The sequence below is a fragment of the Castor canadensis genome, chromosome 1 (assembly GCF_047511655.1).
Source record: "Castor canadensis chromosome 1, mCasCan1.hap1v2, whole genome shotgun sequence".
NCBI lineage: Eukaryota > Metazoa > Chordata > Mammalia > Rodentia > Castoridae > Castor > Castor canadensis.
In genome coordinates this window covers 157,388,631-157,501,661 of record NC_133386.1, presented here as the reverse complement: position 1 = coordinate 157,501,661, position 113,031 = coordinate 157,388,631, and the positions used below count along the sequence as shown (strand labels likewise).

The window sequence follows — 113,031 nt, the reverse complement described above, 5'->3', positions numbered from 1 at the left end:
AACAAATGCTAGCTAATTTTTTAGATGTCTTACCTATACTCATATCTCCCTTGTGTGCTCTCGCTTTTATCTTGTGATTAAAGTCCAATCCCCTTGTTGTGTTTGCCCTTGATCTAATGTCCGCATATGAGGGAGAACTACGATTTTTGGTCTTTTGGGCCAGGCTAACCTCACTCAAAATGATGTTCTCCTATTCCTTCCATTTACCAGCTAATGATAACATTTCGTTCTTCTTCATAGCTGCATAAAATTCCATTGTGTATAGATACCACATTTTCTTAATCCATTCATCAGTAGTGGGGCATCTTGGCTGTTTCCATAACTTGGCTATTGTGAATAGTGCCGCAATAAACATGGGTGTGCAGGTGCCTCTGGAATAACCTGTGTCACAGTCTTTTGGGTATATCCCCAAGAGTGGTATTGCTGGATCAAATGGTAGATCAATGTTTAGCTTTTAAGTAGCCTCCAAATTTTTTTCCAGAGTGGTTGTACTAGTTTACATTCCCACCAACAGTGTAAGAGGGTTCCTTTTTCCCCCGCATCCTCTCCAACACCTGTTGTTGGTGGTGTTGCTGATGATGGCTATTCTAACAGGGGTGAAGTGGAATCTTAGTGTGGTTTTAATTTGCATTTCCTTTATTGCTAGAGATGGTGAGCATTTTTTCATGTGTTTTTTGGCCATTTGAATTTCTTCTTTTGAGAAAGTTCTGTTTAGTTCACTTGCCCATTTCTTTATTGGTTCATTAGTTTTGGGAGAATTTAGTTTTTTAAGTTCCTTATATATTCTGGTTATCAGTCCTTTGTCTGATGTGTAGCTGGCAAATATTTTCTCCCACTCTGTAGGTGTTGTCTTAGTTTAGAGACCATTTCTTTTGATGAACAGAAGCTTTTTAGTTTTATGAGGTCCCATTTATCTATGCTATCTCTTAGTTGCTGTGCTGTTGGGGTTTCATTGAGAAAGTTCTTACCTATACCTACTAACTCCAGAGTATTTCCTACTCTTTCCTGTATCAACTTTAGAGTTTGTGGTCTGATATTAAGATCCTTGATCCATTTTGAGTTAATCTTGGTATAGGGTGATAAACATGGATCTAGTTTCAGTTTTTTGCATACTGCTAACCAGTTTTCCCAGCAGTTTTTGTTGAAGAGGCTGCTTTTTCTCCATCGTATATTTTTAGCGCCTTTGTCAAAGACAAGTTGGTTATAGCTGTGTGGCTTCATATCTGGGTCTTCTATTCTGTTCCACTGGTCTTCATGTCTGTTTTTGTGCCAGTACCATGCTGTTTTTATTGTTATTGCTTTGTAATGTAGTTTGAAGTCAGGTATTGTGATACCTCCAGCATTGTTCATTGACTGAGTATTGCCTTGGCTATTCGTGGCCTCTTGTGTTTCCATATAAATTTAACGGTAGATTTTTCAATCTCTTTAATGAATGTCACTGGAATTTTGATGGGAATTGCATTAAACATGTAGATTACTTTTGGGAGTATCGACATTTTTACTATGTTGATTCTACCAATCCACGAGCCTGGGAGATCTCTCTACTTTCTATAGTCTTCCTCAATCTCTTTCTTCAGAAGTGTATAGTTTTCCTTGTAGAGCTCTTTCACATCTTTTGTTAGGTTTACACCTGGGTATTTGATTTTTTTTGAGGCTATTGTAAATGGAATTGTTTTCATGTATTCTTTTTCAGTTTGTTCATTATTAGTGTATAGAAACGCTAATGATTTTTCTATGTTGATTTTATATCCTGCTACCTTGCTATAGCTATTGATGGTGTCTAGGAGCTTCTTTGTAGAGTTTTTTGGGTCTTTAAGGTATAGGATCATGTTGTCTGCAAATAGGGATATTTTGACAGTTTCTTTACCTGTTTGTATTCCTTTTATTCCTTCTTCTTGCCTAATTACTCTGGCTAGGAATTCCAGTACTATGTTGAATAGGAGTGGAGATAGTGGGCATCCTTGTCTAGTTCCTGATTTTAGAGGGAATGGTTTCAGTTTTTCTCCGTTAAGTATAATGCTGGCTGTAGGTTTGTCATATATAGCTTTTATAATTTTGAGGTACTTTCCTTCTATTCCTAGTTTTCTTAGAGTTTTTATCATGAAATGGTGTTGGATCTTATCAAAGGCTTTTTCTGCATCTATTGAGATGATCAAGAGGTTTTTGTCTTTGCTTCTGTTAATGTGGTTTATTACGTTTATTGATTTTCATATGTTGAACCACCCCTGCATTCCTGGGATGAAGCCTACTTGGTCGTGGTGAATAATCTTTTTAATGTGTTGTTGAATTCAGTTTGCCATTATTTTGTTGAGGATTTACCAAACTCACATTTGTAAATCGTTCCAAATTAGTAGAGCTCTGTCTGACCACGTAAGGTATGCTCTCTTCTCTCCCATGGGAAATAGAAAGGGGCACAAACTGACATCTCATGCTTCCCTTGGTAATCAGTGGTTTTCCTCCCTGTCCACACAACAAAAGCTTGTTGATACTAGGAACCTGTGATCCTAATGGAATACCAGGAGAGCTGAATGTAAATTATATGCATTATCAAAATCTAATACTTAGATTAATACTAATATTAATCAATATTAGTACTAATATTAATACTTCATTATCAAAATCTAATACTTAGACAATAAAGTTTCTACAGAGATATTTTGAGAAAGAAGATATGTACTAGACAGCCTAGGGAGAAGAGTTGGACTTAAGAGATAAGGAATTTTTGTTGACTATCTATTATACCAACTTCAAGGCAGTATTATGAGGTAGTTATTATCATCCCTATTTAGGGGAAGCTGATTTCAGAAAGCTTAAGGAACGCACTTCCACTGCACAGTACCAACACAGTAAGTGTTCAGGGCCAGCAGGTAAGTGCAGCTGCACATGGTGCTAAGGTGTGCACTGATCCCACCCCGCCACGCTCCAGACCTCAGTAGTACAAGCTCTGTCACATGTTTTATGATGGTGGAGAAACAGGCTGATTCCAGATTGCTCATGAGAAATGAGAACAGCACATAGTAGCATTAATCCCAAGGTGTGACAGCTATTGTTGCTATTTCAGGTTCTCTACCTACAGTGATTTATTCTGTATTATTATGCCAGAATATTTCACAAAACCCCTTTATGTTATGGTTGTGATTTTGAGTTGGTCCAAAGAGGAATTTGTGCAAGATATTGGAAAGGGAAATAAAACAGCTTCCACAACTCTGAAAATCATTAAAATTTGATGCAGTTACAGACACAAAAGTATCTGTCCTCTGTCCTCCACCTTTTTTTTTTTTATGGCAGTACTGGAACTTGAACTCAGCTTAATGCTGGTTAGGCAGGCACTCTATTACTTGAGCCTCTAGCCCTTTTTTGCTCTAGTTATTTTGGAAATAAGGTCTCACTTTTTGCCCAGACCAGCGTGGACTATGATCCTGCTACTTTATACTTCCCACCATTACTGGGATGATAGGTGCACACCACCACACCCAGCTTTTTTCCATTGAGATGGAGTCTCACAAACTTTTGCTCAGGCTGGCCTCGAACTGTGATCCTCCTGATCTCAGTCTCTCAAGTAGCTAGGCTTATAGGTCTACCTCCTCTTCCTGATGGCCAGTTCTGCAGCTAAGCAGTGGCTCCAGCCTATCACCAGAAACTTATTTCCCCACCACCAGTCTGTTCTTTGCAGTGCTCTTTGGTGGTTGAATATGTTTGGCTTCTCAGATTGTCTGGCTCAAGAGTCCTCTGATAGTCCATCTTTACCCTTTCACTTCTCTAGCTCCTCCCATAATTGTGTAAGGTCTAATTCCTATAAGAAATCCCTTACTTCATAACTCATAGTGGTTCTGCTTTCCTGATTAAACCCTGACTATAGGATACCATGCAGCACTTTTGAGAGAAAATGGGGCCAGAGACAACAAGGGGACAGAGAATAGGATGAGATAGTAAGTCAGCACTTAGCAAGCAAGCTGTGGGTCATTTTAGTTGCCATTACTTTCAAAGTTGCACATCCAGGAGTTGAAACATTCTTAGATCAAAGTATCCTTTACAAATGCATTGCATGGAGAGTTCAGCCATTGCCCACTACAGCTCTGTGATTCAGCTTGGTTACATCCCATGAGATTCTGCATCTAAAACGTCACTTGACTCAGCTTACTGAGGTAGAAAATGTGTGGCCTAGGAGTGGAAGTCTGGCTTCTAGTCCCAGGTCAGACTCTCTAAATAAGGCACTTAACTTTTCAGAACTGATTTCATCCTCTGTTGTTATAAAAGTGATCTCAAAGAGATGACTCCTGAGATCCCGCTGAAATCAATTTGAAGGAAAAGCAAATTCACTCACCAGTGATTCACAGCACATAAGGAGAAACAGAATTGTGCCAAATATATGGGAAAGGACTGGTTCTAAGGAAGAAAGGAGATTCTAATGAAACCACTAATCTTCATACTTCAGCACACATGATATGCCTCCCAGCTAATACCACATAAAGCAGATTTAGAATTTATTGCTGCTATTATTACAATAAGTTGTTTCTTTCATGAAACTTAGAGATTGGGAGTCCATTTGTTCCACTGTTGGTTTTAATATTTTGACTTTGCTTATTGTTTCTCTATTTTTGAGATCACTTTTGTGATCTAGAGCTTCAGATGGAAATTTGGTGAATAGACCGGTACCTTGCAATAAGCAGCTTTATGAATGAAATACTCTGAATAATACAAAGTCTCAGGATCTCAGGCTGGAAAGGACTTTGGAGGTTATCTCATCCAAGTTCAACCCTAACTTCAAGTTCAACCTTAACTTTGGGCTTCCAAACCAGTGCCAGATTGTCTGTATCAGAAATGCATAGATTCTCAGGCTTCTATTTCCAGAGATGGATCTAGGATAGTACTGTTGAATCTATATTTTTAAAGGATTTCTAGAAATTTTTATTATGTTGCTAGGTATGAAGAATAATGTTCTAAAGATTCTTCATTCAGTATTTACATTTTAATTACAGAACTTCTGGTGTGTATCAAGACAGCAAGGTGCTAGAGGCTCATGCCTGTAATCTTAGCTACTTGGGAGGCAGAAATTAGAAAGATCACTGTTTGAGGCCAGCCTGAGTAAAAAAGTTTGTGAGACCCCCATCTCAATGGAAGAAAGTTGAGTTCAAGACCAGCCTGGGCAATTAGTTTGAAAGACCCTATATTGAAAATACCCAACATAAAAAAGGGCTGGCTGAATGACTCAAGTGGTAGGGTGCCTGCCTAACAAGTTTAAGGCCCTTAGTTCAAACCCCAGTACCACAAAAAAAAAAAAAAAAAAAGAAGAAGTACATGAAGGAGTATTTAGCTCTCCCACTGATTATAATAATAAAACCTCTGGACAGAGTACAAAAGCAATTATCTGAAAGAACACTTGGTATGGCAGTGGGCTCATTGGGGTTTTCTTTCCTTCTTTATCTCTTGGCTTTGACATTGGCATCACCACCCTCGGAAAGTAAGACAAACTTACATGTGAACATAATCAGGTCTATTGCCTGCTAAACTAATTAAACAAATAAAACTTAACAGTCACCATAGGACTTTAACAGTGCCCATAGTCTCATACTACTCATAATTCTGACTTATTTATGACTTATAAAAAAGTCAAAAAAATCTTCCCAATTCTCAAAGGAAGAGACAATCACAAGATGTCAAACTGAAGATGATCCAGGTGTTTGAAGTACAAAATATTTTAAAGTGACTATTATAATCTCAGTCCATAAAGTAAAGATGAACACTCTTGAAATGAATGGAAATATAGACACTTTCACCAGAATAATAGAAAGTATAAAAAAAGAACGTAATGGAAATTGTAGACCTTAAGGGAAAAATGAAGAAATAAATAAAATAAAAAGAAATGTGTTGGATGGGCTTAATAGCACTAATAAATAAAATTTAACACTCTCCAAAGATTTTGGTAGGATCCAGAATCAATAGAATGGAATAGAGTCCATAAATAGACTCATGAAAATATGGTGAATTGATTTTTTTGTACAGAAGTACAAAGATACTTCAATGGAGGAAGGATAGTCTTTTCATCAAATAGTGCTGAACATTCGGACATGCATGCACACAGAAAGAGTGAACAGCAAGCTACATTTTACATCTTACATAAAATCAACAAACATGGATAACATGCAGAAGTACAAAATGTAAACCTATCAAACATTAGGAGAAACCACTTTGCTACTTTGGGTTAGACAAACACATTTTACATACAATCCCAAAAGCATGATCTATGAAATTAAAAATTGCTAAACTAAAACAATCATCAAAATGAAAAGTCTGTGTTCATAAAGGCACTGTGTTTTAAAAAATGAAAATGTGTGTCATAGACTGGACAAAAATATTTGCAAATCACACACCTGACAAAAGACTTATATCCAGACTATTAAAAAACCCTTAATTCTCAACAATAAGCAAACAATTTTTTAAATAGGCAAAATATTTGAGCAATCACTTTATTAAAGAAGATACATCATGAAAAACATTCTCTAATAAATAATGTTGAACATTTTTATGTACTCATACATTTTATGTACTCAAACATTCACCCTAGGACTCTAGCAGTGCCCATAGTCTCATACTACTCATAGGTATATACTACTTGCCTGGGACAAGAAATAGCCCCCAAGGACATGGCCCCAATGACATAATTCCTCCAACTATGCACTACTTTTGAAAGTTTCCATTACCTCCCAAAAATGCCATGGAATTATCAATCCTTCAGTGAATTAACCCATTGATTAGATCAGAGCCTTCACGATCTAATCAGTTCTCAATGAATGGATTCGTTAGTTGGGGATCTAGCCATCATACACAAGCCCTTGGGCCATACTTCATATTTCATACCATAGTTTGGATCAATATCCAATCATAGTTTGTGATCCGTAGTTCTTGGATTTTCTATTCCATTTTTCAACCCTTTTTTCTCTTTGCTTTTCAGTTTGGGAAGTTTCTGTTCACATATCCTCAAGCTCCCTGATTCTTTCCTTAGTTATGTCTAGTTTACTAATGGGACCATAAAAGCTAGTCTTCATTTCTATTAAGTTTTTTAAAATTTTTATTGTTAATCCTTCGTTCTTATCCTTTTTTAGAATTTCCATCTCTGCTTACATTACCTTCCTGTACTTACATGTTGCGAACCTTTTCCACTTAGAGCCCTTAGCAAATGAATCATAGTTTATTTATTTGTTTATTTGGTGGGACTGGAGCTCTACCACTTAAGCCACACCTCCAGACCATTTTTGCTTTGGTTGTTTTGGAGATGGGGGTTTCACAAACGATTTGCCTGTGCTGGCATTTTACTGCAATCTTCTCGATCTCAGCCTCTCAAGTGGCTAGGATTACAGGTGTGAGCCACTGGTGTCTGGCTTAAATCGTAGTTATTTTAAATACCTAGCCTGACAATTCCAACATGCCTGATATATCTAAGCCTGGTTGTGTCTCTTCAAACTGTGTTGCCTAGTAATATGACTTGTCATTTATTGTTGAAAACCAAATAAGAAGCACTCTGATTAAATTAACTCATATAGGTTTTCACAGATTTTTACTCTAGTAAATTGTGGTTCTTTGTATCTACCTACCTGTCTCTCCAATTTGGGGGCAACAGTTTTTTCCTATGATTGCAATTCTCAGATGATCTAGAAAGAGCTGTTAATTTCAGTTTGTTCAGCTTTTTACTTATTTTTAGGCTGGAGTGTCAACTTCTAAGCTCCTTAAATTCTGCGCTAGAAGCCAAAAGTTCTCAAAATATTCTTCAAATGGTGAATGATTAGACAGTATGGTAAATCCATATGATCAAAACTACTGAGCAATAAAAAGGAACACACCATGGAAAAGTCTACAACATGGATAAATCTCAAATGTACTACGCAAAGTGGAAGAAACATGACTCAAAAGCTGGATACTGTGGGATTTTATTTATATGACATTCTAGAAAAAGCAAAACTGTAAGAATGGAGAACATATCAGTGGTTGCCAGAAGTTAGTCATGAAAGTGATATGACTACCAAGGGATAGCACAAAAGAATTTTTGGATGGTAGTAGAACTGCTCTGTATCCTGATTGTGTTGGTAGTTATATGAATCTGTAGAATTTTTTAGAATATATAAAACTATACCATAAAAATACATACATCTAAAAATACTTTAAAATTGCCATTACAACATTTCATGTACCTTGTTTCCAGACTCTACTTGAAGGTTTTCTACAGTGGGTAATTTACTATTTTTTGGAGAGAAGTGATCCCATTAAAGCAGAGCTTCCAAATAGCTATATTGGAAAAGGGTTCATTTCAGCACCCAGGCAGGTGGGAACCATTGGACCAGTGTTTTCCACAGTGGCTATAAAAATTATTTTATTTTCCATCATTGTTATACATTGGAAAATTCTAGCATGGGGGATAACCAAAAGAAGGAATTCATAGACTTGAGATATCACTAAACAAGTCAACAATAACCACAACACAACTCCCAACACTGTATCTCATCATCTATAAAAGGATTCACATCTATAAAAAGATCCACAGCTGTCACATCATATACTTGGCCTCTTTCTAGCACTACACTATCCTGTAACTAGAGTTCCTTATTACCCTGACCAGTTTCTCTCATGCACTCAAAGGCAAAGTCCTTACTTCCAGGAAACGGAAGACCTTTCTTATATTCCAGCTAAACTTCTTAGGAAAGTGTTCCTCATTCACACAGCCTCTCACTACCTACTTAGTCCACATTCCAAGTGTTAGAAATTGCCATAAAATTAAATATACTCAGTTAGTAAGGAATAAATTTTATCTCCTGTGGGTTTATGGGACATTAGTTGGAATCCTTTGGCCTGTGATATTACATATAACAAAAGTAGGTTTCAGAATTAGATGTGAAGTTTGCCATCCCCAAGATATCTCCTCAAAATTATCAAAATTATAACAAATTTGATCACAGTGAGTTTTAAAATTTTCTATTCCCATCAATTCCTGAGTCAAGGAAATAAAAATAAAGTGACGTCTATAGTCTGGAGAGAAATTCTGGATAAGTGAGATTTCTGCTAAAGCAATAAAAAAGTAGAATTCTGCTTGAACAAGTATACTAAAAATGGGAAAGATAGTTTTGTAGTATTCAGCAAAAGTTCTATAAAAGACACTTAAGAGAATGAGAAGGCAAGCCATAGACTAGAAGAAAATACTTGCAAAACACATATCTAATAAAAGAGTATTATTCAAAATATACAAAAAACTCGTAAGGAAGAATGAAATCATGTGATTTTCAGGAAAATAATTGGAACTAGAGATCATCATGTTAAGTGACATAAACCAGACTTCTAAGACAAATATTGCATGTTCTCTATCATATGTGAAATCTAATCTTTAAAAATAAGTAACAAAAATGTAAAATAGGTCCAGTTTGGGGATGGGTACCAGCAGGAGGTAAAAGGAAGAAAAGAGAGGGTGAAAGGCAGAGGGTGAATATGGCCCAAGTACTTTATACTCATGGGTGAAAATAGAACTGTGGAACTGCTTAAAGTTGTTTTAAGAAAGGGGGAGGAAGGATAAGAGGGAAGAACACAGGGATGGATTTGACAGAGGTATTTTGTATGCATGTGTGGAAATTCCTTTGTCCAAACAATACATGCTAATAAAAGAGAGAAAAAGAAAACAAAATAATCCAATTACAAAATGAACAAAAAGGACCTCACTAGATACTTCAAAGATATATAGTAAGAACAAATAAGTATGTGAATAAGAGCAAATGACATATGCTCAATATTAAATGACATTATTAAACTGCAAATTAAAACAATGATGAGATCCCATTGAACATCTATTAGAATGGGCAAAATCTGTAACACTGGCCATACCAAATATAGTGGGAATATAGAGTAACATGAGCTTTCATTTATTGATTATGGGACTGCAAAATAGTAGAGCCATTTGGAAGACAGTTTGGCAGTTTCTTACAAAACTAAATACTCTTACCAGATGATCCAGTAGTTGAGCTCCTTGGTATTTATCCAAATGAATTATGTCAACACAAAAACTTATGTCCACACAAAAATATGCAATGAATGTTTATAGCAACTTTGATCACAATTGCCAAAATTTGGAAGTAACCAAGATGTCCTTCAGCAGCTGAATGAATAAATAATCTGTGGTACATCTAAACACTGGCACATTAACTAGCACTACAAAGAGATAAGCTATTAAGCTATACAAAGACCTGAGGGAACCTTAAATGTACACTACTAACTGAAAGAAGCTAATATGGAAAAATTACACACTATATAATTCCAACTATTTAAGATTCTGGAAAAGGAAAAACTATAAAGAAAGTAAAAAAAGACCTGGTAGTTGCCATGGATGGTGGGGGATGATATGATAGAACACAAAGTATTGTTAAGTCAGTGATGACTTAAAAATTCTGTATAACATTATAATAATTGTGGATACATTTTGTCATAGATTTTTCCAAACCCATGGAATGAACAACAATAATAAAAACCATGGACTTAGGGTGAAAATGGAATCAGTGTAGGTTCATTGACTATAACAAATGTACCACTTTGGTACAGAATATTGGTATTGGGGAAGATGTGTGTATGGGAGGGACAAGAAATATATGAAAGCTTTGTCTTTTTCACTCAATTTTGTTGTGAAACTAAAATTTCTCCAAAAAAATAAAGACTTTTTAAGAAATGGGAACAACAGCATTTCAAAATATTAGGGGCTTTCAGGCTTCTTATACAAAAGAGAATTTGTCATGGTACCCAGTGGAGCTAGCAATACAATGCACACATTACTTTGAAGATTCCAGTTCTCTTTGGACTTTTGTCATTTTGTGGATTGCTTTCCCTAAAGACCTGAGTTTTAAACTCAGTATCCAAGCATCTTCTCCTTCCTCTCCAAATTATCTTCAGGTATGAGCTGACCACTGTATTCTCATCTCCCTCTTTATTAACCCAGTAGACCAACAATCTTTCTGAAGTCTTTTTCTTTTCCTCAAGCGTGGCCTTCCAATTTTAAAGGGGGGCAGAGAACTGTATTTTAGCACTTGAAGGTTTTTGTTTGTTGCCTTTGTTTTTGATTTACCCATATGAAGAGCTCCCATGTCATAAATTATCTTGTACCCTTCCTAATACCCAAATTTTATGTGGTAGGATACAGGTGTTGTTATGACAATGCAGACTTTCAGCTTTTATTGAGGAAGAGCCATTCACACTCAAAGGGAAATAAGAATTAGTTTGCCTAATTGAAAAATAAAACTCATCAAATTATGGAATTGGAAGAAATCTTAGAAGTTGTTTCATCTAGCATGAATATTCCATGAGCAATGAAACTAGAAAGGGCACACAGGCAGTTAATAAGACTAGAAGTCCATAACCAAAGGGCTGAGGGTATAGCTCAGTAATAGCGCCAGTGCTGTAAACAACTATAACTGTCCATTCCAATTGAGTGTTATTTTCACTATTGGCACGGCATGAATTTTTTGGTAAAGTCGATAAAAGACTACCAACTATTATAAAAAATGCATTCGACCCTTATTTTAACATTTAAAACAGTGACTAGACCCTTAAATAATTAATGTGTCTTACTTAAATTGTGCTGTATCTCTTGCTGCTTATCAATTTTACTTTCTGAAGATATCTCAAAATTACTCAGTTATATGAATAAACTTATTATGCTTTTTGTTGTTGCTTATGAGACATGGCCTTGCTATATAGCTCAGGATAGTCTGAAACTTGGGGTCTTCCTGTCTTGGCCTCCTGACTACTGGGATTAGAGGTATGTATCACCATACCTGGCAATATGAATAAATTAAAACAAAAACTTTCAAGTGCCTGTAGGTATCAAATCTGAGGACTCACAGACAAATAAGATTCTCTTTGCTCCTAACTAGTTCATTTAATGAGCCAAAAAGACCTGCAAACAACCAGCTGAAGTTCCCTTTAATAAGAAATGTAAAGAGAAAGTTTTGGTGACAAGAGTGGCACATTCTACTTGGTAAAGGGTAGGTGTGGAGGCCCTGTGTGAAGAGATAGCATGTGAGCTGCTTATTGAAGGATGAGGAAGATTCCACATGAGGGAGGAGGTAAAGGAGGTGGAGGACATTCCAGGCAGAGGACAGAATATGAGCAAAGCAGAGAGGCATGAAGGTCCTGGCTATTTTGGGAGAGCAGTGATTAGATTGGAGTGGCTAAAAGATAGGATAAAGAAAAGGGGGGTGGCGGAAGAAGAAGTTAGAAAGTTAATTTGGAGTAAGATGAAGAAACTTGAATGCCATGTCAAATTTTTGAACTGGAGCTTATAGTAGCAAGTGGGGCACTGAAAGCTGAAGGGCACCATCCTCAGATCCATTTCAAAAGATGACTTTGGTAGTCATCTCAGAAGAGAAAGATGGGGAAACTTTGTGGGGGCTTTTGAAAAAATCTAGTAGAACATCTGAACCAGGGCAAGAATAAGAGCACAAATAAAAAGGAGGACTGAATTCAAGACACTTAATGTTCTTGATACAGGTAACCAGTCATATAGCCTCTACTCAACCCATGGAAATATGTCTAAGATGATCCTACCAATTCACTTCCAGATCTCTGTGAGTTGATTTGCATTTGTTGATTGGCTGGTCTAAGATACCCCTCCATAGGCTTATGCCACTCACGGTTTCTCCTAGAGGCTTTGTATTGGCTGAATAGAAAATGTAGGAAGAGCCTCTCTGAGCCCCAGGGACTAGTTATACAAAGCCTTGCTAATCTCAGTGCAAGAGGAAGTTGAATTTGTGCTTTGTCTGTGCCAATGCTCAGACCTAAGAGTCCTCTCTGCCCTCTGCATAATGCTATTAATGAGTGAAAATTTCCATCAGGGTATTGGATGTGGGCCAGAAAATTTGGGTTCAAGTCCTGACTTTACCATTTTCTAGATGTGTGATTGAACCTCTCAGGCCAGGTTTGTCATCTATGAAAAGGAAGGTAATAGTGCCTATATCCTCCCTTTGCTCCAGAGAGAAAGAAAAACAGAGATAAAGGGACAGAGAGATAGAGAGGATAGAGATTATGAACTCAAGAGAGAATCAAACACTGACAGTGCTATTAATGTGAAAAGCATTAGAGAAAGAGCAGTTTGTGATGAATGGTCATGAAACAAGGAGACCAACTTTAAAATATCTGATTAATGTGAATTAATGAGATGTTTGTTTCATTCAGTCTCACTTCATTTCAGCAAAGATGACAATATTTGTTGGGGAAGAAAAGATCCATCTTGATGCACTTCGATATTCCTTTGTCCATTTCTGTGCCTTTCACAGATGAAACACACATTCCGGGAACAACCTTTGAATGGTAGGTTAGAGTTAATTTTCTTTGTGAAATAAGAACCAATGACAAATGTCAGATCACTGGTGCATAGAAATATAAAAAGCCCTAGTTACTCCAAGAATATGGCTGACATTGCATACATTATGGTCCAATTACATTTCTTTTCAAAGTGGTTTAGATGAGCAGATGGAAGCTGAGATTCCTAGGCCAGCAAGTTCTTCTATAAAATATTCCTTCTTTTGTGTGGCATGGCTCAGAGCAGTGATTTCTGAAGTCAGGAAGGGAGTAGGCAGCAACCTAGAAAACGTAAGATAATAATAGAGTATGAGGAAAAGAATTTGAACTTTTATTATATTTATTTCATCCTTTTTAGCACATAGTTTTGAATCTGCTTAACATACATATTATAGAAATATATAGTTTACAAGAAATAAATATATATACATATATAAACTTGTGTGTGTTTGTGTATTACCCAGAAATTTTTACTGAAGGGACCTTGGGGACCATTGTAAAAGAATTTGGGAGGTTTGAATTTCCCTGTCACTTTTGTGATATGTGCTTCTCAACAATTTATTCCAGAGAACTGAAGGACAGGAAGCAGTGACTTCTAGTGCTAACATTGCCATTGACCCTTTGTGACCTCAACTATGGGGTCTTAAGGAGCTGACTTCATTTTAATGAGCTGCATTGATCTCATTCCTTACCCATACAATGGGGCAAGTCATACTTTCTTGACAAAGTTATTATGTGGATTAAATAAAGACTTTATAATTTAATTCCTTTTGTTTCTGATTTTGAGTATAAAGGTAATGTTTAAGGCATGTGTTTTTCATTGTTCCACCCACTCTTTTGCCTGGTCATCTTCATTACTTGTTTCTCAATGCCTTACTCACTTATGGTTATTCTGGACGACAATAAGGCAGGAACAATGGGTTCAAGTCTTGATATTACCATTCATTTATCATTGAGTGAACTTTTAGCTACTAGTGATCAAGTACCCTGCTATGTGTTCAATGCATGCTTAATGTTAGCCATTTCTCAAAGCATCACAGAGAGGATCCCCCCCAAAAGAAAGAAGCTCTTGAGCAGTGCTGTCCAACATAACTTTCTGTAATGATAGACCTTTCTATCTTTGATTTCTATCATGTAGGCTCTAGCCACATGTGGCCATTAAGCACTTGCAATGTGACTAACAAGACTGAGAAACTGAATTTTTAAGCTTTAATTTTAAATAATTTCAATTTAAATAGCCACATATGGCTATTAGTTTCTGTGTTGGGCAGCACAACCTAAAGATTATCAGCAAACTATATACTCCAAAAAGAGGTTTAATAGAAAAGAAATAAGGAATAATATTGAAGAACAAACAACAACAAAAGAGCATCCATCATCAAGTAGGAAATTTGAAGAATTACAGAGAGAAAACAGAAAGATTGGCCAGAGACAGAAGGTCTGAACACATGCAGCAAAGTGTGGAGATGAGGTGGAAGCTCTTCAGGGGGCATTCCAAACTTGAAATTAGTGGACAGGCATGGGAGAGGGCTCCGGGAGAACACGAGGCTGATGAATAAGGAAATGGATCTAGGACAAGTGTGGCTTCAACTTGAGGTGTAGAAATGCCTTGAAAACTCCCTCAAAGAACCAGTAACTTCTAGAGGGACTGGCAGGACCCAATCCCATCCTAGACAGTCACCATAGCACACCACTGATCGGCATTTTCTGCCTTTGCCCCACAATCACTGTGGGAAAGCTCCACCAAGAGTTGATTGGCAATTCTCAAATAAAATGATAAAACTCAAGAATCCCAAATGTATTTGGAAAACCAGCATCATTCAGGAGAAACACCAAACTCACCTATATCACCTCACTGATATCAAGAAAACAGAATTAATAGAGTAAACAGAAGGAGATTTCCCCTGAATTAGAGTAGCTAATATCTTCAGACACATTCAAAATGATGTATTGTTCATAAAGCAAGGACATGCTATATGGAAAAAATTAGACATATTAAAAATTAAACATTTAAGTGTGATGGCATACACCTATAATTCCAGCACTCAAGAGGTTGAGGCAGGAAGATCTCAAATTTGAGACAAGCTATATAACAATACTCTGTCTCAAAAAAAGTATAGATGGAATATTAAAAAATTAGTAGATGAGCTGGGCACTGTGGTTCATGCCTATAAGCCTAGTTACTTGGGAAGCAGAGATCTGGAGGATTATTGTTTGAGGCCAGCCTGGGCAAAAAGTTTACAAAAGACTCTATCTCAACCAATAAAAAGCTGGATGTGGCAGCTCATGCCTGTCATTCCAGCTACACAGGAAGTACAAATAGGAGAATTATAGTCCAGGCCAACCAGCATAGCAAAAAATAACAAAAGCAAAAAGGCTTAGGGGCATGATTCAAGTCATAGAGCCCCTGCCTGGTAAGCACAAGGTCCCGAGTTCAAACCCCAATACCACCAAAAAAAATTAGTAGCTGAGTTGAGTAGCAGAATGCACTTACATGAAATGTAAATTAGTTCCATATAAGATTGAGCTAAGGGATTTTTGAATAAACATAAAAAGACAAGATTCTAATTTCTTCTTCATCTTTTTTTTTGGTGGTACTGGGATTTGAACTCAGAGTCTCTACTATTCTTCACCTCTAGAGAGGTGCTCTACCACTTGAACCATACCCTAGTCCTTTTTTACTTTAGTTATTTAGGTAGGGTTATTTTTGCCCAGAACAGATCTCAGATCACAACCCTCCTGCCTTAGGCCTCCCATACAGCTAAGAACATGCCAGGCTTTTCCTGGCCTGATTGAGATGGGGTTTGGCCAACTTTTCATCTGGACTGGCCTCAAACCTTGATCCTTCTGATCTTTGCCTCCCTTATCTGGGACCACAGATATGAGCCACTGTCTTCAGCCCCAAAGTTCTAATTTCTAATAGGAGTTAAATAGAGGGAAGAATTAATGAAAGAAATCATATTTAAAAATTACCAAAACTGAAGAAAATGTGAGTTTTTAGGTGAAAAGACCCACTAAATTTCAAGTAAAATAAACTTTAAAAGACCCTGAGAAAAGTTTCATGAAATTTAAAAGAAAACCCTAAACATTTCCAGAGGAAACAAAGCAAATTAATAAAGAAACATGAATAAGACAGACACCAGAACCATTATCTACAGTACTCAAATATAATAAAAAAATTCTTCCAAGTTCTAGCCCAAAATTATTTGAATGTAGTTCTTAATCTTAATCATATTAGCATTCAAGTGGAATGCAAAATTAATTCTGAATTGAGTTCCTCCAAAATTCATGTTTAAGTCCTAACCTCCAGCACCTCAGAAGGTGATACTCTGGAGATATGGCCTTCAAAGAGGTAATTAAAAGAAAATGAGGCCCTAATCCAATATTACTGGTGTCCTTATAACAAGAGATTAGGATGACACAGACACACAGAGGGAGGACCACACGACAGCACGGGAAGAAGACCCAATCTATAGGCCAAGGAGAGAAACCTCAGAAGAAACAATTCCTGCTGATACCTTGATCTTGAACTTTCAGTCTCCAGAATTGTGAGAAAATAAATTTCTGTTATTTAAGTCACTCAGTCTGTGGCATTTGTTAAAGCAGCCCAGCTGACCGATACTCAGACCACAATATGTAAGAATGTAGTAAGTTTATAACAGACTCTTAAGAATTCATTCTGTCACGTACACAGAATTTAAAGTGTAACATACAAAAAGTATACAAGAAACACTAATTGAATGAAGACAGTAGTAAAATTTATAACTAGGTTTAAAGAACTACTAATGAGTAATGAATAAAACTAATGACAATCTGAACCTAAAAATTACAGATGATCTATTTATTGTAGGGAGGGATGCAAGGCAAGGTCCAAATGCAGGAAAAGGGCAAGGAAGTAATGGTGAAAATAGTCATTTCAAACTATGGAACTTCCCTTTTACCTGCTTTACCATTTATGTTTCATTTAAGGTTGTCTATAGAAAAAAAAAGCATTGATTTTAAACATGCATACGTGTACATAATTTTGAAAACCACTGTCCTAGACTTCTGAAGTCCTTTTAAGATAGGTATTCCTCTTTGTCTTATTTCAGCAATGAATATGATGTTCCATTAAACACAGACCAAGGTTATCTCATATGAAAAGTGCCATGGCTATCTTTGTGAGATTACCACAATCATGGAATATTCCACCATTCAACCAATTGCTTTGTGGGCTACTAGATTGATTTGAAGGACTGTGTTCATAAACCTCTTGGTTGGAGTCTAACTACACCTAATCTCAACTACCAAATTAACCCGAGTAGAAAGTGCCTGTTCTTGAGGAACAAATGACTTGAATTCCAATCTATGGCCTGATGTTAACTGGATTTGATGCCTTGGTTTCTCTGTCCATGACATAAAAAAATGGGCTTTAAATCTCTGAACTTTTTGCCAGCTATTAAATTTTAGGACTCATATGGATCCATGATGTTCAATTAAAGACAAACTGAATTCCAGGCAAAGAGAAATTAGACTTCTGTAGAAAATGTGGGGCTACAGAGATTTAACAAGATTTGTCATAAACATGTTATGATGATAAAAAATGATGCAGTGTTTGGTCAAATTCTTATAAAGAAAAAGATGATGAACAAAATAACTCAAAATTTGAAAGGGTTGGGGGTATGGCTCAAGTGGTAGAGCTCCTGCATAGCAAGTGCAAGGCCCTGCATTCAAACCCCAATATTGCCAATAAAGAAAAAAAAAAAACTTGAGAGAAAACTTTTCTTCATAGGACAGGTAGAGTGGCAGGCCTCTGATGATTAGCTGACCCCTCTCCCCCTACCAGCTTCTTTGAAGAAATTAGCTAAATATCCCTTCAGACCCCCATCACTTGTATTTTTAGCTCTGAGTTCTCATGAGTGTAATGACCTGATCTTGAAATTCCAGAGAGCTCCCAGACATGGCTCATGATTCATTTACAGGTACCTGGTGCTGATTTTCAGGATAGTCAGTCAGTGGGTGGGGGCCTGGAGAAATGATTTCAAATATAAAATCCTTTGCTCTTCTTCCCAGTCCAAACATTTAATAAGAAATTATATACTCTACAAATGGATCCCTTGGTGGCACAGGCAATTGGCAATTAAAAAAACCCCAAGTGATATTGTTCTCTAAGAGTCTCCCAGCTGGCGTGGGGGGAACAAAATCAGGGCTTTGGTCACAGTCTATTTTCAGCCTCTGATAGCAGTTGCGTTACTCATGTCTTATTCACCCTCTCCCCTCAACCTCCCTCCTGCCCTTCCCTCAGCAGGCCAAGGCTGGTGACAGCCTCCATGTATTTAAAGAGGACAAGAGTCCCTGTTACTCAGTTGAGCTGACAGAGACCATACAAGCAGGTGAGTGGACGGAAGCAGGCATTTGGGCTAGGGTAGGTGACTGAGTGAATATAAAGGGTCCTATGAGTGATGGAGCATCTGACGTTCAAGTACCAGTATCTACTGTGGCTGCATGCAGAAAGGCTCAAGTTATACTGGATCCTCATGTGGGTCTAAGAGTCTAATAATTCCTCAGGATGTGATTAATATTTGGGGTTCAGCATTGGGTGTATAACTCAGAGGCAGAGTACATACATGCTTAGCATGTGCACAGTCTTGGGTTTGATCTCCAGCACCGAAAAAATTGGGGGGGTGACGGGGGGAATCAAGATAACCTCACAGAGAAACGAGGTTTTGGTCTAAAACCACTTTCATAGTGGAATGTTTCCTATCTTCTTAGTTGGGGTGGCAGGAAAGCAGAAGGAAATAAAGAGTTCACTGGGCCAAAAGTCAACAAATCTTGTCAACAAGCCATCACATATTAGTGGATGAGGGACTTAAAGAACATTCCTGCCCTTGGGGTCTTAGTTTCCTCCTCTTCAAGGGTTAATATAAATGTGATATTTTTCTAAACTGTGAAGTACTACATAGCTACAAACAGTTGTAATAGATGCAACATCACAGAACATAGGTTTCCCAGGCTCAAAATACAAGGAATTATGCTATTCAAAAGGTGGCAGTGGATGACGGAGATTTCAAATTTGTTGGCTTAAAATAGATGTTATATCCCAAAGATGTTCAGCAACTGGCTTGCCTTTAATCATTTTAGATTAATTGAAACTGGTCCTAAAAATAAGACATTGCTAGGTTGAAAATTCATTAAAAACTCTTACTTAACGGGAGGATAATTTCCAGCCAGGGATGAGAGGTGATTCGCAGTGTTTCCTCTAGATTCCAACCAAGGGTTTGTTTTTAATATCCAGTGAATGACAGACATAGCTGTGACTATGAACAAGAAGTGGCTTTGAGCAGTGGCCTGAGTGGAAATGTTGCTAAAAGATCAAAGCTGCCGCTTCTAATTTCTGTTCCTTCCCTGAGCCAGGAGGTGACTCCTCCAACAAGGAGGGTCTGAGGAGGGTCTGGGTGACCAATGGCGAGGCCTGTCTAACTATAGCACAATGTAAGGCAACTTCATCAGCATACATGAGCCATCTCTTGTTTCAGAGCTAGGGCTGGTATAGGCAGCACCATGCAGAGAAGGTTGGGCGTGAGTGAGAGAAGGGCTGGGAAATGGAAACAGCTCATGTCCTCATTTTACATTTGGGATTGAATCTCAATACTCAGTACAACCAATTCAACACAATGTGTGTATGTAAAACTGCTTTGTGACATAGATAATGTGGGGGACTTAATTCTTTTGACTTGGCTTTGGTTCCTGTTTGAACAACTGTCATTTGTGGTCCATGGCAATGAGCCCCAGCTGTTAGGCAGGAGGTACAGCTGACCCAGGGCCTGGTGCCTGCCCTCAGGCTGGGCAGACAGGTGCTGTTCGGCCAGGACATACAGCCATCCATCAGAGATGGGAGATTGGACATGGGGGTGGGAAAGAAGGTAAGAGTCAGGGGAAAGAGGAGGGAGGGAGAGCATACAGCAGCATTCAACAGATAAATAACCAAAATCCTCTCTGAGTGGGTAGAGACAGAATCTTCATAAAATACAAATTCATAAATCCTGGAAACCTTGAGAAGAAAACAAACAGCATCTATCATAGAGTCAGTTCAAATTCTAGATCTGAATACGACTTAGCTTCTCAATTTCTACTTTCTGAACAATACCATTAAGGCAAGGCCAGCCTTAAGGTTAAGAATTGAGTGAAATCAAATATAGGAAAGTTATTTGGGAAGCTTAATAAAACTGTACAGATACATGAAGACTTTTAGAAAAGGCACAGGGCCATCCCTGACACTTTGCAAGAATTTTCTGTAAAGTACAAGAGTGTTGATAAAAGTCCAGCAGTCAGAGTAGGTAATAAGCTGACCAGGAGTTAGAAGATGATTAATTTGTTTTACAAGAGGAAGGTCAAAACGCTAGGGATATACTACACAAGAAATATAGTATCAGGTAGGCTACCTTCCAGGCACAAGTGTGCTGCTCTGATGTCTGGGAATACTGTATGGAGGGTTGGGCTTCATAGTCAAAGAAAAATGTGATGTCTGCAAACATGAAGAAGTGCAAGTATTCAGTGAGGAAAGGAACATAGAAAGGGAGGCCCAACTGTCTCAAGGGCCATGAAGGATGAACCTTATTGTTGACATCATCTTGGCAGCGCGGATCATGATCTGATGGTTGCTTAACTTCCCCAGGTAGTCTCAGAACCAGTATTTGCTTATTTAACTGTCACAAAATGTCTTGGAAAAGTTATTGCTCAGAGGAAGTAACTGAAATTCAAGGGTGTAGCAATCACATGGCTAGAAAGCAACAGAGTCAAGATGTAAACTAGAGTGCAATGTGATCTTTAAAGTGTCAATGTCCAAACAGAACCAAGAGTGAGTTTGTGAGAGTAAAAGTCAGGCGTGCTTCAGAGATAATTTCAGGAAAGGTGTAATGTGACCACATAGTATAGCCTTACTCAAACAGATATGTCTACTATGCCTGAGTTTTAAAGGGATGAAAACCAACTCTTGCAATTATTTCCATGCTGGGATTAAGCAACCTGTGCTTCTCAAGCATTGTGAAAGGGCCAGTGTTGGGGAGAATTCATACACATATCTGGGTTTATAAGCTTAGAAGGACTCCATTGACCTATACTAAGAGTGGAAGGGTTTTCTTCCCCTGGGCTCAAGGACCCTGTATGGGCTCCAGCTTCCCTTCAAAGCCCAGGTGACCCTCGAGGTACGCTCAGTCAGACCTGCTGAAGAGAGGCAGGGTGACCTGAAGAACAAAGACTTAGGGACTTGCCTGATTCCCAGTTAATGGCACAGAAAGCTGATCTAACCTGAAGGAGCTGACTCCCTCCTTGCCTGTCCGTATCTGTGTGGCACACTCTGAAGGCTGGTTGTTCATAGTCTATACTGAAAGGCCCTGGATAAGAAGCAGGGAGAGGTTGCTTTTTTATAGAAAATAGATTTGGAAATTGGAGATCAAATAATAATACCATCAACAATTAAATGTAAGCAACTGAAATCTGTGTAAATGCGTAGTGCATTACATCACAAATCTGTGTAAATGCGTAGTGCATTACATCATAGTGATGTAATGCACTACGCATTTACACATAGTGTTTTAGCAAGTATTATCTTATTCAGCCTGAAAAAAGCCTTTCTGGACAAGCCTTTTAACCTGTCTTCATATGTATGAGAAATAGGCTCAAGAATTTGAGCAAGTTGCCCAAGATTCAAAAGTGTTTGGAACTCAGGCTTGCTTCTTTTCAAAGCCCATGCTATTTTGTTATGCTATGCCATTTTTCTTTCCTGAATCAAGAGAAGAGACAGCGTTTAAGATGTGACATCATTGGACAGCATTTCTGCAAGATTAGGCTTTAAGGGCTGTTCAGATCCTTACATTTGTCTCAGGCTTGAAGGACTCTTGAAGGGGTTTTACTGCATCACGGTCATTTGGACATCATCCTCACAGGAGCTGAAAATCAATAGTGAGAGAATTCACCAACTCCAGAGGAGCCCTTGCTATGTCTAAACAGCACTTTGAAAGTTCTTTATACTACTGAATCAAATCCCCTATAACTCCCTCCACTCACAAATGCTCTCTGGGTTCCATAAGGAGACAAGGCATTTGTCAGATATCAATTCCCATCAACCAAGAAGTTTGGTTAATGGAAGTGCTGATTCTTGTCCCCTCTCCAGTGTGTCATAAGCAGAAGCTTCTATAGAGAACTAGCTTAACTGGAGTTTGAATTGCAGCTCTGCTGCTTACTACCTGTGTGATCTTGGATCAAACATCCAAGCTCTCTATTAAGTTTTCTCATCTGCAAAATGGGAAACAAAATTTTCCATGCAGGCCTATTGTAAGTATTAAAGATAATATATGTAATGCAACTGATATACAGTAGACAATAATATTAGTATGGGAACACAGCTTGGAGTCTGAGATCTGAATTCTAATTTAACCATGTGACAATTCCAGCCATGTGATGTAGGGCAAGTGATGTAATTTTCCTGAGTCCATGTCCCCAAGTGAAAAGTCAGTGTTTCTACAGGGTTGTTATGAAGATTATGAGAGTGCCATAGTCCCTGCCCCAAAGGCTGTGCTCCAGACCAGTTCAATGCTAACATGAGAGTGTTAGTAATGGTCATGATCCTGTGACCCAGGATCTTACAATTCAACTCACTGTGTGGAGTCAGGCATCTGGAAGGGTGACCACTGGGCTGAACACATTGTAGCACTGTTGTTGGAGGTGTCTGCTCAAAGTCTTGGCCTAAGGTTCCCTCCCAGAATCCTTAATGGATCCCTACAAAGAAGAAATGAAATCAGTAAATGACCATTATATGTACCCAACCACTATGACATTATCTTTTGGTTCCATAGTTGGAAGAAAGGGAGAAGGAGAAAAAAAGAGACAGGGAGAGGGAGAAGAAAAGAAGGAAGGAAGGGAGGAAAAAGAAAAGAAAGAAAGAGAGGGAGAGAGAGAGAGAAAGAAAGAAAAGAGAAAGATGAAGAAGAATTTGTCCAAAGTTCACAGTTAGATTTTGTTTTTAAGTTCAGGTTGATATGTGACAGTTTAGAGTTGTGACAAAACTAATCAGCTCTTAGATTTTATGACAGAATGCTCTACAGTTTACAAAGGGATTTGACAGTACCTGAACTGAACTAATTCTCCCAGCAATAGTGGTATAGCAAGGACTATTGCCACATTTTAGAGAGGATAATGAAGTTTAGAGAGGTTAAGTGGACTTCCTAGATCACACGGCTTTGGGGAGGCAAGAAAGAACTAGAACTTGGGCTTGAATCTGATCCTACCCACCCACTCCAGCACATTCCCACATAAAATGATTCTCCTCTACAGCATTACTGGCTAAGAAGTCTACTCAGGTAGACTCACTGGGATCTCACTGGGATCTCACTAGGATCTCACTGGGATCTGGGTATCTAAGACTAATAAAGACCACACTATCCCATGTTCACAGGGGGAGCCCTGCATTCTATCTCATCGTAAATTCCTGACTGTCTCCCTTCTCAATCTTGACCCATGACTTGTCTGTGACAACAAAGCCATCTCAGGGACTGGCTGAGAGTGTAGTGCCAGGTGGTGTGATGGAGATTGTGACCCAGGTGATAAATGGGGCTGAGTGACGGGCAAGCCTATATTTGGTGTCCTACCTTCAATGACCCTTGCCAGTTCCAGGCAACTCTGATAAACAAATGGCCCATCTCTTGGTATGATGCCAGGATAAACTCATATCCTGAGCCTGGCTAGGAGAGTGTTGAGACACAGGAATTCCAAAGCAATGTGGAGGCTGAAAAGGTTATGTTTGCAAGCCAAGACCTAAATGTGCTTTCCAATCATAGTGACTTAATTAGCACACTGCTGCTGTTAGAATAACCTGAAATAAAGAGGATAACTACACTTTTCCTTCACACATCTTCTCAACACTGCTTTAAATTCCATCACACTTCTATGACCTGCACAATGGTCCTGTGCAAGAGATAATATTGTTAACACTTTTCATTCAAGTTTAAAATCATAATGTCATGACTAGAATCCATGTCTTGGAGTTCAGATGCTTTAAAACACCCTTGGCCTTTGGGCCTGTGAGCATTGGAAGAAGAAATCAAAGACATTTTCTGTTAGCCTCCACTGCTACATTCCCATCTTTAGAAATGAAATGAGTATCTGTTAATTGAATATTTACGAATTTCTATTTTGGGTTTCAAGTTCTGATGTATATCTATCAGGGATTTATGATCGCTTAAAAACCAGCTGTGTGAAGAAGGTATTATTTTTAATCTTATCTTCAGTTTGAAAAGTATGTCTAGGCAGTTGCATATATATGTATACTTATATACATTATATATATAATATATAATACATATATTCTTCCAAGAGGCATATTGGTCTCCCATTAACTCACAAGAGGACATGCCAATGAAATCACGGAAGATGTGAAATGAAAAATTTATCCAAGGGTTGTTTTCATTGAAAATTTCCACATCATTAATTTCACTAGAGTCATTGCCATGTTCCTAGATAAAATATATTACATTTCTCTTATACTTTATAGTCTATTGAAACTTGGGATCAAAATGAACATGAACAAAATTATGTGATTCTGCTCTTTTCTAGAAAATGTTTTCTTTTCCGAGAGGATAGATCTAGAAAAAAAATTAGCTAAGAAAATACTTCTAAATGTTTACTTTTTATGCCACATCTTGGCTTATATGAGGGATTCAGATGATCTTCAAAATCTATTCCAGTCCTAGGAGTCTACAGTTTAAATGGAATCCAAAATAAAATATTTAGGCTCTTTTAGGGAACATTGAGTTTCTATGACTTTCTGCTCCATCACCAGAAGCATCAATGTTAGGGCTCTAACATTTTTCTGCCTGAAACATCCTTCCTCTGTTTCTTTATCTGCTAAACTCCTATTTACCCCTCAAAACTCTATTTGAATATTATCTCTTTTGTACCCCCCCAACAATGAACTTCTTTAAGTTTCCACAGCACAGCACTTCTCAGAAAGTGTTCTGGTTCCCACCTGTCTTCATCACTGGAATGAGGGCTTTTCAGTGCCAAGGCACACAATCCACTCATCTTTATAAATTCCTCCCCTCTTGATCTGTCACTGACTACCTAGTGTGTGTTTGGCAAATGATAGGCAGGTAGTGATGGAATGAATGAATGAATGAATGAATGCTGGTTGCATTGGATTTTCAACTGAAAAATCTATTACACTAAACAAACTGAACCACAGAAATAGGAAGTGAATGTGTTTGAGTTTTTTTTTTTTAATTTTACTAAACAGAAGAGCCTACTTCTACAAGGGGAAGCATTGGATGTACCCCACTGACCTCAGTCTTTCTAAGGGGAAAGGCTCTTTAGAGAGATGTTTAGACAGGGACCTTCCCTTCAGTCTAGTGTCAGGTTCAGTGGTCTGTTTGCTATTTACTTTCTGTTTCTTAGCAAAAACTGTCTTTGTTATGAGACCGTGAGACACAATTTGAAGCAGTTGACCCAAGAGGGCTTAGTGTTAATCGCCAAATATTATAAGAAGGTGACTGGCTTCCCAGAAGGGAAAGAGAAGGTCAGAAGTAACCACTCAGAATGTCCTGATAGTGCTTAGTGTCAATGACAAGATGACACATCAGGCTTCTTAGAAACCAAAGGCTCCTAGTGAAAATTTAGCCCCAAGGGCAGCTGGCAGGATTTAGAAACTTCACTGAGTATTCACAGCTTATTTCAGTTCTGCTCTGGGGAAAAAGAAAAACTTGGATTCATATTTAAAGATACACATAAATTATTTTTTAAATCCTCCTCTTTGAGTAATATTTCTTAAACATGATCCTCTAATGAAGACAATGACAGTCTAGGGCTGTGGTTATAAGCGGCTCCTTGCTGTGGAAAGTGCTCTCCACCAGTGCAAGAGGACACAGCAGTACCATCATTTGTGGTGAACTCTGTCAAATCCCTTCCTGTACATTGTGTCATTTGGTCCTCCAAACAACACATGAAGCAGCAAGGGAAAACATGAGTCTCCATAGTAGATAGGTGGGAAAAGGAAAGTAGAAGCTATGTAGTTCTTCCTGATAGGATTAGGGCATTCCTTTTTTTTGGGGGGTGGTGGTACTGAGGTTTGAACTCAGGGCCTCACACTTGCTAGGCAGACAGTCTACTACTTAAGTCACTCTACAAGCCCAAGGTGAGGGAATTCCTGAATCACAACGTAGGTTTCCAGACCACTTACCTAGTATAGGACCAATATCTTTTATTCTTAAAAAGGGGTGCATAAATGGAACTGAATCCTGGTCCTCAGATCATTGCACTACTAGGGAATGATCACCTAAATTTAGGGTATTTGCTTTATATCCTCTTAGACTTGACCTTGGTCAGAAAGTCTTCAAGATGCCAAACTGGGGCGGAGGCGCAAAATGTGGAGCTTGTGAAAAGACTGTCTACCATGCGGAAGAAATCCAGTGCAATGGAAGGAGTTTCCACAAGACCTGTTTCCACTGCAGTGAGTTGGGTGGATACCCAGGGACCCTCACTGTCCAGAGGGCATTTCAAAGTTCTTATTTAACCACTGATCACATAGGTTGGTGATTCTCCCAGGATGGTCAGCATGCAGAAACATGATTTGGGAACTTGTGAGAAATACAACCTTTGTATCCCAGCATCCTTTCTTCAACCACACACCTAGTTTAACCTAGCCTAGAGGCCATTTCCCTGCAATTCAAAGTCAGGGTAAGCTGGTCTGCCTGTGTACTCTATGGTGAAAACCCTGGCCCTGGGGTGACATTTACAAAGTGTGACTTGGCACACTTTGGAAGGAAGCAGCAGTAATCTGGAGCCAAAGGGCCACCCCCACTGGTTGGCTGTCACTGCAGTCAGCTATGGCTGGTCTTTCTTAAGAAAAACTTATATTAGCCAGGGGGTAACTCATGCCATTTCTGTATGGCCTGGGCACCAGAACTGGATGAAGAAAATATTTCCCATCTACTGCCAGGCACAAATTTACAAATTTGTAAGAGGGGACTTTGTTGCTGTGATCTACCTGGGAGTCTGGCATGTGACTTTGGACAATTCATTTTCTATCTCTAAGCCAGTTTGCATCCATCTGCAGCAGAGCCAGAAATAGATCCTGTGCCTTCAAATTTCCAGTCCAGTGTTCTTTGGCACAACTGCCTTCTGCAGTGTCCTAGTTTTTACCCCTATTCCCAGAGAAAGCAGCCACGAATTTTAAATGGGCACTTACCTTCTATGCTTTCCTCCTATAGGTCTGGTGCAAGGGCTATCTTTGCTGGATATTTGGCAAGCCCTTTCCCTACTTCAACACCAACCCCATGCCATGACCCAGCCTAGTGGCTGCAAGATGTCCATGCAGCTCCAAATGGTTTCAAATAGAACTTCAAGGGCTGGGCTCCAACTATTAGGGCAAAGAGATACTCCATCCTTTAAGCTGCCAGAAAAAGTAACATTTCACACACTGCAGTTGATTCCATGATCCCTTACCTCCCACAGCAAAATAATTATCATAGAAGAAAAAGGAAAAACACTGAGTGATTAGGTTGGCTGACTACTGATGCTTTAGGTTTTAATGATGAGTAATTATTTTTGTCGTCTTATTCTTCCTTCAGATTCATCATCATTATTCATTATTACAATTATCCAGAATTTATTCATTATCAAGAAAGTATATTTCACAACCTTCTGACTTTTGCCCCAAAATAACTAATGTTCTTTAAAAAAAGTGGGAGTATGGAATATTAGAACACTGGAATTGGAGTAAAAAAAAGACTAAGGTTTGAATTTGGGTTCTGTGAAACCTTAGGTAAATCATTTCACCATTGTGTGCCTCAATTTCCCCATCTGCAAAATAGAGATGGGTATCCCTTCTGTACTGTTTGTTACAAGGAAGAAAATGAGGTTTTTGATCTGGAAGTCCAACATTCTCAGCTTTTATTTTCTTCTGAATAACATTGATGTGTCTCTGTGTGTGGGGTGCCATGTCTTTCCCAGGTAGCAGGAAGATGCCCTGTTCAGTGGAGCATGGTAGAAGGGATTTGAGCACTTAGTGGTACATCCCTTTTAGCCCAACACATAGGTGTGATGGACAGCCGAGCAGTGTAAGTTTCTGTAGTGGTAGACAGAAGGGTCTTGGAGAGGAATGTTCTTTTCTACATCATCTCACAAGACTAACCTGTTCCCAGGCATGCCTTTAGCTGCTGGCAATAGGATTCAGAAAGGCAGGGTCTACTTTAGTTTTAGTGTTGTCTTGACTTCTAGATAATTCTCCATAGTTAATCTCCAGAATTAGTATGGTTCTTATCCATATCAGCACTGTCCAAAAGAAATAAAATGCAAGCCACATATGTACATTGAGATGTTCTAGTAACTATAGTTTTAAAAGCATTCAAAAAAATCCCAAGTAAAATCAATTTTTGAACTATCTCACTTAACCTAATGTATCTAAAATATCTCAGTGGGTAATTCTATATAAATTATTAATGGGGTATTTTACATTCATGTTCGTACTAAGTGTTTGAATCGAGTATGCATTTTGTGCTTCCCTGACATCATGTGGCTAGTGGCTATGGTACTGGATAGCACAGCTCTCCTTTGCCTGTGGTGGGACACTAGAACCAACCAGGGCATGTAGTTCACAGACTGTCTTGGAGTGCAGGGAAATGAGCACGGATTGAGTCAAAGGATCTGAGGTCAGCTATGGTTCTGTAATTACTGTTGTATAATGGTGGAGAAGTCACTGATCTCCAAGGACACATGCATTCATTCATTCAACCAATGTTTATAGACCACTAACTCTGTCCCAGGCTCTATGCTGTGTTCTGGAGGACATTAAGGTAAAGCAGGCTTGTTTTCTAGGGAACTCAATGTCTAGATCATCAATGAATATGTGAGCTGTTGTTGCAGAGGGTGTAACTGCAGTAAGAAGGACAGAATCAGGGATATTTTTTCTATGCCCATTTCCCTCAAATTATTCTTCATAAGAAAGATTTGCCCTTTGTTCAAAGCCTTATAAAATCTCTTATGCTATTGGACATTCTCTCAATTACTTCACTTTTTAAAACTTTTTTTGCAGAAAATTTTTAACTCATATCTACTTGAATGAATCTCCTTCCAACATGCCTTTTTCTCCCAAGCCCCACAATCATTAGCCCCTGGCCAGTCCTTCTTCATCTACAATCTTAGCTTCTTCAATTACTTTATTTTTTAACAAAATGCCACTTGAAACATTTCATGCTGGATTGCTTATAGAGATTATGGAAGAGGCAAATAAATTCAATGCACATGTTTTATTATTCCCAGGGATAAGACTTTGGTATTATAAATATCACTATAAACAACTTTTAAGGATCATTGTTGCAAAATAATACAGCAAGTTGTTAAGTTGTGGAAACCCTTTATACAATTTATATCTTTCTTAATGTTATGCTAATAGACTCTTCTTGCTGAGATACAATTTCCATGTGACAATCCCCCAGTCAGGCACAAAACAGGGCTACCTCTCAAAGGACAGACCACAGAGGGAAGTGAAAGTGAACTGCTCAGCAAAGCTGGGTCAGTTGTCCCCAAAGTGATTGGCGGTATGGAAGTTGCAAAGAAATATTAGACCCTATCATTCCCTGAATTTGTGTGAGATCTGAAACAAGTAATATTTCCAAAGTAATATATTATTAATGTGTATTATTAAATTAAATAACTATTTTACTTTTTCATTTACATCTTTAAAAGTTTTTTTTTTTTCTCTTGGGTTAGGGGTGTAATTCAGGGGCAAAAGACTTGTTCTGGGTTTGATTTCTAGCACTGAAAAAAAAAGTTTTTTCTTCAAGTTTGCAAATCAAAACAAGCAAAAGAATCTCCCTATAAAGCTTCTTTTTGGTAAAATGGAGGATTGGTTGCCTTATGTCTAGGAATACTTCACATGAGGTGCCCAGGTATTTTCAACCAGTGGAAAGCCTAAGGGTTCTATGAGCCAGGTCTGTCCCTTCTGCTCCTTCCCTGCTTCCAGAATTGGACCCAAATTGGTCTCAATGTCAATTGTCTCCTTAAATATTACAGTGTCTTTCAAAGACTGTGATTAGTACAGAAAATGCTCAGCCTTAATTCTTATGTGTCAAGGGAAAAAAATAAGTTCTCCCTCTACTTCAACTCCAGACTTCTACCACAACACACACACACACACACACACACACACACACACACACACACACGTCCCTGATGTCATCTAGCATGACTTGTTTAGGGGTATTGTTAACAGGTCTAAGACCACACACCTGGTCCAATGTTGGCCTCTGCCTTTTCCCAGCTGGGTACATTGAACATGTCACTTCCCTTCTCTGTGCCCCAATTTCCTCATGTGTGAAACTGGGAGTCTTGGAATTAATGACTTGTCAGGAGTCACAATTATGTTCTTGACTTGAGGCCTCCTGAGCACGACATTGGGATGCAGGAAAAAGGGAGAAGGTTTTTAACCACAACCCCTGACTTTCCCTTTCCTTGGCAGTGGCCTGCAGGAAGGCTCTCGACAGCACCACGGTGGCAGCTCATGAGTCAGAGATCTACTGTAAGGTCTGCTACGGGCGCAGGTATGGCCCTAAGGGGATCGGATATGGACAAGGCGCTGGCTGTCTCAGCACGGACACAGGCGAGCACCTCGGCCTGCAGTTCCAACAGTGAGTTACTGTCATTCTTTCTCTTCTCTGTTAGAGTCTCCAATTATCAGGACAGTTCATTCTGTTTCCATAGCAACGTTTTCTGGAAGTTGGAGAATGAACTCTATTGTTGATTTGCCAACAATAGGAATACTTAGTCTGACCAAGTTCTAACAATGTATCATTCTCCAAAGACTGTCTTTAAATTATCTGCCTTTCTAAAGGGCAATTACTTTTACACCATGGCTCTTGGTTTCCATGTCAAGAGAAAACCCAGAATGTACAGATGTTCTATTGTTTGACCTTCGCAAAACTGCATGGAGTCTCTTTTCTTTTCCTTTGAGAGTTTCTGTGTAAATCACATAAATATGGCAGGGAGCGACGGCTAGTCTCTGTGTGCTTGTCACTAAAAGATTTTTTCTCTTTGGTTGTAAGATGACTAATGTCTACATCACAAAGGGAGGGGTCAGCAGGAATGGACTGAGTCTCAGGAATAAACAATTATGATTGTTCTGTGAGTCTCCCTGACTTCCTCCTGCTCATACAGTGCTGGATTTCTCTGATACTATCACAATGGCTACCAGTCTGCTTCCCTGGGTCCACTTTCTTGATGATCGCATTGTCCTCTAGTTCAGAACTGAGGATAGTCTGATGGTCACTGGTCTGTAGCTGCTGTCCAGCCAGCTGGTAGCCAGGATCAGCTGTGTTGTGGAACTGACCAGAAAGGCCCAGACCAACTGAGGTCACAGAGAGCAGTTAGGCCATCTGAGTTACCATCCAGTCCCCTCTGGAAAGAGCAACCTACTACAGAGCTTGGAAAAATAGAGGGGCGTGTGATTACTCATCTTGAGGAAAGAATTACTCTTTGCTAATTTCTCTCCTTACTCAATCCCAGATGATGTTTCTTAAAGATGAAGCCAACAGCATTTTTGGTCTCACATTATTTAAAAGTCACTTAGCAACATTAAGAAAAGAGTAAAAAGAAGTCACCAATTATGAGTTGCCTGGACTTGTTACCCCTCTGATTCTTGCTCTCCTCGGACTAGCCCTGCCCTCTTTCCAGGGTTGTGCTGAGGCTCAAGTGATATAATGCACAAGGGAACACCAAAAAATATAAAACACAAGGGATTATTATGTGCCTTTATTTTGGGCATTGCTGTCATAGGCACAGGTGACCTTTGGATGTAGGAGAGCTTGAACTGTGGTAAGAAATGCATCAGCTCATTGGACTGTGATTTGTTGGGAACGGGTTAGCACCAACAGTCTAGATCTCATTTTCCCTAGAATTTTTCACAACTCAGTTAATATAACAAACTGGTGAGCTTCAGGACAATACAGAAAATCTAAACAAACAAGCACAGCAATAATAACAGCACAATAGTAGTGATAGTAATACACGAGAACATACATGGAGCACTTGCTAAGTGTTTTAATGACAGAAAGGAAAAAATTAAGCCCCTGGTAGCTCACATATTATTAGCCCGTACACATCAGGCAGGCACTGTTCTCAGCATTTTAGCACATATCACCTCACTTAACCCTCTTGACAAATCTCTAGAAAGCCACCATGATTACCCCCATTTTCCAGATAATGAGACAGAGGCACAGAGAAATGTGGTAATTCCTTTGAGATCACAGAGTTCATACTGTGTGTAAAGAGAGGTTCACATTTCATTCATTTGCCTATTTCTTCCAGGTCCCCAAAGCCAGCACGTTCAGCCACCACCAGCAACCCTTCCAAGTTCACTGCAAAGTTTGGAGAGTCAGAGAAGTGCCCTCGCTGTGGAAAGTCAGTCTATGCTGCTGAAAAGGTCATGGGAGGTGGCAAGGTAAGGCCTTCTGTGTGAACCAGATGGGATTGGCTCATCTCTGCTAGACCAGTTGGGAGGAATGAGAGAAGAAAGTAGGAACTGTGGGTGGGTAGGGGCAAGACCCTTCCTTCCCCTTAGCCCTGGAACCTGTTTAGATACCACATATCCACTTTCCCAGGTTGTGACTGATACCTGGCAGTGCTCTTGGAAAGCTAGAAGTGGTGCAATTTGCTGCAACAAGTGTTAACCCACTAGTGGGAAGGCAGCCAGCTAAGCTCTGGGGATACAAAGGCACACAAGCCCCCACTGCCCATCAGTGTCCACAGTCATTGTAGAAAGTTGTCAACTGTGGGAACTCTTCACCGCTGTGTAACTCAACCTGCTGCTGCTGTCACACAGCAACCATCTCACAATAGCAAGGAGTATCCTCACACAATTGCTCCAGTCTCAAGAAAATCTGAGACTGTAATGTATACCACCCTGCAAGCTTCAGTTTCAAGCCCAAAGCCAAGGAGTTCCCCCAAAGGAGTTGGACTTAAGGGGAGAGAGAAATCCTGTTAATATTAAAAGGGGGAAGGGGGACCAAAAGACTAGAGCCATTTGCAGACACATGAGAACCTGCAGGCTATGCCTGGTAGATAGACATGCAGATGCACAGGGGTGAGGCGACCTTCTGGAAGATCCAAGGAATGCAACGTAGCCTTTACAATTACCCACAGAGTTAAAACAAGGTTGGGTTGCCTGGATAATTACCTATTTCTTCACCTTTTCCTTCTTTAACTTTATATTCAATATTGACATTACACACTACCCCAAGCCCAAGTCCATTACTGACCAGTTTGTTCCTTGGATCTTTTAGCCCTGGGAAAGCCATTTCTGGTTTAGGTCTTTTCTGAAGAAACACATATGCAAATTGCCATGATAAATCCATTTACAGGATTCTGAGAATTGCTGGCCAAGGCCAATGCATATCATTTTTTCCAAATATTTGGATATTTGAGGGTCCCATTCAGTAAGAGAAAGGCTAAGTCAGTGGCATTTTTTAGTATACTTCTGGCCAGAGGACTTGAAATGGAACTAGAATGTACTGCTCACCTCTGATATGCAACTCTTTTATGCCCCTCAGCCTTGGCACAAGACCTGTTTCCGTTGCGCCATCTGTGGGAAGAGTCTGGAATCCACCAATGTCACTGACAAAGATGGGGAACTTTATTGCAAAGGTGAGGGGCTCCAGAGACTTTCTTGAGACTTGTTTTCCCAAGAAGGGGATAAGGAGGGGATGTTGTGTCCATGCCCAGAGGCTTGCCTGTGTCTGCCAGGAATGGGGCTGCTCAGCCCGGGCAGGGCTTGGACTCTCAGGAGAGGGAGCACAACTGCCAAAGGGCTGGGTGTAGTGCCTCATGCCTGTAATCCTAGCTACTTAGGAGGCGGTGATTCGGAGGTTCCCAGTTCTAGGCCAGTCCAGGCAACAGTTTGAGAGACCACATCTAAACTAATAAAAGCTGGGTGAGTTGGCATGTGCCTGTGGTCCCAGCTACATGGGAGGTGAAAATAGGAAGATCATGGTCTAGACTGGCCCACGCATAAACATGATACCCTATCAGAAAAATGCCTAAAGCAAAAAAGGCTGGAGGTGTGGCTCAAGTGGTAGAGTGCCTGCTTAGCAAGTACAAGGCCCTGAGTTCAAACCCCAGTACTGCTCCAAAAGGCATCAGCAACAACAAAAAATCACCAAAAGAAAGTGGAGAGATCATCTGGCTCTGCTCTGGTCCTCCTCACTGGAGCACCTGTGGGAACCAGAGGCTTGCAGATGCTCCGTGGGTTCAGGTCAGCAGGTGCCTTGGGGTGGAGCAAAAGAAGGCAGAGGAAATAGTGTTCTTAAGAAGCCTGGGGCCTGGACAAACAGCATTACAACCCCTTCTAAAAATCCAAATTTCCTTCCACCTGAGTAGCAAATATGGGGAGGAACTCAGTCTGACCTCACTTGGGCTTATCAAGACATATCTGTCTCTCTCCTCCCTTCCTCCCTGGCCCTTTCTTTTCTCCATTGCTTCTTTGTATTACCATCTTCCCTTCCTCCTTCTCATCATTTGTTTCTGCTGTTGCATGCCCTTTAGTGACCTCAAGGACAGAACTGGCTTTCCTCCTGGTCCTTGCAGCTCTGCTCCTACCTATCTCTATAATCCCTTGGTCTTGTGAAGATAGTGAGGTGTAGCTTACTGATCTACTAGGGCCAGGGCAATGTGACTTTAATGCTAGCACCTCTCCAAGGCCTGTTCTGCTGCTCAGAGGAGTATTGTTACTTAAGGAGGCTGTCACAAGGCTATCCAATTGTGCATGGCACAGTGGAGTGGGAGAAGCAGTGGAAAGAGGGTTAAAAGGGCATTGTTAATCTATATTGCAGGTAGCCAGGCATTGGTGGTGTGTACCAGCAATCCTAATACTTGGGGGGCAGAAGAGTTAGAGGCCAGCTTGGGTTATATAGTGACACCCTGTCACAAAAAAAAAAAAAAAAAGACTGTAGTTTACTAAAGCTTTTCTGTGACAAGACAGATTGGGAAGTAACTCACCATCCAACAGGCAGTAGAAGACACAGAGGGTTCTCGGCATTCCTAGACTATAAAACCCTAAAATCTTGGTATAACCAGTAGGAAGATTGACATGAAACAAATTGCATTTCAACGTGAAAACAGCTATAGTAGAGGACCACTCACAGTGCAGGGGACTACAAAGAGGACAGCAATCAGCGTGGGGGAGGGGAGGGTTTCTCACAAGACATGCTTTCTCTGGGCTTGAAGGATGGATGTGGGTTTGGGAAGGGGCATTACAGAAACAGGGAGCAGTGACCCCTAAGCAGAGACATAATGGTACATTCCAAGAACTACAAGAAGTATGTGCCTTGAGTATAGGGAAGGCGCCAGGAGGCAGGCGTTTTGGCAGGGGTGGAGGCTGGGCAGGCAATCTGGAGCCAGATTTTAAAACTCAAGTGAGAAAATGCCTGTGAACATTGTAAAGTGCGAAGAAGTATAAACAAAATTTTTTATTAGCAGATCTCAGGTAAGTGTAGTTTGGCTTATTTAAAAGTTAACTTATGCATACAATTATTAAAAGGTTGCTTCTAACAGGTAAAAGGATGTTACCTGGACAGAAGGACCTGGAATAATAGTGCTAATCAATATATTCTCTCTCCCTTCACCTCTTATCATTCACAGTTTGCTATGCCAAGAATTTTGGCCCCACAGGCATTGGGTTTGGAGGCCTTACACAGCAAGTAGAAAAGAAAGAGTGAAAAGGTGCACCCTTTCTCATAACCTTCAGCAGCCGAAAGCATTGCCAAGTAATCCTGCAGACCGAGAGCTTTCCCCAAACAGCCTCGTTTGTAGTTGGACGGCCTTTCTCTTCAGAAGTGATCATAGGCTCTACCCAAAGTGAGAAGAGACTTTGGAAGAAATTACTTAAAATTTAATCTGCAACAGATGCTTTACTATTTACGGTTCTTAGGGTGGAAGAGGCAATGAATAAATGTTTTAGTGGTACCTTGTATATCTCTGCATCTTTGGTTTTTTTTTTTTGGATAGAGGGAGATTTTCAAAAAACACACAACTAGTTTAAAAAACTAGCTGCAGAGAATGAATTTAGATGTCAACTTGGAAAGGAATAAGAAGGAAGAAACAACAGGAAAATTTAGACAGTCTTCCAGAATCTGTCGGCCAAGTGTCTTTCTTGTTATTGCTAGTGAAGAAAAAAACAGGAGGTCTGAGAGGAAATAGAGAACATGACAACAAATTCTAAAAGAAAAATTCAAAACTAATAAAATTGCTGAAGAGTTGATCCTTTTGTTCTATCATAGATTTTGCAATATCACAAGTTTTGTGAAAACAGAAATGACAATAAAGCACAGCATTTGGTTCTGTATTATAAATGACATGTGGATTTTCTTTTATTGTAGGGTAATTCCCAGGGGTTTAGTAACTTACTTAAAACTTCTCCTATATCAAATTGTCAGCCTCATAAATAAAATGCAGTCAATTAAGGATGTCTTTCTCTGCCTCTTCAGCAAATCTCAGCAGCTTGAATGCTTGCATCTTCTTGTACCCACCCCCCTCCCCTTTTATTTTTTAGCAACCACACCGTCTCTCCCACCTCTGAGCAGTTCTCAATTATTTGGAGAAAATTAAAGCAAATAAAAATCTACTGATTAAAATCTATGAAACACTAGGCTAAACCTAGTTTCTATGCTTCAAGTCCCCAAGAAAGGTTATCTTGAATAATTATTCAACACTGATTATGTGCTGTCTCTGACAAGACCTGTGTGAACTTCAAAAGGAATATACTACCTTGGCCCAGTGCTAGGGACTTCCAGCTTTGCTGAGGGGAAGACACACATGTGACATGCTGATAGGACAATCCAACTTCTTCCTCTGTTGCATTTCAGCTACGAGCCCCACCATCCATGTATCCAGGAGACTGAAGCTAATACCAGTCAACCTTAGCTTGCCTTCTCTCCCTCACCCTTTCTTGCCTCACCCACTCCTCAGATCTCCTTGATTCTGACTCCAACATATCTCTAGAAGACACCCTCTCCATTCCCAGTTGTTGGTTTTTGTATTTGTTCGCTAGGGCTGACATAACAAAGTACATAGACTGGGTAGAATAAATTTTCTCACAGCTCTGGAGGCTAGAAGTATGATTAAGATGTTGAAGCCATTCTCCTTGGTTTGTAGATGGCCATCTTTTCCCATGTCTTTGTATGGTCTATACTCTGTGTTTGTGTCCTAAACTCCTCTTTTAATAAGAATACCAGACAGACTGGATTAAGGCCCAACCCTATGACCTCCTTTAGTCTTCATTACCTCTAGAGGCAATACAGTCACATTCTAAGGTATTAGGGGTTAGCACTTCACATAAGAATTCTGGGGAGGCACAGTTCAGCTCATAACAGTGTATCATATAAGGACTTTCTCAAGTTGGCTTCAACCTTACCCTTCAACTTAACTCCACACAAGTTTCAGCTACATTCAAAGGCTTGATGCTTTCTTAATATGCCTAGTACTCTTGCCCCACCATGTCTTGCTAATGCTGTTCTGTCTGCCTGGAATTCTTGGAAAATGGAAACCCCTCCATCTTCATCACAATTCTTTAGCCTGGTAAACTATTAATCAATCACAGGTCAAATGTCATCTCCTTTGCAATCATTTCTGAACTACCTGAGCAGAATGAATCCACTTCTCTGGCTTCCATGTCAGGATATAATTAACATAGGCTTGTCTCATTGCATTGAATTTTGATTTCCTATTTGCCTCCTTCTTAGAATGTGATATATTTGCATTCACAGTGCTCAATCATAGTGGCCCCTTAATAAACATTTGTTGAGTGAATGAAATGGCAGAGAATGTAAGCCAGACTAAATGTGAATCCTGCTTAAATTTAAAAGAAGAGATTATTATATATACTGCAATAAAGGAACTTAAAAAGTAAAAAGTGAAACAAAGGAAAAACCTCATTGTGGTCCAGTAATATTGTAATTTCTCTTTTGTCTCCTGGGGACACTACACTTTCCAGACTCCCCACTACATTTTCCAGACTCCCCTACTACTGACTGGGACGTATGACTGGATTTGGTCAATGAAGTTCTGACATCCAAGACTTCACAGGACAGTCTCTATTCTTTCCACATCTCTGTACACTAAAGGTCTAGTACACCCTGAGTTCCAAGGTAACGTGGAGCCACTAGCTGGGAGGGAGTTTGGATCCTTTCACAGAATGAGAGATATCTGCTAATCAGACTGTGACATGAGACAAAATAAGCCATATGTTTGGCCACTAAGACTAAGGCTATTTAAAGCTACAGAGGGGATATTTATTATCACGTTAACTCCCTTGACTAATATGCACTTGGAACATCAAATGTGCCACAACCAAGTTATTCCACTTCCCACTGTTTCTTGTACACCTCATACTTTTAGTCAAACCATCCATAAACACTTCCTTGATCATATCCAGCAAGGCTCTCCCCAACCTCTAGGTTCCAACAATATTTTACTTGCACCTCTCTTAAATGGCTTTTAACATTTATGTTAGCTTCTCTCTAGTCTACAAACTCCATGCAAGACTTACCTTTGTGCTCAATAAATATATGTGGAATAACCTAAAAATTAATGAAATGGACTTTCCATGTTTCATGTCAGGGAGGAGTGTTAAAATATAGTGGTTTGGGCTAGACTGGAAGGTCTGAGGTGAAGTATTTTGAAAATAAGTGAGCCCCAGATTCCCCACCTAGTCCTTGTGATTCTGATCCAAATAATGTAGGTATAATTTGAAAATACTTACTTGGTAGGGATTGGTGAGAAAAACAGAAAAGATAGCTTGAGAAAGCCCTGTCTACTAATGGAGAATCAGAAACTTTAAACACAATTTTGATCACATCATGTCTTGCTTTTTAAAAACCCTTTATTTTGCTCAAAAAATTAATTCAAATATTTATTGAATGCACACTGTGTCAGGCAATATTCTAGGTGATAGGAACTCTACAGTGCTAATGCCACTAAGTATATGACCTTGGAAAGGTACAAACTTCTTTCGGGTTTAGTTCCTTATCTGGACTCTGTAGAAGATTGGATCCTTAAGGAACTGAAAAGGTCAATATGACTAGAGAACAAAGTGGTCCAGGGGGAACTGGTAAGATGAAACTGGGTTGCATCACTCAGGGGTTTGCAGGTCATAATGAGAATTTTAACTTTCACCCCAAGAGCAATAGGAACTCAAGAAAGGATTTACAATGGGAAAATGTGCCATGCCCATGTATACTACACTAAGAGTTAAGCTGAGCCAGTATTTCCTCCAGAAGAAGGGAAATTAGTAATTACAACCATAGGAGTCTAATATTTTAATGGTAAAAATAGAAATTAACATTTAAGACTTCTTATGTTAAATTTTCTAAATATGATGAAAAACTAAGTTAAATCTTGCTTATTGGTGTTAATAATAATCTCAACTTATTTCCTAAAAACTGTAAATTTGTTCCTTTATGTCATATAACATATTTTCTTAATTTATTTGAGTCTAAAGATGTTAAGTGTCAAAACCAGTCTCAATTATAAAAAATCTTTTTATTAAATGTGAAAGTAACAGGCATATCTATTTAAATATTCTTTACATATTTATAGATACAACAAATAACTTATCAAAAATTACAAGTTTGAAGAATAGTACTATTTTGAAGCAGCCAATATCTGAAAATATTTTATCCATAGTCAGTGAATGTTATCTTAAAAAAAGAAGAAACTCAATTTCTTGGGAAAAATATAAAAATTTAAAGATGTCTGCCAAGATTGTTCAGGATTAGTCCATCTTTCTAGGTCTGAAAGAGGGTATACACTTACTGAGAACTGTTTTATGACAGGGTTAAAGCCACTTGTGTTTTTGGGGGGCTCAGGTGAACTCTAAATTTCACTTCATTTTCAGACCACACAGCATCAACATAAAGAAAAACAAAACCAGAGCGAGAGTTTCATGTTCTTTTTCTTCATACGGAGCGAAGAACTTTCTCTTTGGCAGGGTGAAAGACCATGGTGTACTGTGATGTCCAATCTACTGCGCAGGGTCTCACTAAGCCAAAGCAGCCACATTGAAAGAAATCTGCCAGGTTCTGTGTGAGCCCAAGGCTACCAAGAAAAGAGGAGAACATGTATGACTATAATTACTGCATAGCTCCTGAAAAACATTCATTCAAACCGTGAGCATTCACTGACAATCTATGATATAATGTCCTTTGAAGATTCTGTAGTAACCCAGAGGTAACTAGACTGTTCCTAGGATTATGGAACCTTAAAAGTGAAACCAAGTTCCATTTCTAGGCCTGATTCCCTATTTCAAGATTACCTTTTCTGCTCAATAACTCAATTGGACTTTTCTTCATCATTTCTTTTGGAATCCCCCACCCTCTCAGTGATGGATCACTGTCATCACTAAGTTTCCTTCTTTTGATTCCCACTGCCCTAATTCAGACTCTGATTACATCAAAAGCCACATAGGTCAGAACAACAATAAGGAACAAGGTTTTCCCTAAACCTTCTAAATAGCTCTCTAAATGATGTCCCTGACTTAATTCTCTGCAATTTCACCTTTCATATTGGAGAGTATCTAGTCCTTCAAAACACCAATACATCTGTAACACTCACCTCCCAAACACAACCCATTCAAGACACTCTTCTCCCCAGAAGCTCAAATCTAAACTCCACACCTTTGTATTCCAGGTCTTCCACAATGGCCCTCCCAAGTTTTAGCTCCCCAAACTCATCTTTATAAACCTCCTGCTCCTACATTGGCTCTATTCGCCTCATGATTGTAACTGTGGGTCTGGAATCTATACTCCCCACCCTCTCCTCAGGCAAGCCCTTCATTCTTTTAAGCCCTACCAGTTCTCAAGGCCCAGTCAATGCCCACTGCAGCCTTCTTGTCCATCACTGTCTTTAGCATTACTTTTTCTCTATTAAATTTCTGAAATACTACTACCTTATTTGCAATATTTATTTTTATGCATATGCCCTGTCTTTTAAGTGCCTAACCCAATCCTGCACATAGATCAAAACACATGTGTGCATAAGGATGACTGTGGTGCTGTTTAGATGACTATTTTCTGCATGAGGGGGATTGTACTGCTATAAATAAAGGACCAATACTACTTGGGAAGCGATGTCTTAGGAACAAGGCTACCTATATGGAATTGATGGAGTGGCAGAAGGGAAGACAGACTGGGAATTATAGGGTCTGGCTCAAGATTTAGTTAGTGAATAAAAGTGTAGAGGAGGGAAAATAAGTAAAATCTTTGGGTTGAGCAGGATTCTGTAAACTAGGTTTGAAGTGACTCTAAGGCTTTACCTTCAGTTCCTCAACTTTATGTTAGATTACTAAGTAAACATGCACCAGGTCTCACCTCACCTCTTTCCCTTCCTTTAGACTTTTCTCCAGAGCTTGGCACATCCTTCCTCCCATCTCCATCAGGCCTTGACCCACATCTCTCAAGGCTCAGCTTAAAATTCCACCTCCATTAAAAGGCTTCCATGTTTTGGCGGGGTAAATACTCATTCCTCTGGCTAAGCCATGAGAAAGGGACTTCATCACTGCTGGTCTGAAGTGATCATCAGAAGCTTTACGCTACTCTCCACTCCCATTGCTATAGTCAACTCTTCTCAATTAAGTCAGCTTCTCTCCTCTCTAAATCCACTGTAGTCACATCCCAGTCTTTGATTTCCTTGTCTAACAGGTTAACAGTTTCATCTCATACCAAGGGTACACTTTAAAATAGACTGTTCATGAGATATGTAATGAGTGTCCAAATCCCTCAAGAGCTCTGGGTCATCTCTGCAGTGCTCCCAGTCTCCAATGATGTAGGTGGCAGGGAGATAAGCTTCAAAGCCTGATACGAAATATCACAGGACGACAGTGCCTTCTTACAAAACACTCTCATTTTCAATTGAAGATAAATTTTATACAATCAATAAGGGGAACATACCCCAAAAGTGAAAAACTAGCTTCTTCCTAACACAGGTGAGCACAAAAAGCATAGGGCTGAAAGAACTACTGGAGATAGAAAGCCAGGTTGAAAATACTGGCAAAGCACACATGCTTAATTATCTCATACTGACTCCTCGCCAGCACACACAACCTTATGACCATGTGGTTTGACTAGACAGATCCCCATCTTGGCAAAACTTCAAAGTCACTTAGTATTTGTGTTGAGTCCAGTAGACTAAATTCCTTACTACCCTGGGGCTTATGACCTTACCATCCAAAACTTGACACTGAGGCTTCTAAGAAAAAGTTCAATTCCAATGCACAGTAAGTTAGAGAACAGCAGTGTGGCCACAGGTGGTAGCACTGGGTGGGAAATCAGTGACCAGACTAGAACTCACTTACTTGTATGGTGTTTTCCTGAGGGACAATGTCTGTTTCATATGCCTGCTCTGCTTTATCAGGCTGATTCTCTCATGAGAGGTCAGGCCCAGAAAAGCAATCTGAAAAAGATAATTGGAAGGTACATGACAAATCATGGCCCCATCACTCTAAGATGTACATCCTAGCATACTGGCAAATATTAAGCTACTTTCCCAAAGGCAGTATCCTGTAAGCCTTCTAGCCAAGGACCATGGTGATGACATGCAACAGCCTTAAGCTATACTCTCCTATGTAAATCTGGTTTCTGTACTCTTTCTTTTTGATTGTCTGATTTTTCTCAACCTTCTAGAAAGCACAGTGCACTGACTTATTAGAATCATGAAATACTTTCTTTATTAATTCAAATGTGCCAAAGAAAAAAGTCAATACATTGAAGTGAATATCTAAATCCATAAATTTGGGGAAGAATAATAAGAAATAAAATGACTTCAAAACTCCCAAATCACTAAAAACCACAACTATTCACAGAGTTATGTCATTTAATCCTCAAAACAGCTCAAATATCAATTTTCTTACCTGTAAAATGGAGCTTATCATACCACCATCATCATATTGTTTTAAGGATCTGAGATGAGACAGCTACAATAACCCAGTACAGAGGCAGAGAAGTGAAAACTGGTCCAAGGCCACAAAGCTGAGAGTGGCAGAGCTGGGACTAACATGGGTCAGTGTGAGGACACAACCCTTGCTCCTAACCAAAAGTCTGTATGCTCAGTTGGATGTGCTGCAGTCAAATCATGTCTAACTAGAAAATGAAAGTTTTCAAAGAACTGTATTGTTCTATTCATTAAGAAAATAAGACTTTCTGCTCTGAATTCTTGTTTTTGAAAATCATCTGAAGCTTTGAGTTCATTTCTCTTCCTTAGACAGTACAAATATATTAACCTTTCTTTTAAATATGAAGGGTTTCATAACCTCATGTACTTGTTCTAAGAGACCAGAAAAGATGAAAGGAATTAGAATTGATGTCTTAAACCTTAGGTTCTACTTCTAACTCTACCTCTTTTTTTTTTTTTTTTCCTATGAGAGACTCAAGGCAATTTGTGAGCCACCAATCCCTACATATTTGTGCAATGGTACCAAGGAAACCTAACTCCACCTCTTATAAGGTCTATGATAAGCAAGGCATTCCACATCTCTTAGGTTTAGTCTTCTCATCCAGAAAATAGGCATATTACTTTGGCATGGTCTATACCTCAAATGTTTATGAGGAAATACATGAGTAAATGCTTTGGAAAATGTAAAGTATATATAAATATTAGTATTAAAATTATAGTAGTTAAAATTAATAATTACTGATGCTAATATCTATTCTTACTACCTGAGCTACTGATGTCATAGGGATAGATTCAGATGACCTCTCAGAGGCTGTGCATGGTGGCCTACCCTTGTAATCCCCATATGTAGAGAGGCACAGGTAGAAGGACTGTGGTCTGAAGCCTGAAGCCAACTAGGGCAGAAATAACTAAAGGAGAAGGGCTGGAGGTATGGCTCAAGTGGTACAGTGCTAAGGCACTCCTCCCTAGTACTGCCAAAAAAAAAAAAAAAGGAATACTCAGTTGAGTATTTAGTTAACCCTTTTCCTTGGCATTTTTTTCTCTCTTCCTTTCTTTTTCCCTCTTACTTCCCTGTTTCTTACTATTATCATTATTATTTTGGAACTGGCTACTTCCCTATAAAAGTAGAATTCACTTGGATTTGGTTGAGTATAATGCTCTAGTGTCCCAAGGTCTTGCAGCAGTTGATTGACTGATCACCACTGCTCATTCCCACAGACAGAGCATGGCAAAAATGAGAATTAGGTTAGGCTCACAGGAGGGGAATGGCAGCAGGAAGTAACAGAAGCTTCATAGAAAGCTGAAGGTAACTACAACCCTGGAGTTTGAACTTTCTAATGGCCACAATCTTCTCTGAAGATGTAATTACCATGTCCATGGGTTAGTGGTATGTCTTTCATTTCTCCCCATTCTACCCATTTAAGCACCTCATAGGATAACAGAGTTAGGAAAACTGAGGGGGAAAAATTATCTCACATCTACTTGATGTCTTATAGTTTATACTATGCTTTCATACACCATAGAATTTAATTTAATTGTATGATGGAAAGAGCCTTTGAATGAGATTGCCGAAGAACTAAATTTCTAGTTCTGATTTTGCCACTCACTAGGTGACTTGAAGCAACTCAGTTCACTTTTCTGTATCATAAAATAGTCAGATTAGATCATTCCTAGTTCTAACTCCAGCAAACAATTTATTATTCTACCATTTCAACCATCCTACAACAGGCATTATTAGCTTCACTTTACAGACAAGGAAACATATTCAAAACTGGTCAAATGATAAGCCTAGACTCGCACAGGAAGCAACAGAGTTGGAACCAGCATCTAAGTCTTTCAGTCTCACTCCAGGTTATCAGAAATTTGACTCAGAGGCATTATGATACATAAATACCTGAAAAAGTTGATTTATTAATAAAAACGTTGACCATGAGAAATGGAAAGTGGCTAGCATGAAGATATATAAAACCCAAGGAGAACAGGCCACAATCTGATTGAGGTAGGTCCATAGTCCATCTTCCTTGAATGTTGTGGCACAATGATTTGACCAATCTGTGAATTTACAAAAAAGGAACCCATGATTTAAAATGGCAACAAACTAGTGGTAATTCTCCAAGGAGATAAAATTGCTGCAATTCTATTTAGAGATAAAAGAAAGACAGATATGATAGCACAGATCAGAATTTGATTTTAGAGACTGGTAGTGTAGCTCAGTGGTAAGAAGGTATGCTTAATATGGATGTGTGGCCCTGAGTTCAATTCCCAAGCATCAACAAACAGTCAAACCCCAGAAATTCAACTTTAGCAGTTTATTTTCCAAATGCCAGCTCTTGGTAGTTAGACACTATTGAAGTTGGTACCCCATTGTTAGAGAAGAATTTGTATAGCACCTCAGCAGTTGACAGTGAAGGAATGAAAGTGAAAAAGCTCTAAAATCAGCATGTTCAACATAACACACACTGACCAGAATTGTTTAAGGACAAATGAAAATGAATATATTTAATAAAATATTTGTCCTAGAAAACTGTCTATATTATTCATGGTACAGCAAGTTATAGGTCTATTATAGGTCCGAATCTAAACTCATATTATTAAAGGTTGAGATGAATAGATAATTGATGTGGGCATAAGATATCCTACAAGTACCCAGATACCACTAGTACATAACTTAACAGCATGCACAGGTGTACCTCTGCACTGGCACTATAACTAAGCCTGTTGGGGAAAAAAGGCCAGGTGAAGGAACTTCATGAGACAGACATGTCCCAGAAACAAATATAGAGCAAGAGTCAAATGGTCACAGTTCAGTTTCTCCATCAGGGCATCTATATGCCAATTAAAAGAGAGGACTTTACTTCGGGCTTCATGACTGACCCCTAATCCATGTAGCTAAGAGCAGCAGTAAGGGAAAAAAAAAAAAAAAACAGGTAGGAAGCAGAAGGAAAAAATAAAAGGGAATGGATTTTCAAGGTTATAATTTTTATAGGCACTATGACTTCTATAAGGGTGAATTATTTCTGAAATGAGACTCCTATAGATTGGTACTTTGAGGTTTCATAAAGCTCTTTGATTATTTGATAAGTACTTTTAGATATTTACCCAAGACAGCACTGAAGAGCTCCTGGGACAGGAAGAAAATGAGTCCATGACTTTACTATTAATCGTCAGTCCATTTTAGTTCTAAACATCTATATTTCCCACCTCTTTTTGAGTCCCACATGACTCAGTCAATTTCTATGAATATATGCCAGAAGCATTCTATGAGCAATCATTAGAGAAAAAATCAAGGTAATAAGTTAAGGCAAGTTATACTTTCTTTAAAGCTTCTCATTAGGACAGCAAAGAAAGAAGGATCCTATGTACCTGATATCACACACACACACACCAGAATATAATTTTCAACAGCAGGTGGAAAAAACAGCTGTTGAGTGGGAAAAAAATATCTAGTTATTTCAGCTTGTGGATTTCTACTGCTTCCCTCTAGAATTTTTCTGATAACACAACATGACCTACAATGAAGTTCTCACACCGAAGAATTGATTTCAGATTTAGTATCAAAGAAATGCTGAAAGTGGACATTATGTAATATTCTGCTATAAGTTAATTTGTGCCAATATATTCTTTTTTTTTGTGCTAATATATTCTTATCAGGTAGTCAATGGTTTAGATTGGGAACTCTTACTGTTCCAAGTCAATCACTTTCATCTTTTCATAGCTCTGACAATTATTCACTGCTTTCTGATCTTGATCTAGTATCTTTGTAACTTGTAGGATGCTGACACTTTCTGGTTCATTTACTGTCCACCCTGAAAACAGACCTCATAAACAATGAGATGGATGGAGGTTGTGCAGGGGTAGAAGTAGCTACTGTTGGGTTAGATTAGATCACTGGAGAAGAATATACAGTGGGACTCTAATGTTAAGAATATTAATAGTAAACAACAGAGGTGGCATGACAGTGAAGCTTCACTGGAGAAATCAAGCACAAGTTCATGTTTCCTGTCTGTGAAAGAATGGTAAGTGATATAATATCCTCATTTAGTGTACAGAAATATTAGAATATAAAGTGACAAAGTATACTCAGCTATTCTAGTATAGTATGAAAACTGGTTAAGAGTCAGAGGAAAAAACACACAAGAGAAGGGAACAATGTGTGAAATAAAAACTTGCAAAGACTGAATGTGATGGAAAATTACTTCTGTCCTTATCAGTACAGTCTTATACTAGATACCAAACAAAAGTGACTATTTTTAATGAAGAGAGGGAAGAAGAGAGACAAGAGTGGTGTAACATCTGGCTCCTCTACCCTAGGATCAAGTCCAGGTGACAAGCTGGTCCACAGGCCAACTTAGAAAAGTTTTCTAATATGCTCTTTATTAAACCTTAAAAGGGCAGCTCTCTGGGAAGCCCTGTGAAAAATCTTTTATTTCTTATGCCATAAAGACATAATCTAAGAAGAGACATAATCTCAACCTTCTGACTACATTAGGCCTACCTGAGACTGTGACAATTACATTTAGCTACAAAGCACTTCCTACAGATGACATCCAAGGTGTCAGGTGGGAAAAGGTCTGATAAGGTAACTGAAGCTCATTCCATGCCTATATCAGGGTAAAAAGCAACCCAGTTCACATAGATACTAATAACCTCTAACATGAAACACCAAACAAAACAAAATTTGTAATACTCGGTATTTCTACATAGGGGAACTCAGAGGCTGGGAGATAAGAATAGAAAAAATTCTCTTTCCAAAACAAAATTTAAGTAAGAAAGCAGAGGTGAGGAGAGATAAGGAGTGTGTGAGCCACAAAGAGTGTTGGGACTGGGGATGCTAAGAGAAAAGGAAAAAATATAGGAAAAAACTGTACTAATGTCTTTCTGCAACGATTTCCCTCAAACAACAAACCAGTACTCTATTGGTAACAAAACAAAGAGTATATGGGAACAGATTAAAGGTGAAGACTCTGTCTAAATTATCCTAAAGCCTTCAAAATAAATAATAAACAGTTGAAGTACAAAGTCCAAATAAATAACTTACTAGCATTATAGGTTTTTACCTTAGAAAACTAAACTGAAAGGTATAGTCATACAATTCTTAAGAGCTAACCAAGCTGGGAGTGGTGGCCCATGTCTATAATCACAGCTATGTGGTATTCATAGATAGGAGGATAGTGGTCCCAAGCTAGCATGACCAAAAAGCAAGACTCTACGTGAAAAAAACCCTAAAGCAAAAAGGGATGTAGAATGTCTACCTAGCAGGCTTGAGGTTTTGAGTTCAAACCCCAGTACTGTCTTACCCCACAGAAGAAAGAGAAACTAAAATTCTTGTTTCAACTAAAACCTTGTCCTCTGTTGATCACCTTAAAATAGCTGGCCATCATTCCCTACCTGACAGTCCTAGATGCCCTTTTAAATTGCTACTCAAAGTTACTTTCAATTCTCAGGGCTGCATAATAAGTGAGTTAATGTTTTTTTTCTAAGCTTTTATTTCCAGCCTTTTAAATGTTCGCGTTTTCCCATGAGTTCTCAGTTTCACCCTGATACTTATCAAATGGCATGTGCTTTCAGAATTTTGTTCCTGAATTCATTTCTGTTCCTATTATCCCCTCAACCTCTCTACCATCAATGTTTTCTTTTTTTGTTTTATTTATGTGTCACCTCCTGCTTTGTACTTGAGCAGCTGGCTTTTCCTTTCCACTGAAGGACAAATATACACCTGTCTTAAGTGAATTTCTGTTTTTGATCCCTTCTCAAATTTATCAAGGTTCTCTTCCCAAGTACTGAGAACTAACCTCTTTTAGCATATCTTGAGCTTCCCAATGTTGAGAGTCTTAAAGAACCCACATCTTTTGTATTAGGGGTATAGTTTACAGTTTCCCAAACAGAATGTGATAGACAAGGGTTTGCAAGGAAAAGAACTGGGTGAGGGTACATGAGCTTATAAGAAAAATGTATACTTACAGATGAAAGATCCATATATAATCCAGTCACATACCATGGAAAGAAAAAACAAGAAGAATATATAATAGTGATGGTTGCCAAAGCCTAAATCAAAAAGAAACAAAACATACTTAATGCTTTCTTTTTTAAAATGACCTTACAGATAAGACTTTATTAATCACTTTCCTGTCAAGAACTTTAATCAAAATAAAACAGAAATAAATTATTGCTTTGTTTTAAATACTACTAAACCAAAAGCAAATAGTTCTGATATGACACAGTCAAGTGTCCATGTTAACTAATATTTATTCCTTATTTTCCCAACACAAGATACTTTCAAAAGAACAGAGTTAATTAAGAAAACAACAGTACTAGGCTGGCCTACACTGTGCTGGAGGGAGGGGAGCAGGCAGGATTTTTGGCAAAATATACTGGCTTCCTTCTATGGAAGATGTTTAAATAAGTATAACCTATGAATGTCAAGGGCTGCTTTGGGAGATGAACAGAGGAAACAAACCCAAAGAGCAGCAATGTGTATGTATGTTGCAGGAGACTGGACAAAGCAAAGAGGGGAAACCTGCACTCTACAAAAAGTCTGCAGATGGAAAGAAAGGCTGAAGGATGCCAGGTAACTCAAGCCTCTTTCTCACATGTATGGCCTTCTTGAATCTGGAGATAGGACATTTTAAAGGAAATGACTCAAATGTTCTTCAGGTGCCATCATATCATGGTCTCATTTTCTTCTGAAGCAGCAACACCAGCAAAAGGTGCAATACCCACTGGAATCAGGAGACCTAAGCTTATGGATTACTATAGTTGTGTCACTGTAGGTAAAGTTGTTTAATTTCTTTGCTCCAGTGTTCTTACTTGTAATAGCAAGAGGAAATAATACTTCTTGCATTTCACAAGGCTGTGGCCAACAAAACAGGATGATGCACGTGAAAACACTGTTAAATGCAGTAGCAGTATGATAAAAACACATGTGCTCACTGCCGTTGTTTTCCTGCTGTCAATGTTGACTGGCATGGTGCCAGGGATGAGGTCTAGGAAGCCTGCGACCTCAGGAATCGTGTAGCTAACTTCCTCTAGAAGGAGAAGTCAATGTCAATGTCAACATGCACCAAGGAAACCTGCCTCAGCTAAGGTAGCCTCCAACTCCTTAGGACTATAAAGGCAGACCCTCTATTGTAGACTCATAATCATAGCTCCTTGAGAGTTCCTCATAATAAATTCCTGGGTTTTTCTATGATGGCTCAGAGGGGACTCAGGGCTACAGGTCAGGAAAGAGAATATTCCCTGGATGGGAGGCAATCTCCAGATCTCTGCTATCTCTGGTTCTAGCTCCTACCTGAGCCTTGAAGGCAAGTGGAGATGGTAAGATAGGCAAGACATAACATATGGTAAAGAGCCTGGCATATGGAGTGGAACACTGATACCACTAAAGTGACCTTTAAGCAAGTATATTCACCTTTTACACTTTTCAGCTCTAAAACCTAGATAATAACACCAATCTCACAGGAATGTTCTGATGATTAAATTCTATGCCTTATGTTAAAGTATTTTATGAACTCTATACTATAATGACAGTAATTTTCATTACCACCCTCAAGAATCAATTTTCCAAAAGTCTTATACCATAAAGATGATTCTTAGAAAAGGAAGAGCTACAAAATGGAGCCCTTGGATGCCCTTTTTTTTTTCTATGAGTCATACACATAACTAAACATATGCTTAAGTTCATAGTGGCAACAAAAAAATTAAATCTCTCACCTACACACCGTCCAGTCCAAAAGCAGTGTTGATCATATCGAGCCACACAAGAGTTGCACACATGGCAATGAAGTGACCGTAATGGCTTCCTTATCTAAGTTGGCAATTAAGACAGGACTAAGCAAAAAACAGTTTCCAAGTGGTAACAAATCACAAACAAAATTTTAATCATATGTTATAAAGACACTGGCACAAACAATCCTAAATAGATGACCTATACATACAGAGCCTCTGTATGTATCTATACATCTATACATCTAGAGCCTCTGTAGGCTCTAGAATGCCTTATTAATATTTACTTCTATATGTCTATTCTGATTTAGCTACCACGAAGGGAGATTTGAATTCCAGAGCTTATTCACACTGGCTAACAGGAACTGAGGTAGTACTGAGCACTGGACTAGGAAAAAGGAGGCCTGAGTTCTATTTCCAGTTCTTCTAATAATTTACTTCTTTACTCTAGGCCTTGATTCCTCAAATGCAAAATAAGAGGTTTCTCTAAGCAGTTTGCAGGTCATTGAGACTCTGACTCAAAGTTAGTTCTAATGACAGGGAACAGCAAACAAAACACACTAAGGATAATTCACAAAGAGAATTAACCAAAGGCAACTTCATGGAATTATAAACATTCTTCCATTGCAGAAAACTGTACTGATAGCAATACAATATTAGAACTAGGTAAAAACAAAGGCATATAAATATACCACAAAGACTTGACAAATACTTATTATTAGCAATGTTGCCAAGAATTTGCTTTTACCATGGAAAACAAAAAGTTATAGAGAAGACTCACAAGACATGATGTACAAAATGTTCTGAAGTCCAGACAGCCAGTTTCTGCAAGAGTGACGATATTCTGAAAGACACCAAGTTTGACCTTATGATTAATTTTATTAGAGAATGTGTAGTTATGCACCATTTTCACAGCTCTCATTACAAACTGAAGTAGACAGAAAAGCAATCTGGAACTCTTGCCACCAAATCATTCTATGCTTGAAATAATGTTACTTTTCCATGCTGTGTTTTCAGCAAATAAATTAGACTGCATAAAAATTACACCTCCTCCACCTCCCTTACCACCTTCTCTTCATGAATGGCAAACATTCCCCACTTATAAGCTATTAGAGAAAAACAAATACCCACATATACACATCCATTAAAAAGAAACAAAAACCAAGTATATACAAACCAATGGCTACAAGCACCAAGAGCAGTCTTTCAGGACTGGCTTTAGGTAATGAAAGATAACATTCTCCCTAACATCTATGAACAAAAGGAAAGTGTGTCATCTGACAACTTTATGTTTGAGAAAGAAAAGGGGTATCTGCTCAGTCATTAAGGAGAAGGAACTCCCTTGGCCCCTTCCTAGATACCTTCCATGTGATAAGTAAGGAATTTAAGCTAAATGACCCTTATCTACATGTTATAAGGAAGAGGAAGATCATATCTGATAACAAAAATCATATCTAAAAAAATCTTGATGGGATATTATTTTCTATAAAAATAAAAACTTTCATACACATAAAAAAGTATATAAATAAACCTCATTTTGCTGATTTAATCATCCAACATTTATGTTGTATCTATCAGGTGGCAGGCACTAGAGATGAAGCTACATAAAAAAAACAACATGGCTGTGGCTCTCTGCAGTTTGCAAACCCTCTGATTAAAATCACAAAGCAAAAATATAAATGAACAAAAAAGTTACAAAGAAAGCTTACCACTTTCCTTTCTTCTTCAGATGCCTTACTGAAGCCTGGATCAGTTGCCCAGGTCTTGTAGAAAAAGTAGAGAAAGGCTATTATGCTGAAAATGAACACAAAATAGAAAGGGGTGCCTGCTGTATGTTAAGGCCAAGTTAAGGAATATATCTAACTTCCATTAATAACAATGTAATTGTAATGTAAGCAAATTTCATCATAATGCCAGACTCTCTTTTCTCTATATTCTGCCCAACTTCCCTATGTACACATATCCCATCCCCAAACGTGGCCCCATCCTATGTTCTAATCCTACAGGAACTTGCCTAGTTGGTTAATAATTAATGCTTCCTCATTAGTTGAAACCCATACTAAATATTGGTAAGAATGGTGGCAATTTATGAAGAACATCCTGAAGACTGAATAACATTCATGATCCCAATAAATTAACCTCTAATTGTGTAATTGTGGCTCTCCCACATCCAGAAAAATAGTCTCTGATTATTTTAACAAAATCATTGAAAGAAACATAGGACTTGGTTCACAGATTCCAATGAAAAATATTTCTCTACATAGTAGATAAATACTTGCAAAAATTCTTAGTAGAAAGTTTAGAAACTAATCCTTGTAATTGCTTTAGGCCGAGTTAATTTAAGAAAGTAATTTAAGATTTGCAAAATGGTTACAAATCAAATACTATTTGGGAAAGATATTCATTATGAATAAATTAAGATAAAAAGAAGTTGCTTTGAAATGTTTAAAGTGATACCAATTCTTTGTATAAAAAGTAAAATTTTGCTCGGGAAAGGCAAATGGACATATGATAAATGAACATATAAAAACCAATAAGCCAATAGTAAACCAACAGTCCTTGCCCAGTAACTGTATCTACCTTATAAGGTATTGCTAAGCTGTCTTGTATCAAACATCGGAGTGCAAAAGAAGGCCATTAAAAGGACTCTAAAGTCTTGTTACTCAACTTGTGGTCCACAGAACAGTAAAAACAGCTTGTTAGGAAAGCTGGACTTCAGGCCTCACACCAGACCTACAGAACCACTCTGGATTTTAACAAGATCCCAGGGTCTTCATCTATACCATGAGGTTTGAGAAGCAATGCTGTAACCCAGAGACCAGCATAACCACATCTGGTGCAGATAGGCAGGGACAAATATTATTGTCTTAGTTTATCACAATTTTTCAGCAGGTGTGCGTAGCTTTAAGATGGGAGCTGGAGATGCCATGTGAAACTGAATTTTAACAAAGTTTTATTTAGAATGAATTAAAAAAAGCACTATTAATTTTTTCTATTAAGTCTTGATCAACAGTGTTCTCAAAAATACATTCAATTGAGTCATATGCTGATTCTGCATAGGGAACTGACTGAATCTGAAGCTCCTGTCTGAACAACTTATATGACAAATCCCAGAAGAATCACTGTATCCCCTCTCTACAAGTAAAATGAGTTGCACTCTATCCCCTCACATAAAAGGCAAACACATTTCTTACTTTCACGCCCTTGTTTATGTGGTTCACTCACCACAAATGCTCTCAACTTCCTTTTACTTCTAAAGCCACACTTTGAGGATGTCCAATTTCTAACTGCCTTCAAGACTTATGTTCTCATTCTCTTGTTAATCTTTTCTAATTTCCTGGAGAGGATTCTCTCCCTTCCCTCAACCTAGGAACACTTTCTCTGGCACTTAAGACTACAGTTATTTATACATGTGTCAGCCTCTCCTGTAAGTTGGTGACTCTTTTTGCAGTTAAAGCTAAAATGTACCTTTTTATAATGTGAAATCAACTGGTTTTCCTTCCTTGGAGTCGTTAGATCTACACTACAGCTGTCCTTTAGATTTGTCCTAAATAGGTTTATTCTCACAGTGTATTTGTTCAATACACTGGTTTCTTTGAGAACTGAGTCACTAGCCACACTGGACATTCAAAGCTCCTTATTCTTTAACTTTTATTTTACTATTATTATTTATTAATACTATTTTTGACACGTTCTCATTATGTAGCCCTGGTAGGTCTCAAACTCATGATCCTTCTGTCTCCACTTCTTAAACAGACAGGAATATCCAAAAAAATTTTTTTTGTGTGGTAGTGGCAATCAAACCCAGGACCTTGCACATACTAGGCAAATGCTCTATCACTGTGCTATATCCTCACCCCTTAGTTTTTTAAGACATGGTCTCCCTATGTAACACAGGTTGGCCTTAAACTTGTTATGTAACCCAGAATGGCCTCAAACTTGTGATCTTCTTGCTTCAGTCTCCTGAGTGCTGACTACAAGCATGCACTTCTATGCCTAGCTTCTAATTCTTTTACCCTTGAAGTGAAATTATGTCGTGTCTTCTGACAATAAATAGTTATAAAGTTAATTCTCTGAAACCAAGTATAGGACTTTACATGTATTCAACCCTAGAGAATAAAAATATTGAAATACCCCATCTACAAATGAATATACAGGCCTGAAGTACCAAGTAAAATCTCCTTAGACTATCAATATACAACTTAAAAAAAAAAAAAAAGAGGACAGGAGGATAAAATAGGTCTTTTTTGGGGTGGGTACCAGTGGGTGTAGAGAAGGAATAGGTGAATGAGGGTGAATATAGTAGATATATTCTGTGTTCATACATGAAAATAGAAGAATGAAATCTGTTGACATTGTTCTAAGAAGGGGGGAGGGAGAATGATGATGGGGGTAAATCTAACTAAGATATATTATAAACACATACATAAATATCAAAATGAATCCATCATATAACTATAATATGCTAATAAAACTAAAAAAAGAGAAAAATCCAAAAAAATGGGCTTAGTAATTATACAATTAAAACAAAAATGAACTCAGTTATAGCCATCATAACTGTAACATTTGGTGGTTCCCCATTTTTCCCCAAGTCTTAGTTGTTTGTTAATGAAACTCATCAATAAAGTCCTATTCTCTTTCATTCAATTCCCCTCACAAAAGACTTCCTGAACATATAAAAGGTTCCAAAAGAAACTGATCATCTGAGAAGCCACCTTAAGAGTTGTCCTTCAAAGTTAGCTTCAATCTGTAGCCTTCCACAGATTTCATTAAAAAAAAGTAATTAATAAAATATTATGTATTATTTATACAATGCCAATTCTGTAATGGGGACTGTGGCCAGCCCTTTAGAGACATCATAACATAGTAATCCCTGAAGTCACTTTTGAGCTTGTTGCTGTTACTCTCAGTTACACAAAAACTGAGACTTGGTGAGATCAAATAGCTTGTCCAATGGTATATAAGGGGTAAAAAATTGTGCCTGAAACCAAAGGCCATAGTGCCCCAGGCTCTCTTTCCATAACAGATCAGAGGGAACAGAATCCCTACTCAATCCTGATTTGGCAACCTGAGGAGATTCTAGTCTGAATTCTGAGGATAAGTTTACAAGGCCCTCCATACATCCACAGGACAGTTCTAACAGCTTTTCACATTCCACTCAAAAACACTGACCTGATGGTGAAGTGTGCCACCTACTGACTCAATGCTGTCACACCAGCAGCTTCAGAAGGGGTTCCTACATCAAATGGATTTGTGTTGTGTAAGTGAATAAAGTACTCCATCTCATCAATTTCAACATTTTAAGATTCTATCTAGCCATGGAAATCAGTTCCTCTGATATAACAGCATCTTTGCAAATGTTGAACAGTTTCTAGTTACATTCAAGTGGATATAAACTTCTTCAATTGAGGTTTTAAAACTATAGTGAAATTACATTTTAAATTTTGACTGTAAAATATAAAAACTATATCATTTTTTGTGCAAAATTTGAAATAATCTTACCCATATTTAAAAAATTAATCAAAAAAGTTTTAAAAACTGTTTATTCCACTGCCACCTGGTTGGAAAACAAAAATATCAGTCATCCCTTTTCAGTACCACATTTATTACCCTTGAATTTATGAGCTTTGGGTCTTCTGAAAATGATTTTGGTGTAAACTGTAATCCTGGTTATTTATACATTAAAGTAGCTTTTTATCTAATGCTATATCCAAGTCTTCGTTAAGTGGTTGTATGAAGGCTGCTGCTTTGCTGCCACCAAATCAGTAATTATGAGATGGAGGTTAGAGGTAATAAAAATCTTTTGAAAAAGGCCTAATGATCTCTATGGCATGTTGTGCCTTTCATTTAAAGAATCAGAAAAATGTTACACTCAATGTTCAAAAATAAAAAAGCATCAAAGCAAAAACGTGCCATAGTGGATAAAGATGTACATACTCTGAAAACTTACATGGTCATCTCATTTCATATTTATTCCTGTGAAAAAATATTCTTGAATTGAGTTTATGCATTTTTTCCTATAAATATTCTGTTCATTCTTTTCAGAAATGCCATTACCAGAAAGAAAAAACAAAGAAAATAAAGGAATATGCTAAAAGGTACATTTCTATTCACCACACTTTTTCTTTTTCTATCCTGTAACAAAAACAAGGTTATAACAGCTTCCCAGGCAGGGTGCTTGGACAGAGAGAAGGAAATCTGGAAAGAGGTAGGAAGACTGAAAATGTGTCTGACCTAATTGATGTTATAAATGGATACAATCCAACAGTTAAAAAACACCCTAGGCCAGCCTCACGAGGACCATACACCCTTGAGTTATACTTAGACCTGGGCCTTGATCCTCAAGTGATAAACTTATTCCTTAAATTTGAGATTTTTTTTCTTTATTAAACTACAGGCTGCCATTCATTAGCAGGTCATAAAAAGAATTAAACAAGCTTTGACCACAATTTTTTAAAAGACAACAGGAGAAAGTAAGATAAATCACACATGAGGTATACTATTTTCTGAAACTTTATTTCACATATATTGAGTGGCAAAGCAAATTTATTTTTGCTCTGGATTGAGAATCACTGCACTAGATAATTACTACTGAGAAAACCACATTATATTTTGATACCCAGAAAATTTAATCATCAACTGTAACTGCTGGCCAAGTTAAAAGAAATATCTGACCTTAAAGAAATCTCGAAACAATCTGCCGTATTATTATGGGTCCAGGTAAAACAAATAATCATTCTGTTGTTTCCCTCCTATAAGGAATAAATACCAGATACCTACCATCTCTATAGTAGGGTGAGATTACTTTCAGATTCAAGTAGATTTTCAACATAAAACATTCAATGAGAATCAATAAATGAATGCAAGTAAAAGTTGTATTTCCTGGATATTTTTCAATATCTACAGTCTAACAATAGCATTACTGGTTTTTAAACCTAAAATGAGATAGGCATTTAAATTTAAGCTTAAAGGATATCAGGAAAGAGTAAGACGAACCAAGTCATAAATATCCAAAAAATGGAACTTAGCAGAAAGACAGTTGGTAAGTACACAAGGTTCTTATATCCAACCAAGAACCTAAAAGAAAAAGGAAAAACACAAGTTATTATTAGTGAAATATGATATTTGAATGATACATGTTAATTTTAGCTATAAATTCCCTAGTAACAATAATAGTAATAATAATGCAGGAACAGCCATAGCTTTTGCTTCCTGGACTTTTACTATGTGTTATTTGTCACTTTCCATGTGGTAATAGTCATGGACTATTATCATCCCATCTTATACATGAGAAAACTGAAATGTAATAATCTTCAAGTTTTTCTAAGTCACTTATACATTATTTCATTCATAATAATTTAATATATATTTTAAATGAATCCTTTGCATGTCTATTGAGACATATATTATAATTTTTCTTTCATGTATCATATTTTTAAATACTCCAAAATACAAAAATTTAAGTACTGGGATATTCACCTTCACATTTAAACAACTTTCTTTTAGAGGGTATGTGTATGTTTATGAAACATACAGATACACACAATCTTAAGCATTTGTTTTCTACAACTAGCTTGAGAAGCAGTCACTATGTGAAAAGACACAACGATTAAAACTGACACTAGTCATCACAACACTAACAATCTCACTTTAGTAACAAGCACCTTGAAGTCCACATATAATTTATGTAAAATGTTTAATATTGTAGTTTCAAGAGAAAAAAAATCATTCACAGTAAACCTGAATATAGTCATCTTTTGCAAAAATACAATTCACCCAGCTATTTTGTACAATTTTTACCAAAATGCACCCAGTATGCTGCCAGAATAGGCTGAATGGCGTTCACTACAAACTCCATTAGAATGCCTAAGATTCTGCAGCAAAAGACTGCATTTGATCTAATTAGGTAGTACAGTAAAACACCTAATTTGTAATAGCCAGTTACTTCTGCCTGTCTTCTGACATAGCATAGCAGCCTGGATCAATAAGCAACTGTTCCTGGAACCTAACAATAACAGAAGTTTGCAGCTACTTACTCCATAAAACAAAGTCTACAGAGAAGTATAAGAAAGATGAGGTAGTATGGATCAAGCTGCCATATGCATTTTAACTCACACTTGAATTGGGTTCATATGCCAACTGGAGCCATTGTCATCAAAATCAAAAGTTTTTTTTTTACAATTTTTTAAAAATGATAATTTGGGTTTCAACTAAACAAACACATAAACCAACCAAATCTCAAATGCTCCTATTCTAGGTGAGTAGATATTTCTAGCTCTTTCTTTCTCTTTGAAAAAAAAAAGCAATGATTCTGATTCCTGATGGTCTGGCTTAAAATTTATTTAGAGATAAAGTCAATCCAATCCATTAAAAGTGAATATTTTTAAGTTGTAAGTTTTTGAATAGCAGAGAGTTTTAAGTATTTTGCTATTTTTCAGAGATCTGAGCTTTCATTTCACGTTAAAATTCTAATTCATTCACATCCAACTATCCTGCTTTGGGTGACCAAATAATAAGATTCCTCTAATATTTGTTTTTCTCTATGACAAAAGCAGTGCACGCTTATTCCAGAAAATGCTGGCAACAAAATGATTTAGGAATATGCATAATGATATGCTGCAGATAGCAACACTGCATTTCCTTTTAGACTCTTTTCTATGAATCATCATTACATTTGTATTTCACTCAGTGAATGAAAATGTTCAATTCCAGAGACATGATTTCTAGTTTTATGTGCCTTAAACTGCAGGAAAATAAGTACTAAAAAGAAAATAAAACAAGTGATGCAGCATAGTTAATCTGGGATGGCCTTACTAAGGGGGTGATGTTTAAGCTGAGGCCTGATTCACATACTCAGCTACGCAAAGACATGGTGTCAGAACACTTCAGGCAAGGATACCAGCGTAGACCCAGGATCCTAGGTGGGAATGAGCTTGATGTTTCCAAGAACAGATAGATGGTGGAGTGTGTAGGGGGATGGAGGGAAAAGGGATAGTTAGTGGGGATGGAATAAATCACACAATACCTTAAGGAGTCTGGGTTTTATTCTGAGCACAAGAGCAGGTGAAGAGAGGGATTTAAGCTGAAAGATAAGACATAAACTGATCTCCCTGTATACAACAGGGGGGTCAAGTTAGGAGACTAGTTAGAAGGCTTGGTGTGGTGTACCAGTGAGGAGGTGGAGAGAAGTAGGCCCTGGAGGCAGTGCAGCAAGTGCTTGTAAAGGGCTGGATATGGAAAGTGAAAAGGGAAGGATGGAGGATGACAGGAACCCAAGGATGACACCCATATGCCATTTCACTGAGACAGAGAAGAGAGAAGGAAAGACTGGGGTATAATACAACTACAGAATACTGACTACGTGTCAGACACTGTTCTAAGCATTTACATGTATTAACCATGAAGCAGGCATGATCACAGTAATTATCCTCATTTTACAGATGAAGAAACTAAGGCAACTTGTTCAAAGTCAGTCTCCTGTTAGGTAAAGCTTGACTTGGATCAATGCGGTATGACTCAACCATTAACTAAATATAATCATGTACAAATATTTCCTAAAAGGAGAGCTGCAACATGTGTATAATTTTATAACCTCTCCCATTTTAATTAGGATGTTTTAACCACAAAAAAAATCAAAGAGCAAAAACAACTAATGCAAAATGAATTTAGAGTTAAAAAAGAAAAAAAATCTGAAAAATGGGCAAAAATGCTTCAAGGTGCAAAATGGCTACAAAAATATGTCTATTATTCACCAAAACAAACAACTGAAAAAGGTGACCCAGGATATTTATTTTCTACCAATTGTCAATTCAATCATATTAGTGGGTTGAGCAATATGCTTTTAGTCAAAAAATATGTCACCAAATTCCTTTCTTTCTACCACCCCCAGGATATTGTTATATGTTAGGTAATATTTATAGCTCAGTACAAATCTGTGATTTCAGATAATCAACAACAGAAATAAGCAATTACATTGGAACTACAACAACCAGCATTGCAAAGACTAATATACACACCTTGGAAACAAAGATGTTAGGAAAAACAATGCCATTAGAAGACATCCTTTTAAAAGCCAAGAATCTGAATTGAAGTCCAAAATGTATCCGACGGCCCACAGGGTAATCACAGAGAGCATCAGGAGCAGAAAGAGCTAGTAAGAGATTCAGATTTTTAGAACTTTATTAGGTTTTACCCCTTAAGTAGGTAATACTTAGTTCAGTACAAGAACTACTTCCTGTATACAATAAAAATACAAGAACAGAACACTGAGATTTTCCTCAAAATTTCTGATTGTTAAATTTTAATTTTGAGCAACTTATATATCTTGGAAATAATCTTTTAAAAGCCCTATATTTTATAGTGTTACTTAATCATATTTTGTTTTGCTTTTCTTCCCTCCAAGAAATAGTGGCTCAGTTTTTGTTTTTGAAAAGTACTAATGAAAACTGAAATTAAAAAAAAAATTCTTTCAAACAGCACTCTATATCATAAAGCATAAAGCAAGCTAAAGGGACCACCAACAAATCAATATGCCCACGACTCAATAGAGGGGAAGGGATATAAAAGCCCCAACTTGGGTACTGTACACTATCATCCTTTAATAAAAAAAAGTTAGGAAGAACAGTTCTGAAAAAAATGAGCTTGGTTTGGGGTAGGTGTAGTTTTACATACCTAAGGACATTTAGGAGATATCCAGAAAGCAATCAATGAACCAAGTCTATCATTTCGGAAGACTTGAGATTTATCACATATAGACAGTAAAGCCATGGGTGAATGATATTCCCACAACTGTGTGCAGGTACAAAGGGACAGAATCTTAGCCAACAGAAACATTTAAGATTAGGAACAAAGCTAAGTCTCCAAAGGTAACCAAGAAAGACCAGAAAGACAGGATTAGAACCTGAGGATGAGCTGTTTCACAGAAGTCAGGAAAGAGTTTCAAGCAAGGTGTTATTCTCAGTGCTAAACTTTACATGGAAGTCAAAGACTGAAATATTTCTTCATGATGTTAATGATTCAGGCTTACTCTGACAAAGTTAAAAGAATGAAACTTCTATGAACCCATGGTGTGACTGCACAGAAGGTAGGTTCCACATGTGAGCAATGTAGTCGCTTAACTACAAGTTAGGAGACCTTGAAAACAAGCAGGGCTTTTGCAATAGCAAAGAACAAAAAAAAAATTGCTCTACCTTCTTCCATTTTTACTTCTTAAGCCTATTGGGATGGGTAATTTCAAGTGACTTCAAATCTTTAAAATGTTTCCAATTTCAATTTGCTTGGTGCCACCAAGTTAAAATTTTTGAATTTTTTTTTAAAAAGTAAATTTACAATATACAAACACAACCTCCAAACAGAAATAGGAGTCAGGTTTGGTGGTGAGTGCCTGCAATCCCAAGTACTTGGGAGGTGGCAGTGAGATCTTGATTAAAGGCTAGCCCAGGGGGGGAAGTTAAGGAGACCCTATCTCAAAAACAAAATACAAAGAAAAGGGTTGGGGGCACAGCACAAATGATAGAGTACCTGCCTAACATGTACAAGGCCCTGGGTTTCAATCCCTGGTACTGCCAGAACAAACAAACAAACAAACAAACAGAAAAACCCAGAAATAATTAAATGTGGATCATGTAATGCTAAATCTCAGACATAACAATCTCATAAATAAGTCATACTATTTATTCATTCAAGTATTAGAGGCCACACTATATTGTAGCACATCAATGAATTTAAGATCTTTCTCTCATGGAACTTAAATTCTATCTGGGAAGACAAACGAATAAACATATTAAGTTAATTTTATAATACATAAAAAGTTGATGAGCAATGCACTCGGGAGCCCTCCCTTCATGAGGGAGCTTTCATTCTTTCACTTAATAAACTCCTACTTTTATACTGGAAAAAAAAAAATCGTACCACATAGAGCCTTGCAGGCTATTGTTAAGGACTTAGTTTTAACTACGGGAGAGATCCCCCAGCAGATCAATGACAGGAACTCACATTTTCAAAGAAACATATTTGTAATAGTGAAACTACTCTATGGAACTCAGTGAAGGATGGAAAGGAAAAAGAGAATATTGTAAAACATGACATCTGTAAAGGCAGAGAATATAAGGGTATGTATTGAAAGGGAGAGCAATGGAAGGGGTTCAGTGGACCAAAGTAAAGTATACCCACAGCTGGGATACATTAAGAAACCCTGTTGAACATTGACTTAAATATTAAGTAACAAAAGACAAGACTGTTAAATAGGTACACAGTGTGTGGGGAGGTACACATAGTGGGAGGGGGTGGGTGAATGAAGGAGATTAAGGTGAGGGTATATAGTTGATGGACTTCACATATTTACATGAAATAGAACAAAGAAACCTCTTGCAATTGCTTTAAATGGAGGGGGCTGAGGGGGAGAGATGACGGGAGTGATCTAACCAATATACAATGTTAGTCTATTTAGAACTGTCACAATGAATCTCCCCCTGTACAATGAATACATCCTAATAAAAAAATTTTTTTTTAAAAAGATTCACCTGCCAGACTAACGTGGCATTAGTGCTGATAAGGCATCAGATTCTAGACATAAATGGAAGACAGAACCAGAACGTGGATATGCGGCTTGATAGAACAAACGATTGGAAAGCGAGAGTTGCCACCTACTGAGAGGGAAAGATCAGATGTTCAGTTTTTGATGTTATGTTGCAGATGCCTACTGGATACTGAATGGAGTAAGTCAAGTAGGTGCCTCTTTAAGGATCAAAACCGTTTGCATTTTGAGTCATTCGTTAAAAAAATGGGAAAGTACACCATAATATTAATACAAAGGTAACACATAATTTTAGAGCCACTGAAATGTCAAATTTCCAACTTTGGGTTGTGGGGTACATGGGAAAGGTATAAATCAGCAGGTATAACACAGCATGAAGCTCTCTAGTTTCCCATGTTGCTCTAAAAAACAAATAAACAAACAAAAATTAAATCTCATAGAAAAGCCCTACATGAAAATACCTCACATTTCTGTAGCCACTTCCAAAGCTTGAACTTTTGGTTGGCTCTTGTTTTGGCTTCTGTTTTTATCATGTGAATAATGAGCTGATTTTTCTTTTGTAGAGCCATATCAAGAGGCGTTTCTCCCTTAAAAAACAAAACAAAACAAAAAACCCACTCAATTATATTTTTGATATATTAAAGATGTTAAAACATTTTTTCACAGATTCAACACATTTACTTATTCTAAGGGTTAAGCTAGCTATTATTAATATTTATCCTGTGGTATCTAAAGACAAAATATATAGCTATCTTTATGTTAAATTATCAATCTTCTAATTGAGGGAAGGTAAAAGAAGGAAGTTAAGAAGGTTAATAAGGTGGATATACTTTCTATACAAGAATGAATACAGAATTTTTAAAACTGTTGAAATCACCATAAAAAGGGGAACTAAGGAAGAAAGGAGAAAAACAGAGGAGATGAACCAATTCAGGTGATAATACATATATACAAGGAAATGTCAAAATGAAACACTCTATAGCTATATTAAACAAATAAAAATATCTTTTATCTATTTATTTATTTACTTATTTTACATGTTCTCCTATCCTGGAGAGGAGGAAGGCAGGACAGGTCCTGTCTGGGGACTGGTATCAGTGGGAGGGGAGAGGATATAAAGAAAGTTTATAGGAGGGTGAATATGGTGGAAATATTACGAATATATGTATGTAAATGGGAGAATGAGACCTGTTGAAACTATTCTAGGAATGGGTGGAGTGGGAATAGAGGAGAATGATGGAGGGGGTAAATTCAACTATGATATATTAAGAACTTTTGTAAATGTGACATTGTACCCCCAGTACAATAATAAAAAAATACATAATAAACTAAAGGAGATAAATACCTGTTCGTACCTTAACATTTCGGATATCCAGGCTAGAACCAGCTTCCAAAAGTTTATCAACTGCATTAACATTTCCTGCTGCAACTGCCCAGTGAAGTGGAGTGTTTTGGTGTATTTTATCAGCAACATTGAGAGAAGGATTAAACTTTAAAAGAAATCCAGTTGGTTCTGGCCTGTCTCAAAATAGTAAAATATCAAAAGGCATTATATAAGGATTATGATTTGAGTAAATGCAAAAAATGAACTTTTAAATGAACTCATCAATTAACAAGCAATAAATAGTCTAAAAAACTGAGGAATTTTTTTTGTGCAGAGTTCTATCATAGGAAATAGGAAAGATTAAACAAACAACAAAGACATACCTTAAATGACACTTGCTATACAGCTATTATAAATTTGGACATCAAACAGTGAAATAAGAAAAAATTTTTACTTTCCCGTCGTAGCTGTTATATTGATTGGTCAATATTTCTTAAAATTGTGGATTTAACTTTGACCAATATTAAGCATTATCCAATTAAGCGTTAAATATACAATATTTTATTTGAGCAAATAAACCAAAAGATAACTTCACACTCTCCCTTGAATCAATTATTAGATAAAACAGGTGTAAACTCAGGTTGAGTATCCCTTATCCAAAATTCATGATACTGAACTGTTTTGGATTTTGAATTTTAGATTTGAGAATATCTGCATATGTATAATGAGATATTTTGGAGATAAGACTCAAATTTAAATATGAAATTCATTTGTTTCACGTAACAAATCAAGATATATTTTAATAATCTTGTACATGAAACAAAGTTTCATGGACTGAAATTCTGAAGTCTCATGTACTGGCTCAAAAAGTTTCCAATTTGGAGCATTTAGGATTTTGGATTTGGTGATTAATCATGCTCAACTTTGTAGTGTCCTAAAATAAATACATTAAGTGCTCGATGTAAACATGTAAATAGACTCCAAAGATCAGTTATAATTAATATTTTCAGAGCAGTCAATAATAATGCCAGAAAAATCTCAAAAATTTATTGTTTTTAGGAATGCAGATATATCATCTAGATTTCAAATTATGAGAACATTTATGCTTGTAGCCATATTTTAAAAATACAAAATAAGAAACATCAATCATGTTAACAAGTAGTATATGCTAAGGAATCTGTATCTGTTCTGTAAGGAAGTTTTTTTTTATAAGTAACTTTCAAAACTTTTTACTAAAAATATCAGAAGAGAGAAAATGTATTTCAATGATACGTTTCTAACTACAAGTACTTTAAGAATCTGTATTACAGTCCTAAGGGAAAAATCTTCTTCAGCATGTACTATCATGTCACACAGACTGAGATACTTAACATTATATACATAGAAAAAAAATTGTAAGAACCAAAAATCAGATTGAGGGAATGCAATGAAACTCACCCAATTACTTTGTAAGCTGATAACATAAGAGGTGTCTGCCCATTTACATCTGTCATATTTACACTCTGTTCAAAAAGAGAAATCAATTATCAAAAACTATAAACACAATCAAAGTCTCTTTTTTCTCTTAGTAGAAATACTTCTTTAATAATACAGCCCTACCATGATTCTACAAGAAAGAAGGGTTCAAATATATTTTAAGTGAAAATATGTTCTACTTCACTTTCATAGAGTTTAAAAGTCAATGGATTTCTACAAAATATTTTTAAAGGGAAAATCTGAATGAATGATGTAAACCGTTGTATGATGTGAATGGAAGACATAAAGACATCAACTCTTAAAAGCAAGAGCACACAAGGAAGGGGTGAGGATAGGTAAGACACCTAAAAAATTAGCTAGCATTTGTTGCCCTTAATGCAGAGAAACTAAAGCAGATACCTTAAAAGCAACTGAGGCCAATAGGAAAAGAGGACCAGGAACTAGAGAAAAGGTTAGATCAAAAAGAATTAACCTAGAAGGTAACACACACGTGTAGGAAATTAATGTGTGTCAACTCCCTGTATCGCTATCCTTATCTCAACCAGCAAAAACCCTTGTTCCTTCCTATTATTGCTTATACTCTCTCTACAACAAAATTAGAAGTAAGGGCAAAATAGTTTCTGCAGGGTATTGAGGGGATGGGGGGAAGAGGGAGGGGGCGGAGTGGGTGGTAAGGGAGGGGGTGGGGGCAGGGGGGAGAAATGACCCAAACCTTGTATGCACATATGAATAATAAAATTAAAAAAAAAAAAAGACATCAACTCTGAGACACAGAGACCTTGGAAATCATCTAGTTTAGACCTTAATTGATACATGAATTCATGCTAGCATCTGTTACTCAAAGTTGTCTAGTTTCTACTTAAACAATTCCAATAATAGTGTGGTCACTTGTATTTTTTGCATTTAAGTTCAAATACTAAAACAAGAAAAAAAATCTATTTTCTGAAGTGGAAAAAAAAAGCAATCATATCTCTATGAGCACATAATCCTTTTAAAAAATTTGGCCCAGGTTTGAGGTATACAACAATAGCTCCAACCAAGCCAAAGGAAAAAATTTTCAGTTACTAAAGATTCTTACCACCTTTGGAGGAACAAAACTTGGGAAGGACTCCAAGGACAACCAGAAAGGTCTTCTCCTTATGAGAAGAACTTCTCTTTCCTAATTGAAGTCCAGGAGGTTATAATCATTTTACTTTAATTGGCTAAGTCATTCCAACAGTATTTGTGCAAACATGTTTCCACGCCTGTTCCAGGGAAGACTGCTAACACATTTGCTACCAGAAAGCATATTCTAGGAAGGTACAGCTGACAGTGAAACTCCCACTGCTAATAACCTATACTTTAACCTGTGCCTCTTTTAAGAGGTCATTTTTCATGGAATTTAGAGAACAATAAGAAGCACACATTCAATTTGCCCTCCCATTTGGGCTCAAATAATGAAAGCAAATGATGGGTTTATTTAGTGATCTGACTACCATTTTTACATTCAACTGGAAGAAAAACATAGCCTTTGAAGTGATGTTTTTGAAAAAAATCTGCAAATTACTAGGCTCATAAGAAAAACGATCACAGGCTTAAAAGTTTCAGAAACATCTATTATATACTGAGCTAAATAACCTGTCCTTTTCCCTCCAGTGAAGTTGAAAATGCAGTATTTAATAGCTAGTCCTAATATCTGACTAATGTTTGACTATCTGGATATCTATTAACTTCCACTTTAAAAATAAGGACAGACTACAACTAATAATCTTCCCAGTCTTTTCAGATTATAGTATTTGGAGTATAAGATACATTTCAAAACATACCTGTCCCTTTGAGATAAGATATGCTATAATAGGCATGTGTTGAAATAATACTGCTAGATGAATGCTGCTGAATCCCTCTCCATCAATAAGAGTGGGGTCTGCACCATGCTGGAGTAATAATATGACCATAGGTAAATGGCCTTGTCTGTAAATAGAAAAAACCCAAACAAATAAATAAGCAAACAAACAAAAAACCCATATTGTATTCTGTAGAAACAGAAGTCCTGAAGAAAATGGAAAAAAAAAAATCAGGTGAAACTAATATTCTTAAGACATGAGGGATTTGAGCTAGACATAAAGAACATTTCTTAACAGTAAGATTTTGAAACACTTGAGATTTGTACAGATGTCTTTTACGTAGATGCTCCAAACTTAGAACTGTATGCATGGCGCTTTTAAAGGGCAAGTGATAAACTTGATAACCTCCTAATTTAACTTAAACCTTATGCTGCTACTATGTGTAAATAGAAATCTCACATGACTAATAACAACAATGAAAAATTTAAAACCCTTAAGACTTTACTGTTGCTGTTTTAAAAACAAAAAAATGATCATGAACCAGATATGTGTAAGTGTAAAATTCATAGACTGTGGGTATACCATGATACATCAAGAGCCATATATTCTTTTATCCAAATATAATTTATGTCAAGCAAAGTGATGTACTTCAGTAGGTAAATAGGGGATGAAATAGCCCTAGGTTTTCAAAACTCTTGACTATGAAGAGAAGTTTCAACTCCTTGCCTTTGTTCACTTTAGTTTTAAGTTCATGTCAACCTCACCAACCAGAGAGCAGAGTTAAAAAAAATAGCTGTCAAGTATCCAGATTTATCCCTTCAGTGTCCAAGGACCAAAACACATCAGAGAAAAAGGACAGGGACCGAACAACACCAATGTTTTAGTCAATTGGCTTACTCAAAATTTCTTGTTAATCCTGTATCAACTTTCAAAAGAGGTAGCCCATTTAACCCTAAAAGATACAGAGATACAGTTTACATTTATTTTGACAAGGAACTATGCCTTTAAAATATTACTACTAGAAGTTGCCAAGTGGGTATCTAAGACTGAACTGATTGGGTTCACTCAACTGCTTTTATCATATGACCAAATATAAAAGATGTTTATACTACCTATAGAAAACAAGTATAATACTCATATTTGAGCCTGATAATCATAATGAAGACCGGAACTAAATACCATAAACACCCATCCTAGAAACTTTAAAACTGTTAATTTCTTTTTAAGCAAAGGGAAAAACAAGACAAGAAGGCTGTTCAAGTTGTCTGTAACTGGGGTTTACAATACAGTGGCCACCAGTCACATAAGGTTATTTAATTTCAGCATGTAAAGAAACCTTACCTGATGGCCCAGTGAAGAGGAGTTGAATTTAAATCTCCACCCAACTGATCTACAACAGCACCTTTTGAAATATAAAACCTGTTAAAAGCAGACACAAGTGAAAACATGATTTGAAATTTAAAATTTGTATTGAGAAACAGAACACTAATTTTTTTCTTAGTAATAAATGTGTTATAAAATAGAAATTATAACAAGTCTCTCTGAAGGACCTAGATCTACAGAAGTCTCAAAAGTTTATACAGCAATAACAGACAAGTCCCTGGTAAAACATTTTTGGCATGTAAGTAATTATTCCTACTATAATTAGCATTCCATTACAACTCACATACCAAATACAAGATAACTACTCTGCAAATTCAAACTACCACAGTACTCTTGAAAGAGTTTATAGTCAAAAGGTTTGAGATTAGACAAATATTCTACTTAACTTGGAAGAAGGACAAAATTATATAACTTTTAGTAGTCCAAAATTAGAATTACCATGTAATAATGTAAAACAGTAATTGAAATTCTTTTAGACATTAGACATTTTCAATGTTTTGTTCTGTCTTTTGGGAGCACAGACAAAATGCACTGTGTAAGGTGAGCCTATAATGTAATGAAAATGACTTAGGAGTTAGTTTCACTATTTCAAAGCTATGTTTCATACATATATTACTAAACTATATACCTATGCCAGGAATTTGTCTGTGAATATAACTGTGTATTAGCACACTTTCAATCTTACTAAATTTTCATTTTTAAAGCCTCAAGGATTTTAAATATATAATCTTATAATATAAAACATACACACACCTTACATAAACATAAAACAAAAGAATAGGTAGTCAGTAAGGCTTTATGAAAGGGAAATATTTTATACAATTCAATACACGTTGACCTAAAACTATATTCCATATTTAATTTTAAAAAAGTATAATTCCCTATCTCTTCCTGCTGGCATTATAATGCAAAAAATTTCAATGTTTCTTCTAAAACTAGATGAAACTTCTATCCTGAGAAACTTTGTCATGTTACGCTTTTCCTTTTCAAAACAATGGTCACTTTCACTTCATAGCCTTTATCATTATCTGAGCCCCTTTGGTTATTCTCCAATTTCCCTTTCTGGACTAATGAGGATCCTGTACCCTCTTTAACTCTACAGCAATCAATGTGTGTGGCAGAGAAGTTTCAGGTATTCATTTATAACAGAACATTACAGGTAGTTCAATACTCAGACTTGAAGAGAAAAAGACAAATGAAAGAAAGGTCAAGAATTACAAACAAACAATTAACACACATATATCCAATCTTACCTTACAAGTTCTAGTCTGTTATTAATAGCAGCCCAATGAAGAAGTGACACATTTTCTTTGTCTGGTTGCCTGACATCATATCCTGCTTCTACCAACTCTTTACATCGTTCAAAAATCCCATATCTCAAATAAGAAAGGCATAATTACTATCATTAAAATAATATAACATTACCAAAAGTTTTTCCTTTGATCATGTTTTTTTTTTTAATCCAAATTATCTTTCTGACAACACAGAAATATAATATACTGTAGAGAGTTGGTTCCAGGATTCCTTTTGATTAACAAATTCTGTTGTTTCAAAATAGTGTATTTGCTTGTATACAACTATGTACATCTTTTAAATCATCTCCAGATTACTTCAAGAATCTAATACAACACAAACGCTAGGTAAACAGCTGTCATACTGTATTGTTTACGTAATAATGACAAAATAAAAGTCTATACCTGTTCAATACAGGTACAATTTTTTTTCAAAATATTTTTGATCCAAGGCTGATTGAAACTATAGTTGTTTGAATCTGTGATGTAGAATTCACAGACACACAGGGTTAGCTACAATTAACAAAGACATATACAAAAGGGACATAGTATAAAGCCAAACAAAAGTAAACTTAAGGTGCTTACTGATCAGTTCTATCCATTTGGGAGTTGAGTTTGATTTTATTAAGTAAATGTTAATACTCACACTTGCCTTCCTTTAATAAATTTCACTGGGCCCTCCACTATGTGCCAAGAACATATGGTACTGATTCCTGACTACAATCTTATCTCTGTGAATAAAACCAGACCTATGCAATAACCTCACAATGTGAGGAAAAAGACTTAAAAGCAAACTTGGAATGGGATGGATTTAACAACAAAATATGGACATGACATAGGTCTGGCAGAGGAAAGGAATGATGACTCCTTCCTGGAAGAGATGAAATATGACATATAAGCTCTATTTTACAGGCTGATAAAAGAAGGTAAGGCATTTGGACAGAGGGAATAACATGTATAAAAACCTGTGACGTGAAATACTCCATGGATGTCCAGAGAAACAAGTCAGCAATGCTGAAGCATAATGCAATAGAGAGGGAAGGGCAAGAGATGTCATACAAGATAGACAAAGACCACGGGGGCCTTCTAGGCCATGCTGTGAAGTTTAGATTTTATCTGGTTCAATGGGAAACCAATAAAAGGTCAAAAAGAGGAAAATGCCTAGGCTTGGAGTTGTAAGAAAGACTACATTAGTGGCAGTATGGAGCTTCCTCAGACCAAGGTGAGACTAGAGATTGAACTTCGATGGTTAGAGAGGTACCTTTTAAAAATGCTTTATTAATTTTTAAAATCATTCACTCACAACATTTCCTTTCAACAGAAACTAATTTACATGAGACCTTTTAGCAGTATCTTTGAAAGTTACTTATATTTAAAAGTACTTAAAAGTTTCCGTAGGCCCTCAGGGTCAAAAATCAAACCATATGGCCGAATTGTCTTCCATTTTTCATACTGTTAAATGAGAATAATTTCTGCCTGATTAAAAATGTGCATGTGTGTCCTTTTGGTATTTTTTAAAAGGCTAAGATACCTGTTTGACAATGCTAAGCAAAAATACTAGTAGGAGTAAATCTTTGATACTGGCACAACATAAATTTATACTTTCCATCTTTTAAATGTTAACTTTTAACATTTTACTGGAAAAGAAACAGTCCCTTTATTTGTGAAACATAAGAGTCCACATTAAATAAATTTTGGTGGTTTAGAAAAGATATACACACATATGTAAACATACACATCCCAGTTCTTTTACCTTTCCAACTATCTAGACATCTCTCCTCAACCACTTGAGAAGGTTCAAGATCTACTGGAAATTTTAAGAGAGATATAGATTTTTACTGAGATTCTCTGTAAATATAGCTTAGTTTCTAATACTTATCATGATGGCCCTTTACTGGAAACATTTAGATGTTTCCATTCTAATTAAAACAAATATTGACCTTAAAGATGCTCTCATTTTCATATAAATATAATATAAACAATATCAAATAACACTTACCTAAAGTAGTGTTTCCCAGGGCCCTTAAAGTTCATGTAAATTGACAATTAGAATACTCAAATAATTGTTAATATTTTTAACAAAATAAACATTATCAATATTAAGGCCAAACAGGCTAATTAGTCACCAAACATCTTTGCTTTTGACAGAAATGACATCAAGTTAGTGTGGTAACGCTAGCTCTTTTCATGCTGACTTGGATAGTCATAATTACATTTGGTGAGAAATCTGATAGACAGATTTATACTTGATTAGAAAAGCAGATGACTAAGGTAATCTGATGGGACAAAATATTTCAAAGTATATTCAATGGCAAGAGGTGAGACATCTGCTAATTATTACCAAGATCCATATGGGTAAAAATGATGGAAAGAATTGACTTAACAAGTACCCACAAATAGTGATATTAAGGAGAAATTTAAAAAATGTACTTTTATTTTCAGAGCAGGCAAAAAAAGTCCCACTGTATGTTTCAAGTGGTCAAAGAATGCATCCCCACCATACTACCTTTCTTCCAGGGTACCCAGCACAAGAACACAAGAAGTACTCACAGAATTTTAAAACACCTACAAATATGAGCTGATATTTTCCATTCCATCCATATATTTAGGTTGATGTACATTTAAAATTTAAATTCAGAGTTTTTTTTGTGTCATTCTAAATTATTTATTCATTCAGCAAACATTTAGAGAGCATCAACAGAAGAAAGGAACTGTGCAAAAGCCCTGGGGTTACAACGACAAAGAAGACATGCTTCTACTAACAAGTTGCCCACAATCTAATGAGAAAGCACAAACAGCTAAGATACACTTTAGTGAGTGCTCAGATTTTGGTATGACAAACATACATAATTAATGAATTACTACAATGAAGTACCATGCATTGCAATACATTATTACAGCTCAACAGCACATAAGGATAAACAAAGCATTTGGAAGACTTACTGAGTAGCTTTGACAATGTCGCAGTTACTAGTGTCCTCTACAAGAGGAAGAACTTCTCTTGCCTTGGCAAGCTCTTTGTTTTCATGTGCACAGATGCCATGTCGACCAAATTCTCGAGGGTGGGGGCCATGGCTGTGATTCCTGCACTGAAGAGTGACAGCAACGTGACAAAGCATGTAAGAGAATTAACATCACCTTTGATCACATAATGAAGTATTTGCTACTATAAACAGTATCTCTATTTATATATTAGAATTGTCCTAGGGATTTTCTTTATCTTAGTTGTCTATTAGAAAAGATGTCTAATATTTAAAAAATCCAAATGACACACTTTGCCATAAAACAAGTCATCTGAAAAGGCATAAATATACCTTGTTACTTGTAGTGAGTGGCGATTCATGGCTACTGGCACTGTAGGAGACTTGTGGTGGGCACACCCTGAGGATATTCCCCTCCACCACCCCGTTCCCCAATGAAACAGGCTCTTGTATTATCCCTTCCTCTTGAATATAGGCATAACCTATATTCATGACATTATACTACCAAAGGCTGTCTTAGGAGATTCTTTTACTGGTCTGGAGAAATCAGCTGCTGTGAAATAAAAAGGCCACATGGGCAGGAACTGAGTGAAAAGTGCCCGCAGGTGAGAGCCAGCAAGAAAACAGAGACCTTGATAAAAACATTCACAAAGGATCGACTTCTGCCAATAACAGCATGAGCTAAAAGAGAACCCTAAGCTCCAGCATGGAAGAGAGCTGAGCCTTGAAGTCAGCCTTCTGAGACCCTGGGCCAAGGACCTAGCCAGTGCCCTGACCCTTGACCAACAGAAACTATGAGGTAACAAATAAATGTTTTAAACCATTAATCTGTGGTAATTACTTATGCAGTGACAGACTGCCTAATACAGAAGTGACCTCAGGATTCAGACAGATTGAAAAGAATCACTGTCAAGAGAGTCCTATCAACTGAATTAGCAAATGTTACAGGAGCAAACAGCAAGATAAACCTTTTTTTCTTAAAACAGTCTTATCTTAGATTTGCAAGATTCAAAAAAGATTTGAGGGTTTCTAATTTCAAAAACTGCGCTTAGATCTTAGCAGAAATGCAAAATAGGACTCTCCACCATAGTTTTATTTTTTTTTTAAAGCCCACAAAATCTTAGTTTAACATCAATTACCCATTCTGTGGATTATGAGTGTAATTTGTTTTTCCTTTCTATTACCATAGTCTTTTGGGTATTTTACCACATCTAGGGCAGACAATTTAGATCAGCAATTCTAACACTTGTCAAAAACCTTGTTAAAATATTTGGTGGACAAGCAGGCTAGAGGAGGGGCTAAAATCCTCAGCACAAAAGAGGTTCACTGAATCTCTCTTAGCCCCCTAAAACAAATATCAAGCTTTATTTAAGAAAGGGATTCTGGAGCTAAAGATGTGAGATGCTTAGTCTGTCAAACTTTCTTAAAAGCACAAGGATATCAAATGTACCTATTACTTAAATCTATTCTAAATAAAATCTTTTAAAAAACAGATTCTAAAGTGTAACTCTAAGTATGGCAAGAACCCAATACATTTGCATAATAACCAGTCTAACTGATCTCCTGAACTATTCCAATTCCCAAGCAGGAGTAGATTTAAGCTAAAGCATTCAACTTCGATAAATGTATTATATTGCTTTCTCTACAGAAATGACACTACGGTTCATTGTAAATTCCTGTATTGTTATTAAGCAAATTAATAGGTACTTACCTATAATTCAAAAAGCTGGTTTTTAAAATAACAAATACACAAGAACTCACATGTTTAAAACACTTTCTTTGGGAGATGGCTATTCCAATGACACTACCTTGAAATGTTAGAATTTCTTTTCTGAAACAGTTCTTAGAGATAGATGAAAAAACTATTGTTTTTAAATTCTTAAATATATTATACCATATATAGAAGTCTATAAAACATATATGTACATATATGGATTTCTTCTTTTGTAGAATATAAAAACTAATATGAACCCCATAAAACTATCACCAAGGCCAAGAAGCAGCACTTTTAGCACCCTGGAAGACAGTAACTAACACATGTGCTATACAATACCACCACCTCACGTTCCTAAATTTTTTGCTTCCCTCATTGTTTTATTCTTATGTATGCAACCCTAAAAGTATAGTTGTTTTACATTTTTAATCTTTACATGAGAATTAATACATATATCCTTTATAATTTGTTTTGCTTAATATTAGATATATATACTTCATCCATATTGTTGTTAAAAGCTACAATTAGTCCATTATCTTTGCTGTATAATGTTACAAAATATTAGCATACCAAAATTTGTTTATTTTGTTGTGGTTAGATATTTGGATTGTTCTCAACTTTGGGCCAATAATAAATAATATTGCTATGAGTATTCTTAGACATGTATCTAGGTATATATGTATAAACAATGGTCAAGACCATACAGGTAGAAGAGGAACCATTGGCTTTTAACGGATGCTTAACCCTTCTTAAAATGGTAGAACCAATTAAACTTCTTCCAGTGGGTACAGGAACTTTTGTGCCTCCAATCCTTATCAACACTTAGTATCATCAAAGTGCTGTTTTATGGGATTTCTGTTTTGATTCTTGAAAAATACACTAATAGATTCGGATTTTTTTGTCAACTATTTATAAGATCAAACAGGGCTTTCTACTTCTGTATATAATGGAAGAGCCAGAATTGAACTCTTGCTGTCTTATCCAAAAGAGAGAAAGAGAGAGAGAGAGAAATGGACAAAACATCTGAAATAAACTATCCAGACTGTGGACAATAGAAAAGTAAGACTGTAATCACCAAGAAAAGAAACGAAAAAAAGGTGAGTTTCACCACAGTCCCAGGATTTCGGAGGAAAACACTGTTTTGTTTTAGTGTTTTAGCCTCACTAAATTGAAAAGACAGAAATTAGAGATTGAAGAGGCTGAAATGGCTGGAAGTTTGGGAACAGATTTCAAGAGAGAAGCAAGATAAACGGAAAAAGTAGGCTTCAAAAATATGCCAGGAATGTATATAGTGGAGACTCTAAAAGGCTAGGCAAAAAAATGGGGATTTGTAAGCTGGAACAATTACCAGAACTTACACAGTGGGAAGATGTCTAAACTCTGACCAGTCAGAATGGAGAGTTTCTGATGACCTACTGGGCTATTCGGTAGAGACCTCGGAAGGCCACACCTTAGTATGGGGCTGAACTACACTCGGACAGGCTTCCAAGGACTCAAAGTGAACAGTAATAACATAACTGTCCAACATAATATCCAACACTCGCTAAAGAAATGCAAATGTGACATACTCAAACTTGCATTTACAATGGCCACCCTTCAATCCAAGACTCACTAAATAGGCCCAAAACCAAATGTGATCCATAACCACAACCAGACCTTGAAATGATAAAGATGACAAAATTAGGAGAAAAAAACCCATTGAAATAGCTATTATAACTATGCGCATACATTTAAAGGAAATAACAAAATGAGCAGAGAAATTAAAGATATAACAAAAGATGTGATTAGAATATCTACAGATAAAAAGCAACCTCTGAAATGAAAATACCAGATGAGATTCACAGCAAATAGATAGCACAAAAGAAAAAAAAAATCATTGATTTTGAAGATAGTAACAAAAAGTATCCAAAATGAAGTACAGAAAGGAAAAGACTGAACATGTATAATTGGAGTTCCAGAAGAGGAGGGAGGAATTTTTTTAGTATTTGAAGATATAATAGCTAAAGTCTTCCAAATTTGGTGAAAATCAGGAATTTGCAGCTACTTAGAAACTCAATGAACCCAAGCAGGAAGAACCAAAAATCCTATACCCAAGCATATTGTCATTAACTCACTAAAAAGCAGAAATCTTAAAAGCAACCTGAAGGAAAAAAGATACATAATATTCAAAGAAATAAAAAATGAGTTCAGCTTTAGAAGTAATACAACCAGAAGATAATAACATGACTACTAAACAATTGAAAGAAAAAAATGTAAACCGTTTTTGAAGATGGAGGTAAAATAAAAACTTTTTCAGATAAACAAAAGCTGAGAAAGTTGCCAGCAGACCCATACCAGAAGAAATGATAAAAGAAGTTCTTAAAGCTAAAGGAAAACAACACCACATGGGAATCTGGATCAAAATAAGGGGATAGAAGGCCAGTATGTGGGAGAACATTTTGTGTGCAAAAAAGACCTTTTCTCACTTTAAAAGTTTCTTGATGATAGGGAAGTGGAGGTACATTGTTACAAGAAATGCTATAATAATATTTTAAGATCAGTTAAAGGTGCATATGTTAACCAAGAGCAACTTCTAAGGAAACAGAACAAAGTTAGTATAATATGTGATATGACAACTGTAAAGAAAAAATAAAATATATTTAAAATACTCAATATTTTAAAAGTCAAGGAAAGCTAAAGACATGGTTTAAAAGTAAAAGGCTGGAAAAAGAAATTCTATGAAAAAAACAATACCGCAAACCATGCAGAAACATTAAGCATAAGGAATATAGTAGCCATATTAAGAAATGACAAAGTAGATACCAGCACAGAAATATTAACAGGGATAAAGAGAGACATTTCATAATATTAAAGAAGCTGATTCATTAATAAGACAAACAACATTAAATGTGTTTATACTTAAAAGGAGCCTTAAAATTCATGAAGCAAAAGCTGGTGGAGCAGAAGAGAGAAACAGAAAGATTCACAAGGATAGCTGGAGATTTCAACACTTCTCTTACTCCACAGAAAACTACCAAGGATAAACAAAAGGCTGGGAACCAGAACAGGATAAGACTTTAACGAGTTACTATCCACCAACCTGGCCAATTGTCAGTATAACAGATGTATAGTATCTCTTACCATAGTCTTAATTTGGATATACCTAATGGCATGAGGCTGAGCATCTTTGTATCTTCTTTGGTGAAGTTCGTATTCAAGTCTTTGCCCATTTTTCAGTTGTGCTGTTTGTTTCCTTACTGTTAAGTTTTAAGAGTTCTTTGTATTTTCTAGACATAAATCCTTTGTAAGATATGTGATTTGCAAATATTTTCTCCTGGTCTGTAGTTTAACAAAACTCACACAGCAGAAGTTTTAATTTTGATAAAGTCCAATTAGTCAGTTTGATTGTGGTTTTAGTGTCACTTCTAAGAACTGCTGTCTTGGGATCACAATTTCTGTTCATAGAGGAAAGTTCTCCCTCAGAGTATCAGGTGCCTGTGCTGCCAGGAGATCCCTTTCCTGCTCCTTAAGTGGAACTAGGTGGCTTCTCATGGAATTCTGCCTGCATGGATTCTCACTTCCAGGACTCAAGTCCACACGAGGGGCAAACAAGATGGGGGGAAAGGTACATTAGCTTCTGGTCTTCTTTAATCTATTTGCTACTATTTACTTTTCAGAATACTTAAAAGAGCTGCTAATCTGCATTCTGTACAGGCTTCATAGCTCCATTCAGTGGGAGACAAGGTGATGTGTGCTTACTCCATCTTACCCAGAACCAGAACCACAAATGCTCTTTTGAATAGGTAAGATCTGATTATTTGATTTATCTGGTAAATAACCAAACATGCAGAGTCACACACAGCTAAAAATAAACATGTGGTTAGTTACATTAAAATGTAAATAAGAATATTACTTTAGGATTCTTTTAAAATCACAATAATTATAATCATATTCAACTGGAACAAACCAAAAGGTTAAAGAAAGTAGATGAACTGTAACTCACATTTCTAGGGTCAAAAAGTAACAGAAGTAAAAAGTATAGGTAAGATTAACAGAGAAATAAGTCTTTCTTTATATAAAACTTAATTATTTAGATGGAAATTTCAAATTATAAATGATACATAATATTTTTAAAGATCTAGCAATACAGACTGAACTAAATAAAGGTTTGTTTAATAACCTGGACTCTTTCCCTTCAATATTGTTCCAACTGAGTTTGGTGTACCCTTCGTCATTTTATTTATTTGTATCTGTATCTATAGTTTCTCTCTGATGAACTGTGGATAAATACAGATATATCTACACATACATACAAATACATATACACATGATTTTATACTATATACACATAATTTTTAAATTATTATCTTCTTATATTTACTTAAGAACAAAGACCACAGTATTCATATTATTCTTCAACTTGCTTTTCTTACCTAACAATATATCATGTACAGCCTTGCAGGTAAGTAATAGTTTAATATTATTACACTGTATGGGTTTAGCATAATTTATTTGACCATTCTCCTACTGTTAGAGATGGAGGTTGATTGCAACCTTTCAATTCTATAAATAATCCTACAATTAACACCCTGACATTCTAGTTGTATAGGACTGATTTTCAAACTAGGACCATTGAGTTAAAAAAAAATGTGACTTTTAAATATAAATAGATATCAACCAAATACCTTCCCCAATTCACACCTTCACTAGCTGAGTATGTAAGTGTTTTTTCCCCTACAAACCTTCTAGAACCAAATATAATCAGTCTTTTTTACAATCTGGTCAATCTGATGGCTAAAACATGTCATCATGCTTTTTATTTGCTCACCCCTAGTTCCTAATTCATTTGAGTGCTTTGTTTTGTTGTTATATATATTGAATCTCTTTGTTGGACTGCCTCTTCACAGCTCATTTTTATAGCAGATTATATATATCTTTCCTTTCTATTTGTAAGTTAGGAAGATTAACCCTTTATTTGTTATCACAGAAAACTGTAGTTAAAATTTTGCTGCTTTTTAGAATGCCTTAAGGTATTAAAAATAATGATTTCATTTTTCATGTATAAAATTGAGGCTTCTACATTTTCAACATATAGAAATAGTCATAATTAAGTGTTTATTCATTTATTTATGATGTACAGAATGTCTATCCTTCAGGAGCTTAACTGTAATGAGGGAGATACATCAGAGATGCACAGAGCAAAGTGAAAATAGAAGGCAATTTATGATAAAAGAGCAAAAACAGGTGATAAGAGACCAGAGAACAGGAGATACCTCCTGTCAGCAAACTCACAAGAGTTTTCATTCATCATTCAGGGAAATGTAAAGAACAACTACTATGTACTAATCACAGTACTAAGTGATTAAGGATAAAAGATGATCAAGGCACAATTTCTGCCACAATTCATTCATCCATCAGATATTTACTAAATGCTTACAATGTGGCAGGCACACTTCCAGACACAGGATAAGACAATCTGGCACAACAGACAAGATTCCTGGTTTTCAAGGAGCTTCTATTTTCTTCCCCATCCTCAGAACCTAGGATGGGGATCCTAGGCTACTCCTTAGGCCTTGGATTGAAGAATGATAGGACTTCAAGTGACAGTAACCAAACAAGATCACTATCATGACTAGATCACCTGAATAGCTATGAAAAAAAAAATCACTGTATTAGAAGCTCTAAGACCTGGACTCTGCTGCTATCCTGCAGTGGATCTTGGAAAATAATATTTCTGAATCTCAATTTTATGGGAAACATAAAAAGACTACACTGGATCAATGGTTCTTAAGTCTTTTAAATGTCATGGCCCTGTTTGAAAATGTTATTAAAATTAAGGTCTCTCTACTCAAAGAATGTGCATATACAAACTAGGTTTTGCATAGAATTTCAAGATGTTATCCTATGTACCAGTTTAAGAGTCTCTGAACTAGGTAATTCATTAAAATCTTTCAACTCCAAGTACTCTCTGATTCATTTTCCTTCCTAGACCCAACTAGGATTCCAGGCCACATGTTTTTGTTGACTTCTAATTAAGACACATAGGGAGATGAAGGTGGGAAGGAAGGAGATACTAAGAAAGAGACACATAGCTAGCTGAATAGTCTCTTCTTCGGTGGGGAAAAAGAAGCAGAACAAGATATGAAAATCATGTTAGAGACGTATGGATAATCTGTTATGATTTTTACAACAGAGCTTCCAAATTCCTCACTACTTCTCCTCAAAAGGTAGGAGTCTAAGTTCCTTCTTGACTCTAAACTCTGTGGCCACTTCACTAACGAAATATTGCAGAAGTGATATCGTGCCAGTTTGCAAGCCTATGCCTTAGAAATCAGCAGCTTCCTCTTCCTGAATCTTGAGATGCTTTTGCTTCTTCTTCCTTTTTTTAGAACCTAGCCACCATGCTGTACAGAAGCTTAGGCCACATGTAGGTGTCCCTACTGAAAATCAGCATTAATTGCCAGACCTGTGAATGAAGACACCACTACATGGTACCAGACCCAGCTACTGAGTCACCCCCAGTTTATGGGTCTTTCTAGCTGAGGCTTTCTGGTGGAGCAGAAACAAACCAACCCTACACCAGCCTGTCCAAATTCCTGAAGAACAGAGTGCATAAGTATGACAACAGCTGCTTTACATCACTATATTTTGGGGTTGCTTATTACACCACAATAGAAAACAACACCATCTTTAAGCTATAAGAGACAGTACAATATTTATGGTTTGGAAATATCATGAATCAAATTATTGTTAAAATAATAAATAAGTACTGTTCGCACTACAATGGACATTAATTTAAGAGAAAACCAAGATCTAGAGAGGGTTATACTCTGATGAGGGTCACTATCCTGCTGATTATCAAGTTAAACAGAGAGAAAGAGAAAAAAAAAAAACAACAGATAGCATTAATTAGTACCAGAGTTGTTTCTAAGTTCACTCACTAGACACCAGTGCTAGGCCCTGTTCTAAATGCTAGGCACAAGGCAGCAAAAATCCAAACCCCCATAGTGCTTACATTCAGTGGAAGGGAAAGAGACCACTGACAGGATCAATGAGTATGTTAAATGAAGCCATGGAGTGTTGCTGGAAGTAGTGATGATGCGAAGAGCTTGCAATTTTAAGCAAGGGGAGGGGGGTTGTCACAGGATGCCATACTGAAGTGGCATTTGTGTGCAGACCTTAAAGAGGTGGTGGATACACAAAGAAAGAGCATTCTGGGCAGAGCAAACAGTACAGTATGGCTGGGTTTCACTGAGCAATCAAGAAAGTAGTAAAAGATGAGGTCAGAATGGAAACTAGGAAGCAGATTGTATACTCAAATTCTGACAAAAACCCATCAGTAATGAACTTGGACTCACAAGAACCAAATTCAAAAAGGACTTTTTTTCATCTAGAATGGCACCTAACTGTTAATAGACATTCAAAACACAACTCCTAAATTAATGAAATCTTGGCTCCATCTGAGCCAAAGATTTAGCTGCTCTTTGACTTGCTGCAAGTGACACTAATGTTTTTGAGCCTCAGTTCTCAGCCATAAAATTAGAATAGTCATCCCTTCCCGACCCATAGGTTCATAGTAAGAAGACAGGGAAGTATTTTGAAAACTGGAAAGTAACATATATAGGTAAGGTCTTCACAAGATAACTGAAAATCAGTTTGCAATAGCAATTATTATTAACAACAATCTTTCTACCCTGATCCACGAACTTCAACCTCCAAATCATTCTCTCTCTTCATATACCATGGAACTGGGGCATGGTTATCTGCCCTTCAACATGAAGGAGTGAACTTTACACCCTTGCAGGTGTTTATACATGAGTGGTAGTAATTAAGACATGATAGTTACACCTACCAACTTTTCTTTGAGGATGTCTGAGAAAAAAAAAAGACATAGTTTCTATGCAATCATTCTATACCCTTTTGTAAAATCCAGTTGCCCCGCAAACCATTTTTATTACTTTCAGAGTGCAAGAACCTCAATAAGAACATCTCAACATTTTCCCCACACATGTTCTTTACTTAAACCTACTCCAGACTGTTCAAAGAAGGGAAAGTGGAAAGCACCAGGAACATTTTCAAGATTGGAATTTTTTTTTGAGTCTTCCTAATCCAATCATCTCAAATTACTTGAAAAATCTACCTCCTACGTCATTCCAAGTGGAGATAACTTCAGTTTTCTAATCTGTAAATGGGGATTTCTTTTTCTTAAGGATAATTCAATTCTGAAATAAAATGATGCATATAAAAGAATCTGGCATATGCTAAACACTCACTAAATCTGGCTGAAATCTGGAAACAATTTATTTAACAAATACTAAGAGGACATCTATAACATGACAGTCAGTACTCTAGGAGCTGGGAAAGGATAAAATTCTGGTTTTCCTGGATCTAACATCTACCTCCAGTAACTTCCCCTTACGAGCTCCCCGTATTCTCCGGAACTACATATAGGTTTTGGTAATGGGAGCCTCCTCTACAGAACAGCGTGGGATTTTGCAGATGGCTATCATGAACCTCTCTTTCTACTTCCCTTTTCTCCACCATATTCAAATAGTCTTAATTCTTTCGAGGAGTAAGCAAGGATATGGAAACAAGAGCTAAAATAGGGTTGGGTGGAGCAAAGGCGTGTCCCAAGGCATCTGAGCCGAAAAACCAATCAACAGAACAGCTCAGACTCCTGGCCAAGGTCAAGACCGGCCCGGCGGTCCAACTCAGGTGTGTCACCGACACCTCTCGGTCGCCCCAGAGAGATTTCCCAACATCATTCTCGTTGTTTCCAACCTCCCGCCTCCCCGACCCAGGCCCCTCCGCTCCCGGCGGCTGCTCACCGACTGCCTCACATCCACGCCCTCCTTCTTCCCACAGCCGCAGTCAGCCACCGCCCGGCCGCACTCACCTGCGAGCCCAGCCCCAGCCCCTCCATCTCTTCCGGCACCCACAGCCGCAGAAGCTCCTCGGCAAAGTGGCTGCCACAAGCCCGCTCGCCAGCCCGCCCGCCAGCCCGCCAGGGCCGCCTCTTCTCCCACTTCCTGCTCCAGACCCCGCCTCCGCCACCGCGGTCGCAGCTCGCGCTCTGGGCAGTCAATCAGTCTCAGAGGGCCAATCCCCGTCATTGCCAGGCTTGGGGGGCGGGACTTTCTCGCATACCCGCCCCAGTCCACCTCGGCTGTTCTCTCTCCCAGCCCCACCTCCAGCCCAAGACTGCTCCCTTTCTCAAGCTGTCCAGCTGCCCCAGGTGTCCATAAACGTATAGTATCTGGCTGTTATTCCAATGCCAGCCACCATGTATTGAGAACGAACCTGGACCGGGCTACTTAACAGCTAGATGTCCTTGTGAAAATGTCTTGCTTTAACCTCAATCTCTTCTTCTGTGAAATGGGAAAAATAGGGCATCTACTTCATGGAATTGTATGGAGGATTAAATGAGAAAAAGCATGTCCAACTCTTCAGTCAGTCATATGAAAAAGATCCCTATCTTAGAGCTAGAATAGATGTTAACGATGAAAATATTTGCTGTTCTTCAATACTGTGGTCTTGGGCAAGTCTCTTCTACCATCTGGGGCACTGTTTCTGTATAGAAATATACAGAATATATGTGAGTTCCACTCCACAGGCTTGAGGGGGAATTGGGCAAGTCTTCCTCCCCAATCACTTTTTCTAAACTGTATGAAGGAGTCAGTATTTAAGTCCTGTACAGCTTGATGAGCTGTGAAGCCAGTGTAAGTTTTGGTTCCTGCCTTTAGGAGGAGCTCTTTCTCAGAGCCCAGAAAACATTGGGGCTTTTCTAGATCAGCATTTAACACAGTGCTTTGAAATTATTACTTATTGTGCCAGCCAGATTAAGATCTTTATAAGCTAATTTGAAAAAAGAATTGAGTATGGGATGGTGGTGCATCTCTATAATTCCAGCACTTGGAAGGCTAAAGCAGGAAGATTGAAAGTTTAAGGCCAACCTGGGCTACATAGCAAGACCTGTTTCAAAAAACTGCAAAAAATTGAAAATGTTGTGACTCCTTTATCTAATAAAAGTAATGCTAAACCATTTCCTTGTGAAAATGTCTTGCTTTAACCTCAATCTCTTCAGAAATCCAGCAAAGTACTGAGTTTTCCCATGAAAATACTTAATATAATAAAATTATAAATTTATTGTTATTGTTTTAGTGGTCCTACCCATTGGACACACCAGCCCTAGGTTACTCCAAAAGCCTGTGGATAGGTGAACCATAATGTATCCACCTCCGAACTCCTGGTGCCCAACACAGCACTGAGATATGAAAATACTCAAACGTGGATGGGTGGATGTACAGATGTGTCATCATCTTTGTGATGCAAAGAAGGACAAACTGAGTGACAAATAGAAGTGTAAGCAACTTCTTGAAGAGTCAGGGGAAAAAGCAATTAATTTGGACAGGGTATGATGAAACATTGGGCAAGGTTTCAAATTGGATAGGATTCTTGGGTGTGGTGATTCCCTGTACTTAATCAGAGCTCTGCTTATTGATTGCTTAGTATATGTTAGCAACAGTGCCATGAGATAGGCATTATTTTTCCATCTACCGGAAGAACAAACAGGTTCACATGGATTCCATAAACTCAAGTCATTCAGCTGGTGAGTTGTAGAGAGAGGATTCAAAGCCAGTTCTCTTGCTAAGTGCTTTGGCCAAAGTACTTTGGTTCTTTCATCCTCAAGGATTTGTTTAGAAGGTGTTATTGAACTTGAGAGAGGCTTGAGATCTACTATTTCAATGCTTTCACATTGATATCCTAACATTTTGGAAGATTCCAGATCAAATAAATCCTAACATCCCTTTCCATCATTTTTTTTTTTTGATAGTACAAGAGATTGAACTTGGGGCCTTGAGCTTGCTAGGCAAGTGCTCTACCACTTAAATCACACTACTAGCTCCCAATACTCCACTCCTGAGCCAGGTTCCTAATTCCCCTCTGCTCATTTGTTTTATGTCTCCAACCAGCTACTTCAGGTTTGGATAAGCATACCATATCTAATGGCTCTATGAAAGTAAACCTACTGATGCCTCTAAGTGCAGCTATTACTTCTTACCTTTGGAAACACCTTTGGCTTGTAGACATGCCCCAAAAGAATTAGCATGATTGTATAGCTCCTGAAGCTGACTGAGTCCTAGCTCCAGCATTTAGTAGTTTGTGTTGGAGAGTTGCTAAATCTCTCTGTGTTTCAGTTTCTCATCTATAAAAATAGGACAATAACAGTACTTACTTTCCAGTGGTATTGATAAAATGAAATGAGGTAATATATGTAAGGTACTTAGAGGACAGTCTGGTACAGTCTAGGTACTGTATGTAGGTTAGCTACCATCAAGTTATTGTCATTATTATTATTATTTATTCCTCTGGAATGGGTTTCAGGCAGAATATTGAATGGACCAGTTGAGTAGTGTCATGCATAGGGACAAGGATAGAGATGGAGCAGACCTGGTTTCTAGTTCAAGCTTTGCATCACTTTCCTGTGTATATTAGTTTTCCAGGGCTCCCATAACAAAGAAGTAGTGGCCCAACCATGGGAAAGTTATTTATCTCCATCCTGAAAGCTAGAAGCCTGAGATCAAGGTGTTGGCAGAGTTGCCTTCTTCTGAGGGTTCTCTCCTTGGCTTGTTGATGGTTAGATTATCCCTTTGTTATCACACGGTCTCCCCCTGTGCATTTAACTGCATCCTATTTCTTCTTCTTGTAAGGACACCAATTCGATTGGATTAAAATTCACTCTGACTTCATTTTAACTCTCTAGTAGATCCTTGGTATCGCAGGTATATGTTTCCAAAGAGACTGCCATTGAGGAAAACCCTCGAGTGCTCAGGGTGCACAGAATTCAGTGCTGTTCTGCAGATGCTTAATTCATTTTTCCACGATACTGCCCAAATTCCACTAAAGACATGCTGCCTTTCAACAAATCTAAACTTTTCACTTTTTCAGTTCAATTAAGCACATTATGTGCCCTTTTGGCTTGAGAGGATTGCCTTAATTTTTAACCTGGTTTTTGGGCATCATTTGCTTTGGAGGAGACAGATTTTCACAAAATTAAGAACAGGGAAACAGCAGATCACATGATGACTTAAACACTATTGATGATAATATGTGACTGACTAAGAGCTTCTCCACATCCACTAAGCTGCATAATGTGAGTGTGGGAATTTACAATTTTTGCTTTTGAAATATCTTTTGATTTTCAAACATTTCTTCTCATTCTTTGACTGTACTTTGTCTAAACTGTGTGCAATAAATCTGAGAATAAGGCAGGCTTACTGTATTATCTTTCTAAGGAGCCTGTATTCAAATATAGTCACATTCTGAACCACTAGCGGTTAGGATTTCAACACACAAATTGGTGTTGGGTGGGTTGCAGAGAGAATTCTATTCATAGCACTGTGTGACCCTGAGCAAATCACTTCCTTTTTCTGTAACAGTTTCCTCATTTGTAAAACAGAGGTGAAAGTGGAAGCTGGGAACACTATTTCTAGGGTCCCTCTCAATTTTGATCATATCATTTTCCCAGCTGAGACTAAGCACATATTCTCTCTCTCTCTCTCTCTCTCTCTCTCTCTCTCTCTCTCTCTCTCTCTCTCTCTCTCCCTCTCTATCACCCAGTACTTTTTAATCTCTTTTAGGTGATACTACTGTCATTCTGCAAACATACTAAGTTCCTACTATGTGCCAGACACTATTCAGCATTGGGAATCCGATATTGAGCAAGATGGCAAGACCAGTTTCCTGCCTTCTGGTGCTTACTGTCCTAGTCAAATGGGCTTCCCAGTATTCACCTCTCATAGCCAGCCTTGTAGTTCTTGAGTAGATCCTCTTTCTTCTCCTTGGCCATGGGCTACTGGTATATAGCCATCTTTTTTGCTCCCATCATGCTTTGCACAAAGCACGTGGTGAAGGCTAAAGAAAAATGTCCAAACAAATGAACAAATAAATGATTTCACCTGAAAAAACTGTAAGATGACATCAAAGGTGGCTCAGATCCATTAATAATGCTAAGAAGTTCTGATTCCACAATTTTTAACAATTCTTGGATCTAAAAATTTCACATTAGGGTTTGCTAATCCCCACTATCATCATATGGATGACAACTAACTTTGTTCTCATTAAACTTTTCATTTTGGCCTCATTTCCTCCACATCCCTGGAAAGGGTAGGAAAATATTTTGAACTGTGGGCTTATGGTTGTAATTATTTCAATGGTGGTAACAAAATGATCCTGTGGAATGTCAACAAACAAAATTTAAGAAAGAAAACCTCCACATATATATCTGCAGAGAACTTTTCCCAAATACCAGTTAGGAAATCTAACTTGGTACTCTGTGGTACCAAGCTGTAGGGCTGGGTGGGGAATGAATGCTTGTTGTCTTTCAGGCAACAAATGTTTGCTGAGATCCTGATATGTCACTAATACAGGCTTAGCACAGGGTTAAAGTGGTGGACAACACAGTCTCTGCTTCTAGAAGACACTTAAATATCCCTTCCTTGGGAAGGACTTCTAGGACTCCTAGACCAGCTTAAGACACCCAGTTAAGTACCCCCATAGCACCCGCTAATGCTCCAATCATAGCCTCCATGGAACATTCTGGCTTTTTTGCATTCACATCTAGAACATCAATCTTATTATCTGCATATCATAAGCAGTTCTATGAGCACAAATCTCTGGATGCATTCCTAGCACACAACACAGTAGAGGACCCATGAGGGTTGCTCAATTGTTGAGCAAGTAAACAACCATACCTCATTTATAGGTAGCACAGTTCCTAACATAGGCTCATGGTTCAAAAATCTTGATCTGCATTAAAGAATCCCATCTTTGGCTTTGTATTGCTTGCAAAACACTTTTGTTCCCACTTAGGTTGAGATTCACAAAAGCCCAGTGAACTAGGCAGAGCAAACATTAGCATCCTAGTTTTTGGACTGTGGCTTTGGAAGTATAAGCAACTGTGAAATAGCATCAGGCTAGAGAATGTTGGAGAGGTGAGGCCAAGAACATCCCATTCAAAGGCAATGCTGATTCCTTGCTGTGAGTTCATCAATACAGTAACTGGCAAGAATTAAGTTCAGAGACCAGAAACTGACTACAAGTGCAGAGCCTTTAAAATTTCACACAAGTCCTTCTTAAAAAGTGTTTTTAGATACACACCTTGTTGGGAGAATCAAGGTGCGACGTGGATTGCATGTCATTGTGAGCCATTGCAGAGGCTCACTTTCTGCCTCATCCTGGCAAAAAGACTTTGCCACTTTGTGCCTCCATTATAGATGCTCTCATCTATAATATGGGAATAGTAATAGTATCCACTTCATAGAGAATTAAATCAAAGAATATATATAATAATGTAATGCATACATTAAGTGCTGTTGTAGATGTTGGCTGTTACTAGGTACAAAGGCAGCTGAGAAAAACAGAAATCTTTGAGAAAATTCTGCCTTAATATTGATCATGAACCCAGCTCTGGGATATTCATGGCTACAGGAAATTTTACAGTTTTTACAAATTAAAATTTATTCCTAGTTGTTTTTTTTTCTTCCTAACTTTAAAATTCCAGGCTGGTGGAGTGGCTCAAGTGGCAGAGCACCTGCTTGCAAGCATGAGGCTGAGTTCAAACCCCAGTTTCGCCACCCTCCCAATTTTTGTAGCCATTTAAAAGAACTTAATGACTTCAATGTCCTTCCAGTTTGTAACATAGTATTTCTATTGCCAGCTTTTTCTAAGTATCTGAAAAAAATACCTTCAGGGACACTCCTAGTTTTTTGTTTGTTTGTGTGGGGTTTTTTTTGGGTGGAACTGGGGTTTGAACTCATGTCATTGTGCTTGCAAAGCAGGCACTCTACTGCTTGAACTACAGTTCCAGTTCATTTTGCTCTGGTTACAGCCTGCATACAGTACATACTGGGAACAAAGAAGAACTGCAATTGACGCCAGCTGTAACCCACACATCTCCAGTCCTGGAAGATTCCAGTATTAAACTTCAAGAAAGAAATTTTCCAAATTTTTGTCTTCTTCTTTTTTTTTTTTTGCTTTTTTACTGTTTTTAGTATTTTGTTTATCTTTGAAAATCTTTTATACTTTAATTTTCATTCCACTACTTACCTTTATCTAATTTTATTTTTTGTTGGGATTGGGGTTTGAACTCAGGACTTCAAGCTTGCAAAGCAGGCACTCTACCACTTGAGCTATATTTTGCTCTGGTTATTTTGGAGATGGGGTCTCATGAACTGTTTGCCTGGGCTGGCCTGAAATTCAACCCTCCTGATCTCAGCCTCCCAAATAGATTACAGGTGTGAGCCACCAGTGCCCAGCTTGTTTTTTATTTTTATTTTTTATTTTATTTTATTTATTTTTTGAGACAAGGTCTCACTATGTAGCCCAGTCTGGCCTTGACTGGGAACCTCCTGTCTCAACCTCCCCAAATACTGGAATTGTAGATGTGTACCGTTGTGCCTGGCTATACTTTTTCCTCTTTTTCTTTTTCTTTTGTGATACTGGGATCCAAACTCAGGGTCTCATGCTTGCTAGGAAGTAACTTGTACCACTTGAGCTATGCCTCCAGCTTTTTTTTCTTTTGTGGGGAGGGCAATGGGATCTCACATTCATACACAAGCCCACTTGGACTGTAATCCTTCTATTTATGCTTCCCATGTAGCTGGGATGACAGTTGTGCAGCCTTCAGCTTTTTTTATTGGTTGAGACAGGGGTCTCTTGAACTTTCTGCCCTGGCTGGCCTTTAAATGTCATGTCCCCAATCTCTACTTCTCAAGTAGCTAGGATTACAGGTGTGAGCTACCACACCTGGCCTATGTTCCTACTTTTAATTTTTAACTGATGACATTAAATAAGAGTAATTGTTTTTCTTTTTACATCACAACCCTGCCCTGTGCCCAACATTATATACGATGATGAGAAAGACAGTGTTCTCAGCACTGCCTTCCCTAGAGGCCAAAACACTGGTTAGGCCTTTCATTAGCTATTGCTCCAATGACAATGAAAGAGTGGCATCCACGGTAATTGGCCACACTGGCTAGCTGTGGTGCATGATGTTGAGGAATGCCAAAATCTGAGGCCGAATCGGAGAGCTGACATCTCAGTTTCTAAATAAAGTAATTCAATGTTGAGCCTTGGATCGATGATGAAGCATGACAAACTCTGGATTTCCTAAGATGAAGGCACTGGAGTCATTCCCAAGGCCACTGATTCCCCAATGAATCTGATTTCTGGAGATGCCGATTGTAAGCAACGGATAGGTGGGATGGCAGGAGAGGCAGAACACTAAGTTAAAATGATAACATGAAATTAAAGTGAGATTCTGCCATTGAACCTTCTGTGGCTCCCAGTTTGCCTGTTGTGGGTTTCTGCTCTTGTAGGACTTGAATTGAGCATTGAAGCACACTCAGGAGCTAAACAGCAGTCTCTCTCTCTCTCTCTCTCTCTCTCTCTCTCTCTCTCTCTCTCTCTCGTATCTATTCTTTCCAGTCTGTAGAGTGGGGCACTTTCCTTCCCATGGTTCCTCCTTCTCTACAACTTTTCCTTGCATGTGATTATAACAATAGCTTGAATGTGACAGGATTTTGCAGGCCCTGTAACCATGACTTGCTTGTCTGTGGGCATCTTCATTCAGATTCTTTTTTTTTTTTCATTTTTCTTTTATTATTCATATGTGCATACAAGGCTTGGTTCATTTCTCCCCCCTGCCCCCACCCCCTCCCTTACTACCCTCTCCGCCCCCTCCTTCTCCCCCCCACCCCCTCAATACCCAGCAGAAACTATTTTGCCCTTATTTCTAATTTTGTTGTAGAGAGAGTATAAGGAATAATAGGAAGGAACAAGGGTTTTTGCTGGTTGAGATAAGGATAGCTATACAGGGCATTGACTCACATTGATTTCCTGTGCGTGGGTGTTACCTTCTAGGTTAATTCTTTTTTATCTAACCTTTTCTCTAGTACCTGTTCCCCTTTTCCTATTGGCCTCAGTTGCTTTTAAGGTATCTGCTTTAGTTTCTGTGTGTTAAGGGCAACAAATGCTAGCTAATTTTTTAGGTGTCTTACCTATCCTCACCCCTTACTTGTGTGCTCTCGCTTTTATCATGTGCTCAAAGTCCAATCCCCTTGTTGTGTTTGCCCTTGATCTAATGTCCACATATGAGGGAGAACATACGATTTTTGGTCTTTTGGGCCAGGCTAACCTCACTCAGAATGATGTTCTCCAATTCCATCCATTTACCAGCGAATGATAACATTTTGTTCTTCTTCATGACTGCATAGAATTCATTGTGTATAGATACCACATTTTCTTTCTTTTTTTTTTTTTTCATTTTTCTTTTATTATTCATATGTGCATACAAGGCTTGGTTTATTTCTCCCCCCTGCCCCCACCCCCTCCCTTACCACCCACTCCACCCCCTCCCGCTCCCCCCCTCAATACCCAGCAGAAACTATTTTGCCCTTATCTCTAATTTTGTTGTAGAGAGAGTATAAGCAATAATAGGAAGGAACAAGGGGTTTTGCTGGTTGAGATAAGGATAGCTATACAGGGCATTGACTCACATTGATTTCCTGTGCGTGGGTGTTACCTTCTAGGTTAATTCTTTTTAATCTAACCTTTTCTCCAGTTCCTGGTCCCCTTTTCCTATTGGCCTCAGTTGCTTTAAGGTATCTGCTTTAGTTTCTCTGCATTAAGGGCAACAAATGCTAGCTAGTTTTTTAGGTGTCTTACCTATCCTCACCCCTCCCTTGTGTGCTCTCGCTTTTATCATGTGCTCATAGTCCAATCCCCTTGTTGTGTTTGCCCTTGATCTAATGTCCACATATGAGGGAGAACATACGATTTTTGGTCTTTTGAGCCAGGCTAACCTCACTCAGAATGATGTTCTCCAATTCCATCCATTTACCAGCGAATGATAACATTTCGTTCTTCTTCATGGCTGCATAAAATTCCATTGTGTATAGATACCACATTTTCTTAATCCATTCGTCAGTGCTGGGGCATCTTGGCTGTTTCCATAACTTGGCTATTGTGAATAGTGCCGCAATAAACATGGGTGTGCAGGTGCCTCTGGAGTAACAGTCTTTTGGGTATATCCCCAAGAGATACCACATTTTCTTAATCCATTCATCAGTGGTGGGGCATCTTGGCTGTTTCCATAACTTGGCTATTGTGAATAGTGCCGCAATAAACATGGGTGTGCAGGTGCCTCTGGAGTAACCTGTGTCACAGTCTTTTGGATATATCCCCAAGAGTGGTATTACTAGATCAAATGGTAGATCGATGTCTAGCTTTTTAAGTAGCCTCCAAATTTTTTTCCAGAGTGGTTGTACTAGTCTACATTCCCACCAACAGTGTAAGAGGGTTCCTTTTTCCCCGCATCCTCGCCAACACCTATTGTTGGTGGTGTTGCTGATGATGGCTATTCTAACAGGGGTGAGGTTTCATTCAGATTCTTAAAAGAAAGAATTCACTTGATCATTACTGGTTCAATAGCTTAGTTTCCCCCACTTATTTATTTACCTTGCCCACTCAGCTGTGATGGAGTATCTTGCTTTTGCCACCATCTCCAAGGACTTTAGCAAGGACTATAGCTGGAAACAATTCAAGGGAAGGGAGTCTACACTACTTGAAATTTCACGCATTACAGATTAATTCATTCGGAAGGTTATATTAGCTTCCTTGAACTGCTACAGCAAAATACCAAAACTAGTGACTTAAAATAACAGAAATTTATTTACTCATAGTTGTGGAGGCAAACAGTCCTAAATCAAGGTATCAGAAGCTTGATCTCTCTGAGAGGATCCTCCCTTGCCTCTTCCTAGCTTCTGATCTTTGCATGTTGTGGTTTGTAGGCATTTTATTCTAATTTCTGCCTTTTTCATGGCATCTCTCCATATGCCCACCTTTCCCTCTTTTTGTAAGAACAGCAGTCATTGATTTAGGTACCACCCTAACCCAGTATGAATTCATCTTAACTTGATTATTTCAGCAACACTCAGTTTCAAAATATGGTTACATTTACTGGTGCCAGGGGTTAGGATTTCAAAGTCTGTTTTTAGAGAACACAATTCAATCCAGAAAAGAATAAGAGAAGGAAGTGGGAATTCATCTAATTGTAGTGTATCACTCTGAGAAGCCCTGAGAAAGCATCAGTTTTGATTTGGAAGGAGGGAGACATGAGCTAGAAGTCATACTAAGATTAGAGGCATGTTTTACAGGAAAAGGCCAGGGTAGGGTAGGGTGATGAAGGGTTCCTGGAAGATTGGGAAACCAAAGCATCAGGAAATGGGAGAAGATGGATTCCATCTATTTTAAAACATGGTCAAGGATCCACTGAGCAGAATCATAGGAATCCAGAGCAAATTTCTCAGACCACCTAGGACAGTAGAAAATAATAGGTACAAAAGTGGGGGAGGGGAGAAGGGAATGGGAGGGGGAGGGAGGGAAGAGGAGAAAGAACAAGGAAAAGGAAGAGGAGCAGGAAGATGATGTTACTTCTTGATCCTGAGGACTGGGATGACTTCTGTCCTGTGCACCCCCACAGCACTCTGGCATGGTACTTATCTCACTATATTATAACTGCCTGTTTATTTCTCTACCTCTGTCCTCAGTCTGTGAGTTAAAGGTCCTTTCTATTCACGATTGCATCTCCAGACCCTAGAACTCAATAAATACACACTGGGTGAGGGGGTAAAAATGATCAGGAACCCTATCTTAAAGACATGGTTGGGGAAGAAGAAGGGAGAAAGAAGTGTAAGTTGGAGGTTAACACAGGGCTTAGTGGTTCTCAATTAAGTTCGTCACATTACTCATTTTCAAATTCCGCATATGTCCTTTCCCCTTAGAGTGAGGTAAGAAGCAGAAAAACCCAGCAGTCACCTTTGCTGTGGGGAGCTGTGGAGAACAAAGGTGGAGCCCATGGCAAGGTGCCAACACCTGCCATATCAGGAACTCGAATGTCTTGAGACTGTGGAGACTACACCTAACCTGACTGGGAAGAGCTTGAAGGTCCGGCAGGTCCCCAGGCTGGGGCAGATCAGAAAGAAGAATCAAGACAGTATAATTAGTTGACCTGAATTCAGGGTACCAGAGGCCAGACTTCTTGCTGGGATCAGAGCTATATCATATCACAGACCCACGGAAAGCCTGAGGCAAGAGCAACATCTCAGCCTGATGGAGGAACTGTGTGACCAGTGAAAGGAGCACTGGGCAGGAGCCTGAAGGCCGGCCTTCAAGTCTCCATACAGTCCATCAGTACCCTCATGGCTTGGGACACCACAGCTCTTAGTTTCCTCCCAACAAAATGAAACTTTGTACACAGCTCACCTGAGTATCACTTTGGAATATGGTGCTGTGGAAAAGCCATAGTTCCTCACAAGCCACAGATTAAAAAAAAAAAAAGGGAATCCAGAGTTCCAAGGCCAAGTTTGTTTGATCCCAGTCCTATAGGAGGCTGTGCTCCTGTGACGATCAAGCTGGATTTCTGTCTCTGGAGGGAAGAAACATTCCCATAACATTACCTTAGTGCCAAGCCTGCGATAATGACTCCTGAATAGGGTGGAGACACAGAAGGAAGGGCTTACGGGACACCTCCTAGAGCCTGGGCACTCTGCTTTCCTGCCCTATCTGGGCTGTGTCTTTTAGGTAATTCACTTAGACTCTGAGTTAGAATATTAAGATCAGTGAAAATATTTTCTTTTCTTTTCTTTTTTTTCTTTTATTATTCATATGTGCATACAAGGCTTGGGTCATTTCTCCCCCCCAGCCCCCACCCCCTCCCTTACCACCCACTCCACCCCCTCCCTCTCCCTCCACCCCCTCAATACCCGGCAGAAACTATTTTGCCCTTATTTCTAATTTTGTTATAGAGAGAGTATAAGGAATAATAGGAAGGAACAAGGGTTTTTGCTGGTTGAGATAAGGATAGCTATACAGGGCATTGACTCACATTGATTTCCTGTGCGTGGGTGTTACCTTCTAGGTTAATTCTTTTTGATCTCACCTTTTCTCTAGTTCCTGTTCCCCTTTTCCTATTGGCCTCAGTTGCTTTTAAGGTATCTGCTTTAGTTTCTCTGTGTTAAGGGCAACAAATGCTAGCTAATTTTTTAGGTGTCTTACCTATCCTCACCCCTCTCTTGTGTGCTCTCGCTTTTATCATGTGCTCAAAGTCCAATCCCCTTGTTGTGTTTGCCCTTGATCTAATGTCCACATATGAGGGAGAACATACGATTTTTGGTCTTTTGGGCCAGGCTAACCTCACTCAGAATGATGTTCTCCAATTCCATCCATTTACCAGCGAATGATAACATTTCATTCTTCTTCATGGCTGCATAAAATTCCATTGTGTATAGATACCACATTTTCTTAATCCATTCGTCAGTGCTGGGGCATCTTGGCTGTTTCCATATCTTGGCTATTGTGAATAGTGCCTCAATAAACATGGGTGTGCAGGTGCCTCTGTAGTAACCTGTGTCACAGTCTTTTGGGTATATCCCCAAGAGTGGTATTGCTGAATCAAATGGTAGATCGATGTCTAGTTTTTTAAGTAGCCTCCAAATTTTTTTCCAGAGTGGTTGTACCAGTTTACATTCCCACCAACAGTGTAAGAGGGTTCCTTTTTCCCCGCATCCTAGCCAACACCTATTGTTGGTGGTGTTGCTGATGATGGCTATTCTAACAGGGGTGAGGTGGAATCTTAGCGTGGTTTTAATTTGCATTTCCTTTATTGCTAGAGATGGTGAGCATTTTTTTCATGTGTTTTCTGGCCATTTGAATTTCTTCTTTTGAGAAAGTTCTGTTGAGTTCACTTGCCCATTTCTTTATTGGTTCATTAGTTTTGGGAGAATTTAGTTTTTTAAGTTCCCTATATATTCTGGTTATCAGTCCTTTGTCTGATGTATAGTTGGCAAATATTTTCTCCCACTCTGTGGGTGTTCTCTTCAGTTTAGAGACCATTTCTTTTGATGAACAGAAGCTTTTTAGCTTTTTAGTTTTATGAGGTCCCATTTATCTATGCTATCTCTTAGTTGCTGTGCTGCTGGGGTTTCATTGAAAAAGTTCTTACCTATACCTACTAACTCCGGAGTATTTCCTACTCTTTCCTGTATCAACTTTAGAGTTTGGGGTCTGATATTAAGATCCTTGATCCATTTTGAGTTAATCTTGTTATAGGGTGATATACATGGATCTAGTTTCAGTTTTTTACAGACTGCTAACCAGTTTTCCCTGCAGTTTTTGTTGAAGAGGCTGCTATTTCTCCATTGTATATTTTTAGCTCCTTTGTCAAAGACAAGTTGGTTATAGTTGTGTGGGTTCATATCTGGATCCTCTATTCTGTTCCAGTGGTCATGTTTGTTTTTGTGCCAGTACCATGCTGTTTTTATTGTTATTGCTTTGTAATATAGTTTGACGTCAGGTATTGTGATATCTCCTGCATTGTTCTTTTGACTGAGTATTGCCTTAGCTATTCGTGGCTTCCTGTGTTTCCATATAAATTTAACAGTAGATTTTTCAATCTCTTTAATGAATGTCATTGGAATTTTGATGGGAATTGCATTAAACATGTAGATTACTTTTGGGAGTATTGACATTTTTACTATGTTGATTCTACCTGAAAATATTTTCAAACAAGTAGAGTCATCTTAATTGGATGAAATGGGGTATTTTAAGTGATAAACATGCAATAAAGAACACTAGAAAGTTCGAGGCAGATTACAGCACTTAAAGATGCATAAAAGTTTGTGAAAATTTATCATCAATACATAATTGTTCATTTTTTTTCAACCAATGTGTCAATTTGGCATACTTTTGTTTGGTCAATTTATTATCTGGAGTTGACCCAGCATCATGGATCAGACTTGCAAGAATTCTAACTTTAGGGAATGGGGTGAACAGAGCTCAAGCCTTTCCAAATCTCAGAGCAACTGGGTAAAAGACCATCCAATATGTGATGTGCTAGAGTTTATTCTAGGGACTAGAAGTATAGCAATAAGTAAGACAGACAGAAGCTCACTCTAACACTTAATTCTAGAGGGGAAGGATAGAAAATTAAAAAGTAAGCCTGTAAACAAAGAAGGTAGTACATCAGGACACAAACCATCCCTTGGTCTCTTTTCTAGGAGCTGAATATGAGGTGAGGATTAACACAAAGTAATTTGTTCAGGAGTTACTCTCAGGAACACCTGCTAAGTGATTGTGAATTTTATATTACCTTGGCTAGAATATGGTGATCATTTGCTTGGTCTGGGCTAGATATTGTTATAAAGTTTTTAAAGATGTGATTAACATTTAAAATAAACAGACTTTAAGGAAAGCATTTTCCCCTATCTAGTGTGGGTAACCCTCATCTAATCAATTGAAAGCCCTAAGAGCAAAGACTGAAGTTTCTCAAAAAAGAACAAGTTTTACCTCCAGAGAGAAAAATAGAAATTCTAACCTCAGACTCAGGACTTCAACATCGACTCCTTCCCAAATCTCCACTCTCCAGTTGTTGACTTGTACTATGGCTTTAAGTTTTGTCAGTCCCAACAATTGCACAAGCCAATTTCCAAATTTCTAATTTTCCCAAACTCTTCTCATATTAGATAAGTCACTCCTCCTCTCTTTGAAATTGGAAGGGGGAAGTAGAAAGTAGAGAAGATGTGTTATTCCAGCCTCCCCCCTTAAGAAAGCACAAATCCTGGGGAAGGGAGATTTCCCAGAATTGTTTGGGTGAATAAATGAATGAATAAAAAATGCTAATGCTACTCATTTCTCATCTGCCGTTTTACATTTGTTGGGTAGATTGGAGATGCTGCATGCAGAGGTGTCCACCTTAACCATCATTATCAGGCCTGCCATTAAGTGCAGAGAGGATGATGGACAGCAGTATGATGACCACTTGTCAAGATTCCCTCACCTCAAGAAGGTCAGGACCTTCTTATGCAGTTACTTTGTACTGTCCAATGTGGACTTCATCAGCTCTTCTGCCCTAGGACTTGCCAGAGTCACAGTAAGAACGTAGCCAGTGTTGTTTTCAGGGCTTTGTGGCTACTGAAATAGATCATCCAATCTCAAAAACAGAAAACTCGCCTGTTCACTATAAAATGTGGCTGCATTTGCTTAGAATGGAGGGGTTTGATCTGGAGACGGTAATGATCATGTGTTCTCAATTGCACTAATAAATACATGTTACAGATTAACTTGGGCCCGAACATGAGGAAGGCTGGAGATAAGTCGCATGCTGGCTCTGAGGAGGAAAGTGGTGTGTGTTTGTGTGGAGGATGTCCTGAAAGGCAACATGGCAAATGGATGAGGCAAGGGCCAAGGAGCAGGGTTTTTTTGTTTGTTTGTTTTGTTTTTGAGATAGGGTCTCACATATAGCCCAGGCTGACTCAGACTCATGATCCTCCTGTCTCAGCTTCCTGAGTGCAGGAATTACAGGCATACACCACTTGGCCTGGCTTAAGAGTGAGGTTTCTGTCACGTATTAATTCCCTATAAATCACTAAACTTAGGTCCTTTGAGTCTGGGGCTCCTCTTCAATAAAAGAAGATAGGGAGGGATTGAATTAAATACTTTATAGAAACTCTTACAGCTCAAATGAAGTACCAGGAATCTCCAGCCATCAAGCACATCTAACTTGGTGAAATCTGCACTGAGACTGTTTTGTCAGTGGTGTTTTAGATGACTCCATGTCCTCTGAGTCTTTTTGCAGCTAATGTTGTCTCTTGAGCATGGTATGTGTGGAATGTGAATAAAAATTGACTCACAATTTAATATTTGCATTGCGATTATCTATGATGGCCATCTTCTGAACCCTCAGATATTAACATTCCCAACCTCTCTAAATCACATCTCACAGCCTCCCCAAACACACATCCACCCATGAAGAAGATTTCATTATTAAGAATTTCAGTTCTTTTTTATCTTTTTTAAAATTTTTATTTTATTGTTTTTGCATTTACTTACATGAGTATACGTTGTTCGGGCCACCTCCTCCCCCACACACACCCTGCTTCTGGGCAGAACCTGTTCCACTTTCTTGTTCTCCAATTTTGTTGAAGCAAAAACATAACAGATAATAAGAAAAACACCATTTTTGCTAGTTTGTGATTAAAAATATCTATACAGAGAGATTCCTAGCATTGCTTCCATGCACACGTGTATTGCAACCATATTGGTTCGTCTCTACCAGACCTTTGCATGACATAGAAAGGAAGAATTTCATTTCTTATAATGGATTTTCTTTTCTAACTTAGGATTATAGGCAATGAGCTGAGATCACATGATTTATTGCTTTTGGTTTGCTGGCCTTGAACTCTACTGCCTGTGTAATAATTTTACGGTGCACTGAACTGCTTTTTTTTACAGCTTCTTATCAGAGGAGGGAAAACTGCAGCCCTAATGCCTTCAAAACAACAATAACAAAACTAGTAAACCAACAAACAAAAAATCTCCCACAGCATGTGGAGGAAAAGCCTTCCTTTTAGAAAGAAAGACTCAGGTTTGCTCAAAGTGCTATTATCCTGTCTATGGGCTTTTGAAAATGAGCTGGAGGAAACATCAGACTAATAACTGTATGGGTAGGAAATGGAGCAAATGGATTAATCATTAATTAGTATCTGTGTAGTGTAAACATACTGGTATCATAGACCAGGTCAATCTTAGTAAGCTTTAGATTCTACTTAAAACATATCTATCTACTCACAATAGAGATCTTTCCTGTTGGCAATAAAATATATATATTCCATAAATATATGGCTATATGTAAATAAATATTATTTGTTGAAAAATGTTTGACTTTGTGTGTATTTTACTTTGAAAGACTGGGAAGAGAAGGAAAATGAACACCTAATGAGTGTATTAGCTTTTTTGTGACTGCTGTAGCAATTATTACAAACTTTGACTAAAAACAACAGAAGTTTATTCTCTCACAGTACTGGCTAATCAGTATCAGCAGATCAAAATCAAGGTGTCAGCAGGGCTACATGCCTTCAAAAGATTCTAGGGAAGAATCAGTCCTTTTGCTTTTCCAACTTCTGGTTGCTGCCAGCATTCCCTGGTTTATGGATATATCTCTCTTTGCTCTATCTTCACATCACCTCCTCCTATGTGTGTGAAATTCCTCTTTATCCATCATGTCCAGGTCTTTTGAGGTCTTATGTTTGGCCATCTCTCTCACACCATGCTACAATGAGATTCTAGAAAAAGAAGTAGTCTGATTACACTCTCTCCCCACTTCCTCTAGCATTTTTTTCTCTACAGTGGATTTACCACTTTGATACAACTGTTCAAGCCCATTTGCTATCTCTGTGGGGGAGCCCCACCTTACCCTTCAGATCTTTACTCCTGAGAGTCAGGAGGCTGGGTGAGGAGGGGAGCAGATATGAGGTGAGTAGGAGGTATATGAATTGGTACACATTTTCTGGGGAGTTGTTAGTAATGTGTATAAAATGTCTTAATAACAAAGATATCCTTTAATGGAGCAATTTTATTGCATTAAAGAAATTTATTCTGAGGAAATAATCAAACAAACATTATAAAAATACAAACAAGTGCAAAACAAATGAAATCTGCACCACATTAGTAAGGTATTAGATAAAGATGATATAGTCATAAAGTGGGTACTGTGCAATCATTCAAAGTAATGATGTCAGCCTATATTTATTATATGTAAATAAGTTACACAATAAACCAAAAAAATAGATTGTATGTATAGTATGATCCCATCTTTTGTAAATAAATTATATTTGGGTGTGTATGTATTTATAGACAGTGTGAATTCTCTTAATTGACTTCCAACCACTTGACTCACAAGCTGAGTCAGCCCTTGTCTTTCCATATGAAAGCCTCAGGGGCTGATGCTCAGGCCCTCCAAAAGTTTTGGATGGAAGACTGGGTGCCTTTGGCATCAACTTCTGCTTCTACTAGACAGCTGTGTACTTAGCAGAAGTCACTTCTATAGTTGTCTATGTAGTTCTAGTTACGTCATTTTACATTTATTGTAGTTTCATAGTTATTATTATATAAAATGAACAATTCTAAAAATAAAAAAGCTCCTTAAGAAAACTAAGTTTAATGATTCGGAGAACATACTAGTTATATTATTATGTGTAGGTAAATTAGCTACAAAGGATGTGTGGAGTTGGTCTGTAGGTGTAGCTAAAGTGGAAGAAAGAGCACCTGCCTAGCAAGTATGAGGCTCTGAGTTCAAACCCTAGTTCTACCAAAACCAACCAAACAAAAAAGATGTGGGGGAATTATAAAAATTTAATATTCATTTTTCATGATGCTTCACAATTATCTGTAAGTTCCTTTTCATCTTCAAAGCCCAAACAAGAATTTGGAGACAAAATATTATATCTTTATAAGAAAGACAAAGGTAAACTCCCATCAGCAGACTTACAGCCACAAGAAGGTTACACTAAAATGATGATATATTTTAAGTTAAAAGATCTAAAACAAATGTATTTTACTATTTATTTCAACTTTTTTTTTTTGCTTAACAAACTGAGTACTGATCTCAATATTACCAGTTACTATGTAAACCTATAAAAAAGGAAAAATATAGTGACATGTCTAGAAGAAAATAATGACATTATGGCTGATTTTTGCCTATTCTTTTTTATACCTTTCTAACACTTTTTTAAACATAAGGTTGTCTAGTACTTTAATAATCAGAAATACCACAAACAGTGTAGGGAAATGAAATAGCATACTGATACTTCTATCTACTGATGCTCGGAGACCGTGTCCATTATCCCCTCATCACTGGCACAATTTGTATTATTTTGCCATACATCCTAATAGTAATACTCAGTTTGACTCCTTGGCTGTGTCTCATCCCGAGGGTCAGGTGATGTCAGCATGCAGACATCTCAGCAACACTTAATTACTATGGGAAGAGTATATGAGGGACTCTGGCAGGTTAACACTCTAGGGAAGAGAGAGGGACATTCCCAGGTGGCAACAAACCCAAGGGGATCATGAGTCAGTGAGTTCACAATCAGGTCAGAGAACAGAGGGGGACAATTTGGAACACCTCATTACCCTCTTTTCACACAGGTTGGTGTGAGCTGCCAAAGATCTTCATTTCTCTTTTATAAATATTGGGTTTTTTCCATAGGAAGTTTAAAATAGTTATTCATTTTTTGACTTAACAAATACTTGTTAAAAACTAACCTTCAACTGTAGTCAGTAATTCTAAAACTTTAACAAAGATGTTTAAAGTCTTGCATAAAAATCTAAATGTAAACAAAGTTGGTTCTTATTTTAATGCCTCCTCATTTTGCCCTCTGCTTCAGATCTGGAAAGGCTTGTACAATCTCACAGAAAAACAAAACAAAACAAAAACCCTGGCATGGATGAGGTTCTACATTTGGAAGTTGGGTTTCTTATTATTTGATACATGCTGGGGATCTAGAGTTAACAGTAGGTCAAAGATAAAAGGGGGAGGAGAGCCATGGGGCCACATAGTACTCAGAAAGCTCTAGCAGCAGTGTTGACTTTGTGAGCGGGGACCACAGGCTTGAGTTCAATTTCGTCACTTTTCAGTGTGCGATCATGAACAAATCTGTCTGAGCTAAGAAGTAACCATTTGCTTCCTTTTGAATTTCCAGGCTCTGTTCTTGGTGTGAAGAAGGCATTCAAAAAGTACATTGAACAAATGAACAAACTAAAGGCTCTTAGCACAAGCTAGATGTTTAATAAGTATGAAGTTTCTTTGTTTTCCTTCCCACTTTTTAACATATTATTTTGAAATAATTATATACTCATGAGAAATCACAAAAATAGTAAAGGGAAGTCCATGTATCCATTACCCATCTACCTACAATAGTAACATCCTACATACCTATAATGCACCACAAATTGATTGGCGCAATATAGTTTAACCAGCCTCTGCATGCATTCATATGTTGTGTATGTCTTTGCATATGTATAGATTGGTATCACACTGCTACAATCAAGTCAGAACTGTCCATCATCACAAAGGAGCTTTCTAGTGCTGCCTCTTTATACTCACACCACATCACCCTTTCCCTCACTCCTGACAACCATTCAACTCTTCCCCTTGGTAGTTTGTCATTTCGAGAATGTTTTGTAAATGGATTCATATAGTATCTCACTTTTTAAATTGACTTTTCCTACTCAGCACAATACTCTTAAGATACTCCCAAGTTGCTTCATGTATCAATAGTTCATTCCTTTTTATTGCTGGGTAGTATTCCATATTATGAATATACCTTATCCTTCACTTTTCTTAATCTTCACTTATTGAAGGACATTTGGGTTGCTTCTAACTTCTGTGAGTTATTTCTAACAGCCCAAATGTTTGGTTATTAGAAATCAAGCTGCTATGACTGTGTTCATGTTTTCATGTGAGCCTCAGTTTTCATTTCTCTGAGATACTCAGGATTGTAATAGATGGGTCACATGGTTAAATATATCTTTAACTGTTTAAGAACTTACCATACAGATTTTTGGAGTGTTTCCCACCAAGAACACATGCAAATATCTCTGTGTCCTTGATAGCACTTGTTTTATTAATTTTTTTTTTGGTGGAACTGGTGTTTGAACTCAAAGCCTGTGCTTGCTAGGCAGGAACTCTGATACCTGAGCCATGCCCACAGCTCTTATCAGTATTTTTAAAAGTGGAATTCTAGCAAGTGTGTGGTATGCCTCCTTAATTTGCACATCTCTAGTAACTACCAATGTGGATCATCTTTTCATGTGCTTACTTGTTCTCTGCATACCTTTTTTAATGATGCATCCAAGTCTTTTGCTCATTTTCTAGCTGGATTTCTTGTTGAGTTTAGGTAGTTCTTTATGTTGAAAATGAGTCTTTTGTCAGGTAGGTCACTTGCAAATATTTTCTCTCAGTGTTTTTCATTCGATCCTCTTTCACAGTGTCTTTCACAGAGCAAAATTTCTAGTCTTAATGAAGCCAATTCTTTTTTTTTTCTTTTCTTTTAGATTGTGCTTTTTGTGCCATGTCTAAAAACTCTTCTCTTAAGATCACAAAAATTTTGTCCTGTGTTTTCATTTAAAAATTTTACAATTTTATCTTTTACATTAAGATCTATTATCTACTTGAATCCATGTACAAGGTGTGAGGAGTATGTCAAGGTTCATTTTACTAACTATTGACCTTCTTTTTATTTGTTTTTGCCAAGTGAGATAACAATAACCGGTTCTACAGGAGTCACAGAAGTAAGATAATATACAGGGAGGGGGGATATCTATATGGCTTCTTGCAAGAAATTAATTACCCTCCCATGTGTATCTAGAATGAACTTGATGCTGTAGAAACCAAACAAACCAGGTAATCTTTCTTCTGCAATCACATTGTGCAACCAAATGCTGTCTATTCTGGATCCAGAGGAAACTACTCCTTCCCCTTATATTAGAACCTAGAATGAATTTCTGCTTGTGGCAGAAAGCATACATTGGGGAAAAAAACCTGTTATACATGATAGCGTATTATTTAAGTGTAGGAAAGGATACATATCCTAGAATCATGGTTCCAGAGGTGAAGAAATCAGGAGTCCCTTCTGCAGCCTCTCTGAAAAGGATAGCAATATTTGATTCAAAATGCATATTGAGTAGCTACTCCATGTTAGGAAACAGGCAATGCAGATGAAAGTGAACAAATCACAACTGGTCCCTTCCCTCTAGTAAGGGAAGGGGGTGGAATACAGTTAATTATATAGACAACTACAATATTATCTGCCAAAAGCTCATGATAGGATGCTGAGGAAATACATGACAGGGATGCCTAATCCAGACTTGGGGAAATCCAGGAATATTTCCTGGATGAAGTGACACCAAATCTGAGAACTAATACATAAATAGTAGAGATCTAGGAACAGTAGAGTAGGTGGGGTGGGGATGGTAGTAAGAAAGAAGAGTCTCCCAAGCAGGGGAAAACAGAACATGCAAAGCCTCAGAGGTCAGAGCAAGCATGATGGGGCATGGAACCTTAACTGTCCAGTACTGCGGGTGTGTAAGGTCTCAGGAATATGGCTGACAGAGTCAGGATTCAAAGGACCTTGAAGGTCATGGTAAGGACTTCATCCACTCCACCAGGACACCAAGAATCCACTGGAGGACCTTTAGTGGGAGTAGAATAGATCTAGACTTGTGTTTCAGAAATCTCACTCTGAAAACATAGGGACAGATTGGTGGTGATCTAGGCAGCAGGCTGGGGGCATTGGTTAAGAGACTACTGTCAGAGGCAATGGAATCAGATGGTGCAGTGGGGGCGGAGACAGGTTGATGCACTTACACTGAGGTAGCACTGAGGTTTAAGGAAGTGGAGTAGGATTTAAAGATTGTTTTGAGAAATGGAGATAGAGAATTTTGAGAAATGCAGAGAAATAGAACTGAAGGGCTTTGTTGAAGAAACAGTTGAGGTTAGAATTTTTTGCTTGGACATTCCTAATGAGAAAAGTTCAGCTTATTTCTTCCTTCTTGAGACCCATCTGTGTTTGATGGTACTGCTAAGCAGAAATCTGTTTCTTGTAAATTCACTGCCTTGATCCGGCTTTGACCTTGAGGAACCACAGGTAACCCCTTAACAATCTTAAATTCATGGATCACATTCTCTCAAGCTTCCTTTCTACAGCTTAGTCATCTCCAGCTCCTACAACCTCTTCCCATTTGGCATAGTTTCCCCTGCTCTTCCCAGTAGATTTTCTATTTCTCACTTTTAATTTAATCATGTGATACCCAAATTCTGGATGAATAAAGTCTTAAGTAGCCAGAGACTAGAAAGATTACCTTTTAGAGCCTGGAATTCTAACCCTGGCAATTCACACACAATTTTGCTTTTGTTGGGGAAGCTACTGGAGGCTACCTCCCATCAGTGAATGTTTGGGCCAACTGGTATTGGGGACAGGCCTGGACTTAGAATCTTAACCGGAGAAACAGGTTTGACGGTCTCTCAGTGACTCACCCTCAGAACAACAGACAAGCTAGGTCTGAGAGTTTATGACCCAGCCTCATCAGGAAGTGGATTTCCTGCCTTTTATCCTCCAGTGAGAATCAAGGCATCAATAACTATTTGCTGGCCGCTCCTGGGCATGTGGTTGGGGTGGGAGGTGGGGTCCTCAAAGAGGGGACACTGACTCTACTTTCAAAAAGTGTGCAGCCTTTTTGGGAGACAGAGGTGTAATCAGAGAAGGCACTTTATAGAGAAGATGGGGGCACTACTGGGCTTTGAAGGACAAGGGCCATATCAGCTGATTAGAAAGATGAGGATAGAACACTAGGATGGAAAGGGAAAGTGTGTGGTCAGAGCATCTAAAGAGGACACAGGAAAGGAAAAGAAAAGAAGACACTGGGTCATAGCAGGAATTCTATATATGTGACCATTCATTGAAAGAAAATGCTGCAAAAGTAGATAGAGATCCTAGCTATAGAGACTGGACTGTCCTGAAGGCTGGGAGAGCCACCACGAGCTGATGAACTTGAGAGGTAAATGCTTAAATTGGGGGGTAGTTTGTTATTAGGTCTGGTGAACCTAGATAAATCAACTCTATACTCTGTTGTCCCCAGGAGAAGAGACCCCCATAATGTCCAGGGAGCATAAAATCCTTTCAGGGAGTGGTCCAGGAAATCTAGAATGGCCCCTGATTGGCTTCTCAGGTGATCTTTCCAGCAGCCCCTCCCAGGTGGATACAAGAGAGATGAGTGAAGTATTTAAATGAGTAACCCGGGAAACTTTGAGTAGTAACAATAAATCCTGGAATCCAAGAGCAGAACTTTTCAGGGCCCCTTGTTCACAAATTATTAAGAATTTCGAGGTGGCAACATTAAGCAAAGTACAGGGCTGTTCTAAGGATGGGGCCTGTGCAACATCACAGGTACACGTCCATGATGCCAGCCCTGTCTCGGGGTAAAGATGAGGGCAGGTTCCTACTCAAATGCACACAGTGGATCTGAAGGGGGCTCTCTCATATCAGTAAGTTCATGACTAGTCATTTCCCTCTCTGTTCTGGGTGGGTGGAAGTTCAGCTTTCCAGCTCACACAGTTAAGTTTATGGTTCTTGAAAATAACAATAGATCAGAGGCAGGAACTCTCTAATCCTGGTTTTGCTGTAGAATTCACGAGTCACTTAACTTTTGGTCCTTATTAAGTTTTCAGGCTCATATTAAGTGTTTGGTAGGTTTTATTTCTTCCCTTTCCGTAAAGAAGGCCCAGTTGTAGGACCTCTATAGCATGGGCTCTTGGTAGAATATCTGGAGGAAGACATAGGTTCCATTTACTGCTTTTTATATATATATTTTTTTCTTTTATTCATATATGCATACAATGTTTGGGTCATTTCTCCCCCCTCCCCCCACCCCCTCCCTCTCCCCCCCTGCCCCCTCACTACAAGGCAGAAACTATTTTGCCCATATCTCTAATTTTGTTGAAGAGAGAGTGTAAGCATTAATAGGAAGGACCAAGTGTTTTTGCTAGTTGAGATAAGGATAGCTATACCAGGAGTTTACTCACATTGCTTTCCTGTACATATGTGTTACATTCTAAATTAATTCTTCTCGAACTAACCTTTTCTCTAGTTCCTGGTCCCCTTCTCCTATTGACCTCTGTCACTTTAAAGTTTCTGCTTTAGTTCTTTTGCACTGAGGACATCAAATGCTATCTTGTTTTTTTTTTTTTGGGTTTCTTGCCTATCCTCATACCTCCCTTGTGTGCTGTCGCCTCATCATGTCATAAAAGTCCAATCCCCTTGTTTTGTTTGCCCTTGATCTAAAGTGTGCATGTGAGGGAGAACATACGATTTTTGGTATTCTTGGCCTGGCTAACCTTCCTCAAGATAATATTCTCCAATTCCATCCATTTACTTGCGAATGATAAGATTTCATTCTTCTTCATGGCTGAGTAAAACTCCATTGTATATAAATACCACATTTTCTTAATCCATTCATCATTAATGGGACATCTTGGCTGTTTCCATAACTTGGATATTGTGAATAGTGCTGCAATAAACATGGGTGTGCAAGTGCCTCTGGAAAACCTGAGTTGCATTCCTTTGGATATATATCCCTAGGAGTGGGATTGCTGGATCATATGGCAAATCTATGTTTAGATTTTTAAGAAGCCTCCATATTGTTTTCCAGAGTGATTGCACTAGCTTGCATTCCCACCAGCAGTGTATGAAGGCTCCTTTTTTCCCACATCCTTGCCAACACCTGTTTTTGATGATAGCTATTCTAACAGAGGTGAGGTGGAATTTTAGTGTGATATTGATTTGCATTTCTTTTATGGCCAGAGATGGTGAGCATTTTTTCATGTGCTTGTTTCTGTCAATGAGGTGGGTCTCTTGTAAACAGCAGATTGTTGGATCTTCATTTTTAATCCAGTTTGTGAAATGGTGTCTTTTGACAAGATAGTTAAGTCCATTAACATTCAGTGTTAATATTGATTGGTATGTGATAATTTCTGTCATTTAGTTGTTTTTGTTGTTTAAGGGTTTGATTGATGTTACTCTCTGATTCCTTGTCTTTTCTTCCTTGGTTTGGTGCTGCCTTTTTCTCATGTTTTTGCTTGCTTTCATTTTCTGTGGGCAGAATTCCTTGAAGAATCTTTTGTAGTGGTGGCTTTGTGGTCATATATTGTTTTAGTTTCTGCTTATCATGGGAGACTTTTATTGCTCCATCTATTTTGAATGATAGTTTTGCTGGGTAGAGTATCCTAAGGTTGAAGTTATTTTCATTCAGTGCCCGGAAGACCTCACCCCAAGCTCTTCTTGCTTTTAATATTTCTGTTGAGAAGTCTGTTGTGATTTTGATGGGCTTACCTTTGTATGCTATTTGTTTTTTCTCTCTTACAGCCTTCAATATTCTTTCTCTAGTCTTTGTACTTGTTGTTTTAATGATAATATGTCATGAGGTAGTTCTATTTTGTTCAGTTCTATTTGGTGTTCTGGAGGCTTTCTGTATCTGTATGGGCATTGTTTTCTCTAGATTTGGGAAATTTTCTGTTATTATTTTGTTGAATATATTATGCATTCCTTTTGCTTGCACCTCTTCTCCTTCTTCAATGCCCATGATTCTCAGGTTTGGTCTTTTGATGGAGTCGGTAAGTTCTTGCATTTTCTTTTCACAGGTCTTGAGTTGTTTAACTAATATTTCTTCAGTTTTTCCTTTAATTACCATTTCATCTTCAAGTTCTGAGATTATGTCTTCTACTTGTTCTGTCTGCTGGATTGGCCTTCCATTTTGTTCTGCATTTCTGTTTCGTTCTTTTTTTCTGAGGTTTTCCATATCCTGAGTCACTTACTCTTTAATGTTGTCTATTTTCATCCTGAGTTCATTTATCTCTTTATTTATTGTGTTCTTTGTTTCACTTTGGTGTTTATACAGTGCTTCTATAGTTTCTTTTATTTGTTCTCATGCTTTCTCAAGTTCTCTATTTTTGTTCTCTTGGAATTTGAGTGTCTCTTGCACATTTTGGTTGACCATATCCAGTATAATCTCTATAAAATTCTCATTGATTACTTGCAGAATTTCTTCTTTCAGAGCATTCTTGTGGGCTTCACTGGGTTCTTTGATATAGTTTGTCTTCATTTTGCTGGAGTCTGGATCTGGGCATCTGTTTTCTTCATTTCCCTCTGGCTCCTGTACTAATTTATTATTGGGGAGAAAATGGTTTCCCTCTTTTTTCCATCTTCCCATCATTGCCCTTACTACTGTTACTGTCCCTGTACTGTGTATAATTCAGTATTGTCTAGCTTATAATAGTAACAATGGTGATATCTAGAATGGGAGGGTCAGAGGAGAGGGAAAGCAAAGAAGGTAAAGAAAAAGGGAAACAAAACAAAACAAAACAAAAAACAGAGCTGAAGAAATAAACAGGGAGAGATAGTGTACTAATCAACAGTGAGCTAAATAGGCATTAGAAAGACAGAGAGAGGATAAAAAAATAATAATATTAAAAAAATTAAAATAAAATAAATAAATAAAATTTCCCAAGTTCAAATGCAATAAAAGTTTCAGTCTTAATAGATTTGGTGTTAGTACTTCAGCATCCAGTCCTGGTGTTGGTGTCTGAGTAGTAGTTCTGTTGTTTTCTGGTGGTCTCTCAAGCAAGGTAGGAGCTGGCATCTGGCAGCGTGGAAGCCTTCCTGGTTTCTCCATTTAATGTGGTGGGGGGATGCTATGCGCAGGCTGGGGGTATGGAGGTGTCAGAGTTTTGCCTCTTCTTGGTGGCTTTTCCTGCCAGGTGTATCTCCAGCATCTCTCCAAGAATTACTTTAGGAAGCACGCTTTCTGCTTCCTCCCTCTAGTCGCCATCATGGAATCCCCTCCCACTTACTGCTTTTTGAATGAGGAATGAACTCAGTGAAACCCATTTGTATCTCAGAGCAAACTATACACACACACACACACATGCATTTTGCATCACAATACCTTCCTATTTCACTAGAAAAGTCATTTTTGGTCAATCTCCAAAGAATATGTTTGAAGCAACTTCAGGTCTATTTTTTGCTATTCTGCCAACTCTCTAGAGCAAGTAAACTTCTTTGTGCCTCAATTTCTTCTTCTGTAAAATGTGAGAATTGGACCAGGAAATCTTTAAAGTCTTTTTCAGCCCTAAGTTCTGTGTTTCTTTGGATCTATGAAATAACTGGTTCAGTACTTATCATCACATGGTGCTGGGATGAACTTAACTGTCTGCCAATTGATGTAAATTGTGGCTCACCTCTGAATTTCCAGTTCCTGGCACAGTACCTTATACGTAATGAATAGTTGAGTGGACATAGCTATCAATGAATAGGTGAGACCTCTGGGGGAGAAGCTAAAACAAACAAGACAAGGAAATAAAAAGAGAAATGTAATCAATCAGAAGCATTGATGGAAGCTGAGTACTGAGTGACCAAAATCTCAAATAATATAAAGGCAACAAGAAAATTTAAGGCCAAAAAACCCCAACAAATTTCATAATTAATTTATTAGTGATCTCTGAGAAAAGTTATGCTACATAAGGTTAAGAGACTGATGTGTTATGAAGAAATGTGGATGCTGGTATAAATGGGACTTTCAAAAAATTTGGTGGCAGAAAACAGTAAGATAAGAATGTAGGTCACTAAGCATATGGTAAAATCAAAAGAAAAAGCCCTGTTTATTTGTTTGTTTAATTTAAGGAGTCCCAACATATTTGTTAATGAAGAGGAAGGAGTGAGGATAAAAAGCTGAAGATTTTATAGAGGGAGAGATGAGACAGTAAATGGACTTATGTCCTGGGGGTATCAGGAGAGAAAAGAGACCAAAAATATAGCTCTTTCTTTTCTCTCGCCTCCAATCTTTTTTTACCTGCAAATCTGACAGATATATGTCCAGGTCCTATAGGGGGAATATAGACATTAGAGAGTGGTTAGGTAACATGACCACTAAGTCTGTGAAATCAGGTCCATGAATCCTTATTGCACCATGTGGTTCACAGATGATGGATGACAATGTAAAAAATTTCTCCATAATACAGTCTAGTACCTTCAGCATATCCTAACCTACCAACACTAGTATCTAATCAAAGTG

General features: G+C 37.8%; 2 protein-coding genes across 6 annotated transcripts; one reads left to right on the top strand and one right to left on the bottom strand.

The window, feature by feature from the left end:
* The first annotated feature begins 18,536 nt into the window (after positions 1–18,536).
* On the top strand, positions 18,537–36,310 carry Csrp3 (cysteine and glycine rich protein 3). The gene is made up of 6 exons (XM_020171294.2): positions 18,537–18,695; positions 26,661–26,800; positions 30,809–30,977; positions 32,653–32,785; positions 33,894–33,987; positions 35,980–36,310. The coding sequence occupies exons 2-6, from the start codon at positions 26,689–26,691 to the stop codon at positions 36,054–36,056; spliced, it is 585 nt and encodes a 194-aa protein (XP_020026883.1). The 5' UTR covers positions 18,537–18,695; positions 26,661–26,688; the 3' UTR covers positions 36,057–36,310.
* A 3,547-nt stretch (positions 36,311–39,857) lies between these two features.
* Positions 39,858–84,524, bottom strand: Zdhhc13 (zDHHC palmitoyltransferase 13). 5 transcript variants are annotated; one of them, XM_020171282.2, is made up of 17 exons: positions 84,407–84,524; positions 73,780–73,925; positions 70,798–70,920; positions 69,503–69,580; positions 68,144–68,288; positions 66,300–66,364; positions 64,894–65,056; positions 64,000–64,125; positions 61,020–61,153; positions 57,980–58,080; positions 52,713–52,837; positions 51,785–51,847; positions 50,992–51,085; positions 49,243–49,326; positions 45,176–45,333; positions 42,686–42,783; positions 39,858–40,431 (listed from the first exon to the last, which is right to left on the bottom strand). In XM_020171282.2, exons 1-17 carry the CDS (start codon positions 84,431–84,433, stop codon positions 40,293–40,295), a joined length of 1,869 nt encoding a protein of 622 aa, XP_020026871.2. In that variant the 5' UTR covers positions 84,434–84,524; the 3' UTR covers positions 39,858–40,292. The 5 variants fall into 5 exon arrangements, with proteins under 5 accessions (XP_020026871.2, XP_073898920.1, XP_073898917.1 ...); XM_074042819.1 differs by having other exon boundaries at positions 73,780–73,920; XM_074042816.1 differs by lacking the exon at positions 84,407–84,524 and adding an exon at positions 72,836–72,858 and having other exon boundaries at positions 73,780–73,874.
* Between the last annotated feature and the right edge of the window lie 28,507 nt (positions 84,525–113,031).

Coding starts and splice junctions, on each gene's coding strand:
- Csrp3 (XM_020171294.2), top strand. CDS start 26,689: ATGCCAAACTGGGGCGGAGGCGCAAAATGTGGAGCTTGTGAAAAGACT. Junction 32,786..33,893: donor AGGTCATGGGAGGTGGCAAG/GTAAGGCCTTCT, acceptor TATGCCCCTCAG/CCTTGGCACAAGACCTGTTT. Junction 33,988..35,979: donor TGGGGAACTTTATTGCAAAG/GTGAGGGGCTCC, acceptor TATCATTCACAG/TTTGCTATGCCAAGAATTTT.
- Zdhhc13 (XM_020171282.2), bottom strand. CDS start 84,433: ATGGAGGGGCTGGGGCTGGGCTCGCAG. Junction 66,365..68,143: donor ATCTTATCTCAAAGGGACAG/GTATGTTTTGAA, acceptor CTTTTTGAACAG/AGTGTAAATATGACAGATGT. Junction 51,086..51,784: donor CATTTTGTACATCATGTCTT/GTGAGTCTTCTC, acceptor TTGCCAACTTAG/ATAAGGAAGCCATTACGGTC.